The sequence below is a fragment of the Lichenostomus cassidix genome, chromosome 9 (assembly GCF_008360975.1).
Source record: "Lichenostomus cassidix isolate B80296 chromosome 9, HeHo_3.0, whole genome shotgun sequence".
Lineage (NCBI taxonomy): Eukaryota > Metazoa > Chordata > Aves > Passeriformes > Meliphagidae > Lichenostomus > Lichenostomus cassidix.
In genome coordinates this window covers 12668269-12812447 of record NC_139490.1, presented here as the reverse complement: position 1 = coordinate 12812447, position 144179 = coordinate 12668269, and the positions used below count along the sequence as shown (strand labels likewise).

At 39.1% G+C, this 144179-nt stretch overlaps 2 long non-coding RNA genes across 5 annotated transcripts in view; both read left to right on the top strand.

Moving 5' to 3' along the window:
- LOC146433306 (uncharacterized) overlaps positions 1–27289 on the top strand; it is a 31670-nt gene extending 4381 nt beyond the window's left edge. The window contains exons 2-3 of one of the 2 annotated variants that reach the window (XR_014854047.1): positions 8414–8894; positions 24181–27289. This is a non-coding gene — a long non-coding RNA (uncharacterized LOC146433306). Of the gene's footprint in view, positions 1–8413; positions 8895–9104; positions 10847–24180 lie in introns of those variants that run through there. The other variant, XR_014854048.1, reaches the window with a different exon arrangement.
- A 27180-nt stretch (positions 27290–54469) lies between these two features.
- Positions 54470–113631, top strand: LOC146433305 (uncharacterized). Of its 3 annotated transcripts, none has more exons than XR_014854043.1 (6): positions 54470–54621; positions 55419–55544; positions 80626–80725; positions 93156–93406; positions 106312–106704; positions 113460–113631. It is a non-coding gene; the product is annotated as an uncharacterized LOC146433305 (long non-coding RNA). The 3 variants fall into 3 exon arrangements; XR_014854045.1 differs by lacking the exons at positions 54470–54621; positions 55419–55544 and adding exons at positions 79621–79699; positions 79800–79916; XR_014854044.1 differs by lacking the exons at positions 54470–54621; positions 55419–55544 and adding an exon at positions 79582–79916.
- The last annotated feature ends 30548 nt before the right edge of the window (positions 113632–144179 follow it).

Sequence of the window (144179 nt, the reverse complement as noted above, 5' to 3'; positions counted from 1 at the left end):
AATGCTTGCAAGAAGTGAGTATTTTATTATTTTGACAACTTTTTCCAGCTGATAATATCCATGAGCATTTCAATATGTTTCACTTCACCTGTTGAAAATGGGGAGAGATCTGGGGCATAAGGAAGGAAGAAGCAATTTACTACTAAATCTGGTCATTCCTCCTTAATAATGATGTACAAAGGACTGGAATTTTTGACAAAGTATAACTGGAGAAAAGACATGTTTTCACCAGATGCATTGAACATAAACCAAGGTATTGTTGAGATATTAGTGAAGAGATAATTTGGGATACCAAGTGTGTATTTAAGGTGCTTGCTTTTTGTTTGGGGATTTTTTTTTCTCCCTGAGAGGAGAATAAAATCTCTTTAAGGCCATCTAAGTATTTTTAAAAGGATTTCAGAGTATTAAGACTGTATTTGAATTATCAAGTTCATACTGCCTCAGGCGTAAATGTTATACAAGGTAGGTGGTGAGGCAGGAATCTATAGGAATATAATGTTTTCTCTTCACATTTTGATTAAACTATGGAAGAAAACATTTTTGTTAGGGAACTGTTTTAATTTTTTTGAAAAGTACAAAAGCATTTTTTTTGCATTGTGTTGGAGCTCTCACTGAAATTGATTTTATTGGCTACTCAGTACTCTAAAAATCAAAGCACTTTATTCTGATCTCTCGTAATCTCACTTCTAGAAATGGAACAGAGAAATTACTAGAGCTCTACATTTAAAATAAAACATCAACAGATAAAGTGCATGAATAATTGTGAATGTGGAGAAAAGGGAATGAAGCTGAAGAAAGTGAATATTTTATAACATATTGAAAGCCTGCAACTCATGCATGCTGCATAACAGTGTATTTAGTTATGTTTCTGTACTGACTGGCACCACAGACCAAAGTGTTTATATATTTGGCTGCCTTTAGAAAGCGTTTGAGGCATTAGGTTTTAACCTTATCACAGTTATTTTAATGATGATGTTTTTATGTTTAATTTAACTGTAAATCATGTTAGTGGAGTTTTGACTGCTATGTCAGAGAGCTTAAAAACTGAGCTCAAGCTATTTCAAAAGCTAAGAATTTGTCTAGCCTGTGATGTTTAGTCAATATGATCCACTCAAGTGTGGAGCTGTCAGAAAGGACACCAGCGAATGGTGCTTAATCTGCTCAGTTTTGAAGGGAAGTTGGACTCTGAGTATGAAGTAAAATTTTTGATCTATCTCAGTTACTGTTGAATAGCCAATTTATGGATTTGTTAAAGGCATTAAGAGAGTCACAATGACCTACTAAACACTGTGTTGTGCCATAGTACATTTTCTAGTCAGATATCCACTGGGTGCTTACTTTTGCTGTATGGGAAATGATTGTTTCAGTTTAGTTTAGTCACTCTGGTGTCTCATACAGTGCTGGGTAAATACTTCAAAAACCACATTGGCAAATGTTGGTTCAGATGAATCCTGCACACTCATGTCAGCAATCATGAGGCTTTGTGTTTGCTTTCTTTTCCACAGGCATTCACACATTCAGTTCCTGTGTAGCCCAAGAAATATAAATTCAGAATGACTCTGTAGTGTTTGCTGGAGCATTCTTGTAGATCCAAAGTCACCCTCTGCCTTCCTGTCTCTGCTGATGTGCTCTTGATCATGTGTAAAAATCACCTCCCTTTCTGACTCTCCATATAATTTAAAAATAAAAATCTACCTGGGGAAGCCTGAAGAGTTTATGGTCAAGGCAATGACCAGACTGAGGCGAACCCCTGGCAATGTTGTTTTCTATCAGCATTTTCTCACCATGCAAATTACACACTTTCAACAGGCAGATTTTTTTATTTTTATTTTTTGCTTCGTAGATCATGAGTATGCAAGTCTGTGCACCAGGCTATGAAATAAGATCATGTGTAGGACATTGGTGCCATTGCTTTTGCAGGAAATGCCTATTTAGATGATTGTTTGTGAATGTGTTTTATGTTGAAAAGGTTCAGATTTAAATCAGTTTCCCTGATATGCTATTTCATACAATGTTCCAGAAGAAACGGAAGCTAAACCATCTATCTTAGGGGAAAACAAGAAAAAGATGTTCCCTATCTTTTTGTAACAATTGTCTGAGAAATCCTGCATTTAAGAAAAAATGAGTCAAGAAATTTAATGAGCCTAGGTTTGGGTTTTTTGCTTGGTTGGTTGGTTGGTTCCTACCCACCCCAACCTGCTCTGAACCTTTTGAAAACAGCCAGCTCTGAACTCCAAGCTATGGGACAGCAAAACTTCACACAGCAGATTCAAATGATGCTTCCATCAAATCTTAGTGCTTGCTGAAAATTTGGTCTGGAAAATATTTCTTCTGAATTTCAGCAAACAGTATTTTCACCAGTGAAATCCATCTGTTCACAGAGCCTACATGGACATCTACCTACAGCAAACCTTCTGCAAAGGTTTGTTAACCATCCAACCCACTAACCCTTGTTAATAACCCTTGTTAGTTATACCTGGGTAGATTCAATGGTGGTGGACTGTGGATAAACACAGAGTCTGAAAAATTCTTGCTTCTATCACACTTTGACATAAAAGGGTTTTTGCCTGAAAGTATTGGGAATTAGACTCAATGAAATATTTGTTTTCACTTTGGTTCATGAACACAATTGTAGGATTTTAAAATGAAACTTGAAACTGCTGGAAGTCATCCTCTTTCCTGGCTCTGTAACATTCTTTAGTTTTCATTCCTAAAAGTTACCTGACATTTTCTAGGGAAAAATTACAGATGATCTTAATCTCCAGGCATGTTTTTTTTCCAGGGAGAAACCAGTAGAACATTTACAGTAATGAACATATTTTCTATCTTCTCATTTTGTTAATGATATCTCTTTGAAGGCTGTGCAGTAATTACTGCCCACAGAGGTACGTACTCTGAAATAAATTAATGACCAATGACCAATAATGATTAGAGATGTAATCATCCATTGTGGAATATAGGCTAAAATAGATACTAGGAACATGTTTTATTTCTAAAACATTTCTTCAACAGACTGATACAGTAATAAGCAAAAAGCTAATCCTACACAAGCTATGTATTTTTGGTGAAACCTACTTTAGAGATATGAGTTTATTGTTAAATATTCTTATTTGACAGATGAATTTTCAAACCAGAATTAGAGCTTAAATTTAATTTCATATGAATTTGAAAATCTCAACCCCTAACTTCTTTTTCAGCAATTTCACTTTTTAAAAAATACTGCAGATAAAAATATCTCCTGCCTGTGCCTGTTCAATTTTGAACTGATATTTGCAAACAGAATGAAGAGGTTTAGAGGTGGGGAGTCTCCAATAGACTAATATGCTCTTACCATTCAAAAAAAAGCATAAAACATGCACCCAATAAAAAAAATAATAAAGCAAGATCTTGCCTTTTGTTTAAGGCAGGAATTTATTTTTAAAATGGAGTTAAAAAAAATTCAGCGCTAATTCTTTAAAACCTACACTGATCAAGAGCATGGTTCTTTTTCAAACAGTGTAGTTTAGAAGTCTTGTTGAAATTCAATAATTTGGTTGTTCACCAGTAGGAAATAGATATGTTAAACATCTTATATATTTGACCCTTTGGCCTTACAAAGCACATTTTCACTTTAACAAAACTTAATATGCTCAGGGTGGTTTGGATTAACATCTGTACTGTCCTTACCTGTCTTGAGGCATCTTGGGTTAAGGAAATACAGCTTTAAAAAATAAGCTCACCTGGAGGAGTTCTGTGCTTTGCACCATACAGCAATAGGCAGTATAAGAGTAGCCCTTTTCTTAAATCTTCAGTATTCTTATCTGTGAATGCATGAATTTTGGAGCTATGTGTGAAAGAAGAGATGAATATCCATTGAATTTTGACCTGAGACCTTTATGTTCTTAAATTTACTCAAATTGATGGATTTAGCTGTGTTTGAGCACTAGTTAAGACACACTATCTCACAGTGGGTTAGATTCTGATTTTTTCTTTCAAAGTTAATGCCAGCATAAATAGAAAACATGCACTGCAAGTGAACAATATGGGAGAGGAGGACTCTATAAAATCCAAATGTGCCTATAAGCAGCCACAAGTCCATTATCTGAAGTGGTTATGTCATCTTACACCAGCAGAAAACTCAGCCCCTCTACGTTTGATTCCTAAATCTCACCTTACATCAGATGTTCAAAGGTTCAGATGAATAAGATATGTGTCTATATAGTGTGTTTTGAATTAAAAGCTAGAGAGAAGCATGTCTCTCCATTTCTGGATGACAGTCTTGGAAAATGTGTTTCAACTGGCAGCTGCCCTCTTCCTATTTGTCTCCACCCTCACCTAGAAACCAGCATCCAGCAATGTCAGAGCTGATACACTCCACAAAACCAGTAACCTCTCTGTGCTGCCTCTTCCCTGGTTTGCTCTGGGTGCTGAGAGGAGGCTTTCAAAGGGCAGCATGTACAGTGCACAAATATTTCTTGAGGGTATGGGAGGTTGTTCTCTCGTTTGAAGGAAACCAAGACTTCCAACTGATTTTAATTTTATTTTTAATGTTCATGGGAACCAGTCTTACATGCCTGACTGAATTCAGAGTTTGGATTTTTGGCAGGTTTTTATTTGAGCCCAGCTTGGCTGTTTTTCAAAATGTCCAGATTGCTCACATTAAATCTGAATAAGCACTACCCACTAGTTTAATCAGAGTCATCTGGTATACCTCTAATTAGTGTTAGTTAAAGTTGAAATTTTTAATAACACAAAATGCTGCATTTTTTGGGACGTATTTTGTAAACTCCTGATTGTGAAAATTGTAGGAGAGAAAATATATTTTGCAATATTGTTCAAATGTTGGAATACATGAATTATGATGACAATAACAAAATGGTAACAAAATAAGGCTAAGTTCCTGAAAAATGCCATCTTTATCCATTTAGGCATGCATACCCATATACAGTATTTTTGATACAAATGCATTTATGAACTTTAGTTGTTGTTCCTGCTAATCTAATAATTGACTGTAACCGTACATTGTGCACAAATCAGTAAAACATGAACACATCTGGGAGTATTTTAGCAATTAAATAAGCATGTGACATTGTGGGTTTAGATGTAAATTGTTTCCTGGTCTTAACCCATTGCAATAAATGATATGTAAACAAAGTGTTATAAAAGTATCTTTCTGTTTGAATTCAATCTATGTTTTGCCTGAGTCAGGAACAGACCATTAGTGTGTTACTGCAGGTTGTCAAAAATGAAGCTTGAAAATTATTATACTTGTGCAGTTATTGGCTCCAAAGGATCAAGACCCCCCACAAATCTAATTTTTTTGTATTATGATCTATAATTCTGTGGTGCTTGTTTAGCCTGAATTCTTCCCTGAATTCTGGCCTTTGAAGATGTTTTAACTTTTATTATGTTGAGACATAGACTAATTAAAACAGCAAGCCCTGCAGTTTGATTGTTTTATTAACGTGTTCCCCAAATTAGGAATGCTAGATTTGACTTTGATTTTTCAGGTGTCACTTCTAAATCCTAGAGAACTGGTGAACCAAACTATTTTATTTTGTAGATGAGCTATTGTTTCTGCATTTGTAATGTAACAATGGTGCAGAAAGCATCTGTGTACTCAGGTTTGTTTTACTTCAGATGTCCTTGTTTCTCAATCATGTTTCAATTGATACATTGGACATAGAAATATAATTTTTTTTGGACACATTTCAGCTTCACTGTTCGAGGATTCAATGGATTGTGATTACAGAGTTGTTTGTTTTTTTTTTTTTTTTCCAAGGGCATCTGTTCTTAGCCACAGCTGAGGATGGGGCCCACTGAGCTGACTGGAAGGATCCACCTAGAATTTGTTGAATTAAGTCCTTGCACCTGGATATAATTGTCATGCTGCTGTGCTGGGGTTTTCTTAAGCTACTGGTAAAACAAATTAGCTCAATTTAAACTGGCATCCAGTAGGGAAGCAACAACTCACCTCATATAATGTTTTTCAAATAATTATTTTTCTATTGCCAGTTTTGCTTCATGAATATTTTCCTAAAGGCAGGATGAATTGTTAGATATTTTTTAAAAAAGAGTTAAACATGAGAAGCAAAAAAAAATTCTATTCTGTGTATCTGCTGAGTTACAACTAGTATTAGAGTGCTATGTGATAATTGATTTTGTGTGACTTTCTCTTAGATATATATACATATATATACTTGTATTAAAAGGAAGGGAACTGCAGATAAAACAGATTTAAAAATGCAGTATCACAGCAACACCTTTACCCTTCCAAAACCCAAAAGCAGTCTCTGCACACACATGTCATGTGCTTTCTGCCAGATTTAGCTCTGTAATGGTATAACCACTTCTACATTTGGGAAAGATTCATGCAAGTTTGTGTTTTTGTTGAACAGTAGACAAAGGCAGTCGTTTATGTCTAACATGGGAATTTGTATAAATACCATGGGATCTCATTTCCTTATGTATTTTAGAGCTGTTTGAACTTGGCAACAAAATTCACAAGCTTCCTGGAAGGTCCACAAAGATTCCTCGCCTCAGTTGGACTTGCAGTGGCAGGACTTTGTCTGAATTCCTGGAATGAGTGCATCTGTGTTAGCTTCAGCTTTTCATAATATTCCCCAAATGTGGACTCTGGGGGAAAACAATGAAAAATCACCTCTGCTGCTGAACATTTCAGGATGACTTCTGAAATGGAAGAAATAGTGTTTTTTACTGGTGCTCTAAATATTGCTGTTATTTTATTAGTAGGTGACATACTAATTTGGGGAAGAGAGGGGTATGCTCACTAAGCATGGAGGGTAATTTTGGATGTGCCTCTAGAATAACCCCAGTTTCAGATGTGACCTGGGCATATCACTGTGCATAACAACTTAAATTGCTAAGATGCTGCTCAGTTGGCTGAAAAATAACATTCATTGACTGGAGCTACTTCTTCTGTTTCATATTTTAAAGGAAACTTAAGCATATAAAGGGAATCTTGGTCATCCTCTTAGATATGGTGGCAGAACTATAAATGTACATAGTATTATACACCATCCTCTAAGCTAGACTCTCTTTTAATATTGGGTAGACTCAAATGCACCAGGAATGTGAATGAGGAAAGCAGTGCCTTTCTAAAGGATGGCAAAATGTCCAGAGATCAAAAGTTAAATGTAGAAGCTGCTGCCAGTCCTTCAGCTGTGCAGTGAATTTCAAATTTTGGAGAGTGTATGTGTACAGTGGCAGGGGAAAGCAGGGACATTGCTGTAGCTCTTAAGAGCAGTTTAACTCATGCAGCATCAGCTTGAGGTGATCTGAGTGTGTCACCAGTTCTGTTCCCTGGAGAGCTGCTGTGTGGACCTGAGGCCGCTGGGGAATGATAAATGCAGACTGTCCTGCATGAAGGCAACTTTCAAACAGCAGCTGATTCCTAACTCAGGACAGTTTAAAGGTGTAGTGCAGTTGATTGTTTTCAAATTTCCTCTTTTATAAAAAAAACAAAATTGTTTTTTAACTGCTGGGTCCAGTTGCTTACAGTGTAGCCTGTTTTGTCCAGTCCAGCAGTGTAACAGGCACTCTTCCATGGCATGGATTTGCCATTGGTGCCCCAGCTGAAGGCCCTGCACAGACCTGGGATGCAGAAAATTCACAGGGCAGAAGGGGCAAGCACATAAAATAACATTATTACCCCTCCTCTGTGGAAGAGGAGGTCATGGGAGAGAGTTACCATACCCTAACTCATTGTACTGCTGCACACCCAGAGCAAAGGTTTTCTTCCAACTGAGATAGCCCAGAACCAATGCATACGAGTGGGCAAGGAAGTTGCTTTCATATAATATTCCTTTTTATAAATTCATTTTTCATGAGCTTCAGGGGAAAGAAAAATCCTCCAGTCCTCCCTCAGAGAAGAGAGTGTAACAGCTGTGGCTGGTGTAAAGGTTTCCTTGACTCCTTTCTTTGCTCCCTCTCCTGTCCTGGCTTCCAGGGAGGAGAAAGTAGGAAAAAAAACAGTAGCAAACTGAGTTTAGTACTTTTTTTTCCTTATGTGATGATAATCCTAGGACTACACTTAGGGAGAAACTTCCAGTCGGAAATTAAGCTAAACTGAAAAGCATAACAAAACCCAAATGATCTAGACTGCAAGAATTCCTCCAGTGTTTTATTCTTTAATGCTTTTTAATAGAGACAATACCAAACCCTTTTTGTTACAGCATGGATTTTTGTTCAGTAAACTCCATGTCACATCTTCTAATTTAATTATTGAACTCACAATGTGGATAAACGTACAGACATGGCTAATAGCATTCTCTTATAATTTCATTACAGAGTAATAGACATGTGGTTTTTTAAAACTGATTTTTTCTTCTTCTGTTACAGAATGTTTGTAATATAAATGAATTCTCATATCCTGCCTTTTCTTTCTCTTTACTCTCTTTTAATTTCTTTTTAGATTTGATTCATAGAAAAATGCAAGTGATGGGTACTACTGATTTGGGTCATTTGCATGCAGCTCAAAAGAAAAAGGTGATTTTTTTTTTTTTAATTGCCTGTCAAGTAAGTGGGAGAGGTGCAGGAAAAAGTGGATTTACACATAAAGCAGAAAACTTCAGGTGAAAGAACAGACCTATTTTATCATCGTAGAAAGAATCCATCTTCAATAATTAACAGTCAGACTATCCCCACACTGTTTCCTCATGACATCTGAGAACTGCTGCACTTCTTGAACCAATAGCTGCTATACAGCAACCAGCATCAATCCTGAATGAAAAAATTGTCCCAACTGCTGGTGAATGGCACTCAGTGGGTTTCCCATTGAACTACGCTGCGAAACAATGATGCACATTGGTAAATCACCGTGTGTGCCTTTCAGTTCTTATGCATATCCCATACTGGACAGCTTCCATTCACTCTGGCACCCACTGCAAACAAATGTAAGTATGCATCAGAGATGAAAGTGAAAATGCATATGTTAAATCCCAAATGGAAGCAGAAGAGTGTAATATATACATAGTTGCTTAGCAACAAACATGTTTTGGCCACAGGAATGGTGACATCAGTCAGAGGAGCGAGAGGGAAGCTGCTCTGCCCTCCTTGTCTCTCTCCCTAGAAGCTTCAGAAAGGTCTTTTCTTATTTCTTTCAGCGCAGAAGAGCGAGGGCTATTGTGGACATTTGTTTATGCTATTAATGCCCCAGCCTGCAGGACAATCGGACGTGGAGCCGAGCAATCTGTTTTCCCTCTGGATGTCTGCTGCAATGGCGCAGGCCTTCCCGTGCAGGCAGGTGCTTCCATCCTCCCTGCACGGCTCCTGCAGGGCCCCTCTTGGCTGAAACACTCCAAGAGGAGAAATGAAATCTGGAAATACACACTGCTGAAAACAGAAAACATTTTTGGCATCACTCACTCTGATTTTGACCCTATTATGTCCTTCATGCTCCTATCATGGTTCTCTATTGTGACCCTTTCAAGCTCCTAGAAGCTTTTATTCTACTGGCATTTTGCTTTCATAGGGCCCTGAGTTTTTTTAGGAAAACAAGAAATGTTTTTTTCAGTAAAACACACATTGTCTGAGGCTAGTAGACAGGTATTTATTAATTCCTCTCATTTCAGATGGTTTGAATATCTCTGGTCTCTTTCCCCCTTCCTGCACTGTCCTGCCCTCTGTGGTGGGAGGCAGAGGAGGGAGCTGGTGAGTTCTGACTCCAGGACTCCCTGGTTTCATTTCCCCTGTGTGCAAGTGGCTCCTACAGGAACAAGTGTAGCTCACTGTGCTCCACTGTGCTCACTGTGCTTTCAGCAGCCTGGGTGCTCCCCTGGCCCACAGCACCTTGCATGTACAGAGAAATTGCATATTAGGGCTCCAATCCATCTGCCACTTTGGATTGCTGCAGACACAGCCCTGCATACATTGTTATTGAGTGTTTCCTTTTAATTTAAAGTAATTAATATGTTTGTTGGATCCCCAGTGGGGGGAAAGAACATTTCAAGCATGCATTTCTCTTTGCAAAGAAGGCTTCCTTGACCATGTGAGAGATGTGTAAAAATGCAAGATATATTGAAGAACTCAAGTGAAATTAAAATAATAGATGAAAGCAGGGTTATAGGACCATTACGGTAAAACAATTTATTTCCATTCATGGAGCTTCTCTGTAGATAGTTTTATTCACTCTCATTTTGGGTGAATTCACAGAGCCCCCTTTTCACACACTAGCACATAACAAACATATTCTGACAAGGAATAACCGGTAATATACCACTTACTAACAGATCAGTTTTGGGAAAAAAAGTGTGTAATTCTGAAAATATAGCAGAACTTGGGGCAAGGTGTGGTGGTGTCTATGACCAGAAAGGTAAATCAGGTCATTGTGGCAGGGTGGATCAAAACAGAAGGGAAAGACAAAAAACTGGAAAACAGGAAGAAGTGTGTCTTTGATTCTGAAGAGCTAGAATCTTTTCTTGAAATGCCAGGAAAAAGCACCAGCAAGTATACAAGTGATGTCCTCAGCAAACAGCTGAGGAGAATTCTTGTCTTCATTTTCTATCTGTGACTTTAAGCAATTTTTCTTTCAGCCTCAACAGCAGTCCTGAGTGATCCTACAGCAATTAAACTAACATATGGATCAGGAGTTCATGGCTGGCTCCTCATAGCTGAAACTGGGAACTCATATCTGAATTTTCTGAAGTTGGCAGCTTGAGCAATGAACTAAAATTGGTTGCCTGAAGTCCCCCCCAGTAAATTCTCCTACCATGCTACTGCGCTTTTCCCCCGTATGTAAAGTCTTCTTTTTTAATTTGTGAAATGAATGACTATATAGCTGAAAGATAATTAAACTAGCAACCAAAATAGATGTTTTAGAGGCCTGTTAGATTGCTGGTATTTTAAATGTGAATAATAAAAATTTTTAATGGTAATTGCTGTCATTGAGTAACACAAGATTTTACAATTCACATTAATTACTGAACTCTAATTTATTTCCCAATGTATACATTTTAGTTTCGATCTCTGTGATTCTACTCTTTAAACACAGGCTCAATTGGTTGTCAAGAGTTGGCTTTCTGAGAAGTTTAAATTATAATTTTCTTAACAGAATTATTTTCTTATAATTAACCACATAGATGAGCAGGCAGTTTCCTTTTAAAAATGATATGCCTCCTTGTTAAGCAAAGATTATGACTCTATTCATGCTTTCAGTAGTTGTGTTGTGAAGCTCTAATCAAGTGGCTGTAAAAATATATTGAATGTTATTAACAAGTTCACATCCCTAAGAGTAAAGTTTGAGTTTGAAGATTAATGAGAGAAAAGCTGGAATAGAACCATGCAAGTTCTGAGTGTGAGTTTTCTGTCCCTCCATCTTTCAGAAGGTGACATCTCTGCCCCACCTCATTGCATTTGTCTTCATGTCTGCAATACACTCTGTAGATCTGTACTTTCATGCCACTTGGAGTCACAGGGATATTCTCAGCAGCTGTACTAGTCTAGTAACATGATCAGGGAACTTGGCTTTAGGTAAGACTTCTGAGACTGTTTCACTATGCACACAGGCCTCATCAAGAATTATTAATGTCTTATAGGAAAATTTATGAATATCTCAAACCCAGTTTAACCTCTCCCTCTCTTGATAACTTGTCGCTGTTGAGCAGCTAGCAGAGTAAAGAACTCAGTTCTCAGTGGCAAGAAGGAAAGACCTTTATTGTTTTGATTTCATCATATATATGGAGTTTTCAAAGGTCACCCAGATTGGTCAGTCAGAAACCTCTCCCTAGGCCTGACTGGCCAGGCCTGCACCGTCCAGATCTTGGGACACTGTTTTTAATAACATCCAAACTTTATCTTTATTTATTTTTGGGGTGTGTGATAACTCTTGATAAACTCATAAAAAAAGCTAAGGAAACATAGTTTTGATGAAGCCTTCCAAAAGGTGGGCATTTTCCCAGCTGGAAAAATATATTTGGAGATCAGTTATCAATGAGACACTGTTCAAACAGAAATCTGCACCAAGCAGGAACCTGTGCTGTGGTCTGGTCTCACCTATTAGTGTCAGTAGTGTCCTGGGTGCAAGAACCAATTGTACTCATTATAACCACAAAGAATGTGAGCCTGGGAGAGCTCCAGGTATATTGGAGGGTGGAACTGGAAATCAGATTGGAGAAATGATTGAAAAAAGTGTTATTCATACTGAAGAGAAAATAAAAGGTACTTACTGCATACGCAGAGAAAGAGTTGGCTGCATAATGGAGGGTAAAATATTTGATTCTAAAGAAAATAATAGAGAAGTTATGATGGATACTTAATACCTTTAAGTATTCAATGATACAATGTTGTAAAAAAAGAAAAATGTATTACTGAGAATTTGTTTAAATGAATGTTACCTGGAAGACAGGCATGTGTCTTTCTACCTTCCTCAGCATGGCCAAGCTTTGGGCATTACTTTCCAGAAAGGACATGAAGCAAAGGAGAGAATCCTGAGCCAAGTGGTCACAGCCAGGGAAACTGGCAGGATGGGGGCTGTTTACAGTGCACAGAAGGGAGTTCAGCAATCTTCAAATACCTAAAAAGTTGCTGAAGAGAGGAAAGAAATTAGTTAACATTTTTTCTCCTGAATTGGTGAGAAAATATAGACAGATTACTCCAAGAAAAATTTAGCTTAGGAATTATAAAAGTCATAATTAAAGAACAGGTCAGATGGCATTGGGAAAAATGTGTGCATTTCCATTGCTGAAGGACTTTGTAAAGTAGTTAAACAGCTGTCAAAAACAGCATAGGTACAGTTGATTTCTGACCTCTTAAAATCTGTTTCAGCTCTGCTTTCTATTATTTTCTCCAAGTGGATTCTGCCTCTTGGATGTTTGTTGGTAAAGCCAGCAATCAAAATAATAATGTAGGAGCAGAGGCCTGTAAACACAGAGGATCTGCTATGGTTTCCAGTCGTGTCATTCAGCCTCTGGTGGAAACTGCCAAGATATGTGCTTTGGAAGACTCGTAGGGCACATAGCTGCATGTCAGCCTATTTCAATTAGTGTGTTGAAATGGCAGATTACACATCTCTATAAAAATTAAATTGGTCTCATCCCTGAAATTATAAAAAGCCTGAGGATCCAATGGAAGAATGAAATGTCGAGCACCTCGATTGCAGGGGCCACTGCAATGCATTGTAGCACTGTTTCCGTGGCACCCCACTGCCATTGCTTGTCCTCCCTGAATGTCCCCTCTCCCACAGTGTGGGGTCACAGGGACAGGGAAGCACTGATGGAGAGCAGTCCCTAACAGATGGCTTTCTGCTTGGAGAGTGGTAGCTGCTGAGACGTCAGGGAGCCCTGGGAGCCTTAGCTCTGTCGTTTTCTGAAGACAGTCTTGCCCTGTTAAGAGCCTGTATTCAGACTATTTAAATGTGAAGTTGAGATGGATTTTGAGTGTTTAATTGTACAACTGTCCCCTCTGCCATATCGAGCTTGTGGCACACTGTAACAACCCATCACTCTCATCCAGAGCCCCAGCCAGGAGCTCAGGTGAGCTGATGGTTTCCCTCGTGTGCTCAGCCACTTCCCTCTTTTGAGTCTTCTCCTTCCAATCCATCTGTGTCTTATGCCACCAGTCAACACATTTGCCTCCCCCAAGCTCTCAGGGGATCTATCATGAGCTCTGCCTGCGACTGAAAATTTTCTCAGATTTTCTTATTTCTTCATGCCACTTGGAGGGGACTGTCAGTGTCCCTGAAGATGCTGGTCACCACTGTGCCCCCTTCTACCTGTGCAGTAGGTGGGTGGCAGCCCTGGGCAGAGGCAGAGACTCAGCCTTTTGTGGCTCCATTCCCAAGGCAGCCAAGTCTTTCCTGGTGGCTCCTCTGTCCCTGCTGAGGCTGCAGTGGTGGCTGAGTGGGTCATGGACAGGCTCTGAGAGCCACGGAACTCCATACTGCTGTCCAGAGGGAGAATGACCTCTGACAGATCTTCCCACTCTGTGTTGGGTGGTGAGTAATCCTGAGGGGAAAGCAAAGGCGGAGAAAAGATTGGGCAAAGTTCAGGCAACTTCCCTGGGGAGGGAGCTTAGCCTTCCCTGTGTGGATCCATGCTCTGTGCATGAATACAGTGACATTTCTGTCTCTCTAACATCTCCTCCTAAAACTGCTCCAGGATGTCTCGCTTGTCGGATGTGGGTGGATCTGGCATTGCATTTCTTGTGGACCAAGGCACAGAGTTCTTGGGAAATGGTCTCAGGAGCTGTTATTTCCAAAACTCTCATCCTCCAGGGACTGGGGGAAGTGGGGACAGGAAGAATTGTGAGACTAACTATTATAAAAAGAAGAAAAAAAATCCGAAAAAAACTGCTGTCTCTGATGCTGCATGCTTGAGCTCTAAAAGTACTGTCTTCTAGATGTCTCTAAAAGTCAGTGACATCACCATGTCACTGGATTTGTTGGCTCAGCTTTTAATTCTTTTTCTGGTGAGAAATACACTGAAGGGTGGGGGGACAACTCCAACAACTTCACCAGCACTCCTTAAACCTGGCACACCAGTCCACCCCCTGCCTCCACCTGTCCCCTCCCCATCCCTCACAGCTCCAGCACCATCCCAGGGAATGCAAAGTGGTTTTGCACAATGCCAAAGTGACTGCAGTAGATCAGGGAGGGCTTTTCTTTGCTTCTTTTTCACCAGGGGGAAATATTTGGTGTGGGTGCTTCTGAAAGGAAAGGCTTGGAGACCCATCTTCTGGCCTGCAACAAAATAATTTGTTTTTTAAAAATTTCCTGACAAATGAAACTTCTGCATTATTTAAGACAACATCAATGGGCATGAAACAAAATCAATTTTAAATTCAACTGTTTTGAAATGAAAATGTTCTTTTTAGATAAGGCCAGAATAAAATACTTTGAAACTTTTCTGTTCAGTTTGGTTTAGAAAGTGTGGTATAGATGAAATAGACCTATTCCTTGAGGAGTTTTTTATTATGAAAAAGCAACTTTTTCTACCTGAAAAGCACTGCTCCCCTCCTGTTAGAAGCCTAACAGCCTTGGTGGTTTGTGGTGGGAATTTTCTGAGATGCATAAATAACTTGGGTAGTTATGAACACTTTACCCAGAACCAGATTTATCATATTTAATGTCTTAAATATTGGTGGAACAACTCATATTAAATCCTATGTACTATAATTTTTTCCTGATCAATTCCATATTTATAGCATTAATCATTTCTCTGCAGTTAATTAAGAGAATTGATGGCTCTTAGGCTTCCTTAAGCTGATTCTTTAAATAAATATATCAAACAAGACCTCCATTACCCAAATCAGACTCCGTCACAATAGCTGTACAGGGGCCAAAGAGACAGGAGCACAGATCCGGAGAGCATCCACAGGGACTTGACAAACAAAAAAGTGATATTTCAAGCTTACGTCTCAGTGGAATGGGGAAATAATAGCAATATAATCAAGGGAGTGTTTGTGTAGCCCTTATGGTTTAAAAACCTTTTGCCTCAGCCGCTCTAATACTCTGAAACAAGGATGCTGATTATATGACCAATTGTTTGGCATGTGTTCCTAAACTGGTTTATAATTACCAAATTAATCTCTCTGAGGTATTAAAAGCCTATTTGCACAATCTTTGTAAAACTAAAAGGGAAGTGAAGCACTTTACCTGCGTTGATACAGAGCCCCGCAAATAGCAACTATTTGTTTTTGTAGCTGTTGTGGCTCTGGGAACAAGTAAATATAAACAGCAGGAAACACAAATACAGAGGCAGTGCAATTGGAGGCTGTCAGGAAGCAGTATGGTGGCTTCAGGAGCTGAATTCGGCTTGAAATAAGCTTTGTCTCAGTATGCGTAAGAGGCTTTGGCACTGTATCAGACCTCTGGGGAAGCCACTCAGCAGGGTGGGGATTACTATAGTTTGTGCTTCCCAATTCACAGCAAACTTGCTTCTCTGTCATACTCGTGCATTAACTCTCTCTGTCCCACCTCGGCGCTTTTTGTGGGGATTTGTTTGCTTTCTAGCAACCAGGCTGACATCTGCTCGGGAGAGAGGGGAGCAAAGCCCCAGCACACATGAGCGAGCGGCTGCAGAGCACAGCTCCTGGCTGCAGAGCGAGGCAGGCAGCCACAAAGATGGCTAATTTTGCCAGGCTGGATCATTCTCCTCCGCTATGGATGTGCGCTGGTTGCTCTGACAATACCATCTAAAATGCAAATGAATTATGCTGCATCAGAGAGCTGGCAGTGAGTGTGGTGTAGACCTGCTGCTGGCATAAAGTTCCTCCTAATGGGGATTTTTTCCTCCCTCTCTGTGTGAACACATGGACTCCACTCTCTCTTTGGAGGTTTCACAAGGGTTAATTCTCTCTTAGCTGTGGGAATATTTTTCGTTAGGAGCAACTCGATGGTTATTCCTAACACATGACTATCAAAGAGTCAGATTAGCCGAGGGGGAGGGGAAAGACTCCTGAGTTTGCACTTCCTGTCTCTTAATAAAGCTGAGATTCCAGAAGTATTTAATATCATTGTGGTTTACATAGGAAATTGTCTGAACACTCTTAGTAAGTAACTGAATATATGGCTGCTATATTGAATACCATTTGTCCACGGTCGTTTTTCTTTCAGTTATGTTAGATATCTAGAAAATGTTGTAAAGGCAGGATCTTGTTACGGTGCACGGCTAAATGAGGAACTATAAAATACAGTTTTAAAAATTTAAATATCTAAAATGTATTGAGAAATGTGAGGTGCACCAGTACTAAAGAAACAACAGCAATTGTTTTATATGCACTGCTAAGGCAATAAAATGTGGATTCCTTATGTAGGTCCAAATGTAGCAGCTGGATTTGGCTTTATGAACCATGAAAAATAGTTCCCATCTGGAAGTTGATGTTGAATAAAGATGCAACAGTAAGGCTGCATCTTACATGTAACATTTATACGTTTCCAACTCAATACAGCACCAGTATTGGAGAGGAAAGAGTGAGGGAGAGGGAGATGGGAATATACAAATCAGAAGCCTCTGGGCAACATTTTAATGTGTATTCTCTAATTTAGGAGCCTCAGGTTTTGGCTGCTGGGTAGGGATTTTTTGGTTGTTGTTTGTTTGGGGTTTTTTTCAGAATAACTCTACCAATAGTCAGCACTGTACAAGTAAAAAGGCTTCGGAATGTCTTCCACCACATTCACTGCTTCAAAGATCATTGTCTTCATCTCCCTGTCAGATAAGTAAGAAAGTGATAATGTTACTATGCTGTGATATTCATCCCCCCCAAACCTCTCTACAGCCTTCCCATCTATCAAATTGGGATTTAAAAGTGCATTCATGGGATCTGCAAATCAGGAATTCTGTTTCGAAGTGGCTGGCCCCTTGCTCTTTACCTGCACCCTGCCATGAGCAATGTTTGCAACGTGCAAATCCCTCATTTTCATATCCCAAACCCCTAATCATAAGGTGCCCAGGAGATCCTACTTCCTCTCACACAAAAACATAAAGGTTCAGTTTAAAGACCTTTTAAAAAAATGTGGCCTCAGACAAAACTCTTTTAATTCTTAAAAGATTTTGTCAAATTCATGATGCCCCAAAGTTTTTTAAAATTCAAGTTGCATACAAGCATAGTCCATAGTGTAAAACCTTACACTGTAAATTAGGTTGTAAATTCTTATTAATAACATAAGGCAACAAAAAGTCAATAAAGGAATGAAGTTTGAACATTTTATTGGCTCTTTTTTTCTTCCTCGAGCAAGAATTATTTCTAATGTGAGATGAAGTGTTAGGAGATGTGATGATCCCCTTTTTGCCTAGAAGATGTTGTGAGGTTTCTTTAACTGCAAGACTTTCATGGTGGCCCCAGAGCTGCAGTGCATCTGGCTGAAAAGATTTCCTGTATTTTTCTAAAAGGGTGCTGTTATTGTTCCTGCTGCCTTGGTTGTTTCCATGAGCCTTTAAAATGAAACCAGGTCCCACACCAATGTTGCGAGGCAGACATTTTAAATGTTGGGAAAACTTTAAAATCAAAGTTGGATTTTGCAGGTATTCATTGTCATCACACCATGGGAATCTTGAAACACCCTTAATCCACATTTACCATTCATTTGAAATAACAACGCACCCCCAATGCTTGCAAACCCTATTCCTTTAACATAGGAAATAAGAACCACATATGTTTAATATACTGACATGTGCAACACTCACTTGGTACATGTGGCCCACTGATGTGATCATAGGCTTTCCTCAAGTTAGCTCTTCAAATCAGAAAGCAGAGTCACCCTTTCACCTCTTGATATCCTGAGATCCCAACACTGCTCCCTCCTGCTTGTTCCAATGCCCTGCTCAGGGTAGCTCTAGAGCACTGGTATTGGAGAGGAGAGAAAGAGAGGGAGGGGGGTGGATGGGAATATAAAAATGCAAAGCCCCTGAGCAATATTTTTATATGTATCTCTAATTTGGGAGGTTTAGGTTTTGATTGCTTGTTTTAGTTTTGTTTTTGGTTTGTTTGGTTTTTGGTGGTGGTTTTTTTTTTTTAAAAACCTACTACCAACAGTCAACACTGTGCAAGTAAAAGGCCTCTGCATGTCTTCCACTGCAGGCCTTACTCCAAAGCCCCATCATCTTCATCTCCCTGCCACTTAAGTAAGAAATCATGTCACTATTTTGTGATGTTAAACCTCTCAAACATTCCTACAGCATTCCATCCATCCTGTGCTGGACAAGGCTCTGAGGTTTGTGCCAGGAAGGTGTGTGTGGCTGTGCAGGCACACAGGAGGCCACAACCCCTTTGACAGAGATTGTGCCACAGCCTGAATGTCTGCCACAGCCCTTTCTGGGCAAGTTTCTGAAGCTGAACTGAATGTGTTGGACTCTAGCAGTCTATTTTCCATGCAGGGATCTTGGAGTTTCTGGCAGATACTCCTCAGGCAGGAACCCAGACAGCTTGTCTGAGCACAAAGAAAACATTCTCCCTCACTCCTCAAAAAATTAGGAAAAGGCACTGTATTTGCCGCTCCTTGGATAAAAGCATCCCTAATGGTGAGTGTGGCCTGAAAATAGCACGATGGACCTGCTAAAAAGGAGATTCACACTTGTAGGTTTAATATCTCAGCAGCAGCCAAGCCCTGGAGGGGAAGGGACTGTGGGCTATGTCTGCCCCCCAAAGCAGGAATATGAGGGTGGCACTGGGCTGGGCAGGTGGGCAGCAGAGACAAAGGGCAGAGTGAAGGCAGATTTGGGACTGCAGAGTGGGAACAGGAAGGTCAGAGGAGCCACTGAGGTTTGAGGAGTGGGGAGAGACCCTCCACTCATAGCCCAACCAACATCCTCCTTCATGCCCTCTGCTCCATCGTGAGGCTGTCCCAGCTCTGCACTGCAGCCCCTGCATGTGCTCTGTGCACCTTGGGCTGGGAGAATGAGGGTAACCCCACTGTGGGACATTTCTGCTTTGTCTGCCAGTCAGCATGCTGCAAGCCTTCAACCTTCCTTGGCCTAGCAGAAGGAGGAAGAGCACAGGGCTGCATCCACAGGAATGGGATTTTCAGGGTCAAGGATCCAGTTCCTTTCTCCTCTGCCCAAAGCAGAGCAGATAATAACCATTACCTACTTTGTCTATGCCTTGAGCATGCTCTGGATTCAGTATAAAGACCATGAACATTCATTAACTTCCCTGTCCAGCCTCCATGAAAAAAACCCAACACCTGGAGTAAGCCTATAATGTTGGCCATGGCGTACAGAGAGGCGACTACCTCTTTCCACTGTATATTTGCATTTGTTGTTCAAGTTAGTATTGTAATTAAAATGACATTAAAGAAATTAAATACCTAGGCTTACAAGTCCCAGACCTGTTTTTATCCTTAAACTTGCAGGGAAAAAAAAAATATTTTTTTCATGGAGGAGATTTTTATTCCCAGCTGCAGAATCTCCAGTCTTTTCATTGTTTAATTCACGTGCATGCAAATGTAGGGGTTGTGCAAGCCTTGGCAGGGCATGCTCTGGAAGTTGTATCCACTGCTGAACAATTTAAGCAGCTAGGTTCACGGAGTTGGCAATCCCTTCCAAAAGTGCTGAATCTAGGCCAGGATTTAGGGTAGACTTGGTGGTGCTGTTAGAAAGCATAGGTTGTGTGCAGCTAGCCTGGGAGCTGGAGAGCAGAGCTACAGTCCTGCTTCTGTCCAGTGGCTTTAATAAAGAATCCCATTTATATTCATTACCGCAACCAAGTCCTGTCTCTAATCTATCGCAAGGGACACTACAGATATATTATTTCTTTGTAGTCTCAAAATGCTCAGATGGTTTTTAACCTTATTAAATCTAAACCCCTTAAATGTGCTTCTGAAGCAAAAGTTTTAGCAATAAGCCTTCCAAAAAGTGCAAGATTTACAAAGCAGATTTATGGCTGTGTGGTGAGTTAAGTAACGTTTCTCTCAGCGTATCAATTGCCAAAATTAAGGGAAATTCCCTGCTTCAACTGAACAGGGAGCATTAGGAATCTGTATTGTGCTGGTAGATCAGGTTGTTAGTGCTCTAAGAAGCAAGACAACAAAGTGTTAATCTACCTAGAGGATGTTCTGATGGTTTTTGCATTTCAGGAAATAATAAAACTTTATTTAAATTACAGAATGCTTCAAAGTCCTCAGGATTTCCCATTTACTGTATGGGATTAAAATTGGTCATAACCTCCCAGAGTCTCTATCTGTTTTTTAATAGAACCAAGAAAACAATTCTTTTGAAAGGTTAAACCACAATCACATGTACTGTGGCTCCATGCAACTATGGGGTTATTTCTAAGTGTGCAGGTATTATCTTGGTATTTACAAGTGAAGGATCAGCTGGGGTGTTTCCAAGCCACTGTAGTACATGATGCACCATGCATGGTAGTTTACTTCACAAAAAAAAAAAGGTGCACAGGTGCAAAAGTTATAGGTATTGATGAGTCTAAAAGACAGATCCTCCTAGTCAGCTTAGGGGTTTTTTTTTGGTGGTGGTTTTTTTTTTTTTTGGTCAGAAATTATATAAATAATCATTAGCTGAATGAGAAAACTCAGTGTTGCTAAAGTATTATGCTATCAGGTTTGTGCTATATTGTGTAATAACTAAGCAGACTTTTTGGCTACAGAAAGAGGAAATAGTGCATAGACTGGACTTTGATTTCAGCATTTGGTAAACAGTATGATAATGCAGATGTTTGTTCATTTTTCATCTACATTTTGGGGCCACATGTTTTCAGTCAAGTTTTGGAGACTTATTTTCTGAGTTGACTGTATTGTTTAAATTATTATTTTAGATAGAGCCAGCTGGAAACTAAGGAGGAACTGCCTAAGACCACCTCTACACTCACAGTACTTCATTTTACAGTATCAGTAAAAGCAAAATTCTATGAGAGTATAGAACTAGAAGCCAATCAATGGAGGAAGAAAAATGGCCTTAGAAACACCAGTGTCAGCATCTTAGGGACAGCAATTCCTCTTGCTGTATTCTAGGCAAAAAGAGTTCTAGAGTGGAGCCTTCTCCCAGCACCTGGCCTGGGATAGGACATGTATTCTGGCAATTTGGCTAAATATGCAAGCTGCAAAATGAGCAAACCTAGACTGTAAAATCCTGTAGCCAGATGCAACAGGAAAGCCAATTTGTCTGTCTCTAGGCAGAGTGGTACAAAATGTAGTTGAGGGATATATTTTCCCTAGACAGAGAAAACAAAAGGTGGATGCGTCTTTACTCCATCTGCCTGTTTTGGACAATAGTGCTCAAGGTGACTAGGAAACACTTCAAAATAACATACAAGAGTTCCTCTGTGGCTATTTCTGTATGTTTTAAGTGCATGTTCCTAAATGGGTGGTAACTGATTTTATATCATGGAATATGTCCCTTAACAGTGTGATGCTACAGACAACAAGTTGTTGGTCTCATCAGTATCCTCCATACACCAGTCACTGGCAATTTTGGGGAGAAGGGATTTCTATGAGTCACAGTGATTTATAATATGAATCCATTCAAAGTACATTGTTTCTGTAACTTTTATATTAAGTGGAAGTGTGTCAAATGCAGTATGAACTACTGTTCAAATGGATTTATAGTATGCATTTACATAAATGGGAAGTGTTCAAAAGATTAATATATAGAAAATTTGATGTTATATCAATATTTATTTGATAATTTGTTCTTTTACGTATTTTTAAACTACTAGGAGTTAAAATACCCGCTTTTTAAATTGTATTCTGGGCTATAAGCTTTTAACTTGGAAGTAGATCCATCTGGAGTGAAGTCTGTATCACTCGAGAGAGAATCTTGTTCTAAATATGTATTTCCTTCAAAGCAATAGATATCATCCTTGAAGTCTGGTTTGTTGATATCTTCTCAAAGACTTTGAAGAAGGAAGTCTCAGATACATTTGAAACTTGGCACTTGGCAGAAAAAGAATTGTGAAGGCACAAAATATTGTAGTATCAGGTTCTTGGTCTCCTTTCAGGTGATATCTCAAATGCATGAGGGGCAAAGCTGCAGACTCCCATAGTGATTTATCAGTGGAGACCAAGGACATTGATTCACATGTGACTTGCAGAAAATCCATGGGCATATCCAGCTGCCTTCAAGCAGATGTAACCCCAGGGGGGAAAGGCAGGGTGCATGTCTCTACTGGTCATCCCCAGGGACAGCTTAAGGCTGTCCCAACTCCTCTCTGATGGGCTCTGTGCTTCCCAGGAGAAGGCTGGTTGCACCTCAGGCAAGAAACCCCCAAAGGCACAGGCTTGCTGTGGGGATTCCCTGCTGTGGGAGCCCTTCAGACACCAACACCTGTCTTCTTTCCTATATGGAAACTTAGGAAAGGGTTGAAATATATCTGAGGGAATTCTGCCAGATATTCATGTATCTACATTTTCTACTCACTCAAGGGGAGCAGTGGTAAGCAATGTACTAAAAGTCTTCAAATGCTGACAAATACAATTTAGCTTTGAAGGCTGCCAGCAATTCTGTGGTAGTAAATCCCATTTGCAATCAAAGGGTGAGTCATTAGCCTTGACATTTGAGAAATGGAGATTACTATGAATTTATGAAAAAGGTTCCCTAAAATGTTTCCTTAGCAACTGCTGCTGAGGAGCCTGGGGCATCTCATGGGTCCCCAGGCTCAGGAAAGCTGGCAGTGGTGGAGCAGATGGTTTGCTATCCGCTTGCTGTATGCTAAGGGTTCACTATCCCTTTCCACTCAGGTCTTGTCTAAGTGAGGAAAAATGGTGTTTTCATATGTTCAGTTATCTTTACTGAGCTGACAATGCAGCTGAAACTATTGCAATGGGCACAGCTTATTGTCCAACACAGGGGCTGAAACTGTATCCTACACAGGGCTAAGAGCAGCTTGGCCAGTTCCAAACATGACCCCAAGAGAAATGATATGACGATTTGTTACCACCACAACAAGCATAAAATTTTATTTTAAAAGGGTTTTATTAAAAACCAAAAGAATTTAAAAAAGCTATTAGTTTTCCATTTGCCCTCTGTTTCTGGAATGCTCTTAAATCCTCTACTCAGTCTTCTCCTTACAACCATGAGTTTTCCTTCTAGGTCAAGAAGACAGAGTAATGAAGGCCTTCCATCTGTAGGGAAACAACAGAATATTTCTTGACCTGCTGTAAAATCACAGCCATTGATTATATTATGTATTTTATAACCCAGCCTGTTAATTTAATCTCAACACATTTAGTTTGGTTAAGACAGAGAAAAATAGTTTTCTCTTAGCTAAGTAAGACTCTTGGCTGCCTGCCACATCAGCAAAAAAGTTGGGAGATCTCAAGGTGAGCATTTGGGAATGGGGGAGAAGGGAACAAGGGCATGTGGAGAGACCTGGGTGCTCCTTGGAAGGGCAAAGGGGATATTGGCTGGAGGTAGCAGGCGCTGGGGGTTATATAGCAGAGGGAATCTCTTGAGTATACTACAGCAACATCTGTGTTGTGCCTTAGTCAGGTAGGCTATGAAACAGATAAATCCCAAGAGAAGCTGGATGATTGCAAAGCCATGAAGGAATACCCTTATGGCATTTGTACAAACCAGTGCAGAAGATTTCTTCTGGACCTAGGGAACAGGTCTTAGTGAAGAAATGTGCAGCAGCTGACTAGCACATAGTGTATTCTTCCTTTTTTTGTATTAAATTAACTCCTTCATTAAATTAAATTCTAATTTTTTGTTTCTAGTTGTCAGTATTCTATTTGCATGATTTCCTGTGGTGGTAACATCTCATGATTTTAATGTATATGTGATTTTTTTTCTTCAGGGTTTTCCAGATCTAAGTCAGACCAATAAAACACCTAATAGCTTCTAAGGAAAGGATACTACTGCTGGTGTAACGACAACACAAATGTGAGCACAAGTCATATACACAGTCCTCAGCAATTCTACTGCAGAATACTTGCAGGGGAGTGGTTCCACGTCATGACATTCTTTCAAAAATATGAAGAATATTAATTTTTTCCAATGGAAAGAAATCCTTTCTTTTCTCCTCTGTGAAACAAGACACACCCCATATTTCTATTGCTCCTGTGCTGTGTATCTATGGCCTGTCATTCTGCAGACTCTCATGTATTTTACAGAGTCAACATTGCTATTCATCTCATGCAACTGCAGCCAATCTTGGCTGCCAGGTGAAACACGATGTTGAAACAGAGAAGCATCTCAAAGAAATACAAGCTCTCAAACCATGAATGGCTTTGTGGATCAAAAAAGGCATTTTGAATTACACCTGGAAATGAAGTAGAGAGCGGCAAAGTCCCCGGAGCACGGGTGCAAGGATGGAAGGAGGAGCAGTGGCAGGGCTGGCAGTCCCACCCTCGGCTGCTGAGGCTTTTGCAGGTCGGCTCTGAGCACATCGGGTATGATTGGGAGCAGCTGCAAGCTGAGCCCAGTGCAGCGCTCCCAATACATTCCAGATGATGAATATGATGCAGACTTACTGGAAGAAAAATACATTTCTGAAGAGAAAAACAATTACTTCTCAAAGCAAGACAATGAAGCTGAACCGACACTACGTGGGCATAAAATAGAACAGAACTCTTGGGCAATGGCTTTACCTTCTAATAAATCACCCACCTGGAGATCCTTTTGCGGAGGGAGTTTGGATGTATCAGACCCCAAATATTTTCAGAGTTACATAAAGCTGAAAAATTATGCATTAAAACCTAGATTTCTCCCCAAAGGGACAGATACTTTGTTGTGTCATAGCCTCCAATTTTCATGTTAGCAGAAAGGTGCCTTTGCCACTCCAAACAACATGTGGCCTGTCTCACAGAAGTTATGTAAAAAAGGCCTGGAAACACCACTTGATACAGTGAGTTTCACTGGCTGAGTCTTCAGAGGGGACTTGAACGAAATTTGCAAAAACATGTCAAAAGTTAAGTGGTGAAAATCAGCTTAAATGCCTAATTTTAATTTTGTTTGTGCTCTTTGTTGTTTCATTGTGGAGGGAGGGAAGAAGCTGTCTTTTTTCTCCCTGTCCTTTCATTTTGTTTGGGAGAAAATGGATGTTGGTGAAAAGAAGAGAGCTCTGGCAGGGACTGGAAAGAGGTTGTTTATTCTGTTTTGTTTTCTTGAGAAAGGGGCAACTCTTCTAAAACTGGTGATGATCCAGTTAAAGGGGGACTCCGGGTGGGGAAGAGAAAAGAAAACTAATAATCAGCCTCTAAATGACAAGTTTTCTCTTGAACAAAAGAGCAACAGGAGGCAGTGCAGGCAGGGGGTCAGTGCCCAGGGGTAACGTGACCAAAACAATGGCTGGAGAATGTGTGTCGCTTTTGCCACTCCAGAAGCTGCTGCCCAGTGCCTTCACTGATGGACTGCAACTATCAAACCTGATCCAGCGCGGGGCAATGTCTAGTGCCACTTGTGGAGTCCTCCAGAGAGGAGGCAATGGTTGGCTGTGGGTAACACAAGCAAGGATTGAAGAATTGTGAGAGAATCTCCCCAATTCCGAATGACAGGTCTGATTGAGCAGCCCCAGCCAATAAGGCAGAGCCCCTGCCAGCAGCGGGGCTAAAGGTGGGGTTTAAAGTGACTTCAATTAAAGATGGACACTGCTTGACAATGCTTGTGCTTCTCTTGCACTTGCTTAATTGTCTGTGGGGGAAAGCCAGCGGAGCTGGATAAACTGAAGAGAGACGATTTCAAACTATTATGAACGTTCACACAGAAGTTCATTCTGGTTTAGACTAAATTGGTTTTAATTTCAATTCATGTAACTTCTGTGTAGACAAGGCCTATGGCTTGCCATTTTGCAGCAATGGTGAATTTACAGCATATGTGCTCCAAGTGGACTATCATGCCAATTCTCCTGGTATTTGCTCCAAGTCCAGTTCCAGCTGTCGGTGGAGATGGAGAAGTGGAATAGACCACTGACATGGCCTGCCATGTAATGCAGATTGGATCTATTGTCAGTCAGATGGACTGGTGGTGTGGGAGCAGTGTGAAGCCAGTTCTTTCACTACATGGTGTGTAAAGCAATGAGGCAGACAAAAGCTGGATTTAAATTAGGGAATATTTCTGCCAAATTTCGTTCTCTGAAGCAGAAAAATAAAACACTTAATGTGTCTGGCAATGTTTATTCTGTGCACAGTGTTTTAACTGGTCATAAAAGAAAAGCTACATGTGAACATTATCTAGCAACTTCATCATATTCTGAGGAGATGACAGAGTGTGATTCCACCATGGTCTGAAAAAGTATTAGACTGAGAAAGTGGATACATTTTGGCAAGAAAACAAGAAGACAAGAGAAAAATAAAAAAAAAAAGGTTCTTTTCCATTGTAGGAATTACCAGTTATAATCACAGCAAAATCATATCTGCCACAAAGGCTCCATTTTGAAAGTCCTTGGCGCCTTCAGTGTCCTGCTCAATGGCTACAGGCTTCCCACTTTGCCTTCTTGCTGCTTATTCAAAGGAAAGCAAGATCTGAATGGTTGGAAAATGTATGTGCTGCTCATGCAGTAACTGCATGTGCATGAAAATAAAAGAATTCCTTGCCTGTGCACAGTGGGTATCTGTGCTGATAAGGAGGCAGTAACTCTCATTACATACATATTGGCCCTTTGAAGATTTGGCCCTGAATTCTACTGGTGGAATATTTTCCATGACTTTTCCACTGTATCTTCTTAGGTGTTTGTGCTCAAATCATCCATTGCCTTGACAGAAATAGAAGAAAGTGTTAAAAATAATCCAAAGAAATAATATTAGACCATTTTGAATTCCAAATGATTGAAAGAGCAAGTATCAGCTAATGTGAATGAAACCATAGTTGTGTAATCCAAGTAAAAAGAATGTCAAGAATAACAACTTTGTAACTGGATTTGGAAAAATAAACAATTCCTTCCTTTTTTGCATAATAAATATGGTGTGGGTAGCAAAAAATAACATTTTATGAATGCTGTAACATGTTTTTATTTCTACTAGTTCAAAACTGCATTTGCTTCTTGAAATTAAATGGAATCTGATTGAAGTTTGTCCTTTCAGAGCCTTGTCTGGTACAAGGTAATGCATTGGCTACCCTATTGATATTGTAATTTTTCTGTTATACATAGAAATTCTCATATTGCAAGTTGCTGAGGCCCTTGATATTTCATGAATTTGGGATCATTAAGAATGTTTTCCATGTCACAGCTATACTAATTGTGACTGTGTTGATGACATCCACCATTCTACTTAAATTGAAAATTACTGCTTACTAAAGAAGTTGGACCCTGAGCTTAAGTCCTTGGTGACTGATTTGATTAGTCCATTTGAGTGAGAATAGGGCAACACAGGGGCTATGTTAATGGAACTTAAACAATAGGCCATCACTAATCAGAGACCTCAAGGTTGAAGTGAGGTTAATTGTTATGCGGGTGGTATTTGAAAAGAAGTGTTGACTGGTGTAATGCACTATGGGACTGTAGCATTTGAACATGCAGCCCTAAGGCCAGAGGTTTTGTTTAGTTTCCCAATGAAATTTAAAGCTACATTATGTACATCTCTAAACAGCAGCCTATATGCTACTGCCTTTTGATACATCACAAGAGCAACTACTAATTGATAACAGAAATGAGCCCCCAGGCACAAAATTCAGATCCAAATCTGGTACTGGATTTTAATCCCTTTCTAAACTTGGTGAGGTGGGAATTGATTGAGTTTTGATTAAGCCCTTCATGAAATGCACATACAGGATTCAAATGACTGCCCCGCCCCCAAAAGTTTAAAATATTCTAAATTCAGTTTCAGTTTAGTCCTATAGTGCACATTTGGTGGAAACATATGAGCTGACAACTACAATGTTAATGCAAAAACATTTTGGCATAATTGGGAAGAACTGTTATTGATATTGCTGTGCAGACAGGGATTTATATCTCAACATGAGTGGCACGAGTTCTAGTTAGATTTTTGAAGAAATGCAGTTTGTATGAAAATATTGGTATTTCATCCTTCCAGAAACTGTGAACCTGTAGAGACAAAGTCTCAGACTTCGTGAAAATAGCCTTAAAGGGCACAGAGATTCTTAGTGATCCCACTGAAAGGGAGGCTGCAGACTTGGCAGACATTACACGTACTATAGACATTAAATTAGCCTGCAATTCACTGCAATAGAAACAGATCTTGTAAACTGGATTGATACGTGCTTAGGCTCCTTACAACTCCATTTCATGTGGTTCACAGGACTTATTTTTAATTAAATAGAGTTTGGACCTCTGGCTCCAATGGCTCCACTGCACATGTGATGTAAAATTTTCTGTAAGGAATGTGTTAGCTGTGCACTGGAAGCCTGCCTGATGGTGCAGCCCTCCTGGTTGTGACTCAAGTCCCACTTTGGTGCTGGCGTATGGCTTTAGGCTGAGTTTTCTCCAAAGGAGTCTGGTTTGCAACCACAGACTAGTGGATGAAGTTCCTCTGGTGTGAATGCTTTCAAGGAAATGAATGAGATGAGAAAGAAAATTAACCAAACTGGGGCAGGGTGCAGTGAGGGAAGGGAAACTATTCCAAAATAATTTAGAAATAAATACAACTATTGTTTCTTACAAAACATGGAAAATAATGACAAAGACAAGAGGACAAGAGGTGGTATAGGTGGGAAGAACAGGTTTCTTCCTTCTTTTGCTATAAATGAGCCAAACACTTTTTTTTCAGAATGCAATTTTTTTTGAAAACGAATTTTCCATTTCTGTGCATGTAAAGTGGTACAGGAGGAAGGGCAGGGAGAATGTGCCGGCACACATAAACACCTAATATGAGCATGGGAAATGTGAGGACATTTTAACACAATCACATAAGGAATTTACAAGGTCCTAAGTCATGAATAAGTGCCTTATTCACAGGAAGCCAATATTTTGATGTATTCCCATGGCAGAAACAAAATGATGGGCAAGAAATGGACAGACACATAATACACACTCCAGTTGTCCTTTGCAGTCAGTGCCTTTCCCTAAAAAGAATCCTTTCTCTATTTTCATTTCTTCTATCTAAATAATCACTCCTCCCAAGCATACTCAACATTAGCAAAGTCTTTCCAATGTGATCAGAAGAGTTACTGGGTGCTGTAGACAGAGCAGCTGGGGGCCTTACAAAAACCACTGATTCAAAGTATTTTAGCATAGTATCCCACACACCAAATAACTACTTAAATGAAAGTTTAATTGCAGCCCCTAGGGAAGGATGGAGGAAGGGTCAAACTGTTAGACACATGTGCTTTGTTCTTTGTAACAAAAGCCTTTGAGCATAAGTAAATGAACTCTGAAAAATAAAACGAAATTGTGTTTTGATGTTTTGGATATCGACTATATGGGAGGAGAGCACACAAAAGGAAACGAGAAGCAAGTTAAAAAAAAGCAGTTTGTTATCTACTGCACCGTGTCTTTTGCTTTAAAAATCCCAGCAGTGTTCAAACTACCTGCTTATATTGTACTCTGGGCAAATTCAGGGCTCAGGGTTAATCTGGCAGGGATTTGTTTACTTGCTTGTTTATTACTGCTGCTATTGCAGTGCTTAAGAAAAATCATGTGTTTTGAGTAGTGTCTGAAGTGCCACACTCCCACTAGGACAGAATGTGCTCAGAGCTGTACAGATGCAGAAATAGGGTCCTATTCTCAAAGAGCTGAATGTTCACAAAAGGACCCAGCAGCCGACAGGTGGTTGCAGACTGGTTTTCTCAACAAGCATCCAGCCCAGCCAAGCGTGCCCTGCTGAAGATTTGTCCCATTGAAGTCAGATGAGAGTATTTTCAAGTTCAAATGAGCTTGAAAATTGCAAGGGACATTTCTCACTGTGTGGAGGCACTTTTTTTCTGAAAAAAAAAAGAGGGCAGAACTGAGTCCTGTGCCTCCTGAAGACATGAAATCCTTCTTCCCTGCATAAGGCAGGTGGTATGAAGAATGAGGAGGAAATGCATGTGGCAGAACAGGTGGCTTGTTCTCATTGGGATTAAATCTTTCAGGTCCGCCTTTTGCTTTGGAAACTACCCTTGCTTTCCGTTCACATGGCCTCAGGGTGAGTCTGTCTTCCTTTGCTCTGTGGTGCTGGGAATTATAATTCTAAATATCATTAGTGTTCAAGTTTCCTCCACACCTCTTCACTCTGCCCACAAGTCACTGAGCTTACTTGCACAGGGACATTCAGGAGAACTTAGATGGGCTTGGTTATCTGATCAAGTGCCACTAATTGAACAGCTAGGGACATGCCAATTATATCTCTTTGGAATGTATTCTGAATTCCAGTCCCTCTATTTATGCAATTCCACTCCTTTGGCTTTAAAGATGTATACAAACAAGTGTTATCCATGGCAACTGATGGAATAAATAGATTTTCTTTGGAACTTTCTCAACTTTATAACATACAGCAGCCCCAATGCCAGAGCCTGAATTCAGAAAGCTCCCTGTAAATAAGAAATTCTTATGGCTGCCCTCTGTATTGCAAAATTTGGGTTCTAAGTTTGTGTTCCAGCAGTTTTGCCAGCATTCCCCCGGCAATGAGTGAGGTTCAAGCCATCTGCCATTGTTATGCACTGTAGCTGTTCTCCCTACAGCCCTGTCCCTACAGCCTTTAGCCTCACTCAGCTTTCAGATGTGGGGATATCCACCTCTTTCCCAGCAAAGGTTGTTGGAGCTGTCAGTTCACTATCTAGATCCATCTCATTACACTGTGAGCTGCAGCCTCAGCCAGAACTCCCACGGGATTCAGGGGGAGATCTGATAGTGCTGAATAACTTCATGGCTTGGCCCACGTGCTCATGCCGAAAGGGTGACAAGAGAGGCATTACATTTTGCATCCTTACATGAAAGAGGAATGCTAGACTGTATATGAGCCATGCCAAAAGCTGTGGTCCCCTTTCTACCTTATTTTCTTTTTTGAAAAGCTTCAAAATAGAATAATTTAAATGTTACAGAGATCAGAAGTTTAAGGATTTGCTTTAATTTGGGGATAACCAAAACTTTCAGTAGTGTTACATCTTCTAAAAACACAACAGTAACTTAAGTAAGATCCTTCTGATTCACAGCTGAGCTCTCAGTTTCCTCAGCACACCACTCACCAGAGCTTTGATTCACTGTCCAATGTCAGTAAAAGCTTTCAGATGTTTTAACTAACTAAATATAAAAATTATTCTCTCAGATCTGGATACCTTTTTTTTGAGGCTGGTTTTGGCTGAATCATCTTATTTTTATACCACAATCAACACAAGCCCAGTAATGAAATAATTTGTAGCTGCTGACTTGTATTTGTTGTTACTTTCTTCTGTCTCATGTGTCTGTGTTTCCACGCAGTACAAAACCCCTCACACTATACTAAGCAAGCCAAGTTTAAAAATCGTCCAAGCTTTTCAAATCAGCCTTAAAAGACACCATTTCTATCCCCAAATTGCAGTCTGAAAATTAAAAAAAACTTTTCCCTGAGGTGAAGTAAACTCACACTGGACAGCAGACATTGCTAAACATGCCAGTGTGCCTGCTATATGGCCAAAGTGTTTATTCAACAGAAGCTTGGACGACAGCCACCACATCAATGTCACAGCCTCTCAGCACATGCGAAGAAAATACATGTGATACATAGCAAATTAGGTGTCCTGCTCTAGAAGGAGTGGAATGGGATTGATTTGCCACTTTTAGCAATGCTCTTTTACTGTCAGCTTGGCTTTGAGAAAAGCATTAAAGATTCTTGTCACAGATGTTTCTTTCATAAACTGTTGTGGGAGAATGACATTCTGCAAAAATGGTTTACTACTCTGCTTTCTTCTCCTGGGAAAACAAAGTGCGCTAGTCAGCCCAGCCAAATGGGCTCAAGGAACGCTCTTCAGTTATACCACAATAGCATTAAGGATCATGACATTTACAGAGCTGATCTTAGAAGCTCTCTTGGCAAATGTACAGTGTAGAGGTATTTATCCAAAGTGTGTGCCATTGAGGGTTGTTTTTTTTTTTTTGTCTTGCATTAGTTCAGTGGGGTAAAACTGGCCGGTTGGGTGTTCAAAACAGGGAAGATAAAAAGGACTGAGCTTACACACCGTGTATTAAGTGAATGGTTCACACTGCATTTGAGTAATTAATCACCTTTAAACAAAGCAAAAAAAAAAAAAAAAAGAAGAGGGAAGGGAAAAAAGAGGGAAGTCTACTACACTAGTTAACATATGAAGCCTCACTAGAGTTTACTCAAAGTTACTGGATTGTATAAAATATAGCTGTGAGATGAAGTCACTCTTTAGATCACAGAGTAAGTCTTTGACCAAGGAAGCATAATTTTAATTGTTTATACCTAGCTGAGAGAGATGGGAGAAGGGAAAGACAATGAATCTATTATTTTTAGGTCATAAACTTTACTTGAAAACATTTTGAGAATGCAAATTTTCTCACTAAAAGTCAAAAGGTTTTGTATGAGTATTTGCTATGCTGTAAAAAAGAGTTACTATAGCAACAGCAACATCATATAGAATCTATGACTTGTAAAGCACGTTCTGGAGAGAACAAGTTATCCACATGTCACCTTAATTTTCATACCTTATATAAAGTTAAATAAGCAAAAAATCCTATAATGTCCAGCTTTTTCTCCTTTTGCAATGTTTACTTAAAGCAATGTTTTTTCTCTATGCAGGCCTATATTTGCACAATAGTTCAAATTCTAAGATTTTGATGTTTCAAATGCATCCCTTGTTGTTCTCAACACAGCTCTCTGAGTTACTGAACTAATTCCTGCTAGAATAAAACACCACTAGGGGAACATGAAAGAAATTCCAAGTTTGCTGTGATTTTGAGCAGGATAACTGCTTTGCAGAAAGCAGCATCCCTTTGTGTTTGAAGAGGCTCAAATCAAACCTCAACATGTGATCCTGGGCTGCCCAGAGTTGCTGCTGCTGGGGAGGGGCTGTTGCTGGAGTGAGTGTGCAGAGGGAGAGGGAGTAGAACTTTGAGGTTTCTCTCTTTCTCTTTTCCTAGGGCAGTGCTTAAATAACATCATCATTAATGGTGCCAAACTGCATGAGGCTTGACATATAAAGAAATATTTACCAAACTAGGAGTGTTGTTTTGGGCGACAGCAAAACAAGTCTATAGTAGCTGCAGGCCCAGCAGCAAGGTAAATAGGTGGGGTGTTAATTTGGAAGGTATTGTACAGGTTTAGTACAGTGTTGCACAGCTATGTGATAAGTGGATGAGACTTGGTTTTGGCAGTAAGACAGTCTAGCACACATCCATTAAAAAAAAGGGTTAAAAAAAGGGGATTCAAAGTTTTCAGAAGAGAAAAATTATTCAAAATCATTCTTTCTGTGCCCCTCCAGTGGAAATCCCAAAGGGACCTCACTGTACTCCAGCTTCCAGCACTGTACAGGTCTCCATCACCAGCTCTCTCAAAGAGTATCTTTCTTTCTACAAGCTGATGTGATTTGCCTTGTTTTTAAAGGTACTGCCTGGTGTCATAGAAAAAGGACAGTAATAGACAGATTTTATTTAGTTTGAAGCTGTGACCATGTGGTCCTGTCATTATGAACACAGTTATACTGAAAATATATGTTTTAGTTTCTTAGCTGGCTTGATTCCCAGATTGCAATGTGGTAAGACTTTTGATTTGAGATATTAATCAAATGACAAGAATTTCATGCAAGAGTTGCTTCTATAGAGGGCCTGTGTAATCTATATCTTTCTTTTCTACACCATTAATGTATTCAGGGGAGCCACTTTTTTTTCTCCATCTAAATGTCAACAAGTCTGATTAAGTGTAAGCAAGAAATCAGTGTTCCTTCTTCAGTAGTATCTCAGCGCAAAGAGGACTTTCCAGAGGAGACAGCGTCATCACTTTTAGACAGACTCTTCCTCAAAACCCACACTTCTGGAATTCTGTGGAAGCTCAAGACTGACTTTCAGACTGGGGTAAGGAGAATTCCCTGGCTGCAGCCCACAAAACCTAGCCTCGGTGAAAATTCCCCAGCCTGCAAATCAGTGTATGAGCACCCATGAAATAGTCTCAGTGCTCCTGCCACAGCTCCTGGGGAGCGAGAGCAAACAATAGTCCTCATCCTGCCCGTGCCTGTGCTGGGGGAGAGAGAGAAAAGTGAGTGTTCATTCCTCCTGCCACACACACATGAGATAACAGCTGACAGGGTGTGACAAGCTGCAATCACAAGTGCCCCCCAGCACATCGGTCGGGCTCTGGGTGACTTGGCCTGGCAGGAGGGACAGCATGGCTGCACTGGGGTCATGCGTGGCGCTGAGCTTTGCCCATCGCCCGAGCACCAGGCACGGGGCCTTCAGAAAACACTGCCAAGGAAGGGCTGCATAGGTAAAATATCCTACATGTGTTTCTGTGGGGAAAAAAAACAGAGAAAAGGATAAGGCTTGGTTTCTGAGCAGACCTAGCTGGTGACATGAAAGCTGTTGAAGCTGGAATTCTTCATGAACATCAGGGATAACACCAGGCTCCAAACACCAAGCAAACACAATGCTAGTATACTGCTGTTGACAAACCTGGAAGGAACTGGGTCACTATTCAGAAGTCCTTTTTCCTGCCCCAGATTTTGATTTTTGCATATAGTCTTCCCTTATCTGTATAGTGTCATTTCCTCAAAAAAAAAATTGACTGGGGCTGTTTATCTTAAAAAGTGCTTAAAATAATTATGTTAAATTTATGATACAAAGCAAATGCTGCTTGTCTGAAATTCCTTTCCTGGTGCTACTATTTTTTCAGGTAACAAAAAGGGTAGAGAATAGCTATTTGAAGGCTTTTGAATGATATCACCCCTGAAAATAGTGTAGGAGTATCTAAAATAATCTTGGTAATAATATCTGTCTGGTTGATTTTCTTTTATTAGTTTATTCCATATCACCATTTTGTCTTCAGATTTATATTTGGTTAGCACTTAACATAACATATGAGGTTGATAGAAAATTTTGATCCTTCATTTAGAAAAATGGTGTCTATTTTTAAATAAAGTAAAATGAATTCTGCAAAAACACTGAAAATATCCTCAGATGTAGTAAATTTTCTTTAATGAAGTTAATAAACTTGAATTAAAGTCCCAAGTGGCTGTGTAGTTTGTCTACAGTCATCCCTCTTTTTGCCTCTGAATGCTTATTCAGCAGGGATTTTCCAGAAGGTAACATTCAGGAACAAATATTCTTTAGCTGAAGGCCCAAATTCTCATATACTGTCCTGGAGATCATTCCTCATAACAAATTACTCATTATTAGACATTAATTATTTATTAATTTTTTCAAGTTTCCCTCTTCCAGTCTGTCTACACAAACAGCAGAATGTGAATTTAAAAACCCAACAAACCACATGATGAAACAGATACAAATACCCAGCGGTTGAACTTTGAAAGCTCTGCACTTGTTTACAGATTTACCGCTGACTCAGAGAAGAATAGACTGAGGGAAAAATTGCCTGTGCATAAATTTTCCTTCAAAACAGAAAGAATAAGGGATAAACACAGCTGATAAATTGTTCACAACAAATGATGTAAATATACATCTACCTCAACTGTATTATCTTCTTTGTTAATGAAACCAGATTTCAGGGCTTTGTGTCGCTATGTGTGCCTTTTGCTTTCCATGAAGCACTCACTACGTGGCTGTTGAGTCTCATGCTAGCTGGAAAACCAGCATAAACTCATAAATGATAGACATCTATATTGTAATGAAAAGGTCCAACCAATTGATGAGTGGGCATAATGCCATTCAAGCAGATGGGTCTGAACAGCAGCAGCCAAAACATCAAGTAAGTCCATCAAATGGAGATGTTGAGGCTGGGTACATTTCACAGCCAGGAACATTGAATGTTAAGACTGTGTAATTAGCAGAATATGACACTATTAAACCAGCTCTGGGCTGGATTAATTTGGAAAAATCTAATAAATACCTTCCACATTATGGAAGGGAGAGCCTGAAAAGATGCCTGTCTTTACCAGGATATGACAGATGGAAGTCAGGATTTCCAAGCTGGGAGTTTGAGGTTTCCCTTTCAAGCAGATTCATAACACAGTGCTGTATTTAGGTATTTCCAAGGCTATATAAGGGCAAACCCTTGCTTGCCTAAAATGCATGGCATGCTACTGTTATGGAAGAGGCTTCTTCCCACAGGAAGGTCACACCTAACAAGAACAAAGCTCTTCCTCCTGGCTAACATTTGCAGAGTAGCAAAGTGTCTGAACACAGTTTTTAATGATTAAAGGTTAACTTAATATACATCATAATTTAGTCATCCAATAAGAGTGTTAAAACAAGAAAATGTGACTTTAGCTAAATGAATTGTGAAAATTATATCTGATAAACCCTACAGGAATTCAAATTATATTTCAATTCCATAAATTTGCTGCCCCGGAAACTGTGAATTACTCTGCTTTTCTAAAGCAAAACAGATTTTCTATGAGATTAATGGGAAATGTGCATTGTTTATAATATCTCAGATTTCATAAATTAGCGGTGATCATATTCTGGTTTCCTTTTGCATGCTTAGTTTTTTATGCCTCCCAGGGACACAGAGAAAACTACTGCTCAGATACTGGCCAAAATGGCAAAGAGATGCACGGTTACTTTGCAATTGCCACCCTGCTGGGGTTCTTTCTTGGAATGGGAGCTTTGGACTTTGCTCATGGCTTTCCTGGAGAGGCACTGGGAAGAACAATCTCAATGATGCTTCACCCTGCTGGACTGTCCAGCAATGAATCCTAAGGCCTTAATGAGTGAGCTATAGTGAAACCCTATGGAAAAATCACTAGTGGTAAACTGAAGAGTGCTTTTGAGAAGAAATTTAGTGCCCAGAGGGCGTTGGTCAGACTGGAGGGAGCAGAGCCTTGTGTGCAGTTATGGAACCATTGCTGGAATAGCTGTGGTGTGGCAAAAGTTGTGCAGGTGCAGTGATGTGGTGGATGTGTGCAAGATCTCCAGGAGGTGCAGCAGGCCGGGGTTGCCTTGGTGAGGAGCAATGTGTCAGGTGTGTGGACACCCTCTGTGGGATGGGCAACGTGCTGGGTGTGGCTTGGAGGGTCAGGGGGACAAGGGAGGTCAGAGGCAGTGACATCGTGGTGCTAGTGCATTGCAGAGCAGCCAGTCATGGTAAGGGTCTGAAGTGCAGATCAGAATCCAACATTTTCTACTAATCCAGGAGATCAGTGTGGTGGTAGAGCAGAGCTCTGTTTCCCTCTATCACCAGTTCCTGCCAGAACTTGGTCCCCTGGTCAAAGTGTGTAGCCAGACTAATAGATGAGTGTCCAAGAGACTTGTTGCAAGGTCCTTGTTTGGCTGCCCTGAGAAGCTGCTGAAGAGTGAGAAACATGAGCTACAATGAGAACTGAGAAGGTATCACTACTCAAACCAGCAGCAAAAACCAAAACAGCAAAGAACTTTATTCCTCTTTATGTTTTAATGCCTTCCTCCTCCACCCCCAACTTTTATGTATATCCTTAGTCATTTAATAGGCTTATAATGTCACCATGGGAAAGCAAGATGATACAGCCACAGTGCACATTAATAGACCACTAATCACAAAGCAGCAAGAGTTTGGTTGACCTCAGGATATTCCAGCAAATGGTGAATATTTACATTTTTCATTATTTGTATGGCGTTATGTTCACATGTAATTTTCAGAAGCAAAAGCCAAATCCTGGTCTGGCCCTAAAATGACCTGTTGAAAATGAATTAGCAAGGCTGCTCTCAAAGGTGGTTTACAATTTAAGGTGGGATGTGACAAAAACAAACCTAGCACAGCATGGTGCAGTCTTTATGGATGATGGTATGTTAATATTAGTTTTTCTAGAAACTGGAAGCTTGAGAAACCACAGAAAAAAATCTATTTTAAATTTACACTGCATTGTTTAATTTGCACTACATTGTAGGTGGAGCTGGGGTGGTAAGGGTAAACCACTCTTAATTTTTTCATCCACTAAACTAATCTAAAACACCCTGAAAAAAGCATAATATCATTACTGTAACCATATTGAAGGACATTTAACCTTTGGCTTTCTGTTTCACAGTCTACCTTAGGTGTAGTGATATTTTCCTAATATGTTGGTACCCAAATTTATCTTCTTAATAGCTGTAAAGCTTCATCCCATCCATTGTAGATTATGCTAATCATGGGTTTCTTCAAGAAACGTTTCAGCTGAGTTATGTGAAAGAGACAGAATAAGGCAGAAGGCTAATTCAGAGAAATTTAAAGAAAAGGGAAAACTAATAGTAAAAATATAATTTATGTAACATATTCAACATATTTGAAGCAACTTTGGTTTTCGGCAGGGCGATACATGTTTTAAACTAAAATGCTGGTAAAGCCAACTTTTATTTTGAATAATCAAGATGCAAGACTAAACCATACAATTTCTGTCTTCTCAAGACCTGAAACATGGAGTTTGCAAAAGGTGGCCTAAGGTCTTCTCTGCTTTACTGCCACATTTATCTTGAAATCATTAGTGGAGCTTCTACACAGACTGTTTAATACCTGGCTTGTGAAAAGTGGAACTGCTCTTCATTTTTTCATTTAAAAAATACCCAGCTGCAGTATGTGAGCCGTATAGTTTGTTGATCTTTGTGGAGAATTACCTTGCCAGCTACAATCCTGGCACCTGGCTGTATCCCTGGGTTCCATCCCAGGGTCAAAGCCTCTGCTCTGCTCTGCCTTGCTCACCCCTGCCTTTGCCTCCCTAAGGCTCACCTGCCTTGCCCAAACCTACTCTTCAGGACTCAGCTCCTTCCAACGGCACAGTAACATCTCATCAAAGACTATTTTTTGTAAATATTTACCCTCAAGCACACAGAGCTGCTCTGTCACTTCAATCTTCAACACAAAAAGTGCCTGGTTTGTCTTAATGAGCCTATAACAAGCAAGAAGAATTGTATGAGCAGAGAAACTGTTTTCTGTGTCTCTGCCTTATTATTTCATTTGTGCTAAATAAAATGGGGCTAGCAGATGAGTTATTCATACGAAGGTTGGAAGACATATCACTTTTAGTTCCAGAACCCCTGCAGATATTCACGAATTTTACCAAAATATTTTTGTAGATTCCTATTGTTTTTTTACTTAAAAATATGGCAGAACTGAATGAAATGGATAGGTCTCTTTCAAGAATAAAAAAAATTCAATTTCATTGCCCAGCATGTAACATTTTTCTCTGTGTTTCAAATATGCTGTAAAACTAGATCTCCATGTCTTTCTAATAAAGAAACTTAGCACTTTGAAAAATCACAATAAAATATGAGAAGACTCTTGATGATTCAGCTTTCCATAGTTATACTATTATTATATTTTTCTACTTTGTTTGCATTGTTTTGTTTTCAGCAAGTTTTGCTTTAACTGCAGAGAAAATGCAGGCTCTCCAGAATTAACTTGTGCTTTAAATCAAATATGGAATAAAAGCTGCATATACAAGGATGTAGGTATATATGGCTGTTAAGCAGATAAATCCCTTCTGCCTTATGTGGTCCAGAGCTTGAGGCCAGGATGACTTTACATTTCCTGTAAAGGTTATTTAGGCTTACTAACACTTTTATCTGAGATCTGATATATCTCCTAACAGGAAACAGCAACAAGCAGGGAGAAAAACTCCTGAAATTATTGATTTCCTTTGTTGGATACTCCACTGTAGGAACACCCTGATAAGACCTTGTCTATCAGAATCTGCTGAGAATTCACCAGTGATCCATGTTAGGAGTTGCATTTGGACTTTATTCTAGGTCAGCTGGTTGTGGCCTTTCTCTCTAAAGCACAAACTTTGTATAGTACAGTAGTTTGAGGAGTGGGCAAACATGCTGTTCACATCAAGAAGCAGCAGCTGTTAAATTTTAATATACCTGGAATTAGCAATACCTTCAGGTCCATAATCTAGTATCTAGGGAAAATTGAGAGTAATAACGTCTTTTAAAAATGTTAGCATTTTAGAAAGTAAACCCAGTTTCTCTAAAAACGCTATGTTTTTACAACCATACTTAAAATTGTTTTCCTGGATCCATGACCTGTTTTATTTAGCGGGAAACACTTATTATCTGCTGCATTTTGATTTAAAATTTAGTAAGTGACATTAAACAAAAAGCATCTGCCTTCACACTTCTCATGAAGTTTCTTTGAATGTGAACTCGGTGCTTGCAAGGGGTAAAGAGGGCATTCACTGAATTTTTTATGCAAAGCATAAAGACTCACTTCAAAACAGACTTAGTGCTTCCTGAAGCCATGTCCTGTTTAAAAATAAAATAAAGTGCAAAATCTGGTTTGGGTTTGTGCTTTTAAAAGGGGAAGATAAAGCAATTGCCTGGGTGTTGTGGGCCTGTGTTAACTGAGGCTGGGCAACAGTAAATACAAATCCCACTTAATTATCTCTGCAGTGTCCTCTGAGCTAACAAAATATTATCCAGCAAAATGTGGGCAACCTCCAGACCCACTCTGTCCTTGTCTCAGCTGTGGCTGCCAAGGAGAAAGGCAGCTCTTGCCAGCAGTGGTATGAGAGGCCCTTTGGGAAATGATCTGAGACCGCTGAACTTGTTTTCTTTCGGCAGTTCCAACCTGTACAACCATACAAAAACACAGATCCTTAACTCGTCTGGCCTCTCGGTCCAACAGGGATTAAAGCACAAGTAAGATGCTCCATTTCTTGAGGTGAATCTTGTGGTGGATGCTTAGTTAAGAGTTTGTTTTGCCTGAACAGCTGAGGATACTTAGCTGGCTTTCTAGTTATTTTTTTTAGCAGTCTGCCTGAGGGTTTACTGTAGGCTGTGTGTTTTCTTTTTTCTGAGCTTTGGGATACCTGCCCATCCCAGCACTTGATGGTGTGGGTCTCTCCAGCCCTGGATGCCTGAGCTGGCCCTCCTCTGCGAGCTGCCTGCTTGGCTTTGTGCTGCTTTTCATAGGACTGCCTGCGCTTAGGTTGCTCTGACTGACCATCTGCTCCATCTCCCTCCATCAGCAGCTAATTTATTCGAATCTGAGGTAATCCTTGTTTTGCTTGTAGTTTTTCTTCCATTGTTTCCACCTCCTCTCATTCCTGCACTGGTTATTACTCAGCATTGCAGAAGCAGTTGATAAAACTGGAAGATGCTGCTCTTTCAGTGCCCAGTGAGAAGCAGAGGTTGGGTCCCACTGCTTTAAAGAAGAAACGCACAGGATATCGCCTAGATAACATCAGACATTTTCTGCTTCCCCAGCATCTCTGCTTGTTAGGGTGTAGTATCTCCAAAAGGTACAGAGTTTGGATTAGATTCCTATACTAGAAGCTAACACCAATAGGAAAAGGTCAATGGGACAAAAGAATTAAAAAGGAATGAAACTCTGACATGGCATTTTTGTGGGGTTTAAAAATCTACTGGTAGTTTCTAAGATATAATATTCCATGATGCATTTAACTGATTACCCTGCTGGTTTTACAGAGAAAACCACACCACTGTGTAAACCTGGGAAACAATGAACCTCCTCATGATTCAAACCTCCACTTTGAGAAGAAAGGTGATGACTCAGGGTAAATGTCCATATTGTCCTTGACCTGTTCCGGAGAAAATGACAACTCAACAGCCTGAATTTTAAAGTGACTGGATGCCAGTTCTCAAATCTAGGACCAAAGATTTCCAGGATGGCAAAGTGTGCCTTGGAAGGGAGTGACAGTGAGAGACCTGAGGCCCAGATAACCATGTCCCCATGACATTCAGTGCCATGTACCACAGCCGTGGCCTGAGCTATATAGGTCAAACTAAATCACTACAATTCTCCTTTTTGTCTTAGGTTCTGTTAACTTGCTACTTGGAATATGAATCTGTAATTGAAATCAGAGGACATTAAATGTTAGCAGCAGTGAATACAGAGAGGGGCCAGAACTGTGAAATGTTTGTGGGAAAGGAAAAGAAGTACATTTTCCAAATTTTAGTTGAGACGTCTCTATAATGAAGAAATATAATAAATATTTTAATTAATTTACAGATCAATTTCCTTCTCTTCTTGCAATAAATTTCCAACATCTTACAGATACAGAAAACTCATACTGTATATGTGTAAGGATTTTCTCCCTGCATACAGTGCTTTATTTTATTTACCATTGATCAGATGGCTGAGATTACATGAAGCTCCACAATGGTAACATGGAGATATGAATGCTGCGTCCTAGACCTGAAATAGAGTACAATATTTTTCTTGTTCCCTCTTTTCCTGTATTTTTATTTCCCCACAGGAAGTGGTTTCACTTGAAGTAGGTATTTTTTATATGGCCTGATTTGAAAATTTGATGACAGTGGTAAATCAGGAGACAAAAGGGAAGTTTTGAACAAAGGTGCTCAGAATTTTTGTTCATAGTTTGAACTATCCATGCACAGACCTTCCCCTCATTTTAAATCAGATAATATTCTTGTCCTGGGTGCAGTAACCACCACTTCCATTGCACTGCAACACTGTGTAAGGAAGGCTCTGGATATATGTTTATTTCCAGCTCCTAAATGCCATGCAACCTAAAGAAACAACCATGACAAGGAAGTCTTTTTGTGGACAGACAGTGGCCCCAGACTGCAAACAGAGGAAGCTTTTACAGTATACATTTAGTTTTGTGTGTAAACTTTTCAAGACCATTTCAGCCTAATAGTCTGAGCTGCATTACCTCGGAGGGTATTGTCATTAAGACTTAACGCGCTCAGCTAATAAATTACAGTGATGTAGCAGCTTTTATGTCAAAGGATCCTGAAGTGCTTTACAAACTTTACAGTCCATACATGCATGAATCACTTCACCCACTATTGAAGTATGGCCAGGCCAGGGATGAATTGTGGCAGCTGTTTAACAGCACACAGCAGTTCAACACAATGGGTTTAGGAGAGCAAAGACAACATGCTCTCCCAGCGCCAGTCCAAGTAATTCAGAGGGACAGTGGAGAACACCTTGGGAGAAAAAGGGAGGGATTTCTCCCTCGTGGACTAGTGCAAGGCATTGTTACTTGACTTTAGTGTCTAGGGTTGTGTCTCTCATCTTGTACCAAACCTGTTGTGAGAAAGTCCCCCATTCTAGCTAAAAATTCTGTAAACTCACATGTAAGTGTGTAGGGTCTTGAAAGCATCAAGGAAATTTGTGTAGATAGAGTTTTCCTAGCCAGACTGGAGCTAATCAGAATTTAGGGCAGCCTCAGTAAGGAAAATACTGAAAATATGCAGTGTTGGTTTAGGCTGTTTTTGCAACTGGGAAACTGAAGGAAAAGCATCAGTTGCAGTCTGTACATATCTGTACATCTACTTGAACAGAACCCAGATCTTTAAAGAGTTAGATAGGAAATTAATTTAATTCCCACTCCCTTTCTGGTTACCAGCTGTCTTCTAACATAAAGTGATGGTCCCCATAAAGGCCTTCTGAAGAAACAAGCAATTTCCTGAATAAATCAAGTTATCCTTTCCTCCTTCCCTTTTTTCTCCCTTTCAGTGACTGGTATCTTTGGTGACGATCCTGAGCAGTCTTGTTACCAGCTGCTCTAATCTAGGGGGATTTGTAATTTCACCTTGATATTTCTTTCCCCATTGTTTTGCCTAACTGCACAAAACAAAGCCCATGAGTGCTGCATGCAGGGCTCAGAGCAGAGGGAGAATTGCTTGCAGTGACACACATCAAACTAAGGCTGGCTCCTTCCATAGGAATAGATTTATTTTTTCCTTGGAAAAAGTACTGTCAGTTTTTAACTTCTGCAAAAGAGTGTTATTTGAAGAATTTATTGGTTCATTTTCCTTTTTCTATATAGATCCACAGACACCAGAGAAAGCCATTGTGAATGTGTGGGGTGAAAATGGCAGTGACTACTGACTTATCCAGAGTTGTTTGCAATGAGTACTTAAAAGGTTGCTAATTCCTCCTGCTTAACAATGTAATATTTGTATGATTGGAGACCCTAAATGTATAGCATTGTGAATTTCTATCCAACTGCAGAAAAATTGATTAAGAGGCCTCTACCTTCACTCTTTGTGCCTAATTGCAAACCTTCCTCTTTCCCTGTGGAGCTTTCTAGGGGGATTGCTCAGACGAGTGCAGGCTACTCACAACCACAGAGCTCAGACCTTTGCTGAAACAGACCCTGAAACAGACCATTTTAAGCAGGAAGAAAATACTTGAGACAAGGAAGTCCACGGATTTCTTTAAGCTGCGAATAAAGCCCACAAAGAGTTAAAAATAAATAAGCATCATAGAACACTATCATACTTATTCTCTAAAGATTGCCAAAATTAATTCTAAAACAGAATATCTAACCAGGATTTTACATATAAAATACTCTAGGTGTTGAACCTAGTTTTTGTGCATCAGCTCTGTGCTGAATAGAATCTTTTGCTTGTAAATGCACTGAGCCTTAAAAGCAATTTCTGTCACATTGCCCTTCATATTCCTATCTCTTTCATCACCATCCAAAAGGAAACACTTTAACTTCAGGCAATAAGAAGCTTTTAATTCAGATACAAGTTTACATGAGCTATCTTCATTACAGTGTACAATGTAAAAAATGAGAAAATTTTAAATCATATTTAAAAATTTAATTAGATCATTTCTGCTGTTTTGCCTGTTTTAAAATATATAATAAAACTCCAATAAATTATATTCTGGGTCATATCAGCTTCTTCTCAAGAAAATGAAGTTAAATCTTTGTAGTAACCAGCAGCTTAATTTTCATTAGGCTAGCTATTTGATAATTAGTCATGCACCATAAATCAAGTCCCCAAGTCTTCTCCAGGTTTCTTAATTGAAAATTATTGTTTCTTGGCTCTGTGGCTAAATGTGCAGCAAGTCTGAGGAGTGATAGATGCTGAATCTAGCACAAACAGTTTGAAACAGTCAGAACTTGATAGATCATTGCCCTGAAGGGGCTTGTAATGGTGGAGAGACTGTGAATTTCAAAATTAAAGGTTTGTTCTTAAAAATCACAAGTGTAAAAGCTAGCTATAGTTTACCAAATAGCTCCTAACCTTCAGCCACTTTTCCTTTCATTGCTAGCTGATTTCAGTTGCTTTTCTAGTGACAATTGCCATAGGTTTGTGTGGCTATATTTGAAAAGTTAAAATGTTGGCTTGGAAAGATCCAGACCGATATATTTGTGTTCTCTTTTGTTGGTGCTGTTCTTTTCCTGGTAAATCTCATTAACAAATATGGAAGTTGTTTCATTTTTGGCATTTTCAAACACCGAATGAAATGGTGGCAGTCCTCTATGAGAGAACAGATGGGCCTGCTACGCATGCCCCAGGTCATAAAATAATTTCAGATATGATGCAATTGTGGCTACGTAAAATACTTTTGCAAAGTCAGAAATATATTACTTCACTGAAAGAAGGGAACCCTTTGTAATTTTTCTTTTGACAGCCTAGCAGACTTTGCACAGAGCTCAGCTTGTGTTTGCCATTCTGTAGATAAGGAGAGCCACAGGGTTTTCTGCCATTCATGCCTTGCTTCCTCAGGATCCGGCAGGCAGGACCTGATGACGACCACAGCAGGAAACAGTGTGAAATGCTCCATAAATTTAAAAGCAGGAACCAATTGATGTTGAAAAAGAGGGGCCTAAGATTTTAGGCAAAAATTTCCAAACCGCATTGGTAAATTCATGCTGAAAACTGTCTCACACCTTATTTGAGCTGATGAACAAATGCAGACTTGGAGCTCATGAGGGCATTTATTTGTTGTCAGATACCCCAAGACTTGCACTGCAGTTGCTCTACCTCCATAGCCCATGACAAAACAAAGCACCAGGCTGGCTTCACGGGCAGAGGGCACAGCCTAAGCCATGTCTGTCAGTCCTGCTCAGGCTCTTCTCCTGGGACACACGGGGCTGGCAGAATGAGGGGCTGAGATGAGGGGTGCAGATGTTCCCTATGGATGTACTGTACAGGTGCACTGTGGTGCATTACAGATGTATTTCTGCTGTTCTGGATTCATCTCCTTCCAATATCAGCTTTGTACTGCCAGTTCCAGGAATTTGGTGTGTGTGTAATAGCTTTCTGAATGTGCTGCTCACAGCAAAGTCAGGAGTGTAGATGAGTAATTAAACTCCAAGGAGGGAGGGATTTAAAAGGCCACACTGTCAACTGGGAGAGAGTTTATTAAAATATATAATCAAATAATTATTGTATTTGTAGATCATGTTCTTTTTGGGGCCCTGAAATGACTGTGTGTAATCTTATTTTTGTAGAGATTTATTCTTGGAAGGGAAAGTCATTTGCCTAAGGGATATATTGATTTCATTCAGCTGTCACCATCCCTTTGTAAGATGCTACAGACAGAAAAACAAATTCAGGCCAAACTTTGTTTTATTTTTGCATTATACCAAATCTAAATATGGTGCTGCGATTACAAATGAGAATTGTTTTCCCATTGATTGTTCCAGTTTCACACTGGACTACACTGCAGCACCAGCTGGGTGAGGAGCAGCAGAGGATGGGTGACAGCAGAGGACGAGGAGTGAGCAGTGTCTGAGGGCACTTTTGGAGCCTCTCTCCAGGGAGGAACTCCCTGCTGGTGGGCAGCACTGGTGAGAGGCTTCCCACAGCCCTCGAGGGAGGAATGGAGGAGAGCCAAAGGCACGTGGAATGAGCTTTCCATGAGCAGCCCCACACTTGCAGGCAGTGCTGGGATGCAGGGAGCAGGCTGTGCTCTGGGCTGGGCTCTGATACACAGAAACAAGAGCTGCAGCTCCTGACAGCACAGGGATTGTGGGGCTGGAGATTGTGAAGCCAGAAGAGAACATCCAGTGCAACTGCTGTGTAAAACAGGAGCTGGCCTGGGCTAATCAATGAGGGCTGATGTGTCAGGGGTGACAAACAGCCTCCCACCAGCACCCAGATGTGGGTGAGCACTGCAGCCACACGCTCTGGCCTGGCCATGGCTGCTCCTGAATCAGGGCCACTGGTTTGGTGGCTTCCTGCTCACGATCTTGTAGGGCTGGAGGCCCTTTGTGCCCCTCTAGCCTGGCAGGAGCAACTCAATATTTTATCTGAGGGATAGACAGACCAGAATTTGCTCTGTTGACTCCTGGTCTGAGCTGAAAGTGTGAAAATCAGGATTCTGATTCCACTGAGGTTTATGAGAGATTGGCACTGGTTTTACACATAATCATAGGAAGAGTTTGTGTCTGGATTCCCTGTGAAATAAAATCTGGCAAGCTGTTTTTGTCATATTTTGATGGAAAATTGTAGAAATATCAAACTATCAGTTCTCGTTTTTAATTTGCATTTATGGAAACAGTTTTTCTAGCTAGTGTGATTTTCACCTATTAAAACATTAAAATATTAGCATTATCAGTTTTGTCCATATTTTACACTGGTACAAATAGATCCAAATTCAGAGCTGAAATGCCTCCTACTCTCCCTTATTACAAACACAAACACAAATAAAATGAAATGACTGGTGTTTAAGATTAAATTTTAGTTGATTCTCAATTGCTATGAACTTCATCTCTAAGATACTAAAACTTCAGGACTACTAATCATATTTTCTTAAGGCACAAACACACCATGTAATTTTTATTGCAGGGTTTATTGTCAGGATGCAGAGTGTGTATATTCTATTTCACTAACATTTTACAAAACTATATGTAGATTCAAATGAGCTAAAATCTTTTTCTCCCTCATACTTCATCCCACAGTCAGAATCTGAGCTCAAGTACACAAACCAGAAAGGCATGTGACTGAAATGGTAGCTTTACACCATCAAAATGAAAAAGATCATAAAATAAAAATCCTGTAGTTGTTGTTTCTCACAAGATGTGGGCTCATTGTCAATCTGTACATCTAGGTAGAATTAGTGTAATATATATGATGCAACAGCAACTAGTGGATAGATGAATTTGAATGGGGCTGTGTTCTCTGTGTAAGGAAGAGGCAGTGCTTACTCAAATGCTGTTAAAACTCCCTCATTTACAGCTCCTGGAGATGAAACATACAGCAGATTGCCTGTAACCATAGCAATTGGCTCCGACATGAAAGATCTCCAGCATAGAGGTAGTGGTAATGGCAGAAGCAGTGTGGAAGATAAAGGTGCACAGATAGAGACAGTACCAGGTGGAAGTGAACTACAAAATAAGTGAAGATGAGGTGCCCGAGATGGATTTGGGCAGATGTGGGAGTTGGATGGGAAGGTTTGGGCTGGTGAGGTGTTGGGGGAGAGCAGGGACAGCTGAAGAGAAAGCTGAGGTTTTGGCACTAGTCTGGTGTGGAGGACAAAATCAGAATAGGGCTGGCACAGAACATGGGGAGATTCTGCTGCTGGAGGCTGCTGCCTCTCAGGTTCTTGCCTTTCAGGAAGGGTAGGTGGATTTCAGGGATCCCACTCAGCTCATGGAAGGAGTCCACATGAGTTGTTAGCTTGTGATGATGGGTTGTGGTGTGATTCCTGTGCAGCACTCAGAAAGATGCAGATATTCCATATCCCAAAGCAGTGCCAGAGCTGTAGGCCTGCACTTGGGAGATGTGGAAGGAAAATGTCTAGAAAAAAAGCACTGCTAAGAGATGGGGAAGTTCATATTGCCTTGAGTTATGAGCACTGGTATAAATAAAATATCTGAGTTGTTTAATATTTTGCTTGGTCGCCATTTTTTGAACTTTTTGGGGCAAATACATAAAAGTTGTTTCCTCTTATTATTTCTGACAAATTTAAAGGGAATCACTTCTAAGAACAAAGGCCCTTGTACAGTTACCTATAGAATAATGGATGTGAATAATTTTAATATAATAAAAATAATGATGATGATTGAATTGGCCTATGAATTCCAGAGAAAAAGAATCCATTTACAAGAAGCAAACCATATCAATGAACTAAGGACTGCAGGTCAGTGCTCTTTAGCTTCATACATACAATTTACATCTATCCAAAATGAATTTATGGAATCATTACAAAGATTGGAATCAAACCTCTCCCGACCCATTCAGGCTACTGCTTTCATAATTTGTCATAGAGACTTTTTTAAGTTTTTACTGAAAAAAAAAAATCTCAGTAAAAGGTCTTCAGTGTGATCATGGTTTAAATCTATCTGATTAGGGATAACCTCACTTGAGAAACTGAAATTACACTTGAGTAAGAGCACAGAACGCATCAGTGAGAGTCCCTGGTTGCAGGACTGTATTCCAGGACTGAGCTGGCTTCCTGAGGAAGAGGCTCAGCTCCCACACCACAGCCTCTAAATCTACCACATTGTGCAGAGCACCTAACCCCCTTGGTGTACCTCACCTTGCCTTTTCACTGCTTTCTCTTGGCTTCTAAAAGTTTTTTTTGGTCAGCCAGGCACATCTTTACAGAAGGCATAGTAAATAAAAGATTTATACAGCTATGTGTCATCTTTAAATCCACTCAACTCCCCAGGTAAAAAACAGGATCACAGCAGTGAATATTTTCATAGACAAGCAAAGACATTGTACAAGAAAAACCCAAAAAACCAAAAAACCAAAAAAACCAAACCAGATAGAAGAAAGATGTTACAGTTCAACGCCTCCTATCTAGGCTGGAGAAATGAGGCTGAGGCTTGTATACACGTTCCCATTCTGGAATATTTTCTGCCAGTGTTTGGTCCCAAATTAGAGCTGTCGGTGATCAGCTCTAATTCATTGTTTCACTCTTTGATTTTGAAGCAATCAGGAACTTGTGAAACCAGCTGACTTTGCAGGATTTGAAGGCTAAAATCTGATTAAACAAGGTTGCTGGATATTACCCACCATCAAATCACTGGTTCATCTTTTCAGTATATCTTTAGGAATGTGTGATTGCCCTGAGATATCTGCTGAGAGAGAGATTCTTTTATGTGTAAGAATTAGCTGGCACTGTTATTGCTAGTATCTGGCAAAGTTTCACTTTCTGCTATGATTTGTGCTTCTAAATTAAATCTGGTGTGGTGTTAGCAGCTTGGGATAAACACCAGTTATAAGTTCTGATAAAAAACCCCAAACTATAAATCTAAACCTGTCTGGATTACTTCTAAAGATTTATTCCAAAGTTTATCTGCACCGACAGTGTACCTCAGCCCTACACAACACCTTTTTACATCATCACTCTGCAACTCCAGATAGTCTTCAGATGCTTAAATTTTAACATCTGCTAAATAGGGTTAGCATCACTGTCAATTTGGAATGAGCCTTCAGTGACTGGGTCCAAGTCCGCAGTCATCAACTGTCTAATTTGGTAATGGCAACTTCAGCAGAAGCAGAATCAAGATGGATAATTTCTTCCCTATCAAATTTATGTATGTTGTAATGTAATGAAAACATTCCCCAAGGGGATTTCCTTTGCTCTGCATAGCACACAATACTGGTTGAACATTTTTCTTACCCATTTTTGTATCTTATCTACTGATATTGAAGTGTCCTCAAGAACTACCATGGCTTATACAGGTGCAAGGTGCCTTAAAGCTCTTTTACTGCCTTGTAAATATATATTTAATCTTGATTATTGGAAATACTATACCAATCTTCTCCCGTCCATCAGGAACTTTGCCATAAAAATACATTCCGCCTGGAAAACACTATAAGCTAAACTAAAAATTTTCATTTAAATACTGTGAATCCAGACATATCTGAAAGGTATTCCAATTTCTTGAAGGTGTTTAGGAAGTCAGTATTTAGAGATTAGGCATCTGCTGGAAACTGCAGCTCTCTGGCAGAAGACGTAAATTCCAATAGGGAAAAAAGCCCTAAGCTTTCCTGTAAGATGTGGGTTACTTTTAAATCTGTGGGGGCATCAATTTTCCACTCTCAGGTCAAACTGTAGTCAACACTGATGTCAGCCCACGCAAGCACATATCAATAATGACACTGTGGCTCAGCCAGCAGTGCTCTTACCTCTTGGCTAGAAGGTCACAAGTTTAAGTCTCCCACCAGGACTTGGGCTGATTCTTAATGCTGACATGGCAGCGCAGCACCGGGGAGGTGTTGAACTGTTTGAGGTGCTGTCCTTCATGAGATGAGATGTTAATCCAAAATCCCTTTCTCCTGTCCCTGCTGCCTGTCTAGGCAATATCGCCGTGGCACTTTTGTGAAAAGAGGCTGGCTAAGCCTCCTTCCCAGCCAAAACTCGCCGTCACACGCCAGCCTCGGCTGTCCAAGGCAGAGCACAGGCCATTGTGTTGCTGCACCACCATTACTGTATTTAGTTAAGTACAATGGAAACATTGTTAAGCATTTTAGGATACACAGGATATGAAGGGCCTGATGCAAAAGCCAAAATCTAACGCAGTTTTCTAAATTCTATTGTTTATCATGTCTCTGTACACAGGCACACAAACACATTATATGTATATTTAGAAAGTGGGGCTCTGTTAAAAATTACATTCAGCTTGCACCCATTCCATTTATATTATGTTGACCAATTATATTCCTTCCCTCAAACTGATTTTTTACCATTTTGAAATAAGAACTCTGCATTTAATATCGCACATTTTTTATTAAAGAACCATATTGTTTAGCTTGTCATGATATAGAGTTGCTTTTCCATAAGTACATTAAGCATGGGTACTCAGGGGATATTTTCTTCAAAGCAAGTGGAAATTCTGGGAAGAAACGTGTTATAACAACTGTCTATGGTTAAGAATGAGAAATAGTAGAAAGCTTGGATGTTCCCTGAGGAATAGGGTGCTATATGTAGCATTGTGGAAATGTCATCTGAGGATGGTTATGAACTAAAAGACTGCATGCTCCATTTTATTTTATTTAATTTCATTTTATCTTGTTTTACTTTATTTCCCTTGACACATTGGCTAGAACTAGAGTGTTAAGTGTTCATTTTATTTACAGTACAACACTTGATAAATGTATGTGTATGTGACCTAAACCTTAGGATCTACATATAAAGAATTAATATGGAAAAGATTATTAGGTCGCTACAAGTTTGGGAGCATATAATAATAATGTAAGAATTTTCCTCCCCCCTTAAATTAGAAGCTCTATGATCTTCTGAAATTGAAATACCTATTGTAAAAAAAAAGTAAACCAGGGAATAAAACTTCAAAATAATGGAATCTCCCTTTTTTTCCAACCCCCTTTGCATAATATAAAGTCCTTAAACTCTTTCTGCAGCAGTCCTGCTGGCTTTCTGTTGCTTGATATTCTGACCATTTTTGAACCCTTGAACTCTGACAGAGAGGAGGGACTTGGAGAGGTTGTCATCTGATCTATGTAAGACGGCAAAAGGAATAGCTTTCTCTTTAATAGCACTCTTTTCTGCTTAACAGTTGGTGGGAGATTAAAATGATCTAGGTGGATAAGGCAGGTTAAAGGTCAAGGGACACCACAACTCCCCCTCTTCCCCACATGTCAAAATATAGACAGGTCATTAGAAGTTAAAATTTTGTGCCCCCTTCCAAAATATTTAATTTTATATATTATCATTTATATTATTTATGCGCTAATTTTTATTGTAAATTCCAATTCTTGAGGGGGACTGGACCCCTACTAGGCTACTGTCCAGCCTGTATAGTCGTCAGGTGCTGACATTCTGAGTTTCAGCCATATTAATTGCTGGATAAAGGCTATAATCCCCTCTCTTTGAAGCCCAAGACTGATTTTTAGGCAGTACTTCAAAAGCAGCACACAACTGAAGAGGCATATTTCCTACTAGCACTGAATCAACATGATTTACTCTGTTTGCATTCGTCTACATACGCCATGCATATTTGGCTGCACAACAAAAAGGTGTGAGTTGGCTGTAATATAGTCTAAGGAGAGGTTTTTACTCTCCTGAAGTTGATGCATGACCTCATCTGAGACACACCGTTCCAGATCTTTGCTTTAAGCATCATTAGGAAAGTATAAACTCCTATATCATGCTTTTGTTACCAATGAAAAATCTTGCCTTACATTGCTAGTAAATTTTTTCCCCCTGCAACATCATATTAAAACTATAATTTAGAGTGAGGCCGTTTCTTAAGCCGCGAATAAATAAGGACTGTGTTTTGTGAAAGCAAACCTTTTTCGAAACATGGATTTTAATATCTTAAATACTAGAGCTTCTTAATTAAATGAAGCTGTGCTCCAGCAGCAAATATCCATTATTACGAATAAATAAACATACTGTTTAGCTCGTTTTCGGGAAAAGGAAATGGGTGAAGAGGTCTTTGAATGGTAAACAAATTTGTAGCGACTGCAGAGCTCAGGGCTCAGTGTCGGTGTGTTCCTCTGGTGTGGCTGTGCCTCTTTTTGTGGCAGGATGTGCTTGGCTTCTGGCTGGCTGTCCACGGAGCTGCACTATGGGGACTTTCTCATCCAGGATTTGCCAAGTATACTTAGTGTTATGTTTGAGAAAGATTAACAATATTTCAGATCAAAGGAGAATCCTGCTGCACGGTCTTACAAGATTGTCATTCACTTCCATTATGGCTCATTTGCACAAGATTTTCATGTAATATGTGCCATTGTTTTGATGGCAGTGATTTGACATAAAGACAGGGCCAAAATGCATCTCGGAGCCCCACTCTGCCAGGCTGGGGGGTAGCTGGGGCGCAAAGAACTTGCCAATCATAAAATGCAACTTTGTCTCAGTTATATTAAAGCCTTTATCAGGTGGGAAACTTTTGAATGAGCATTGATTCAAGGAGAAAAACTAACAATGGGCATTTTTATTAGAATGTAGGCACTGTTTTACCAGGTAAAATTTTTGTTAATGGGAAATACAAACCTCATGTAAAGAGCAATTTCGGTCAGCCACATATTCTGATGGCTTTTTTGTTTCTTTGAAATATGGAATTTGTTTTAATATGTTTTGCAAAAGTTGGAGAGCCCCATGTCAGGAGCGACACATGAGAAATTTATTTCTCCTAATATTTATTGTTTAACCTAGTAGCTTCATTTTAAAAATCAGGTTTCCTAGATGGATGCTTTGCAGACACTTTAAAATGCAGATGCATTAGACCGTACTGCAAAACAGAAATCAATAAAACTTATTAGAGAAGAAAAGTAAAGTATATCACATAACTTTCTTCAATTCCTTTCTTTCAAGTAATAACTTTTTAGGTAAGGTCAGATTTTATGGGTAAATAAATGTTGAACTTAATAAACTTGCTGGAGCAGTTTTTTTAGTTTGATTTAAAGTCACAACTTGGAACTGGACAAAGCCTGTTGCTTTGGCTTTAATACACCCTGTTGAGCTTGGGTAGCACAGGAAACTCAGTACAGGAGCTGATCTAGGATGTCTGATGCCTGAATCTATAATTCTCACTGAGGTCGAACTTCCAGTGACTTCAGAAAAGGACTGCAGGATGACCATGCTTTCCTATCCAGCTAAACACCTTAGGTACAATTGTTCAAGTTTAAACCAAAATTTCAGCTGTAACTGTAAGTTTCCTAGCTTTCTGTGGGTTTAAATTGTCATTAAGATTTTTACCTATGGGATTTTTTTTCACTCTTTTTTTTAGGCATGGTAGTTCTTTTTCCATCAGTGGGGGATAAGAGAAAATGTGAATGCATGAGAAGATGTAGTACATTGTATAGGGATTTAGAAAACAATTTACTTCAAAGAACTAATGATGTCTTTAAAGCTGGTAGTTATGCGTGGAGGTATAAGGCTAATAAATGCATATGTGAAACTCAAAAGAAAAGTTATTGTGCAGAAGATTATTTCAAGATGTGAATGGTATATTCCTCTCTCTACTGTTTCTTGTGGGTATAATTAGTTAATAATTTGTTATGGGCAAAATACCTGAAATAATTAGTTATGAACTGCAAAAAATATTTTAGAAGGAAAGATGTTGAAGAATGCCACTGAAATGATGTGTTTCAAATTGTTTTCACACTTTGCATTGCAAGTTACACTTAAACACATCTGGTGTGCTTTTAAAATAAAAATAACTGAAATATCCTTATATGAAAATGTGTGATGGAAGGAACCTTGTGGCTGGGTTAATAAAATCTTGGTAAATGGACTGTAAAGTGGAAACAGTGAAAAACATTTCACTTTGGTGACGATAGCTGGCATCTCCCTTCTAGACTGCCACGAAAAGGATTTATTTCAGGAAACTCATCACATACTGTGGAAGGTAGCATCTATATGTCAGCAATTCCACTGACATTTTATGGAAAGCTTAAAAATATAAACATGAAACTGTTGGATCCCTGTTTTTCTCCCTGCTCAGGAAATGCTTGCAGAATACACGAACAACAGCGCCCTCTGCACCTGAAACCCCTCCGGTTATTAAACCCAGACGTTCCTACGTGCTGGAGGAGCCTTTAATTTCAATTACTGCTATTTTCAGCTGCTGGTAGGTATAGCTGGGCAGCGGGGGAGGGGTGAGAATATTCAGCTATATTTTTACGTACTGTGTAACTTTACAATATTACCTGAAAGCTTCAGCACCCTTAGGTACAAAATTTACAGTGATACATAATTTAAAGTTACGTAGAAAAAAAAAACCCCAAGCACAAAATAGCAGCAGAGATGCTGCACTTTTACATTCCCTACAGCATAATTTAGATCCCCAGCACTGCACTTTTGCATTCCCCACAGCATAATTTAGTTCCCCAGTGTGTCATCAACAGTGAAGTACATCACAGGCTGGAATTTTGTTTTAGTACAGGTTGGCTGTATTGTTTTAATAATTTTTGACTCTTCAAATATTAGATACATAATCAGAATTCTCTGTTTCTTGTAGTGCTTAAAGATTTATTCTGGGGAGTTTCTAGAAACCAGTAATAAAGCCAGAGACTGATATGACAGTATTTCAGGATTTGTTAGACATGATGCATTTAAAATTGGAGAACTAGCTATTTTTGCAAGGCTTAAAATAGAATTCTGTAAGGAAATAATTATTATACAAATGTATTAATTTGAAATAAGTATTTTATGTTCCTACAATAATACATGTAAGAAAACGGTCCTGTGTGAAAAGTCCTTGCATAATATTTCTGGATGATCAAAAAGAACAAAAATTAATTTCTTTGTGCTATTTATATAAGCAATTAGTACAGCTGAGATGCTAATTAAGCCCATAATATACTTTGCTTATTTCTATAAAAGGCATTAGATGAGCTGTCCAAAAAACTCACAGCAGAAACATTATATTTCTCTTAAATGAAAGCAGCAGTTTTTAGATAATTTCCACTACAATTGATTTCTTCAAACCAGAAGCAGTAAAATATTAGAGTTATATACATATATTATATATATCCATGAAGTATAGAAATGTAGCAGGATACTTTGAATTTTTTAAAAATAGATTATCTTTTTCCAGTTTTTCACTGGGGATAATTTAATTCTTTGCTATTTCTCATCCCTTCCTTAGTCAATAATTCCTTATCTTTAATATGAAAGTAGCTCCTAATTGCAAGTTTTGTGTCTGAAATCTGAGTTTTAGAAATATTCAGGGTTATTTCTACACAGATTACAGTTTATGGATTTAAAGAAAAAGAAAGAGTGGATTGTGTGGAAACTATTATAAAGGACTCATTTTATAAAATAAAATAGTAAAGTTAACACCAAAGAGTGGTACTTTTTTGCTTTAATAGAATGGAAATCTACAGCATAATATTAATGTGACAAAATATGTTTTTAAAATTTACTCATTTAAGAAAGGCAAACTGTCTCTGTCACAGCAATTAAGAAGTAGAAAAGTAGAAAGTCTAAAATCATATCACTTCTGCGTATGAACCAAATACTTTCCAAGAAAATTCAAAGACATATCTGAATGCTAATGTAAGCTTAGATTATTGATGTGAAAGGGATTTAACAATCAGAAAACAATAGTTCTTTGTTACATTTCTACTTTTAAGCAATTTAAGGTGCTGCTTGGAAAGATACGAAGTCTCACGAAATTTTCAAAGACAAAGCACTAATGGCTCTTAATATCACTGTGTTCATTTTAAGAGCAAATTAAAAGAGTGAAAGAACGGTGCAAATAATTGTTTCATATGTTCTTTGCTTGTGACTGCTGTAATCATCCAGGCTGATTTACAAATGTAGACTTGAAGGTTTCTCAGCTTCCTGCAGTGTAGAAGACTGTTACTTTGGCACTCACACTCATGCCCTTGTAATCACCACTCAAAACTGTGCCCTGGTACTTCCAATTCCCAGTGTCTTGATTGAACACCTCATTCTGTGCTAACAAGGTGTCCAAGGTATTTGAACAGGGGCTGCAGTCAGAAAATTGTTAATGGTTTCACTCATTAAGAGTTGCTGCACTAGTTTTGGTAATTTGGTAACTGTCTAAATTGCAAGTTGATTTTTTTCCTTCATTTTAAATAATGATGCTAAAATTTGAGACCAGGAACACTAACAGCTAAAAAACCCCAGAAGGGCGCTTAAATCACTGTATTTGTATTAAAGCAAAGGGTTTGCATAGCAGAAAAGGTATGATTTTATTTTTGAGGTTATGTTTTAAAATTATGGAGAAATGCATAAACAAGTATTAAATAGAAATCTAAAGATAGAAAATGGATAAAAATGGAATAGTAAAGTGTAGAACAGCCTGAAGATCTTGAAGAAATTATTTAGGAAGCAAAGCTAGCATTAAAATTACAAAGAAAAACGTAAGAAAGAATTTGCCTTGGGCCTGGATGTACATTTTTTTGGTAATTGGGATAAAATTCTTTAAACTAAAAGGATTTATAGCTGCAGGAAACTGTAGTATATGTACCTGAAACAGGCCTTAGGAGTCTTAAATATTTTTTTTCTGTATTACAAGCTAAGCAGAAAGCAAGCCAAGATCAATGGGCCTGATCCTGCCATCCATACTCAAATAAGAATCCTTTTCACTTTTCTGTCTTACCGAGAGCAGCATTTAGAAAGAAACGTATTCTCTGAAAAAAAACAGTAAAGTGTTATTAAAATTCATTAAACGAATGATGTGAAAGAGATTTTTCTACTTGTATCCTCCCTGTCATCTGGGATCAGTAAGTGAGTTACTTTCTTGAAGTAGGAATATTAAATCAGTGAGTAGGTTCTGTTTTCAGACAAAATTTTACACCTGAAGAAAATTTTCCCCATGGAAATTTATTATTTGAAGTGGAAAGAAAGAACTTTTCTGGAAAAAAAAAGTGGAAAATCACAGTTTGCAGGTTTTTATTCACTAAAAGTTTAAGCCACCCCTTAAAACTTGCAATCTACTTCTTTAAAAACGGGATTAAAATTCAGTGAGTCAGCCTCCACTGCATCTTTCGGCCAGGTTTTGTGGTTTTTCAATTACATATATATATATATATCTCTACAAATAATCTCTCTGTGGCTGTGAAAGATGCACACACAAACGAAGGGAAACGAAAGGAAACGTTAACACTGGCCACACAGAAAGCACTGTCAAAAGCACACTATAAACAAACTGAGGAGAGATTTTTTTTCCCTGTTGTTTTTCTTCCATTTATTTTAAATATTCTTTGTAACTTTAGAAAGCAAACTACTTTCTAGCACAAGTGTGGATAATATCTTTGTGGTAGGTGGTTTGAGCTTGTTCTCTACTGAACAAGTATACACTTTAATAAAAATCATACCGGAAAATGTAAAAATAATATTGTAAATATTTTGCCATGTTTGAAATATGATATGATTTGGCCTTCACAGGAATATTCTAACCAGCAGGCAATACTCATCTGATTTTGTTTGAGCAGAATCTCTCAAACAGTTCCTTTAACCACTGCACTTTCATAAAGTTATGCTGCCCACATCATTTGTCTCTCAGCTGGCTGGGATATCTCTCCAAGGTACACAGCTCTTGCTCACGACAGAAAAAAAGATTGCAAGCAAAAGAGCAAAATGAAAGCGATATTTACGATGCTGCTGCTGTTTGCCTAGAAATGCGCTGTGAGCAAACAAGTAAATGTGAGCTGTTGAACAGAACATACTCTTTGAACATTAGAGAACTGCAGCACACCTCTGTGTTTTACTTTCATTCCTATCTTTATTTAGATTCATGCTTTTAAAAACTTTTTGGCATTTCTATTTATTCAATAATGGAAATGATACTGATGTCTGAAAAGCAAAGGGTCTATTAATATATCAATGTATCAGTTTTCTTCTCTGTGCCAGTTTTACTCTTCTCTGATTGCAGTTGCAGAGGGTGTGGATAAATAAATTTTAGCAGAAAATATTTTTTAATTTTGTTGTGTGATTTGTGTATTTCTGAGTTAGACAGTGGAGGTTTTTTCCTTTTAGTAGTTAGATCATTCCTCTGGATCTGATTGTGAAAATAAAATCCTATCTGTACAAATTGAAAACTTTTCTTTTTGAACTGAAAGTTGAATACAGACCATGACTTTTCCATGGAAAAATTACAGAAATAATGGCCCCTGGCTGTGGAGGCTTTTTTTTTTGTTTTTCATGAATCAGGCACAAAGTTATTTAAATGAATTCTGGTCTCATCACTGTAATAGAATATCATTACTGATCTGTAGAAAAAATATTAGAAATCAGCAGTGTGTGGATGCAATAGCAATAGCTGTTTGACCAATTTCCCCAAACAATTTTTTCTTTATTGAAAAGCAAGACTACTGATGACAATACTCACTCATGATGCACATGCTTCATGCATTTCACACATTATCTTTTTATGTTAATTGCATGGATCAAAAGTACTAACTACTCTATTGCTTCATGATCAATAGAGGCTAATTTATTTACTGTCTTTTGAAAGCAATCATTAAATAAAAAATTGGAAGAAGAAACTCTGTTAATATTTCCATGTAATTAAAAACTATATGACAAAATAAAAATTTTACTACCCAAACTTAGTCTGCAGCTATGCACCACCTAAAGTGTTCTGCTCTTCTGCTTGGATCCACTATGTAATTTGTACTCAGGTATGTTTAGATGGACTTTTTTTTGCAAGAAAACAGATTGAATTTCTCTGTGACTGCTGTCTAACAAAATGCAGGGTTTCAGATACCGCAGCTGCAGCAATTTAAGTGCTAATACTTCTTTAAATGTGAATATTTTGTTAATTTTTCCCTTCCCCCTCCCTGACACTGACACCTCTGTACTGACACTTCTGCACTTCACCAGTTCCTGTTTTAAATGTGTGAAATGTCCCTGAAATGAGAACCCTTCCCCTGAGTTTTCTGGATTGGTCCTTTTGCCAAGGGATGAGAAAGCTTGAGGTGGTGTGAACCAGTGGATCCATCCCAGATTTGGCACTCTCTCCAGTGGCCTGTTTCTGCCTGCTAGTTCCTGTGCATGGGCTTCCTATACAGCTTTCCTGCTCCTTGATTAGGTGGGAGACAGACTTTAGTGGTCCCAGGTGTATCCTGCCCTGAGAAAATGCTCTGATCTAAAGTTGGGGCAGAATCTGCGCCTTTAAGACACTCCTGAATGAAAAAGGCTGGTGCCTTACCTTAACAAGGAACACAGCAGCTGAAAGATAGCCAGTGTGCTATCCTAGCACTGCCAACAGACAGGACATTCTTTCTGACAGCCATCAATTCTACAGAAATTTGTCACTAACCGGAGCAGAAAGAGAGCTGAGGTCTTCTTCAGAGGCTCCACTCATCTGCTCATCCTACAGCTCAGCACCGTGCTCCTCCCATCCAGTTCTGCCACCATGAGAGGGCTGAGAAGTGCTGAGTTTCCCAGGCACAGGCACAGGCACAATGAAGGAGCAGAGACAATGGGTGATGATGAGAAAACTTCTTGACACTAAGAGGAAGCACCTTCAAAAGTTCCCTATGCTTTCTCTGCAGCGCAAGATAAAAAGGGCTGAGAACAGTGAGAAGGAGGGTTTCAGTGTGAGGAGGTGGTTCTAATGTGGCTAAGCCAAATCCTTAATAAGGAAGTACAGTAAGCATTTAGGTTCAGCATTATCCTTCCTGATAGCTTCAGCCCTCCCTTTATTCCAATATCAGATTTCTCCGCACTTCCTGTCTTACTTATCACTTTGTTGGTTCATACACAGCACTCAGTATGTGCTTCGTAAAAATGGATCACACAAGATGACGTGGATTTCAATAGGTGCTGTGACTTTTTCAGCTGTTGATTGATTCTTCTTGACTGTGTTTGAAACCTCCATTTTTCAGCTGGAGTTAATGGTGGCAATGGAACTAATTACTAGGAAAATTCTTATATGAGTCAAAATGCTATTCATATCTATCTGTGTTTTCCATGTTGACTGCTTATTTCTGATAGGTTTTATTTCCTCTTCCATTTAATATCAAAGATGTGGGCATGATATTTCAGCACAGGAGAATCTAGTTCATCAAGAGTATCCATAAAAATCTTTGCAGCAATTTGCTGAGTCATGGCAATTCCTTTGATCCATACCACAGTGACTAACAAGTTCAATATAATAAGTAAATAATGGGTTACCCATCCTGGAAAAACACCAGTTGGATAGAGAGGAAACAGCTCAGCACTGTCATGGTCCATTGCTTTTTTTCCCCCAGGTAGTTCTTAAATTACATACATTTTACACAAGCAACGTCTTTTCCAATCCCTGATGAGTCCATCTTCCAACTTAGGACAAAAAGAGCTCTGGATCTTTTTGAAATTTTTGGGGAATCAGGACCAGTTCAGCTTTACTGGCAGGTTTCATTGTCTGTCAGGGGGATGAGTATGACTATAATGGTTTGCTGTCATCAGGGGAAATGAGGTTCTGCATGATGTGGGCAGTGGTGTCATTCATGAGGTTTCTGGAGTGGCCTAAGGAAGTGGCCAAACCCCTGCTCAGATCAGAGGTGCATCATTGTCTTTCTGAAGAATATCTACCAGGCAGACTTAGTGCTAATGTTCTGGAGAGAGGAGGGAGGGGTCAAGGATGTCTTTGGTATTAATGAATGTGTTGACTCAAAATAGAACTTTTAGTGACTTTCTTGGACACTTGTACAAGCACTCTGGTTCCTCAGGTTTTGTCTCTATGTTCTTACCACCACTCTGTCCTGGTTTTAATCAGAATCTGGTTAGGGTTAAAAACATGCCTCACTTTCCTCTGAGGTAGCAAACCAGAGCCTGAATATTAACTTGAGCTTCCTGTTTGCTCTTGGTTTTCCCAAGCTGCACCCAAACAAGACCAGATCAGTGTTTGTACCATGGTGATCCTGCGTGCATGCCATGAGCCTTTGGACTTGTCCCAGCTTGGGATTGGTTCTGGGCAAAGAAGCAGTTGTTTTGCTGCTGTGGGGGAGAAAAGAAGGGTTGTGATGCTGGGGCACACAGTGCCGATGGTGTGGAGAGCCAGCTCTGGGAAGGGGACAGGGTAGTTTCTGCCTCTGTATTCTCAGCTGCCCTCGCTTCAGCAGGTACAAGACGTCCATTCTTTCCCTTACTGCTCTCTGCTTTTGCTCATTGTTCTCCCTTGGATCAAGCCCTGTTTATCTTGCTAAACTGCCTTGAACTGAGCTCCTTATTGAGTGTGGACTAACAATCTTCAGTAACCCTCAAATCTTACTGCTAGGATGGAGTATAATTTGCTTTGAATACTAGTCTGGTTTGCCACTCCACAGGTAGCAGTGGGGTCAAAGAAGTGTGCAGCACTCCCACCTTTTAACTGGCATGAACACAGTTTGTGGGGAAGCAATGCCATGCCTCCAGTGAAGGCTGTGTCTTCATGGTCTGGATGAGTCCTAAGGGCTTGGAGCTCATTCGTGATGCATGGCATGAAAGCTGCAGGGTTGTCTTTAACCAAACGTCAGTGGCGTCTAATGCTGTGTTACAGTGCTCCATGTGTATAGCACAGAGAGCAGAATCACCACTATTTTTACTTTCACAGTTTAAAAAGTCTCAGTGTTTCAATTTTTCCTATTGATACTCTGTGTATATTTTTGTTTACTAAGTTTTACACCATCATTGCTAATTATATCCTGCTTCGCACCACCTTGTACTCTGCTTCTCCTTAATGAATATACCCTTCAAATTCATTCCACTACTTGCTAGTCCATCTTTGGCCAACATGTACCTAAGGTTTTTTAAAAATAAGTTTTCTCACTATTGTGAAATAGAATAGCAGAAGACTTCCATGAAATTATTCCTTTCTATCTGAAACCAGTGACAGAACTCCCAATTGTAGTTAGCTAAGATCTATTGTTGATTCCCTCTTTGGGTAATATAAGTGACATGTTTTTTCATCAGCAGATTCTTTTTTTTCATGGGGATGGTTTTATATGTTATATCTGAATGAATAAAAGGAAGGACAATAAAATTTAGAAAAAGTGTGAAAATGAGGGTACAGAAAATGTTTGAATTTTTCAGTCTTGATAATAAACCTGGAATATATTTATTGATGCATCCCAGATAAGCAATTTCTGTTGTGATGTGTTCTCTCAGAGAACTGTGCTATGGAAAATTGAGAATAATGGGCCGTGTCATGCCTTCAGTCCATGTGCAGAACTCACACTGATGTCAATAGGAGCTGCCTTCACAAACCAAGGCCTATATGTGACCCATAGAGTCACTAGTAGAACTTTCCCATACATAACTACAAAATTAATGGAGCATTGTAATCCATTTTGAGATCTAATGAAATACACGATTTAAATTGCAATTAAACAGAGAGATGTCAATAGGCATTGATGAGTTTCCACATGAAGGCAGCAACATTTCTGATACAAACCTACAGCTTTTGAGGGGTAATGGCTCATGGATTCTGAAAACACATTTACTTGGATTATTGATCAAGCATCTCAGGAGCCTTAAACATGTGAATTATACCTTTAGTTGTAAGACATAATTTGTCTTGAACATCTTAACATCTAAGACTTGATCCATTCTGGAAAGATCACAGAATTCCAGTGATGGAATTCAACATTTCTTAATTGCCCTACATTTAAAAATTGAAAATCATAACATTAAGTTATGCTTTAGTAGCAGGGGGAGGTTGGAAGGTTGTAGAGTTCAGGTGATTCACAAAGGTGTTGTTTAAAGTTCATATACTTGATGGTGTTTCATCTGTCCATGACTTTTTAAATTATTTAATGTGATAAAATATTCTGGGTTTGTGTTTGTGTGAGAAATGTCATGAAATAATTAGGGTGTGTATTTCACAGCACAGAGACCGAGTTTCATTACAACAGTGTTTAAACTCTATAGCAGAACTTTTGAATGCCACAGTAATATTAATCTTCTGGTGCTCTGAAATACATCATTCCCTGCTTCCTACCCTCGTAAAAATATACACAGAGCTGTGGCTTATCTTTGAAATTACCCATTGACATAAAATATGAGAACTATTATTTTCAACTGTTTTTCAAGGAAGTGTTTCTCAGTATGCTTACTAGGCAGAGCAGTTCTGGTCTTCAGGCAGGAGCTCCTGTGATCCTGCCCAGAAACTGACCTCCCTGCTTGCCCTTGCCCCACAGACTGATGCCTTCTCACACCTGGCTGCAGGGAACTGACTTCCTTATTTCTTCAAGTAATAATTCATCTCCTATCTTGCACACTTCTGCAAAATAGTGAGGATGCCATTATCTCCTGTAGTGTAATTATCTCGAATGAGACAAGTCCTGGCCAGAATGCTGGAGACTCAAGGCTTCAGCAAGTCTACAGTTCTGAAGACCTGCAATTTTCCAGTGAAGGAAGATCAGAGTTTGCTGGACTCCAAGTGAACTAAATGAGGAATCCATTCCCCTAAGACTATCTGCAAACTCTGTCAGAACCCAAAATTTCATTTGGTTTTTTAGAAATATTTTGGGTGCAATTATATGGACTAGACATTACATATTTTCCTTTTATAAATAAAGTAGAACATGCTAGAGAGATATGACTAAGAGTTGAATATGAAATACATTTCTTATTATAGAACCACAACCGTTATTCAAAACAAAACCCAAACCAAACACATGTAGAAAAGCCCAAGAGAACTTAATATTAGCAATGTTACAATAGAATTTTTATAGGAATTTTGAGATTGACCAAATAATTTCATACTGGGGATTTTTTGACATGTACTGGTTGTTTATTTTGTCTTGTTTATTTGTTTTTGTTGGTTGGGTTTTTCCAGTAATACTGTGGCTTCTCTAGCAGTTATCTTGTCAGAAAGCTTATCTATGAGAAGGCTGGGCAGCTATTTTGTGATCTACTAACAAAGCAGTAGGTCTCATTTACTCCATGACAACACCTTCATTTAATATCCCATGCTAGCAGGAAGGCGGATACTTTGCAACTGCATCACTCTGGGTTGAAGTTTATCTCTAGACAACATATAAACACTCCCTGGAAACTATTTAAACCAGGAGTACATCTAAAAGTTGTTTTTTCTTATTGTTTCCTGACTTTCTGGACACTAACCAAGACCAGCAAAATCTTAAATCCTACAAATGATTTCAGCCATCTGTAAGTTATAAAAGAACTCTGTTCAACCTCAAATACCTGAGCTGATTTCTGTTCTATTGCAGGTTGCTCCACTGTTGAGCCTGCTTTGGTCTGAAATAGGCTTTGGGTTTTTTTTCTTCTTCCTTTGTCTGCTTTTTCAGCTTACACCTTCTCTATGAGAATGGTATGAGGTGACAAGAAAAGGTCTCTGAGCTCATCATCCTCTACTTCCCCCACACTGCATTTGGAAGGGTAATATATAAAAGTTCACCGACAGAGCCTGGACACTGCTGTCCCAGTAAGGACTGCAGGGAGAAGGGATCAGGAGCTCAGGTTTACTGCTTACATTTTCTTTTTCTAACCCTTTCCCCTTGCCCCCTGAACAGACAGGTGATTTTTCATCTTACCTTTCTCCTCTGATAAAGATGTAGTCATCTGCATAATAGAGCAAAATTTTGATCTAGTAAACTGTGAAGCTCGACTTTGGAAGATCTACTGATTTCTATTAAATAAAGCAACACTTCTTCCTCACCACAATTAGTGGGCTTTTTTTTTTCCATAGTCAAGCTTGCTAAGAACATTTTTAATTAATGTTTTTCTGGATTGAAACTCTCAGTTCTCAGACTCTTCTTCTTTTTACTCCTGTGAACATAGTGCTATACTGTATGTCAATTTGGTCTTGTTTGTGGGTTCATTTTCCCCTCCATTAGAACAGCATTTCTCTCTTTTTTTTTCTTCTTGTGATATTGTTCAAAGGCTTCTTGTGATGCCTTGAAAAAAGTTATTGATTGTTAGATCATTTCTCTCATTCATTCAGATGTTTTCTGGTCCCCAGATGGAAACATCACAGCTGCTGCTCTGGAATTCACTATCGACTTTTGTCTCTGGATTATCAGAGCCCCCAGCAAAAAGGCCTGAATCCAGGCACCCTCTTTCCCTCTGTTGAGACTTAAAGCTGTTATCCTTCCAGCTCAAAAGAAGTCCCAGTGCCTGTATATGGCCAGATTCTGGAGCAGTAAGGTCCTATGATTACTTTCTTTGAGCTATTTTTCTAGTGCTCGTTATTTTTTAGTTTCTGTATAATTTTTCAGCTCTTTAGTAGGAGCACCAGACCTCGGAGATCAGTCTCATTTCCTGCCTCCCTCTGCTGTTGTTATTTCTGTGCTGGTCATTTGTTATATGTTTGAGGGCCAGAATCAGCCTGACAAATTAGTAATTTTCAAATTCAGCCTTTTCTGACCAGCAGCCATCTGCTCAGGCAAAGAAGAAAGTGGGAAGGATTGCCACGTTTTAAATGCTTTTCACCCAATCCCTCAAGGAAAGCCTCTTTTTTAAATTCAAAGAGTTGTTATGATTCAAAGAAAATGCTTATTCTACAGACTGTTTCCTTTCCATTAAAGTTTATTTATACCGCCCTCCTTGTCTGAGGGTATAATTATGAATGATCTAAGCTTGTACTGAAAATCCTAAATTAAAAAATACATCTGTTGCAAGGATTCTCTCACCAGAAACCTTGAAAATGTCATCCTGTCTGTGCATCCATATATCTGTCTGTCTCTCTGTAGGTTTATGGCTATCCTTTATATGTTCCAGAAGTAAGTGGGATTAGATCACTTGCTTCATACTTTAACTGCTGTATACCTTCATGAAAGGAATAAAACTATGTGGAAAACTGAATACATTTTATATTTATTTATAGTCACCTTTCAATCACATTTTCCCGTGTTAACAACTGAGGGGATTAGATTGTATTGTTCTTCTCCTTGATTTAGAAAGACTCATAAGTGTAAGAAAACATTATGTAAATGGAAAAAGTTATGTTTAGAAAGAAAAGAGAACTATAGCATGAATGACATGAACTGCAGCAGCGTTCATCCAAAACAAGGTGTTTTCCTAACAAAGGGCAATCGCTGTAGCCCAACTTTTCGGCATACCTCAGGAAGCATCAGTGAAACACATTTATTTTAATGAAGGCAAATTCTGTCCCAACATTTGCTTTAAATATGAGGACCAAAGAGCATCAGAAAAGGACATTATTTCTTCAATCCTTTGAAGCTGCTGCCTCCTGATATGTAGCTCCAGGGAGGGCAACACCACACAGACAGTGGATTCATAGCAAAATCTCCACTTGGCAGAAGATATCCAGACAGCACTTTTCTCAGTTGGATTTCACCTGACTAATAATCTTATTTTTCATTTTTTAAACATTACAGTGAAATGAGTCCATTAAGATGCCATAATGTTAATTAACATTGTCATAAGTTCTTCTTTCATTTCACTTACATGCATTTTTCAAAGGTACATTGTGGAAATGATTCTTTTACCCTGCCATTTGCCTATATATCATCTCATGCTAGTACTGAAAGGTTAAATGTTATAATTTATGCTAATTTTAATTTTCCCTAGTGCCATAGGCAGTACAAATCAAGCAGCAGCAATTGATTATACATCACTGACAGTATAAAACAGAACAAACATACAGTTCCGTCAATGAAAGGCCTGTGCCAGGTTAGTCATAGGTTGTTATGGCCTCCTGAGAACAGCAGTCAAAGCCAAGCAATAATGATGATATGAATATTTATTTTGTGCATAATTTTGGATCCAAGCCATATTAATAAATAATTTTCCATGGTACTTTTGTGCCTCAGGAAGTGTGATGGAAAGGCTGTTTGCCTCTTGAAGAATTTTGTGCAATAAATATCAGATATATATTTGGGCTTTGGCTTTTCAGAGAAAGGCCTGATGTGGTAAAGGTCAAGCAGAGTTTCACTGAAGCATGTTCCTATACAAGAATATATAGGTTACCATTTCAGGAGAAGGAAGAACCCAAGGTTTGGCTCAGGCCGTCAAAAAGCAGAAACATATCACTAACTTGATATCATCTGGCAGCTAATTTGTTCCCCTGCCACTATCATAAGGAGTATCTTTGGAGCTGAGGAATGATAGTCAGGTGCTCAGACAGAGCTTTTCAAACAGCTAGGATAAGCACTCAAGTTGCTAATTTACTTGGGTCTTAAACCCTTCCTTCCCACACCACAGACAAGGTAACACATCACTCTGGCTTAGACTTCTTCAGAGCACATCTTTGCTGTTACTCTGCTCCTCCAAAACTTGCATTTTCTCCACAAATGCATCTTCACCCTGGATAGCAGGCACTTATTTTCATGGATTAATGGCTCATTCCTTGCTCTGCAACCTACCTTGTAAGATAATGAAATAGAAGAGAGAAATGACATCACAGAATAAGAAGTGTTGGGTAGCAACTGGTACTTCAACATCATGGGACAGAGGCTTAATTCCCATGAAAGACAGGCTGAGATGACTCAAAGCTCTTGGAGACAAAAGAAAATGCCATTTGGAGGAAAACAGAAGTGACCCCTGTGGCTGTTGGCAGTACAGGGAGACACAGTCTGGGCTGGGAAATGTGGTTACGAGTCTCAAGAGCTTTTCTGCTCCTGAACACTCCCCAGCCTGGGTAAAAGCCACTGTGGGCACCTTGTTGGAAAGATATTGATGAGCTGCAGAGAGGGTTGCAGCCTTGCTGGTATGTGCAAGAGGACAGTCAATGCCATGTTGCTTATGGTAGAAGGAAATGGAGCATTGACAATGGGATTAGGGAATTATTGCCTGACTGGAGGCCAAGTGGGTAACCCTATGAGACAAAGACAATTACACACTTACACAGATCACAGAAGATGGGAAGAAGATTCTTGCAACAAGGGAACAACAACTCAAAGGCAAATGCTGCAATAAAACTTTTTCAAAAATACTTGATAAATTTCAATGTACAAATCCTGTTGACTTTTAATTGGAAGTCAGTTTGAGTGGTTTCAGCACTGTAACTACAATAGCCATTCTTGCTGATTTTTATGTGTCCAAAACTTATTCAATGTTTGTGTGACAAAGCTTAAAATAGAAATAGGGATTTAGCTTGTCCACACATCAGCTTTGCATTACAACATAATTTTTGTTAGACACATATTTGTGAACAAAGCCGTTGTACCAAAAGATTAGAATGCTCCTTTTCAAATTCAGTGCTTTAATTTAAAGAAGAGACCATTATTTTTTTGCATGTAGCTATTGCTTCTTGATTTAGAATTAGTGAAACACTGGTTAGTTTAACCCAGATGGTTTCTTCCCCACCCATAAGGATTGGTTAGTTTAGCACAGATGTCTCTTTTTCTTCCATAAGGCATATTAGAAGGAAAACAAAGATTCACATTTAAGCAATAAATAATAACAACTACCCTATTTGCTTAGATATGTCCAAATCCAAAACCACAGCTTAAAGTTACTTTAAAGTGGGGTGGACCACAGCTTACAGTTCTTTCATTTTGCTTTCTTTTCAAAAGATTTGACTTTGTTGACATTTTTTGCACAGTTTCAATTGATCTTTATTGAAAAAGAATAAGGATGGAGCAGACTGACAATTTTATTTGACAGATGATTAATAACTTTGCTTAGATCTGGCCTGAAGTGTAACCACAAAGTGTTTGATAAGGGATGGATAAAATATGGTTTGCAGGCAGTTGAGAGTTTAAGGGACATAAAATGGCTGAATGGCAACCTTAAAAATGCAAGGTAGAGAGCCATGAGGTCATGTTAGCACAGTTCTAATGCCCTTTCATCCTGGGGTTATTCCAGCTTTTCTTCTGATCACTCTTGGCTCATGGTGGAGGAGTCTTCCATGGTACATGTGCAGAAATGTCTGTTTATGGGCAGAGACCTCCCTTTGTGCATAGGAGAGTGGCTCAGCCTCATCTCCCAAAGTCTCCAGGTCAGGCTTGAAGCACCAAGGCTGGGTCTGAGACCAGCACAGAATCTGTGGGGCCTGCTTAGGGCCCTTTGGGCCAGCCTGCTTTCTCTTGCCTTAAGGAACTCTTCTCCCCTTCCCTGCCAAGCACCTCACCAAAATGTTTTCCTTGAAACTCCCCTAATGTTCCAGCTCTTTGCTTTTCTCCAAAACAAGCGTGATCTGGCCCAAAGTAAGCTCAAGTGCAATTGAAAACAAAATTCTTTTATGATAACAATTTTTCTCAGTCTTTTTAGCCCAGTCGAGATTTTGCTGCTGCAGGGAATAGTTGGTTGTAAGGATTTATATAATTTATTTAATTAGTAATTTCTGTAAAAGAAAAATTAATTCTGTTACTTGTGGTGATGTGTCATGCCAGAAATAACATTTTGCATCTATGGCTTAACATAATATGCCATTTTTAAAGGACCTTTTCTTAAAATTTAATTTTAGATTTGGGACTATAGAGCATTTAACTTACCTTCAGGAGGATATTTTGAATAAAAATAGCAAGAAACTGCTTTACTAGAATATCAACCATGCTTGACTGATATTAACCATATGAAAAAATGTACGGGACATATAAAATTCACATAAGAGCTACAGTTAAGCCTACTCATATTTTTCTTTTAAAATAAATGTCCAAACTTTAAAAGTCCGTATGTTATTCTTCTTAAGATCCAAATATATTTTTGGAGACTGAGTTCCTACTGTTTGCAATAATGAACACCTCATAGATGGCAGGGAAAAAAAATCAACTTTCCTTAATGCTACTGTTGGCCAAAGGGAGAGTGAAAAAAGTTTATAACAAGATATCCCCTGTAGCAGAGCTACATTTTTTTACCCCCATCCCTGGATGGAGAATGAAGAGTTTCAGGAAAGCCTGTTCACCTCCACGCCCTGTTTTCTTGCCTTTACCCTGGAGGTTTGCCCCAGAGCAAGCCCCATGGCACCCAGCCTGGTGTTAAGGCTGAGGTAGCTGCTACAAGTATCTGCTTTCTCCCTGAGTGCCAGGGGGCAAGGGCTGACCAGAGTCAATGACAAGGCTCCTTGTGACTTCACTGGATGTTGGGTGCTGCCCAAGCAGTCAGTCCAGGACGTTCTGCCTGCTAGAGGCTGTGCAAACTGGGGACAGAACAGGGAACTGGTTTGACGCTGGTCTGACAGCCTCGCACAGCACAGTACCCTGGCACCCCAGGATATACTCTGCCTTGTTAGCTGTCCTGTATTGTCTTCTGTAAATATAGTGAGTAATGCAAAAAGCATTTACTAATGAGGCTTAAAATTTTCCTTCAAATGATAGTCTTGCATATTTACATGCTTGTGGTTTGCTGCCATTATATGCACCAATTTTTGGCCTATCCCCTTCATTCATGCTCTCTGGGAAACATGCTCCTTTGAGAGAGAGAGCTGCAGATAATTTCGTTCTCCCTGTTTCAGCAGGATGCTTCCCTAGCCGTGTGCCAGTTGTCTCAGGAATGCTGGTTGAACTGGCTGAGCAAACAGAGGGTTTTTTGGAGCTGAGGCCTGCACTGGCCCGTGCCGTGTGTGTGTGTGTGTGTGTGTGAGGGTGGCCATGACGCTTGAAGACAGCCTGGCGCAGGCCACGCTGATGGGCACCATACCCCCCAAAGTCAGAGGTTACATTGCAAGGACCGGCTCTGCTCCTTGGGTTGCCGACCCCTGGTGATAAGAAGTCTGCTTGGAGCAAGGTCACAGCAGCACAAACCACCTGCCCATCAGCCGGTGCCAGGGGCTGGCAGCCAGGTGAGCCTGTGCCAAAAGTGCAGGAGCCAGGAGGGGAGCGGGAAGGGAGAGGCTGCTGCAGCCCTGCCCCTGGCCAGCCTCGGCTGGCAGACATCCTGGGGTGGCAGGATGAGGTCTGCAGAGCTGCCTTTCCCCTTCACTGGACTCCCTGTGCGAGGCTGAGGACACAAGGACTGCAGCTGCCTTCATGGGTGAACTTGCTCTCTCCAGAGGTCTGGCTGCTGCAGCGGGGTATCTAACATGTCATAAGCACAGGCTTAAGTTCTTAAGGATTAAAGCAAAAATTAGATAATCTGATTCTCCAAACAGCAGCAGAGGATGGAGCTAACAGCTGTCTGAAGCTGCTGTGGCATGGCATAGCTGGCTGGGAGGTGCTGAAGGGGGTGTTTTGCAGCATACCAAGAGGTGACCGTCAACAAACCAAAGGGTACCACATCCTCATCCTCCTCAGCATTTTGAGGACCAAGCTGTGACTTAACATAGGAGCTTTTTCCTGCAAAGTTCACAACTGCTGCTTCTCCTTGTTTTGCTTCTGCTTTGTTCTTGGTCCGCAAGAAAGGACAAGGACTTCACACTCTATGACAAATAATACAGATGGAGCGTAAATATTGGACAAACCAGATTTAACTGTAAAAAATGTAGCTAGGGGGTCAAACATTTAGCTTACCTCCATACCTCATTTTTATTGATATATAGTTGCCAAACCTTAATTATTTGAAATTGTAGTGGACATTCAGAATGACACAACCAGGCAAATATCATATAAAGGCAAGTTCCCGATGAAATTGCCAGAGGAGTTGTTCTTCGGAAATCCTAGCTGTAAAATACTGCCTCCCAGTCCATCAGACAACTGCAAGAAGCAAACATGACTTAAATTAAAATTTCCTCAAGGAACTTTTATTTAAGATCTGGAAATCTGTGTATCTGTAAGAAGCTATATGTAAAATGCATTTTACTCTTTGAAGCAGAAGGCATTTAAGGAACTTAATTAATTCTGGTTTTAACATGGATGATGATATCCATCCGTTAGTTTCATGTACTCCAGGTGATGTACTGACTTTATTTAGGAGCCTCTCAGTTTATGTGAGCCAAGACAGTCCTATAGATGTGCTGATATAACTCTGCTGAGATACCACATGCAGACTGCTTTTTTTATGACTTTGAATATTTATTTGAAGTTTTCATTTCAAGAGATTTAGGTGGAGTCATTCTGCCTGATGAATATAGTTGTGGATTTTTTTTCCTGATGTAAAAGGGTTTGCTTCCCCCATCTGGCCATGTATCCATTGTGTCGATTTCTGCAGCTCCGTGGCTCCAAAAAAAGCACATTGAGTCATGTGGTTGAAGTAATCTGACTCCCAGCCATCTATTGACATAGCTTTAGTCACCCAAATACAAACCTACCTCAGACTCTTTCATATTCAGTCCTCCAACCCACATTTTGCTGCCTGTTCTTTCCCAAAGCCATTCTCAGTTTAGACCTGTAATTCTCTTTCCCACATTGTTCCCTCTGGTTCTGCTATCCATAGTCTTTTCCATGACCCCGTGGTTCTCTTGCCTGCCCCATCTGGAAGCATCTCCCACAGCTCCTCGTGAGTCTAGAGAAAGCCATGAGGCACATCTGAGCATCAGTCCTGCCTTCAACACCTTCTTACATTTGTGGCCTCTGTACATAAATAACCTTTAAACAAAGATTTTCAGAAGAACTATAAAAGACTGCAAGAGGAAAGCAACAAAATAAATACATTTAGAGTTAATATCTCCAAGAGAAACATCTGTTTATTCCTTTGAGTAACCAAAAGCAAATACACGTGTTCAGAATATGCTACAGACTAATGCCTACAGCTGACAAAATGAACTTTCTATTCAGTGTCATTAATAATGGATTAAAACAATTTTTTTGGTTGTGTTAATTTAGCACTTTTAGTTTTATTAAATAAGTAATTACACTTTTTATTTTTTTATATTTTTTTAGGTACATATTGTAGCATTTAGACTGCCCATATCTTCAAATTTTAGAAGCTCCAGTAGACAACTATTATCTTGAGGAGACTTTTCTCACAGGGAGTTCACTTGTAGGACTTCACTTAATTGGAGCAGACTTCTAATTAGTAACAAAATTAATATTTAAAAAAGAATCAGAAAAAAATATACACACTGGAGTGTGCAAGAGTATTAAATACAAGAAGCAGAAGACAGCACTGATCAAAACATTGCTGGACTGCCACCCATGTTATGCCAGGTGCTGCAGGCTTGGAAACATGGCCAGGCTGCACCCTGTTCCCCACAGAGGAGAGAAAGTCCTAAACACTACCCTCGTGCTCAGGAGAAGAGAAAATGAAGGGCCAGTAGAGAGCTGCTGGCTCTGCAGTGCAGTGCTGGGTTTGGGTTCCCAGATGAGCCACGGGAGGTGGCTGAAGTCCCCAGGTCCTCACAGAAAGCCTTACACTGCACATGAGCATGAGTCCTTCTCACCTTGCTGGATGTGTATAAGAAACCTGGCCCCAGGGCTCAAACTGAATCAGTGGGGATTGGGAGACTGGGCGACTGTTCAGAATACTTAAAAGAACTATTCTGTTCCTGCAAATCAGCTTTTGCTCCTTGGATTGTGCGTGTGGCCACACATATATGAGCGTCTCACCTAGAAGAGATATGTTTGTGTACTTTGAGACTGTAAGCATCTTTGCACAGTGAAACACTTGTGCTCCTCATATACTCCCCTTCTGTATGCTTCAGGAATTTTTCACTCATCTAGACAGCAATGCAATTTCGAACTTTCCCAGGGTAGCAGTAACCTCCACTCTTCACTTTTAGTACTATGTTCCGTATGTTTCTTGATGATCACACACAAAAAATCATAGAGTATGTGTCAGAGTATACCAGCATGGATTCAGCATCCATCCCCTTCTGCATGGTACCTCTCCTTGGAGGGGGAGATAGGTTCAGTACATTAACCACACAGGGAATGCAAACAGCCATTTAATGCGTGTCACAGAAAAACACAGTGTAGGTGAAATCATCCCACACTTCCAATTATTAAATACAACATGAATGGGAAAGGAACTTCCTCTACAGGTTCAGTTTTCTGAGGAGTGGGTGAAGCTCTAAACACGATCTCCCACATCCACAGGCAATGCTCCAACATGCAGATGAAGTGAGATCTGACATTCCTAATGCAGCAGTTAATGATTTGTTGATTAAATACCACATTAGAATTTATTTATACAATAGAAAACATATTTTACAATTTTTTTCTCAGATTTAAATTTCTAACCTCTCCTTCTGGCAACAAATCTAGTTTATACCCATTGAACTTATCTTTCTGTGATGATACAAATAGAGGCAAGGAATATTGATTTCAGTGGGATGTTGAGATACAGCCATCTGTTTGCTAAGCATGATTACTTTCAGTTAATTTCCAATAAAGCCCAGAAAAGCCACCAAAAATAGTCACTTTTGGATGTGACAGACAGCTTAGACTGGAGACATTTTAAAAAAACAGTTTCAAGTTGTTCTCTGCTTGCTCTCTGAACAGTTGGCCCTGTGACATTTGGCCAACCAAAAAAATGAGCATAATTTTGAATGGCCTCCTTGCACCATCTACAGGATTTGGTAGGACACTTTGGAGGTCATGACTTTAAAAACAGATGTCCTTACCTCAGAAGTAGCGCCAACAGAGGCAGCAAGCAGAGAAGAAAGGTCCCTGTCCTAGTTGGGAAGTTGAGAGCAGCAAAAGGAAATTTGTGTATATGAAACAGTAACAAGTCACAAGAGCCTATCTCCTGTAGTCTGTAGCAAGAGGGATGAATAGGACTCTACTCTGCACCCTGGAAATTGGGGAGGTACTATGGAAAGATGTCAAAGACAGCAGAAATTACTCCTATATACCTTAGAAAATGAACTGCATGGCGGCCAGGCATCTTCTGCAATGTAAATCAATGTGTGTAATCTGGCACCGTGATTTGAAAATAAAAATTTGATCCATCAGAGAGACATTTAAGAAGAAAATCCTTTGCACTTTCATTTTACAAATGCTCTATGTTGCTTTTCATATTTTCAAAAAGTTATTTAAATTTTTTTCCCCCTAGGAAGTGTTGTCAACTTTTATTTTATGTCATTTTCCTACAGTGAGGGAGGTGCATCTTTTCAGTGTATAGCAAAGCAAAACAGCCGATGGAAGATGTTGGGTAATATAAAACTCTACAGCATATGCTGCTTCACCAGGGAAAGGAAGCTTGTCACTCTACTCAATAAAAGACATAGAAATACCATGGGATTTTTCCCCCCTCCAATTGGGCCCCAAATGTTCTCATGCTATACTTGTAATGTGCATTACTAGCTGATTAGAAGTGACATCAATTAGTCACATGTCTGTGTTTCTGATGGAAATAAAAATGAGCTTCTGTACACAAAATCTCAAATTCATCTCTAGATTGCCTAGGGATTTTTCCTTCTGCAATATCAGTTATCGGTTTAATATAATATTGTTGACTTAACAATGATATATTTCAGGCTGAAGGCAGAAATGCATTTTGCATTAATAAATTGTTTTGAGATGGGCTTAAAGAATATTTCATTATATAAGAGAGGCAGCTATAAAACCTATTTGGTGGTCTTTCAATCACTGCTACCTGTGGCCTATTTATGTGGATGGCATTCATCAGTATGGCAGAAAATATTAAACAAGTGCTAGACAGTTATTAGCTCTCCTCAAGCAGAAGTCCTCATATCCTCTATTCATATACCATGGGAAAAATTCACTTGGTATTTTCTTTCTTGCAACTGTTCTGCTGTTCATAATTTGATGGAAAATTGATTAATCACACATTTAACTCAATGCAAGATCTTCTGCACTGTAATAAATTATGGCCATTAATCAATAAGTACAAAGTAATTCCAGGAGTCTGGAGACATGCTGGTTTCTAATAGAAAAACTTGTGCTTAGGCCTTCTTGCCAGTGACCACTTCATCTGAGGTATTTTGCACCTGCCTCAATCCAATTAGATGACATAATTAATGAATCTCGGTGCAGTTGATAATTTGTTATACAAAAGAAAGAATGTTTTGGCACATCTATTAAGTCCTGATGTACAAATCTTTGCAAAGGGGGGAATACTAGGAACCCAAGAGGGGAACCTACAACCTCTGCTACTGCAGAAGAAATGTCTGTTTATTCCAGGGCACTGAGTATGCAAATTTTACTGAACTTTAAATCTGCACGCTTCCTTCTCCTGTGTTTAAAGGGAATCTGTGCAGAAGCTTTCCATGCCATCTTGCTTCTTTCGTGACAAATTAAATGGTATGATTAGAGCAAGCATTCAGGAAGTTTTGTTTCCCAGGCAATCTAATCAATGTGTCCCTGGCTGCGTATCGGTTACAGTTTTACATATCGCAATCCATTTGCACCTGTTATGTACAGCTAACATATAGACACTCAATAGATTTTGGTGAGAGAAAGAGTGTGAAGATAAAAAGAACCAGTCGGCTGCTAATTCTGTCACTAGGAGACGCCATGAGCAGATTTTATTTAGAGACTTTGAAAAACAATTAGCTGAGGATTATAGGACTAAAAGGCCTTTACTTGCTGTACCTGGAAAATACTTTGCCCATTTAATGCCTTCTAAGCTGTCATTGTGCTTGAACTTCAGTCCCAGTGATTAATGAAAAGCTGCAGGGCACAGCTAGAAGCTAAAGTCTCAATTATGGAAAAGCAGTAACTAGTTTAATGTGCTGATGCTTTTATACCTAAACTGACAGCTGTGAAAAATGGCAATATTTCCAATCACGCTTTAATAATTTATCATTAATTTATTGGCATGTCCAACACACTTTAGTCCTACTGTTCTTTTTCTCCTCTTAGGCTCATGGCATTTCAATACGGAAGAGCAAAATCTGTTGCAAATCTCTAAGGACGAACCTCCTTATGGTGCCTGAGTGATTACTGTTTGCAGGCAGTCAGTATTATCAAGTAGTCCAGAGTTTATCGGCACAGATACAGCATGAACATTTTTGTGGGCTATGATATGTGAATGTGTTTCATTAGCTGCTGCTAAATTGCTCGAACTCCATCCACTTCAGTGGAGTTAGAGCAACTGAAGAACATAGATGGCTTTGTGGGACTGGGGGCAGTCAGCCTCACGCAGGCAGTTTTCGTTCGTCAGCCCAGCAAGCTCCCTGGATGGAGAACAGGAGCTGTCTAACTGCTCTAAATCAAAAATTAAATTTGGAAAGTGTCCCTTTTGAAGAGCACAGGCAGAGTCTCACCTGCTATGATATCTGTGGAAACATTATTATGTTTAATACTGAACAATTGAATCAGTGCAGCTAACTCAATTTAAACCAGCTGAAGATCTACAGTCCATTTATTTTTGAAATATTTTGAATTTTTTCTTTGCTGTTTTGGTTCTTCCTGCTTATTCGGTTTCTCCTGACAAGGTGCATGAACAAAGGAAGAGGAACAAAGTCAAATAATAAAACCTTGTTTCAGTACAATTTCCATGTTGAATTTAGTTTGTCATGGTTCATGGCTGTTCCCAGGTCTGCTGTGGACTGGACAAACATTATGAAAATCGACAAATATTAATTTCAGAGTTCATTAGTGTTATTTTTTGACAGCAGAAGTTGATGTTATTTTATTTTTCATCTGAAACTCTTGCAATTTATAAAATCTTAGTCATTCAAGCAGGAGTGCCTCTGAATACTTTCTTTTTTACACAAAACCTCAGTTATATTTATACTTTTGCACACATTTCTCTTTGTGTAATGGCTGACACAGTCCGAGTGAAACTCACTGCAATTTTTTTGGGGGACTCGATGACTCCTGAGCTTTTTTGCAAAGCTCACGTAGCCCTAAATGGTAGCTGAGCTCTGCCTGACAGCCTGGTTGTGCTGATGGTTGTCAGTTCCTGGACTGAGAAGCAGGCTGACCAAACAGTGAGGAAAGTTATTCTGAAATGTTTAATGTAAACTACTACAAAATTTCTATCTGGCTGTCATTCATGAACTGGCTGAATAGGAGAGACATGGCTATGAGAGAATATTAACACCAATTGATGTAATGGTCTAACAAGTATAACATATTATATTGCTGGACTGTTCACAAAAAGCTGCAGTGTGTCCAATTTGAATTGACGTGATGGAAAAGATCTGTCAAGTGGGTTGTTCCATAGATTGAGAATTTGCTGTTTCCTATTAGAAAAAGAAAGAAAGATTTTTTTGCCTTTGTTTGTATTTGCTTTTGGGATTTTTGTTTGACATTTTGATCATTTTGATCATTCTTTTCCATGCAGACGGAGTTTATACTAATTAGTTAACAGTTCAATTATTATCAAAGGGAGTTTTGAATGGAAAGGAACCAAGTTCCCAGCCCTGCTCTAACTACATGTTTGAGCACTGAGTGTAGCACTTCATTAGGAACCCTGGAAATGGGCAAAGAAAAGTGAGTCATTAGTAATACTTATGCATACTACTGTTCCTTAAAGGAATTGAGTACCTCTTTTGGCAATTTCTGCCTGGAAAAGAAGGCTTATTCTAATCCATATTATCTATCATGCTGTAGACCTAATACTGTCTTTTAGCAACATATGAAAGAGTGGAGAAATACAACAAAACACATATAGGCGGCTGGGATGCCAAAGGTATGTCTGGATTTGTGAGGTTCATGTCTGGTTATTGCTGGGTGTAAAGTCAGCCACCAGCAATCCCTCTATTAACACTCTGCTACCCTCTATTTTTCAGCTCCTACTTTGAGGCTTGATTACAGCAATTTGGAGGATGTATGCAAACCAATTCCAGCTACTAATTGAAGGAACTCTACTAATTAGAAAAGGCTATGGAACAAATAACAATTGGCTAGTATGGGGTCTTTTTCTTTACGGAACACCCTTCATAAAGTGACTTATATCTTGAACAAATTTATCATTAGATTCTCTGTATAGGAGACAGACTTTGAAAATCATTATTCATGTTGATATTGTTGTACATCTAAGAATATTTGGTATTTTCTTTAAAGCCCCAACTGCTGAAGCTGCATGATTGTTTAGGAGTCTTAGTTTCTATTAAGAAAAATTGAATTCCAGTGCTTCTTGATTGAGGAGAAGTCTTGAAAGTATGTATCCCAAAGGCCCAACTTGAAAAGGCAAATAAAAAAAGAATACTCTTTTTAAAATTTAAATCTAAAAACCATCTTTCTCAGAAGTCTCAATGTCTATTGGGAATGACAGCAATTTTTGAATTTATATGAATGTATCTGCTGCCATAGATTAGGTTTCTTTTTAGTGTGACCAAATGAAAAGTTTGCATGATCCAGCTCCTATATCTAGTACCTCTACGGCAATTTTTAGTTGAGATATGCTCCCTAAAGATTGGTTTGCCTCTTTGCTGAGGCAACCATTTAAAATGTGGAGAAATCAGTTTTGCAAAGTATTTCTTTAAGTTACCTTGTCAGAAACAGTCAGTGGTTTCTTAAATTGATTTTTAAATAGGGAGATGTGTCATTGGGTAGCCGTTGATTATCTAGTCTTTGGCTGAACATCCCTTCTCTCTTTCTCACACTCTCTGACAGCAAGCTTGGTAGCTGGCTGCTGGAGGACTACATCTCAGGATCCTTTCTTGGGAGATGGGTGGCTGCAATGGAATTTTATCCCATGCTACTTCCAGATGAGGTTGTACCATTTCTGTTAGAACAACCTTCTGTTTGTGCTAACATAGGCAGGTTTACAAGAATGCATGCAGGCATTTTTACAGAAACACATCTAACTTATATATGATATTCCATGCATTTGCATTAGTCTTCAAGTAATAAAATAAAAAAAGCATTAATTTCATGTTTGTCATCTTAAATGCACACTCTTAATAAGCTTAAACCTCTTACACTTATACCTGTGCTTTATCTCTTCACAAGCGCCCTCATGCTTCCTAAAAATAGTTCCTTTCCACTATGAGAGAGTATCTCTTCCTCTGCTGCTGAATTGGATAAGAATATTGTCCATTCTGCAATAGAGGGATTTGTCTCACTTTCCCACTGCCTTAGTGAGATATTTTTAGCAGCTATTAATGTTAGCTTAATCCAAATATTATTTACAGTAGAAGCACCAGATATTTTAGTAATGTCATTAAATACATATAAGTCTAAAAAATGCTGAAAATTCGGTCCTATTGGCACTTTGATAAGGTCAAGTATTATCTATCCAAATTCTGTGGCTCTGGAATTCAGTACCAGATGATGAGTGTCTCAGGTGCAGTGCAGGTATTTAATTGGTGTGATCCTTCACAAAGTAAGTGTGACAAAAATAAGAAAAAATTAACTCACAGTCAAGGCTTCTCAGCACCTTCACTGGCACAGACTGCTTTAGGACCTGCTTTGGCCACAATCTTTGTCCCTCATAGCCAACACTGAATGTTTCTCTGGGCATTGCTGCCTGAGTGCAATATTCCCATGAGGAAGCTTTCATGCTGCTTAAAGTGTTGTCTTAATGGACTTTTTAGATTGCCCTAAGCTATATTATAACATCATGACAAAGTACCAGTTTGTCATTAACTTCTGAGGGTGCCTAAGTACCTTAAAACACAGATAGTACACTCTGTGTCTTGTGCCAAAACCAGCCAGATTTCCTAGCAATCTACTTTCACTGAGGGTCAAAACCTGTCAGACATTTTCTCAGACTTTTACGTCACACTGGGGTTACACAGACACCTGTAGTTGTGCTAGAGGCGGTATATGTATTTTTCATGCTTTGCACTAAAGTAGCAGAGAAAATATAACAGATTGGAATTATTCCAATTGATTTCAACAGGTCAAGCTCAACTGCACTACATGAGATGTGAGAAAGAGATTCAAAAAGTAGAAAACAAAGGACTCTGTGTCACTTTGGAGTGACTAAGGGGTGCTGCAGGTGGGAGCCAGCATGCCGAAAAGCTCTGGGCCGTAAAGCCATGTTACAGTTTAGCCTCGTCACACACAGCTTGGTTTGGAACTTCACTCACAAAGTGGCAAGCCAAAGTACCACTTATAAGGAAAACCAGTTCTTCCATTTTTCTCCAACTGTGTCATTCCTCATTCATTGCACTGTTTGCCCCAGCTCTGTCTCTAGAGCTCAGGTAGAAGCTGGACTTTCCTGACCAGCTACAAAGCAACACCAAAGTTCCTAACTCCTCGCAACTGGAGTTTTCTAACTCCAGGATACATTGGCTGGTTTGGACAGTGTAGGTGAGAATAACGGGACTCTTCTTCTGACTGCCTGTCCTGGACTTCCCAGCTTCTTCTGTGTAGCCCAAGAGCTTGTCCCTCCTGTAGTGATTGCACCACCTGTCCATGGCCTTGGTGTAACCATAACACAACCTTACTGTTCCCAGTGGGGCATGGTGGAGATTGCTTTCTCCTGAGCCCTGCCCCATGTATCTTACACAGGTACTATTTTGTGGTAGGAAGTGAAGGAGCAGCCAATTATTCTTCACCTTTTCTTGCCCCCTTGCCCTTCCCTTAAAAGTGAATCTAGCCTGGAATAGTACACTAAAAGTCACATTTCATAGAACAGTTTTTCAGAGAACCTTTTCTTTTTCTTTGTGCAAGCTGAAGTCATGTTTGGCCATGCTGTGACACTGAAGCCCATTCTGGATGAATAGAAAGGATTGTGTCCCTGGCCCAACTTGGGGTGTTACATGCTGGCTTTACAAGGAAGGGTCCTGCATGGCTTACATTACCGGGAAACATTTACTACGTGATAGAAAAAATAATTCTTTTTTTGTTTTAAAATTAAAAAATGGCATCAAATCTGCAAAGTAAGCCAGGAGGCTCACTGGTAGACCCTGCAGTGGGGGGATGCACTATTAATTGAAATATCAGTGGTAGCAAGTGAGAAATTGTCTTCAATGCAGACTACCTAAATACTCAGAAGACGGGAGATAATGTGTGCTCTGATTGATGTATTGAAGGCACACTTGCAGTACCAGGGTAGTGCAATTGGAAAGTTCAATTTCAGATGTCTAGGGCAGGAGCAGATCTTTTGATAAGCCCTCTTTAGGTGTATAACAACTTGGAAAGTTATCTCCAAGTTTTGATAACCACTTTGCCTTCTGAGACTGCCAATCTATTTCTTAACTGTTCTTTTTAGTGTGAAAAAGTCTCCCATTCCTATTCTCTGCCCTACATACTTGGGTCAGGAAGCGAACATCCTATTTTTACAGCTTTGAAGCAAAATGGATATATAAGCAGCTGATTTCTTCACAGAATCCTTCTCAGACATTCTTTTATTATTTTTTTACAAGAGGAGTCCTCACTATTTCCCCAGTCTTTACCTTAAAAGAAATAGGGCAACACAACCAAGAAGATTCAGAATTTTACCTGCTGAAGGGCACAGTAATAAATGGTATTCAGCCTTGCAAGGACCTGCTAAAGTTATTTAAACAGTGGCCCAATTAGAAAAAATGGTGCTTTAAATTTTTTTTTTTTTTAATACCAGACACCATAATAAAAAGAAAAGTTTTAAAGAAATGTTCTGAATTTTCCACTAACTGAATGCAGCACTTTTTATTTGAAAGCCACGTTTTTGTTTGACAGATGAATAAGGTTTTGTTTGTTTTGAACAGCCTTGCTTCAAGAACTCATGGAAAGCACATTTGAATCTGTCTTATTACAACTTCAGGCTCGGTTTTGACTCAGGAAGAATTGTGGAGAAACAAGATTACATGGACTAACTCTTGTCTGGGGCAAAGACGACTAACTTTAGATGCACATTTTGTTCTTACATGTTCTTATTATCAGGGATTCTGTTTCTTTGGTAAAATGAGTGCCTTTTCATAAATATAAAAACATGATTTCTTACAAGCAAAAATTCTGGGGAAGGAATAGTGAGGAATCATTTTGGGAAGGAAATTAGGGGAGACACTTTAATGTATGCAAACACAACATATGACAGTAGCATTGCATTGCTGTGTAAAACAAGTCATTCAGATTTATATATTGAAGTCTCTGTTAGTAGTTAATCTGCTGCTGGCCACCTGCAGAGGAGGAATGGAAAAGGTTCCTTTTGATCTCTTTTGTGAAATGACCTTCAAGGGTGAAAAAATATAAAAGAAAATAAATGTGAATGAACCTTAAAAGGTTCGGTACAAATATTCTGTCGGGAACTGTTTGGTCCTTTAAAAAGTTGTCCATATAGGATATAAAATGTATGAAAGAGAATAACATCTGTGTTTTAGGTCAAGAAGGCTCATCACCCATTAATGTAACTCAGCTAACTTCTTACAGGTCACTGAGATGTGGTGTTAGTCTGGTGGGTTACTTTGTGAGTGCGCTCTGTCTCAGCTGAGAAGAGCAGCTTTGAATATGGAAATGAAGGAGGGAAGGACAGCAATTTAAACTCTGCTATGAATACATCTCTCCTTGGCAAGTGTTACTGTTCAGCTATGGTGTTTTGCTGACCCCTACGTAGTTTGTGCATCCCTGTGCCTAAACTCCTGGTCTCTGTCTTGTACCTGACTTGGTTTGGATTCAACTTCAATGGCAGGAATACAGCTTTAACCATGATTTACCCATTTCAGTGGAAGGGGCCAAAGCAAAGCTCCTTCAATCTTGTATAAATCAGCAAACACTAAAAATTCTCCAATGCATGGAAATAAAACAGCACTTGCACCTTACAATTATCTTTGCCTGTAAATGAGGCTAAATATCTGAAAATCATGCTCATGACCTCTGAATGGGCAGAGATAATTCTGCCTATTATACCTCTCCACTTTCCTATGATCCTGGATTTCTCAAACTGTCTGTAAAAGCCCAGGTTCTCCTCTGACCCTTGCACATACCCAGACACCAGGAAGACATATGTCTTAACAGATAATGGCTCCATTGTGTGAATACTGTCAGTATCATATCAACGTGACATAAATAAAGCAAATTAGCCGTGTGTTACTTACATCAGAACTGCTTCAGCTCTTTGTGTGCTATGGAAAGGTGCAAGTGAAAGCTCTCTGAAGCAGCATGAGTCTTTTCCTTTTTTTAATAGTGCTTCTGTGAAAACTGCTCCAAGTTTTAGATTTGGTACTAAATCAAGACTATTTTTTCCCCCAAAATAAGAGGAAAAAAACTAAGGTTCATAATTCACCTAAGCACTGGGAAATTGGTACTTTGGCAAAATTTTCCTTAAGGAATGTTATTGCCAGTCTTGACCATACACGTGAAAATGACATATTTTTTGTGCATATCTTGTGTGCTTCTGTCCCTGCTACTACCGTAAAATAGCTTCTTTCATGACTAAAAGATTAGTTAAGAGACCTCTTTGCAAATACCTTTAGTTTTGGAGACTCAGATTCATGAATTCCTTTCTACTGTGTCTTCACAGATTTCAAAAAATAGATCTATTTAGTCTCCTGAAAAGTAAAATTTTAATTGTGACTGTTTTTCTTTTCTAGGCATTTGCAAGGTGGTACAGCCATTGATAAGGGATAATACTTCATTTGTCACTCACGAAGTGACAAAATATATTTTGAGACATGATAGAAAAACTCAAATCAAACTTTTGTTGACCAGATTAATTTCCCAGTTCTAGATACATGACATTGTTTTATTAATATAGAAACATATAAATAATAAGAAGATATCAAATAACTTGTGGAACTAAATATGCATTTGAATTTGTAAATTTCTACTGAAGTGTGGACGTAACAAGCGTTATGAAAAATGTTCATAAGTTTTTTCCAAACTTACACCCCTCTCTTAAAGCGTAATTCATGGAAAAAAGGAATGTGCCCATATCTGGTTGTGTGTAATCAAAAAAGACACATTACTGGAAATTAAATGTAGGCAATATTTTTTTCAGAAAATATCAAATAATGAAGACATGTTCTCTACTTTTCTGCAAACACTTCACTGTTCATTTCTTAAAATTGTGTTAGCTCTCTTCCTGCCCCCCTGTCCTGGGAACATCTTTAAACAATGGTTTTCAACAAGTCACATTTTTTCACTTTTTTAGCTGTAAGGTATCAAATTGCATCAGTCTGATTGCATGTGTGTTTTTCTATAACTAGTCAACACTGAATGCATGAACAAATTACTAGGGGGTGTTTTAAAATCTAAAGAATTGAAATAAAACTTTGCCCTAAAAAATCCTCTAGTAGTGTTCAGTAGACTTATTGTCCTCTAAAACTGTAAATATGCTTCTGTTTTCAGAGCAGCTCTGTTATGATGTAATTCGTGTGAATTTTGCCAGAGGAGAACTTTGAGCAAATATGTTATGGATTAGTCCAGCGACTTTTTCAATATGTAAGATTATCCATGGAAGTGTTTTTGGGAAAGGGCAGGACTTCACAGAGACATTCTTCCCTTCTAAAGTACTAGAGATGTTATATAAACATTACACTGACAAGAGGCTTCATTCTTGCTCTTGTCCTATTATACCCTAAATCTTCAGGCAGCTCTCACTCAAAGCACTGACTTTGGTGGGATGTTGATGTTAATGAATTAAAAGCATATTCGGTGCATATTAAAGCTCTGCATTTCTGTGATTTCTTGACTTCAGATTTACAGGAACAGTGTGACACCATGAAGAAATATAAATCTGGTTAGCCAAAGTATCTATCTTCTCACCCCAGAAATCACAGCAACCAAAATTTGTGTATTTGTGTAAGTCAAACAACAACTGCATCTTCTTCCTAGTAACAGGAGCACAAAACTCCTTTATATCCCTTGGATTTCCACCAGCTTCTCCACAGAACTCAGCAAGGACCTTCATATCTATTTGTAAATGCATGCACTGCTACAGCATCAATACACTTAGAAAAAGAGAGGGTTACAGATTTCTGTCCCACTTTGTTATCACTTACACTGACTCATTAGATAATTCAATGTGCCCTACAACTAATGGGATGGCTCCTTGCTGCAGGAGTGTGCCAAGTGCTCTGAAGGACAACAGGGTTGTCAAGTTCCCAGGTGTTGAGGGGTATTATGAGTAGTGCAGTGGTAATGAAAGAAATGTTTCTCAGTCGTGTCTGAGAGAGTCTCACCTTAGTCACATCTTTTTCCAAGTATAATTGCATATGGTTTAATTTTTAGGTGTCTTTTAATGACTGGAATTATTCCAGTATTAAAAACCTGTGCTTGCAGGTTATCCTACAGTGTCAGATGTGCAGCATAACCCATACTCTACCTAACCCTCTATCTTCAAACAATTCTGATGATATTAAGATGATAATTGAAATGACACCAGTGTCTCAGAAGCCTCTGTTAGAACAGCAAAATAGACTGGATAATGTTAAAAAGAAGAAAAATAAATATGGTTAAACTGACTCTTGCACTTTGCAGCAAAATAGTGTTGAATTTAAATATGATTCTTAAATACTGTATGGATTGACTGCTTCCTCAACAATTGAAAGGCTTCTGACCCCAGGGCTTCCTGAGCTGTAACAAGAGATGGCCACACTTCAAATGATAATAAAAATGCTAACAGTAATCAGGACAATAATAAATTACTGGTACTCGGTGCAGAGATTATTTATTGGAATTTTAAGACGTGTCTTATTTTATAGCTGAGAAAAAGCAAAGGTTAATTTATAGCCCATTTTTATTTTCCCTGTTAAAGCCCATGCCCAACAAATTGAACAACTTCACTGTGGCTCAAGGGAAATTTTGCCACTGCTTTATTGGAAACAGGATTGGTGACCTAGAACCTGTTCCTCTCTGGCATGACTGACTGCATCCATTTGAAATCAGAGGTGTGGATACTGGTGTAAAACTGCAGCAACATCCTGGTGGAACAGGTCTTTAATCTGCCACATCCATGCAAATTGTGCAGACCTCAGAGAACTGAATATTCAGACTTCGTATTTATGCTCAAAGAGGGGAAAACACGCCCATAGTTCATTCGCATAATAAATGTGATAGGAAAATAATCCTGTGGGGACAAACATTGTTTAGTTTGTCATGAGACATATTTGACAGTTACTGCTTTGTCCCTTTTGTGCCATTGCAATGCAGTGGTATGATTGTGCCATAAATCTGAAAGACTGTTTTGCAAAGTTCGTATCTGTGCTTGCTACCTTTAATATTAATAGGAGAATATCTTTAAAGTGAGTAAATTGAGAAAGTGGCTGAAACTATAGTTTATAAAAGAAGATTAGTGGGTTTAATATGCACTGGAGAGTAAAAGAAAAATCTTATTACTGTATGGAGAAATTACCTCATAAAGAAGCTAATACAGCAGGCTAGGGAGTAATTTTTAACAAGGTTTTTATGATGCACAAGTGTAGGCAAGTTAATGAACTTATCTTTCTAGTTATTTTCAGATTGTAACAATGCATTTCTTTTCAGTTCCTGTGCTTTAAAAAGTAAAACACATTTAATCACTTACAATAAAACTAACTCATTAGTTTGATAAATCAAGTAAGATCCTATACTGCTCCTGTTGTGGCAGTGCTGCTAAGAAACTAGATCAGGTGAAAACATTAAGTATAGAACAGAGCAAACGACCAGGTTTATTCATTATTGGAATTAAAAGGTGTCACACTGACAGGGAATGTTCATTTTTGGAAAGACCTGCTCTGGTCTCAGTAGCAGAATTTAGGAAATAAAAACTAAAATAGGGACTCAGGCCAAGATTTTACTTTAACAATTCCACTCTTTGCAAGATAGCCATGTGGTCTTTGACATTCATAAAACAGACATCTGAAGAATGTCACATCCAACAGCAAAGAAACCACAGGGGGGAGTTGGTAAATACAGAATGTCCATCTGTCAGCACCCCAGCATGGCATGCGTAGGTATTGTTTAGGAGGAGCATGTCCACATTTTTCTGCCCAAATGCAAAAGACAGACTGCTGAGTAAAACAGTTCAATCTTTATATTGATTAAAGAGATGTGCTTTCCTACCATACAACAATGTCTGTACTTGAAATTAATTCAGCAGCACTCTGAAGGAAAGACTGAAGATTGTCAGGCACTCACTGCAGGTTTTAATACAGATGTCCCAGAACAGAAATACTGTGGACATACCACAACAATTTGACACTATAACAGGGCATTTCATCGAGAGTTTATCAGAACTTCATCTAGACCACAGTCATGTAAGCCACAGTCTTGCTGACTGTTAGTATTATTCACAGCTTCCTACATGTCATGGGATGGGACAACCTTCCCAGAAGCACACTGAAGGGGAGAGAGGAGTGTGCTGGGAAGACAAGTTACTGCTGATCGACCCATTGACATAAAAGATGGGATGGACAGATTTCTCCTTTGCTGATGAAAATAGTCTCACACACGGATGTGGAAGGACAGTCTGCAAAGAGTGGCAGCAGGAAGATTTCTGCTCTTACAATACTCTGAGTGATAAGCAAGTTGCATAGTGCTCAAGGCATTCAAGTGTCCCCACACCCTTGTTAAAGGTCACAGTCAGCAATCTTTACGGCACTGAAACAATTAATCTAAAAAAGCTTATGGCTGGTGGAAAACTGGAACTGTAATTACCACAGTGTATTCACCTTGGGGTGAAGAAGTGTTAGTTTTCCCAAGTCACATTTTATGGTTTGTACACTGCCGATGAGCCAGTAAATACAGCTAAAATGACTAATTTGCTATCTAGGATTCACTGGCAGGGTTTTTTTTTTGTTTAAAGTAAATAACTGAAATAGTTCTTCTGAGTTTAGGTGCATCTACGTACTGTAACAAGCACAGATCTGAATCTGGCTAGAGATATATAAAGAGGTCAATTCATCCATTGGTCTGTAAAACCTTTAAAGGACCTTTTGAAAGAATGTCTGACAGTTATTTTCCTTCTTCCCTGCTTTATGGTAGACTCTGCATCTCTTTTTTTTGGAGGCTCAGGATAACACAATTTTTACTGAGTTCTCCTTTGAATCATATCTCTGCACAGGTAATTTACACTTTGAGTGAAAAAAGTTCTCTCTTCCTTTACTTTTTCCTCAATAAAATTTTCCATGAGAAAATACTGTGAACTGATAAAATTTGATGTCTAAAAATATTCACAGGATGAGGAATGCTATGTCCGTCTTCCTAATCCCAAGACCTGCATTCCTCTGCCCCTATCCAGCTTTAAACATTTTGAATCTACATATTTAATCTTCAGAGCTGGTGATGGGTGTCTTACATAGATGACCCTGGGCTTAAATTAAAAGTCAGATTGCTCCTGAGTTCTGTCAAATTCAAGGCACCTCAGTCATTATGGTATGGCTCTGGTGTTTGGAGTTGACCTTTCCAGGTGGTTGACACCACAATTGCTGGATGCATCTTAAGTGTAGGCTTATATCAAAACGAGGTGATTCAGACTAATCACCTCTTGAGAAAAAACTTAGAGTAGAATTAAATGGAAATTGAAATAACCAGCTGAAGGACAAGAACAGGAAGAGGATTGTTTTTCTGTTCACTGGGGTTTTGACTGTCACCTGATCATAACAACCTATGTTTCTCTCCCTCTCAGTGATCTTTTGAATTGCTCTTTCAATGAAAACCTTATATGAGGATGAGACCCCACCAGTGCCTTCATCTCTCTGTGATGCGTTTGCACCCTTTATTTTGGCTTGATACAGATTGGCCTTCAAACCAATTTCCGCTGAGTTAAAAAAAGAAATAAATTGAAAGTGATATTTTCCCCCAAATGAAAAAAAAATAAAACCAGACAATGTGGATGCTGCGACTCAGAGGCTGATTAACTAAAAACAGGCTTAGAAATACACAGCCTTGATCTCAACCAGCTCCTGCATGACTCCTTGTTCTTTGGGTTTGTTTTCAGAACTAAAGTATTGTAGAGTCAATTTTCTTGTTTTTCAAGACCAAGTCACCTGTATAGATGCATTACTTATTATATTTACTGTTATATTTATTTAATTTACTATCTATAAATTAAAGTTATTTTTACTGCAAAATAGAGGTATCTGCAGTGAGAAGGTAGCAGATATTGAACATCTGTGATAGGAGAAACACTCTCAGTCAGGTGATGAATGACATGTTTACAAGCAAACAGGGAGATTTTAGCTGTTTTTACACACATGTCATTGGAAACCAATAAAATGACGACGCTGAAGTTGCAGGACAGGAAAAGCATGTGAAGAGAATGGGCCAACTTTTGCTCTCAGCAACCTTATGCAAATATAATTACAGTGCAGACCAAGAAGTTCCTCTTGATTTATGTTCCTCCTTCCTCTTTAAATCAGAACAACTTTTGGGGAAGGTGCAATAATTCTAGGACAGCATTTGGCCAGGAATGAATATTTTGAAAGACAAAAACCTTGCTGTGCCATTTTTCCCCACACTAACTATTAAAGCAGTGTATCCTTCTTTAGACTGTACCAACCAGTTAATCAACACACAACTGTGAGAACACCTTTAACAGCTCAGTACCAAGACCAGCCATCCCTTCCAACAAAGAAAAGCTGCATAAGATCAAGTAAAAATGGTGCTTGAACTATCATAGGAACGTGCTTTTACTTTCAAGTTTAATGCCTTGAACTTGGACAGAAATATTGAAAACCAACTTTTTTTTTTGTTTGTTTAGGTCAATATTTCTCCTCCAGAAAACAGTGGTGCACAAATAACTTCTCAATAAAGTGAACATATCATCCAGATAAACCAGCATAACAGCTTTACCTTGCTGTTTGAACTGGTAGAAAAAGAAAGTTCCATTTGAGAGGTGGGAAAAGCCTCTTCCAGTCATTATTTTGACCTGAACTTCTGGCTGTCCATGTTCAGAAGCAGATATTGGCTTCTCAGGCACAAATTTTCGATTGTCATGGGAAAAATAGCAAACATTTTCCACCAAAGTTTGCTCATGTTCTCAGAAGTGATTACATCTGCTGGGCTTGCCTCATTTTTGCATATGTTTTGCATGAATAGCTGGGCTTCACTGGCTGAAACCTTCTCAGGAAATGAAATTCAAAGAGCTGTGTTAAAAGCTGTCATCAAAAATGTCAGGTCTCAGTTTGCAACAGGGGTGTATTTACTTGCCTGTGCTCCCAGTGCACATGCTGGGGCTGGGGAAGTGGTTTATGCATAAATGGGTGGTAAAAGGGCTTACCTGGCACAAGCAGGGGACAATGCCAGGCAGCTTCACTGACCACTCAGCTCTGAACAGTGCTGTTTAGCCTGCAACACTGATGACTGAGACGTGACAAGGAAAACCATGAAATGCCGTGATTTAATACATTGTGTGCCCCCTCTAAACTTGCAGTCACTCCCACCTCAGTGATCCAAGCTTCCTGGTGTTGGAGGGGGTTGCTAACAAGACTCTTCCGGGGAACAGTTGGGGGCACCACTTGTACTTACCAATTAGCCATCTGTCACTCTGACTGATCACTTTGCAATAATGATATAGTAGTGATCAATTTAGTGATATTTCTGGTAAAGGAACTTGCTTGGGCTTTACCTTATAAGCGAAAGAGAGAACCAGCAGCACATCTTGGGAGAATGCCATGGAAATTGTGTTTAGTATTGCACAATGTCCTGCTGGAGTGCATTGTGTAGCAGGAAGAGCTGAGCTCACAGAGTCAGATGGCAAGCTCTAGATCTAATGTTATCAGGAATATGACTGCCAGAGGAAAGAATTTGTCGTGTCAACACAGTGCCCAGAATAAGGCTGTCAGAAACCAAATGTGGAGCAAGGAAAAGAAAACTTTTAACATTGAATGTTATAAAAGAATGGACATAAGCCAGGGAATAAAAGTATGTACTCAGAAGAGGAGCACTGAGCAAACTTGAACTCAACCATTGTTAAAGCATAAGAGAACCTTCAGTACAGAAGGTTCTAACGTGAGAGTCAGAGAAAGAAAAGTACGAATTGCAGAAAGTCAGAAATGAAATTGTAACAGACAGCTCTGAAATATCACTTCAGGGAAAGCAAAGGGAGACCTGCAAAGGACAGGTGGCCATGAAAAAATAAAACCCTCTCACAGAAATTGTGCATCCATAGTAATGCAACATAAGGCAAGAACCATATTGTTGGGAGCAGGAGTGAGCAGGCACGGCCCAGCACACCCTCTCCCTTGGTGTCTGAAGCCTCCCAGGGTGGTGGTGCTTTCGCCAGCAGGCCCTGACAGATGCTGCGGGGGGATGGGGAGCCGCTTTAGTGAAATCTGATTCTTTATCTTGTTCTCCAGCTTTTCCTGATAAAACCAGTTCGGATGCAAGGGACAGCTGAGTGCTCTTGCCCCTGCCAGTAGGACCATGGCCAGGGCTCATCTCACTGCGGGGCGACCATCTGCTGCCACTTAACAGCACAGGAAACCACCACTGAACAAAAGCATCCACTCGTAGAGCATCCCACCTCCTGCAACAAAATGGAAGGGTAAAGGCAGTGCTACTTTATCACATATAATTTATGGTGAAGAGAGGACAGCAAACATTGCAAGTAAGTCTATCTGGGAGTTTTTTTGCCCTGGGTGCCACTAACAGGTAGAAGGATATTATTATGAGGCTTGATACAGCCCAGGAGGGTGAAGGGGAGCAAACAGCAACCACAGTGGTGGAAGGATGGAGGGAGTGAGCATGGCCTCCCCCATCTGCAGAGAAACCCCTCTGCTGTGATTAGATTTGATGTTGAAAGAGGCTAAGCCTGGTGTAGGAGCAGACAGGGCGATGCCTTTCAACAGCATCACTCCTCAACAGTGCAGAATTTCCTGGTGATCCTCGGCATGCCCTGCATGGTATTTTGGTGTTTCTGTCAGTCCATGTACACGTTCACATGCCATATTGTGTTGCTGCCTGAATAGGGGATCATGAACACATACTGTGAACGTCACTCAACCAGAGATTTGCCTGATTATATACCTACCCACCACATTTGCTTTCTGCAGACTTTTCTCTCTTTTTTTTTTTTACAAGGAAATTTAAAATCTTTCTTTTGCATCAATGCACAGGATTTTTTTCATAGAAGATTTGAAGTGAATAAAAAGGTATGATACTTGTTTATTAAAACCTCCCCACTTTAACATGAGTTTTCTTTTTAAAGCAAATGCTAGGAGTTTTGAATAGGGCAAACCCAATCTAGGGTGTATGCCAGCAAATAAACACATAGATATGAAGTTGCCAACAATACAAAAATATCCATTTCTTGCATTTTGACTTGACAATCAATCAGAGAGAAAAACAAAGGCTTTATTATAGAAAAATATTAGAGCATATAGAAGTTCTAAGGAAGGGTGTAAAAGGATGCAGATGCATATCCTGAATGAAGAGGAACACTCAGTCACTCTTCCTACCTATAGTAATTGTTAACACCATGTTCACCAAGAAAAACAGATCCTTCTCAGAGAACCTGAAGCTTCTGGGAAGCCGACTGCCCTGCCAGGGGTGCAGGCAGTGTCCCTGTGTGGGCCTTTCTAGAAATGAGTTCTTCTGAGTGGCAAAACTTAACCAGATGAACAGGGCGAGGAGAAGCTTTTCAGAAGCATCTTTTGTGTGCTCTGGACTGCCATAGAGCTCAGGTTTGGATTTATGACTTTCTTCTGACACAGTATTCCGTCTGACCTCTAAATGATCCCAAGGCATGATGTGCTCTCACACTGAGGGCACAAACCGCTGGCTGTACAGAACAGGTCTTTTGGACAGGGGCCTGAAATGATGGTGCAGAAGAGAGGACACTTAAAGTGACTGACTTACTTCTGGCTTTCTTGCAGAAAGGGCAAAATAGGAAGCCAAGGTCTTCAATTACCAGGTGTTTATTGTCTGTGAAGCCATTGAGTCAGCTCTGCTTTTTGATTGTGACTTAATTTTATCAAACAGTAAGGGCAGGAGCACCCCATTCAAAAGAAGAAAAAAATGTTCTGGGACAGAAATGCTGACAGCAAAATCCTAGGAGCATAAAAGATCTCAACCTGGAGTTTATATTTAGCTGTTAACGTTATATTTAGCTGTTAGTTTTCAACTGTTGCTGAAGACTCTCCTCCCCACCCCATTCACCCCTTTGGAAAAGGATATGAGTTTGAAGCACATGCTGTGCATTTGCCATTCAGACCAGGGTGGGAACTCCACCTGCTCACAGCCTTGCTCTGTTAAAAGCTACTAATCCTCATAAAACCAACCTTTCTACTTTCCCCCCACCCCCTTCTCTAATTTCCTGCATTCCTCACACTCTATTCTCTCTTTGTGTAGAAACTCATCTTGTTCTCTTTTGAACATACTGATTCATAAACATGTGTTCTAAGTTACCTCTCTTGTCTTTGGTAACGTATTCCACATGTTTACATGCCATTTTATGAAATAGTTTTCTTTAACCTTTTTATTTGCCTCAATTTCCTAATGTTCAAAATATATTCTTTTCTTTCATGTTTTTTCTTCATAAATATATTGTACAGCTAAACAATGATGATTTTAATCAAAACCAAACCCACGGAAGGCCTAATCCTTCTTTGACACATGAGGCTAAATTCTGTCCTTAGTTACGTTTATGCAACACCAAAGTAGAAAAAGCCCTCCATTTTCACAGGATTTTGATGTTGGCAAATCACCTTAATGGCTAAATCTTGGCTTATAAAGTATCCAGGGGAAGCTGAGAGAGATATTAAAAGCAATTTAGAAATTTATTTCTAAAATGACAAATTTAAAAATTATGTCCTGGTATAGTCCAGTGCATATTGTGCTGTGTGTGCAAGCATGCACGTGGATGTGAACGTGAGTTGTTATATCTAAGGATAACAATGCAAGTTCAATATCCCAAACACAAATACCCTGCAGCTGAATTCTTGTCTTTTTTCATTAGTAAGTTATTCAACTTTAATAATAAATGCACTTGGAATTGCAATAGGCAGAAAAATGTACAATATAGAATTTCATAAAAACTTCATTAAAAAATAAATAAAAAGCAGCAGCAAATAACCCAAATAAAATAGATGCAGTTTTAAAAATCTCTGGGCAGATATGCTGCAGAGGGAGGGACATGGAAAAGGAGAACAGAAAAAGGCCATTCCAAATCCCAAGCACTAACAGAAGATGGTAGAGTTCTGTCATTGAAGGTGGCATCTAGCGTTTTTATTTGCTGGTAAAACAGGAGCTAAACTGATCCTGCAAAGAGACACTCCAAGGGCTAAACACCTTTGACTTAGAAGACTCAAGACTACCAGATGATTAAATAAGTTTATTAAGGTTCAGTTAGCCTGTTTTGCTTAACTTTGCTGAGGGTGGTAGTCTAGTCCCTTTATAGCCTACTGCCTGCATACTCCAGTGACAGGGACTCTAATACTCTCAACTGGTCCTGTTGTCAAAAACAACACTCAAGCAGATAAATTTCACAGCAGTAATTGTGTATTAAATGTCAATTGAAGCAACTTACATGAGTTTCTGCTAAGGAACGCATAGGCTGCAACCTTTGCTTCCATTTATCCAAATCCTATGTGAAACTGGTCTGAAATCCAATTAAATGAATATCTGATAAGAGAATGAAGTTATTAGATGCATAAAAATCTGTGAATATACAATGATTGCCTTACCAGTGAAATAAAATGCACTGAAAGGATAAACTTGTGTTAACCCAATTCATGGCATGCACTGAACATGTTGTGGAACCCTCACAAATGAATATGTGACAAAGGAATAAACATGAAAGAAATACACTGATTGTACACTAAGGCTGTGCCTTTCAGAGAGATTCACCGTATTATCTTCCTTATTCATGTGTATAACAGGCTTACTTATGTCTTCAAAAATAATTCTTTCTATCACACTGCAACAATTCTAAGCATAGTGATAAATAGGAAGTATGAAAATGCTAATGTATAAGAGCTAGGGGAATTTTAAAGGATCAGGACTGAGCCAAATTTTTAGATGAGATTTCTTGACATGGAAAAGACTCACTGCAGAAAAAAAATGAACAGACTAATATGTGTATTGCATATTTATAGTTCAATAATTTGACTCTGAGATTTATGAAAATCCATTTCAGGGGTTTTATTCCTGTTGTACAGCTTACATGGTTTTGGCATCTTTTGCAACTCACGAGCAACAATATCTAATAGATGTATATTTTGCAGGTATTTTTTTTACACTTTAATGTAACAAATTTAAAAGTGAAAGCTGAAACTTCAGCTGGAGCAACCTGTGCTTTGTCAGTCAAGTGCAATGTATGAAGAAAATAGTGCTCTAAATTTTTATTTTTAAGAGGGACAAGGTTTTCTTAAAATTAAGATGAAAAGGATCAGCTGATTAATATTCTCAACTTCTGGGTAGCACAAAAGCAGACTATGCAAAAATTGTCTGCAGACATATCTGTATAGCCACTTCCCCCTTCTGGCACCCTCCAGATCATACCTCTAGTGCCTCACTGTTCCATGATGAACATGAAATCTGTGGGACTCCACAAGATATAAGGGCTGGATCTGCTGGACTCCAGCAGGCTACTGATGGGCAAAAGCCTCATTAACACTCTTTCAGCCTTCACTCTTCATGCTTTGGTGTCATCAAATGTCTGAAACACTGAGGCTTGTGGTCAGGTATTTTGAATATAGATTGCAGAAAACCATCTTTCAATATTTGTAGGCTTCCTGCCTCATCCAAAGGATACACTCATTGCTCACATTATGTTCTGGATTTTGTGGCATCCATGAACCAGAAGAAATTGTATCTCATGCTACATTTTTATGGCCCCTATACTGCATTCCAGCTGGAGCTCTGATAGATGCCCTCCTCAACAAACCTTGCAAGAGGAACTGTACTGTAAAAATAGGGAATTCCAGGGGGAGTGCCACGAGATTCTGCTGCAGTTTGGAAATCTCAGAGCAGGGCAATGTTCCTGGAGGCACGAGTAGATCACAGGATGACTATGAGCAACCAATATGACACAGAAAATTGCTTTCTCGTGTGTCAGGAAAGGCATTCCCATAGGAAAGGCAAGCATTGTGCAAAGCACTGGTGAGAACTCACCTATGTACATTTGTCATTCCTCAGGTTTAAGGAAGAGAGGGCAACCACACTTTGAAGACAGATAGCAAGGATGAGCACTAAAGGAGGAAAAGAGCTATTGAAGTGCAAGGAAAAAGATGGCCAAGGACACAAACCAATTCCATGCTTTTTTCCAAGAGGAAGACCTCACCATCAACAGTGTGGTATCAAATATGACTTGGTGCACTGGCAAGAAATGGTGGGGAAATCTCACATGCTCTCTACATCTCTGCAAAGTTCACATAGAGGGAAGCCAACCCTTTCTTGCACCTGTGGCCTCCCCACAACCAAATGAATATCTGGGGTATAAATGACCTTATATGCTCAGTCTGAAGATAGGATAAGTCTACAGGGATGCCCAGCAGCATTCCTGTACTGAGTGTCCCTCCCAGTATGGGAATTAGTAGCAATTAGTACAGCTACAGCATATTATTTCAGGGTGTGCTAATCAGCATGCATTTGTCTTGTGGGGCCGTTTGCAAAGAGGAAAACATGGTCTTAAATTACACTGGCCACCAGTTTGTTTGCAAGCATAGCTCAAAATAAAAGTTTTAGCTTATAAACTCTTTTTGAAATCCTTGCTCCTTAAAATCTTTCCCACTTTAGGGCTGAGCGAATTCTGAAAAATCATCAAAACCTGAAATTATCCTTATTCATATTCTCACTGTGTGCATTTTATAGCCTATTCACATACACATAATAAACAATTTTTATTCTTGCCTGTGTTGCTGAAAAAAAATATGCCCAATAATCTTTGTTTTAGTATTTCTGATTACTCCTTTAAATCACAAAGCCATCATTCAATTCCTTCTGGCTAGCTCTGGCTGCTGAAAAGAGGCACAAAACCAGAGAAAAGCATGGTAACCCAGAGCTGCTCTGTGAAGGATTGGCAAGGCTGTATGGAAAGGCTTGCAAAGCATCTGCTCTCACACTATGCTTGGCTTCAGTTACTATTCCCACTATTAATCCTTTAGTTTCATGAGAATAAAAAATAAATAACACTCTAAATAGAAAACAAACAAACAAATAAGCTGAGGTGCCTGGGTTTCTTCCTCCTGTCTGATCAGATCAGAAAATCTGGCTTGATTTTTTTATTCTAACAGCCTATTCTGCACCCTCTCAGACCTGGTAAATCTGTCGTCAGTAGGCTTAGACAAGAACCTCCATCTCTTCGATGGAAGTGAGAAGCTTTTTAAATGTGAAAGCTGCAGGACCTGCTCCTGAAGAGAGTAGAAATTCTTCATGATGCTGACCAGGAAAAAAGGGAAAGGAAATTATTCAGGCTGGAAGTCAGGAAAATGGTGACTCTTTTGAAGTGACATTGCTTTTAATTTTGAACTTGGTATAGTTACAGAAAGGCAAATCCTGGCTAATGCCAATGCTGTGTGACTGGGATAGCTTTATTACTCGGGCTTGTCACCATATGACTTTGCTCTGGCTGGATGAAATTTGCCCACTTTGGAGCTCACGGCCTGCTAAAGCCACTGCTTCAGTGTGGCTAGCACAGGTTTTTCCCACGAGAATTCTTCTTGTGTTTTATAAATAAAGATAAAGTTTGGATGTTTTGGAACAGTGTCCCAGAACTTGGACAGTGCAGGCCTGGCCAATCAGGCCTGGGGGAAGGCTTCTGACTGACCAATCTGGGTGACTTTTGAGAACTCTATATATGTGATGAAATCAAAACAATAAAGGTCATTCCTTCTTGCCACTGAGAACTGGTGCCTTCATTACTCTGCTAGCTGCTCAACAGCGACACTTCAGTGCAGAGGCAGAGCTGACTCAGGCTGCAACAGTGCTAGACTGAGCTCATCCGAAAAAATGAGGACTTTGAGGGTCCCAAAGGAATCCAGAAGTCACTGCCTAGGCAGAATAATTCAAAGTAAATGGCAGGCCAAAAGGATGGCTATTTTAGCAGAAATCACCAGGTGCTTACATTGCTGTGTATGAACTGAGGCTTCCTAAGCAACAAAATGAGCTACAAGGGTTTATTTTTATTTTTTTTTATATTTGATACTTCAGGAATGGCATCAACTAGTATTTAAATTGGTTTGAATTGTTGCTTGTCCCACAGATTGACATGTCGTCACTCTGATGTTCACCATGACCTGAGTGAAAGATAATACAAAAATTCAGTTTCATGAAGAGGCAGAAATGTTTAGCTTTTAAATCAAGATCCCTCTCTTAACACAGAAAGTGGATGCATTTTGAAAACAAGCATAGCACATCCTGAGAGACTTGGGATTGCTGAGTTATTCTTCCATTTCTCCCATCCTCTTCCATGCTCTGCCATGCTGTGACTCAGCTCCCAGCACTGACTTTCATCTTAGATCTGAAACCTGTGCTGAATTCTACTCAGTCTGGCTGAGCTGTCTGTCAGGCAAGATGAGGGGAACTGCCTCCATATGAGACTGGCATAGAAGTACTTGTGCTCACGACCATTGCTGCCTCTCAGGTCCAGCGACAAACCCCTGGGCTGGTCAAAAGCCACGGCTTTTCCTTGCTGGGGTGGACAGGAGGATGGGCTCCCTCTGCTCAGCTCCGCTTAAATTGTTATGACTGTGGACTGCTGTGTAGCCTGGGGAGACTGTCATTGGTACTGCTAAATCCAGAAAAAGGGAGAGCCTCCTGAAAAACTTGCCTGTTAGCTGTCAGATTTGGCTGGATGCAGACAATGTGATCCTGTGGAGCACCATGGCAGGGTCATCGGGATAAGACCTGTACAGATAGCACAAATTAATGGTGATAGTTGTTTTCTCACTGCTGACCCTGACACATACAAATATTTGGCAACAGCTATGGATTACTTCTCAAAACGGACTAAAGATAAACCTCTACAGGATAAACTGTCCAAAAGTGTTGGAGGTCTTTGATTGAATTCATCAGACATTCATGTGTATCTGCACAAATCAATGGCCGAGGCAGCGAATTTGTCAATCAGGCAAGTGAGGAAATACATTAACAGGTGACAGACAACAATTTGCCAGGACACATAACCCTAGAGCCAGCAAGCTTGTGAAATGGCAGGATTGAACTGTGAAAGACAAATCACTGAAGGTGGAGAGACTGTCTTCATTATGTCTTGCTCTCACCTGCAACTGCAGAACAAAGTCCAGAGAATTTTATTTCTCTCATCCTCTACTGCATTAAAAATGTGAACAACCTGTTAATATACATTACAAATTCTGTTACTGTCTCACTTTAATAGCAAGATAACAATCGGGTGCCATTTACATATTTTGCATTTTATTGCTCTTGCATAATTCATCATAAGTAACATAACATTCTTGTCAGGAGAAGTTCTGCAAAATTTAAGAAAATGGAAGGCAAGCTGTAACACAATCAGAAATAGAAAATAGTATTGATGTGTTTAGGTAAAATAAAAGGAAATTAAGTAAGAAGTAAGAAGCATGAATGGAAGAGAGAAAAAAAGAGCTGATTACAGTGAGGCACAAAATGAAAGTGTGGACTAGAAAGTGACATCCTGCAAAAAAATGGGAATGCTTGGCTCACACATTGTAGGCAAGATGAGTTTAATGATGACTAAAATGGATATACTGCAGAAGAGTAATTGTTATGGAAGAACACATGTTTCAGGGAACAATAGCAGCACTGAATCAGTTAGTAAAGTCTGTAGAAAACTGGAGCTATGACTGAGCAGACTGTAAGTTTTTGAAAGAAATGTAATTTTTGAGAGCTCTAAAATTGTTCATGTCACATTAGTATAGCAGCAAACAATAGTCTGCAGTAGGATAAAAGAGTAGGATTTTATCAAATTTTCTACATTACAATCACCTTCATTTGTCTTGTTAATTTTGGCATGAAAACACTCAGACAATGACATTTAAATGCTCTTCTTTAGATCAAAATTTGATCTCATTTCACATCTGGGCAAACTAAACAAAAAGCACACATACATATAAAATCTTTTATTATCTAGTAACTAGAACTGTTAGACAGGGAACAGCATGTATTTAGCTGGTTTGAATTCCTTTCTGCTTTAAACATGAGCCAGGTTTGAGGAGACTGCAGTCCTGGTGAGGGAATCCTGAATGTCCCATAAGAAAAACACAAGTTTAGACTGGATGTGATCTAACTCTAAAAGTCCAAAGGGGTTTCTGGTGGTACCTGAAACAAGCTAAATCTCAGTAATTTTGGTTCTGGAGAGGATGACATTGATAGGTTTTTCATTCTCTTTGATTTCAATCCTACACAGCTGTAAACATCACACTGAACCATGGCAGGGACCAGGTCATGAGCAAATCACAAACAAACTGTCTGGACTGGCAGAAAATCAAGCACCACACATGTTTCATCACGGGAGGAACTCTTCTCTCCAGGGATTCGTGACTTGTGGGTCACATCTCGTTGCATTTGTGGTCACATATGTCCCCCTGGCAACCTAGTGAATGACATATCATGTAGCAGTATTAAGAAAGGATTGGCTATAGCTTTCTTCTAACGTCATTTAATGGCTAAAGATGAAGAGCTGCATACTGGCACGTATGCATGAATCACAGTCTGGAGGATCTATTTTGATTGGTAGGGGAAAATACAGAGATGTTGGATACTTCTGAATGATGATAACTGATGGCAAATCCGACATCTAAGAGCCGTTCACAATACATTGATACATAACCCCATGTTTAGAGACACCCTTCCTCCCACCCCCACCCCCAAAACAATCTGAATAATGAATCAAATGGTCTCAGGAGTAATTGGATCTTTTTCTGTGTAATTAGCAATTTTTCCCCTTGCATTATAATTTAAAGTACTGTGGTTGAATTGAGCAACTCATGTAATGAGTCATTAGACTGAGGCTTTTAAGAAGTTATTTCTGAAGGTCTGTGGAGGCTAAAATATGTCTAAATTAAAAGAATGACAGGCTGCAATCATGGCTGTAAAATAAAGGTGCTCAGTAAGCAGTCCTATTACAATCAGAAAGAAAAAGAAGCAGATCTCTGTCTTGTGCATGGAAGCAGAGGAAATGATGAATACCTTAGGTAACTCATTCTGTGCAAAATCAATCTTTCACTGTCAATTTTAAATGAACTAATTTGTTCACAAATCTGCTCAGTCAGTTTGGAAGCATACTCAGTTCATCCATATTAGCAAATCCTTTAATCTTGACTAGTCCACTGAGTAAGAAATCTAGAAATGTGTTAATATGACTGGACATATGTAGTAGGATAAGAATTGATTCTTTTAATTAGTGTCTATTCAAGTTATAGTTCCTCCTTTTACTGAACTATTGACCCACTGATATATAAAGAGATTACTGTTATGACTAAAATACCTTCCAAAGTTATATTTAACTCTTTCTTTTTTGGGCAATGTGAGATAGAAAAATAATCTTTGAGTTATCCAAAAATAAACAATGTAATCTAATTTAAGGTTTCTTTCAGACATATTCCCATTAATTCTGGAGATTCAAACTGATATTTGAAATTTAAAAAGCATAAGCCCCACGTTATTGCTAAAGGAATTTTATAATCCTTTCTTCCAATTTAGATAAAACTATAAAATGCTATTTGTAATTCTACTTTGATATCAAGCCAGTCAGAATTTCACCCACCACAATTCAACTACTGAGCTTGGTGGCAAATCCCCCCTGAAATTCATTGACGACAAAAGTATATTCTTGACAAAAAAAGTTAAATAAAAAAGACAGAAAGAGGTGACTCCTGTTCTTCTCATTCTTACTTTGTCCACACAGAATAAATTAAACTTTGGAAAACAGCTGTGTATAAACTCCCTGTACTTTGTAAACAAACAAGATTATGCTTGCTCTTGCTCACCCATGGAGAAGGGACAAACACCAGAAACAATCCCAAATAACTGTACATTGACAATGAGAAACAGCACTGTAATGATCCCAGCATTCTGGAAGACCAAAATGAAATCTGGCATTTACTTGTTGCTCTTCACCTTACATTGTGAAAGAGCCTCAGCAGCAGGGTGGTCCTAGGCAAGGACCTGTATTGGGACATATTTGTCCCAGGGCTGAACATCTACACCCTTCTTGGGGAGCAACTGCATTATTAGCATTAACAATATGGCTGTGAATAACATGTGTTTAGATGATCTCTATTGATCTCATGAATAACTGGAGATACAGCAATTGAAAAATGCCCCAGCACCCTGCCTAGGTTGACAATCACTTTTACAAGCTTTGAGATCCTAGCATATGACCAGACTTTCAAGATTTTCAGTGAGTTATTTAAGTGGAACTTGAATATAGAAGCAAAAGTGATCAGGTTGCTGGCTAAAACATGGAAAAATGTCATTTACTGAAGCCTTCTTACTGCAAACCAGCAAGCCAGATCCCTCTGTTCTTTTCTGAGCCTGGATAATCTTAATCCTGCTACCTTTGTCAGATCCATTTGCCCACTAAGGTATGGTCTTGACCTGAGGTTTTGCATACACCTGTCTCTTGAAACAGCATTTTTTGCTAGCTGTAGTCTTCAATTAAGTGTACGTAACGTAAGTAAACAAAAAGAGAGGAAATTTTCACCTAGGCCTTCTAGTGTTTCTATCTTTCATCAAATTTTCACTTGAAGGGCATTCCCAGGCAGTGCATGACAGGAAGAAGATAGCTGTTGCATTTTGAATTCAGAACGTGTGGAGCTTTCTGAGAGCCCATCTGCTTCATTTGGGGCTGTGTCTCTCACTTTGCAATGTGATGGTTGTTTTGCTCACCTACTTTTTCAGTAGGCTGAGCTGCTGGGGCCTGGCTGGTGGGAACCAGCAGATTGCTGTCACTGAAGGCAGCAAATTAACAGTGGCTTTTCCCAGTCTGCTTTCTTACTGCATTAAGGCTGGCCTTTGCCATCTGAGCTGTTGATGTGTATGAGCTCAGACTTTCTTAACCAGGTCTGTAACCAGTCTGAGAGGGATTAGGACAACACAACACCATAACCAGCCATCTCACGTGCTCTTGTTCTCCCATGTTAGTGTAACAGTGGGTGTTATGGTCTCCCCAGTTATTGTTTAAAGTTTTGGCCAAAAGTGTCTGTATAAACACTCAGCATTCATTTATGTCTTTATGGTTTGACATTTTTCCTCTTAATTTGCCTCAGCAGCACCCATTTTCTAGACTTTGGCTCACTAATTTGTATCTAACAGTTACCCTTGCAGTGCTCCCCAGTGTCCACCCACTTCCTAATCTAAAGGTCTTTGAAAAAAAGGATTAGAAAAACATACACATCAACAGACGACCCTTGATCTAGACTACCACAAACACATTAAGGGTGAAAATGTTTTCTTTGCCCGGTGTTCCTTACTCAGCAATCCAGTTTCAGTTATGTTCATAATGGGAGTCTGTGATGGGTCCACAGCAGAGCAAGAACTGGGCAGGCTGTGCCCAACACCCTGTACTTCCTCCTGAGAGTCCTACAGCTTTGAATAAGAGCTGCTGTTGAGTACTGGATTTTTGTTCCCTGATGAAAGAGCAGTGGAAAATTCTTCATTTACTTTAATGATTATTGCGACTTCACAGAGAAGTAGCTGATTCTGCAAATAGTTCTATGAAATGATTAGCCTTTGCAAATGCCAGGATACTTAAAGATAACTATGTTGATGTAATGTATCTCTATCTCCCTATATGTAATTCTCTGTATATGTTTATGTGTGTGCTATTTTTGCATGATCTTGGGAGGAGGACAGGTCAGGGACTTGGTTTGGCTCATTTAAAATACTAATGATGATGGCCTTAGACATGACAATAAAAATAAAAATAATACTAATGAGATTTTTAATGTCTAAATTAGTGCAGAACCTGAAAACATTTTTCCTGCTTCCAATACACATGTAGGATTGAACAGAAGATGAATGGCACATCTCTATCAGCCAGTGCATTTTGATAATTGATCAAATTTCCATATTCCTTAGAAAACATGCACCCAAAGTGGGAGGGATCACATGATTCTATCAGCTCAGTTTTTCTTAATCCTCTTGGGTGAATGAAAAAATGAAGTGCCTGGCCTTTTGCTCACTCTGAATTCAAGAGATTGCCTTGACCACTGCTTGCTTCAATTTACCTGCAAATGTCTTTTGTGCTGCATGCTCTCTGATTGTCTGAAAATGCCTTTTAATTTCCTGAGTACATATATGTATACAATGAATATTAATCAAGAGCTGATTAGTATCTCTTCTGCCATCACACAAAAATATTTTATCAGAGACAGACTGTATCTGCAATTGCATATTTAAAGTCTACACTTGAACGGTTCATGAGTTTGACTGAGAATGGACAGAAGTTCTCCACTAATATTTCAGATTTTCTCATCTTTAAGTAAATTTTGCTAATGAGGAAAATGGAATTAAAAAAACCTCGAAACACTCATGTATTTTTCCTCAGTAAAACTCTTTTTTTTTTACTTTTAGATATTCTAGCCAGCAGAGCCATGGGTGCTGCTGGTGTTATATTTGGCTAAAATCTTACCACCAATCTCAGCTTCTGGCATGGAAGGAAAGAACTCCTTTCCCAAGGGGCACAGAAAGGATACAGAGCTACAAACCTGAAGGCAAGACCTGACCCTTGCAACATTTGTGTGAGGTGAAGAGAATGAAGGAAGTGAATAGACTGCCCACCTGCTAAAATTGATGCTGCAAACTGCCCCCAGGAGAACTGCCAAGGAATCCAGCCTCTTACTGCCCGGGGAAGGAAAAACCTCCACTGTGGGTCTTCAAACTCTGCTCTCATCCTTGCTCTTCTGCCCAGGAAATGCCATTTGCTGCACATGCCCAGTTACTGTGACAGCTTTGAAGAGAGGGAGAGTAAGGTTTGTGTTTTAGTTTCTTCATAATAAACTCAAACTTTTAGTCTGCTTACCTCAAAATACTTTCTGTTTTGTATCCTCTGGTGGCTGTGGCTCTGCCTTGCATGCAGGATGACAGATTGAGTGCTAATTCTACCACCTGTAGACCTTGTTTATTTCAAAATGTCACTTGTTTTTTATATCTGAAGTGCCAAGAGAGATGCTCTCCCAGGACACCAAAAATCAGTCACTATTATAACACAGATATTAAGCCACCCATGTCTCAAACACATCAGTCAAAGACGTCTGTCCTGCAACAGTACAGCAGAAAGGGCAGCATGTTATTAGAGAGAAAGAGAGAGAGAGATACCAGGGGAGCCAAAATCATTATCTGAATATATAACTGACGCCGTCTGAACGCTGTAGGACCCATGGCAGAGCCCACATATTGTAAAGGAAACCGCAGTCCTCTGTGATCGTGTAATTGCTCCACAGTAATTCCTTCTAGCAACTTCTAGGGCTCTGAATCTGGGCTCTGAAACCTCCCACATATGGGTTTGAGTCATTGCAAAAATTCTGTTTTTCCAGAAGGCTGAGGAAGAAAAAGCTCTTCCATATACCAAATCCCTCCAGGCTTTTTGCAAGTTCTAGAAAATGCACCTAGCCCCCATTAGCACATCCTAACATTTACTTCAGAGTCCAACAGTGAACAGCATAGGAGCAAGAAAGGCAAGAAGAGAAAACTTTCAGAGGGCATCTGCTAGGCCCACGTTGGCTGTCTTGGCAAGACATGTCAGGACGCATTGGTAGTGCGCAGTGAGGCTGAAGATTCCCTACTGGCTGGAACCGAGTCATTTGCCAGGCTTTCCTTGTCAGGGAGAGTTAAACCAGTCACTGATCCTAATTCTAACACTGTTGTTGCAGCATTCCAATTTTTAATCGCTACATGACTTGTCAGGTTGAATATGAGCCGCAAGAATAAAATTTAAAAACCTTCTAATAAAATAATGAGGGTGTCAAAGATTACTAGCACTTGGTGTTTCTTCCATTACCTTTCCGTTTCTTAAAAGTAGAACTAAGGTGTAAATGCCCTCATTTCCAAATGCCCTTTATTTTTTCATTTCCTCCAGAACAGATCTTTTCCTGGAGTCCACCAAGTCAGCGTAAGTAGCACATTCCTGCACCCCTTGTACAGTGTGGGGGGAGCTTCCTTCAGGCTTAAGAGCATAATTTCTTAAGGGGTTCCCCTTCTCCCACAGTTGTGGGACTATATGGTGGACAATTAGGTAAAAAAGATAAATGTGCTATATGCCTTCATCCTAGGGTGGCAGCCTCTTTTTCTAGCTGATTTTTTCCCCGAGTTTTGAAATGTAAGAGAAGTAAATTTCCTGCCTTCAATGAGCAAGAATGAGCTGTCTTTGGTATATTACAGTTTTGCATATTGCCACTTTGTCTGTAAATGTTTGAAATTTGAAGTAATTGTAGGCAACTGAGGCAAGCAAAGTGGAAGACACCCAAAAGTGAAGGGCATTTTTTCAGGCTAGCAAACTGACACACACATCCCAGTATTCCTTTCCCCATGACAGAAGATGGCTGGGAGAGATGTGCTTCATGCTGTAAGTTTCTGGATGCTGACAAACAAATCAGCTTCCAGTAGGCTCTGAGTTCTCATCTGCAATTGAACTAATTTACCGTCTTCATCTGCTGTGGGAATGAAATACAATAATTGATTTCAAAAGACACCAGCATGCTAACAAATATGGGCTGCTGAATGCCAGTCTTTTTCAAAAATTAGCTTACCCTTAGCAGTGTTTCAGTTCACTGATTTCTTCTTGTTTGATTATTTTGTTATAGAATGCTTAAATTCACAGTGCTTTCCATGAAAGAAAATCTGCACTATAATCTCTAATCACTGCAAAAAATGCAGGATCATTTGACTTCATCTTGGATTGACATTAGAAGTAAACTTACAGCACACAATAAAGCTACATGCAGGAAGAATTAAATGCAGTTATGACTTTAATACTGATACCAAAAACTGGAACAATTCAATATTTAAAATTTTAATAATATGTGAAAATTAAGTTCAGCATCAGAGCTGAGTAAAGAAAATGGAATCATCCAATTAAAAATTGTTGACATGGTGAATTTGTCAGTGTTTGAGATGCTGTGGTTTATTTAAAAGGCTGTTGTATGCTGCATATTTTGGATTGAGCTCAATGATTGTTGCAAAATGTCATGTTTTCATGCAAAAAAACAGTTTAAACTGGGACTACAAAGGCAAGATGTAGCAGGAGAAACTGTGGTGCCAGAGTGGTGTGTGCCTCACCTCCAGACAAGGCCACTGCTGTGGTAGGGCTGCAAATCCATCAGTGCAACTTCTGCAGCTGACACAGCTTCTGAAATCCATCCCATCTCCTCTGCAGTGAGACAGGAAGAGGGGCTCTAACTTCCAGCTGCATTTTATATTTTGGGAAATATTCATGGACCAATATCCTCTCCAGGACTTTCAGTGTTTTTCCTGGTAGCACACTGCTCCTCCAAAGAGCTCTTCATGGCTCCAAGGAAAAGCTTTGGTGGAAGCTGTCCTTTTATTATTACAACAGAGAATAATAATATTCTGTTATTATTTTACTCAGCTGTTATTAAAATCTCCATTCACTTCAGAAATTAATCAGTGCTCCAAAGTCTCTTCTATCCTTCCTTTTGGGAGCCAAAAGGTACATCATTGAAGAGCTAACACAACGACGTGACTTTACACAAAAGTAAAATGCATAGGCACTTACATGTATTGCTACTTAACTGATGAATTATCTAGTGCAGTGGCTATTGTGCTGTACACCATCCCTGTTGCCACCTCTATTTTCTGTAAATATGAACTGATCTGGCAGAACTAATAAGACTTTTTAAGAGTAAATAAAATCTTTCACCAAGGAGCATTCTTGGGTCCACGTCCCAGTTTCAGAAATACACACAACTGGGATTCAACAAAACTTTCCTAACCACAAAAAGTACCAGGAGAGGGGCAGAAAAGCCACATTTTCTTTTTTAAAACTCAGAGTATGGGTAGTTTGAGTCTTTGTTCGCTTTTATTCTGATCATCAGAGGTCGAGGAAAATCACACTTTTTCCTGAGTTCAGAAAAAGGTTTTATTTTTGTCATTTCTATTATGAGAAAACTGGGATGAATGTGATTTTGAGTTGGACTTGGAAATAGCTCATAAGTTAAGTTTTGGTTTTGCAGAACAAAATCTGATGTTGTCTTGGATAAAACATGCTTCTTATTATCAAAATCATGAACTTGTATAGACCTGTATAAAAATAAGATTTAGCCTTTTTAATCTTTCCTGACAGCCCAGAGTACCAGAACTGTTTGCCTTCTCTCTGAACCACGACTTGGTTGAGATTTTCAAAAGAGGGAAACAGGATTAAATTTGATTAAGGGTTGCAGTGGTTCAATGTAGGGTAAATTATTTTTATCCATCCTGATTTGCCTTTGTATGAGAAACTAAGCTAAGCTTGTATTTTAGCTGCCCATGTTTTACAACAGTGACTCTCTATAGAGAATTTTAACAGATGACATGAAACTCTCCTTTATAAACTATTCAGTAAATTATTATGAAACATTTCAGGTGTTTGACCTGAATGTCTGTTGAGTATATTGGATTAAAATATAAATCAAAATTAACCCTATACTTTTCTGTTATTATACAGCCCAAACTTGCCCAGCAAATGCTCTGTGCATCTCTTAGTTTCCCTCAATTTAGATTGATTATGTCTTTATACTGGGGAGAGGGCCTTCCTGATGAAAGAATGGCTTAATCTTTATTTGCCTAGAGCAGTTAGAAAAATAAGTGAAGCAAGCAGCCTCCTGTGACTGATTTCTGCTCACTTAAGGCAATTCACCCTTGAAACAGAGAATAATTGTTCTCCATCCTTTTCCAGATATTGTCTTCCCTTTCATGTATTATATCCAAATAATCTTTAAGATTTTGGACATTGAAGGAATACAGGGTGAATCAAAACCACGCACCAGGCTAAATTTTGCTTACAGAAGCCTATCCAGAGTTTTCACAAAAGGCAATGGAAGCCATGCACACATCTAGGAGTAAAACTTGGTCCATAGTCTCTCTAAATACAGAATTTAAAAAAAAAAAAAAAAAGAAAGAGAAAGAAAAAAAGAGATAACTTCTCTTTCAAGCAACAAGATGTGTGGGCTTTGATCTAATTACTGGGTGTCAAACACATGATAATATTTAGAATTGTACATTGTATAGGAATTTACTTTGTAGATGGTACTCACCTGGACAAGAAACAAGGGTTTGCCTGTGGAAATTCCCTGCTTGAGGTACCTTTTGCTTCTGTATGTCACTTTTGTGTGGATAAGGTAAAAATTATTTTCCTTCAGGACCTGCAGAGAAGGTGGACCACACCATCTTCTCTTTTATTTAGCCCCATTTCTAAAAACCACATTGTTTTCTTTCCTGCAGCTGGTCAAGTGGTTGGCAATGACCAACAAGTTATATGCCTTATATAAGTTATATTGTCTTATTCAGAAAGAACCAAGGAAACCTTTTTTGTCTAGATTAGGTAGAACCATAATGTTCTTATCTTGTCAGGCTGAATGCCTGGAAACATATTTGGTGGAAATGCATATTTAAAATTAAAAATAACAAACTGTTCAGAAGTATTTGGCTGTGGTTCTTCAAAACTGTAATTATATATCCTGCAACTGACTCTTTTCTGCTGCTTCATCATGCAGCTCATTGCACTTAATCCGAAAATGTAACATTTATGCTTTTCACAGGAAGGGTATTCCAGTGCCTCCACTGGCAGGGAGACCAGGAAGAGATCTACTTTCATAGGTCAAATAGCTGGGGACTAACCCAAAGCTGTAAACTGTAAATACCAAAATGGAGCAAAGAGAAACTGCTACTTTATAAAAACAATGGATGTTTTAATAGGATAAGGATTTCAGTTGTGCTCTTCCCTTATTTCATCATATCCACTGTGTTGGACAAATTTGCGTCAGCTAATGCCATTCTCTGCAGATGATTTGCAATGTGTGTGTTTATAAATTTTCACTGGAAATTCTTGCAGCTGAATGTTGCTTCATCATGCAAGGTTCTTTCAAATGCTCATTCAGAGTGAGTTACGATGGACCAATTCTTCACCAGCTGACCCTGACGAGGGTTTTGTAAGAGAAATTACTGTTTTGTGCCCCTAGTGTATGATATTGAGGAGACACTGAGTTGTTGTATAATAATGAGAGAAAATATGAATCTAAACAGCTATCTCTTCATGAGTCTAGAGCTGTAAAAGAGTGCATTTGTGCATAAAACTCAGAATATTAGAAATGAGTGTCAGTGATGTTAAGTTATAATATAAATCCTATTTGTTTTTTAAGAGTCCTGAATCAACTACTTTTGACTTCTCAGTCTCACTGCAATGAAACCTATGACATTTCTATAAGGAATGGCTGGTTGAGGGCATCACCTGCTAAACTCCAAAGCTGCACCAGTTCTTGCAACTATGCTATTTGTGGTTCTTCCTTTTGCCAGTATTTCCTTGACATAGACTTTTGAAAATACTACATCCTGTTTTAAAAGTAATGATTTAATAAGTAGACATGAGTGGGTATGTAGCTCAAAAATCCAGCTTGCTAGCACTCCATCCTTGCTTAGCCTCTGCAGTTAGAACTGAGATGTAGTTTTACTGTGACACACTGTGAGAATCTGTATCTCATTGTTGCTTAGATCATGGATGGGCAACAATGGCTTTTTTCAAAGTTTCACAGACTAGCAAACTTAAAGTAGCTCCTTTTAATTGAAACCCAGACATACTTTTAGGTAAAAACAAAACTGAGCTGGCTTGAGTTTTTCCCAAGCCAAACAAAAGAGATTGGAACTTTCCATTGTTTTTGTCTGCCAACCATGCATTGTTAAAGGAATCGAAATAAAGAGGGAAAGGGGTCAAGGGTTACAGAGCTCATATTTCCACTCTACATGACCCCATCTCAGCAATAGTGGGACCCTCGTGATCAGTTCCTGTTGGTCTAACGGAACAGCCATTTCTTAAGAAAAGGAATTACTGCGTACAGTACCTTTGTGACTAACAGAAGAATACCCCAGCTCTTCAAAGGTCTTTTCATTACAGCCTCTGAAGAGGACTCTGACATTACTTTCCTGAGATTATAATGAAAACAGCTGTACTTGTACCAATTCCCCTTTTTATTATTTTTTGTAACAAAACAAGATTGATGTTATGCCACTTTCTGTTCTGTCATGAGAATAAGGTATCACAAATGCTAATAACTTCCACAGTAGCAATATGCACTACTTTGATCTTTTCACTATTCTTTAATTTGGGCAGCTGGCTGCTGAATTCCTTCCTAAAAATCTGTGCTGCCTAAAAACAAAGGGAAAAATGGCCAACAAAATCAAATGTGCACATTTAAAGCCATTCATCAGACTAGTACAATTCATAGCCTACATGAGTAATGCAAATACAAACTTTGATTTTGTGATTCTAGGCACTGAAATCTTAATACACATTCTTCTGATGATAGATTGTGGCAGAACAAGAAACATCACTAACAACCAATTCTCATTAAAATCTAAAGTTTGTAATCCCTTCATTCTTATTGGTTGCTTTGCCAAAGACTTCTTAAGAGATTATAAGAGCTTATTAATGAAAATCCAAAAGTAATTTTAAGTGAATTTTTCCCCTTACAAGACAGTAAAATTAAACATGCTGTGGTTGTTATTTTTTCCAGCCTCAAAGGCAATGCAAGAAGGCAGGATCTGGCAACAGCAGCTGTCAAGATTCCAAAACCAAGAAATGCAAACACCTACTGTCCAAGTTATTGTTGCATTGGTAGAAACAGGATAGTAGCCTCCAGTGTTTCTGCTAATAAGCCAGAACAGAACTGTGTATTGCCAGTTGACTCAACTGAACTGTGTATTTCAGTGACTCAACTTTTCACAGCGAATCAGAGGTACCATTTTTCAATTCTCTGCATTTCAGTTCGGTGTCAGCTCTATCTTCATGACAAGCACTTCCAGTCTCTTGTTTACATGAATACCACAATGAAAATGAAAAGCACTCAGTGGTGGTGCTCAGAATTTGCAAGTAAAGCTCTCTACATGAAGATTTTGGATCCTCACTTCCAACCAACAGCAATGATTTAGATACTTAAGATCTTTCCTGGAAGACGTAAGACAATGTTTCCAAAAGATGAAAGAAGCGCCTCATGGAAAATTCAGAATCAGCTGAAGACATAATTTTATTGCATAAATGCTTTTGAAAATATGACTGTTATGTTCATTAGTAAATGAAATGTAATAATTTTAGAAAATTTAAAATTTAGTGAAATTTCTATGAAATAGAGTGTGAGGAAAAATGTTCTACAAATACAGTCCCCGAAGCGAAAGCATCATGAAAGAACATCTACAAGTCCAAGTCAATTCACTGTTTGGAGTGTTTTTATTCTCAGTTTCATTTCAAACAGAAACATTGAGGTGGTAAGCAAGGAAGAAACAGAGAAATCTGAATTGTTATGTTTGTGAGTTTCTGGGAGAAGAGGTGCTGCTTAGAGAAAAAGGAGCCTCCTGAAGTGTTCAAAAAGACAAGAACATTGTATATGCAGCAAAACGAGATTATAAAGCGGAATAAAAGTTTAGGATGCACAAAATGAGAAGCATAAAATGGGGAGATATTTATATATATATCTGATATTTACAGAGAATAAACCAGTCAGGACAGGGGATATATTGCAATACATCACAACTGATTTGATTGCATGTATGCAAATGTCTATGTTTATGTTCAGACAAAACCAAGTGCATCTTGAATGTTTATGAACAGGCTAGGGCAATTTTGTTTGCACTGTGGTAGTAGCAACTGTGGTCATTCAGCTGTGTATTCTGACTGCAGCTTCAGTTTGGAAGAGGAAGGAGGGGGTGCAGCAGGGTGAATGGAGCCTTGCACACACAAGCCACTACAAGAATTGATTTGTGCTGTATTCCAGGGCTATTCAGTACTCCTTTGCAATTTTTGCACACATGATGTAGTTTTTGTCTACTAATATAGCTTTGAGTATGCATAGTTACTTTTGTCTGAGCACTATTTTGTGCTGTAGGCCTGGTTTTGCTGCATAAACAATTCCTGACAGTGGTTTGGTCATGCAGCAGAGTAGCTGCTTGGCTAGGTATGTTTGACATACAGAGCAGATGGTTGCAATTGTGAAAGCCTTCCAGAGGCCACACACCACTGGGCATCTATACTGAATGGTGCAGCTGTTTTCCAGGGCTTGTAGGGCAAGAAAACCAGAAAAATGAGGAGGGAACATGATTGTACAGACTGGAAATGGCCACAGCCATTCTACCAATTCAACTTAATGAATTGGGTGCAGTGCTCCTTGTCATTCCAGTATCAGTAAATTCAATTCAGTGTCAGTAAATTCAAATCTCACTTACAAATTTATTGAAATTGTCATCTGGAGACCTCCACCTTCACATTTTGTATCAGTGATTTAAGCTCAGAAACTTGTCCATGAACTTCAGAGATTAGTATATCAGTATAGATTTAGTACAGCTAATTCTTTGGAGTCAGGAACCTCCTTTTAAGCAGCAGAGAATATAAATGTATGATGTATGTCCCACAATAAGCTCTTAAATCTGCAAAAGGCTATTCATTATACTCTGTAGATATGTCTATATCAATATAGGCACTGGAGCAATGGCAGCTGGCAGAAACTAGGTGTAGGAATAGACGAAACAAGGGCTGCAGTAGAAGCAAAGAAACATGTTGCATGACTAAGGAATACTGCACAGAGCAGGATAGATGTGGGGCAATAATTCCAAAGTTAAATAGGATAACAGAGATCCACACAGTACACAGTAATATTTGCATAGTGTGCCCAAGAGCAGAAGAAGCCAGCCGGGGAAGAGAGCTTCAAATCTGAACTCAGAGGATGTTATAGGATAGTAGCCAGTAGGGAAAAGGATGCAATATAGAAAAAGGGCGTTAGTGGAACCACTCTTAAAGCCAATGATTGACTGAAAGGGATGAATATAATGACAGCAGAGCATTAAAGACAAGAATGGTAGAGTATCAGAAAATTTTTTGTTACCTTAGATTGTAAAATAAAAAGACATATGCAGGACCTGCCTGATCATTCCAGCATTTGAGAACATGTTTCATACTAACCCTTTTTTTTTCTTTTTTTCCCCTCCATACTAATGGCTTTTTCTTACAACAGTTTGTTTGTTCCTGCTGAGATATGTACACATGCATGTGTACACACTGCCTCACACTCCTCTACAGCTGAGCATGACCCAGAGTACAATATAATCTTCTGCATTTGTTCAGATTCTTGGAAAAATGCTCAAGGGAGGCAGCACAGAGCTGATATATAGATGCCAATTTGTCCCTCTGTCTTAACAACACAGCCAAGGTCTGACCTTCCCCAGCTTCCATGGGTTTCTGAGTAGAGGAAGGAAAAAAAAATCACCAGACTATTACAGATGAAAAGAGCTCTGAAAATGGAAAAATGTTAATTAATATGTCATATATCTGTAACCCATTTGGATTTTTACTTACCTTTGTCAGCTTAAGATATTTGGATGAGGCACTGGGACTACATATGCTTTAAAGAAAGGTGTATACATGGATGTAAAGGAAGGTGCAGTATCTTTTTCCTAATAAGAGATTTAAATGATTTTTTAATATCTTTTGTGAATCACTACTAAAGAAAGTGGCAACTTCTCAAGCTTTTGGAAAAAAAGAGGAAACAAAAGAAAAGCCTTTAGATGCCCACAGTAGGTGGCATCAGCTACTGACCTACCTACTAATAAGGCAAATGAAAGGAAAACAGCCTGAGAGGAACTAAATAGCAGAGAGCCAAAGTCTTGAGGGGAGAACAGGCAAAAGAAGCATACAGTGCTTAATTCACCCTGACTAAAAAGCTCTGTCAAACCACAAGTTGAAGATGCTACGATTACAACAGGAAAAAATAGTTAATTGCATTGTATGCCTTTGACTGGAATACTGCTGCTACTGAATTTCTGAACAGGGCTGAAAACAGAAAGTCTAACAAGAGTCTTTAGGAAAATAACATATAGCCTGGGAGCAAGCACCAGGGCTAGTCAGCCTCTGCTTGCTGTTACAGGAGCTCAATCCTAGAGGATGATCTATGGGAAATAGCTCTGAAATCAAATTAAGTGAGCTGCTCTGGCTTCAAAACCAGCACCTTGTGCAGTAAATAGAAACATGGGACAGAATAAATTAAACAGAAAAGTCAGAATCATAAATGCTTTCCTTGGCTGCTTTGGAAATGTGCAATGCTTGTTAGAGTTTCTAAACCTGTTTCTGTCCCTTAAAGCCTTCCTAGAATATTTAGAAAAGAGATCTCCTTAGAACCCAAGTACTTTTCCTGCACTTCTGAGCAAATAGATGCTTTTAACTTGTCTTTAAAAATCATAATCTTTGTTCTTAAGCAGTTAATTGTTCCCTTTTTTACATTTACCATAACATCAACATTAAAGGTTTGGTTAATTAATTTATTTATACATTTAATACTTAGCTTGATGTATTTTTTATAATTCTATATTATTAAATTTATATACACATATTTAATATATAGATAATATCTGGTGAAAACAGTGTCCTGAAAAGCTTTTTTAGGTTTTCTTAGACATGGGATAGTTCTGATACTACTGGTATAACCCCATACTGGTTTTGGTTATTCATTTTTCACTGTTACTTTGGCATTTGACTAATTTTACATTTACAATATGCATCATTAGGTTTGCTGCTTAACTCTGAAATAATATCGACAACACAGTGAATATATTTTTTGAAATGTGTGTATTTTTGTGGGGTTTATTGGCTTAGGGGACAAGAGGATTGAAGCATCAATGTTTTCTTGCAAGTTTCTCAGTAAAAACAAAAAAAAATAAAAAGCAAAGAAACATCTATATAGAATTCTTGCCTTTTTGTTTGGACAGATTCTTGCAATCTCTTCCCATGGCTTTAGTGACTTGTGGAAATTTCTCATATATTCCATACCATCAGCAGGATTCTTTCCCAGATTTCTCACCCTTTTTAATTTGTATCCCCTAGTTACCTGCTCTATCCTTTCCTTCCCCCTCCCTTCTCCAACACTAATAGGCCTGCTGGAATCCACCTTCTAAATGAAATCAGTCAAGTCACCTCAGCTTTGATTGCCCTATTCCCATGCTGTAGAATGAAAGCACTTTGTTGAATCAAAAATGTTCTACATTCAATTGTCATAAATAACAATGCACAGCAAAGAACTTAAGCTATCAACATAAACAATACAATATGAAAGTGTGCTTCAAACCAGATGCTTCTTTATTTCTGCCCAAACAGTTTGAAGAGCCTGTTAAAATGCTTCAAGTTGCTGTTTACAAAGGGTCAAACGAACATTTTTCAATGAAATGTGTCCCTTCTGGTTCCTTAATGATTAAACACAGTGGAACAATAGCCATTTAAAATAGCAAAAGAATATCTGATGATTTTTTGTTGTTAGGATTGGTAAAATAGGAGGAGTTGAAAAGCTTTGTGTGAGGTGAGAGAAAAATGCTCTGACAGCCTCAGAGCCACCTCAAAGATTTTGACAATTTGTCAAAAATCTCTGTATTTTTCAAGTAGCCTTTTGTAGGACGCTCTGGAAAGTAAACAACATATTTCCTTTGCTCACACTGGTGAACCCTTTTTCCCACAATACCCCCAAAATGTTGTGTCGTGTGTGCTCCGCCCCCCTTCACTCCCCCCAAATGAGCAATCTCAAACACAGATCTTCCTTCTTGGAGGAAACAAGAAATCCAATTAAAATCTGTGCACTTGTGCTTTTGAAAAAGGGTTTTCTGTAACCCCCACGACTCCAGATTTGCCCCTTGGATCTTGCTCCTGCCATCCTGCTCAGCTGTCAGGATTCAGCCTCGTGCAGGTGCTTCATTTGGCTTCATATCATCAAAACTGCTGTTCTTCTGAGTTTTGTTGGTAGAACTTCAACCTTTAGAATCCAATTTCATCTTTTAAATAGGGCTCAGCTTTACTGAAAAATAGTCTCTATTTATGCAAAGACACCATGTCAAATGGTGACCTAAGCTAAACAAGATTGAAGATGGTCTTGTTTGATAAGAAACCTATCATTAAAAAAATAGGGGAAAAATAAAACAATGCCTTGGTTCTAAATAGTCTGGAATAAAATTGTATTTCTTTTCACACTTTATCAAAGCCTTTTCAGGATCTAGCAAAACAGAGCTATAAGGCCACTGTACTTCTGTGGCAACTCCATAGAGTATTGGTATTTGTGACTTCATTCTATCCAACTACCCATACTGAAACCTCACAGAGCAGTATTTTGCTGTACAATAAAAATGAAGCCAACTACATTTCTGTTAAATCCACATTATCATGTTAGAGTGTCTGACTTTTTGTGTAAACATACACAGCATGCAAACATCAAAATAGTCAAGAAATTGCAATAACAGGTAATAAGTTTTTGTTATGTGAACTTCCTTACTTAGTTACTCAACTTCCTCATGAGCCAGGAGCTTTATAAGGCATATAAATAATAAATGAGATTCTTATTAAACTGGATCAATTTAGATCAGGTAAATAATTGTTTTCCTAAAGAAATTGCAGGTTTATTATGATTTATAGATAGGTTTCACTGTACTTTCTAAGTTGAATGCTTTTTCCGGAGATAAATTCTTAAAACTCCTTGCCTCCACAGAGGTAAGTTTTGTATATGGGGCAAGAAAATACAGGGAACCTTCTTCCCTACTTTAAAGCCTTCTCAAACAGGACAGAGGCCTGGGAGTCTCTAATTCTGGTGAGAACAAGGTCTTTCCTATGCTTGGTGTGCTGAAAGGGCCATGAAGTTTCTGGGGGATATCATCTATAAATCAGTCTGCAAAACTGGCAGGATATAAAGTGCTTGGTGGTGCACTGGTGGGGCTATTCTCATTTGGATTTGGCTGCAGGAGCTTTGCAGTACCTGTGGGACTGCTGTGGTTCAGGTAGAGTGGGAAAGGGTTTTCAGTCTGTGGGGTGTAAGGCAGCATGCAAAGGTCTCTGCTAGCCTCTTAGAAGATTTACAGCAGTTTCTGATTATTAGGGAGAGAAATAACAAAAGTGTAGAAAGTTCTCTATGTACATATGCATCCATAGAAGTATAAAATCTATATAAAAATATTATAAGAATGTGGGCGCTGCTCAGGTCTTCCAGCAGCTCCCCTCAGTCCCCAGCCCCAGATTTATTTTGCAGACTGCCCCTCTTCTCCCTCCTGCTCCTCACTAAACCCTCACCAATGGGCTCAGACTGCAAAACTCGGGGCTGGGAGCTCCAGTCAGATGATGGCTTTTATTGGATGAAAATGAAGCAAAATGAGTAAGAAAATGTCACGTGCATGTTGAAAATCCCACTAGCCATCACAGACAGGTACAGTAGGCAGGCTGCCTCTCACAGACTCCATTTCCACAGATAACAACTGCTGCCCATTAGGCCCAGCTCAGCTGCAGGCATTAAGCTCTTTGCACTGCATGAACCCATGCTAAGTGAAGTGCATCACTGTAACTGACTTTCTACATCTCTACCTTAGCTTCCCCCAAGAACTATGGGAAAAATAATGGTATTTGTTCGTTATTGTTCCTGCTTTAGCTCTCTTTAATTACATTTTTGTCCATCCCTGCCTTTCTGCCTTCAAGGGCAAATTCTGACAGTATACAGGAGAGAAAAATCTGTAGGTTTTGCATCACAGCAAAAGAGTTTTTTTGTCCTTAGGTACTGTATTCCAGCTTTGGTGGAAATGTGGAGTAAAATATGGGCCTTCCAAGGGTTTAGTCCAAGTTTACAGTGTAAAAGAGAACAGAAATTTTGTCTGGGATCCTTTGATATGTAGGGTACAAGCCATTTAAGTTTAGTTAGGCTTCTTTCCAAACTCCAGGAAGGATCTTGTGAAAGAATGAAGCATATTAAGACTGGTAGACCCCTACTGTTTAGCTTATATTAATTCTAATATGATGATGTCATTCAGGTTGCAGAAATAGTAGCTAAGCACCAAATGGTTTGCTTAGTAACAGATATTACTAATATTAAAAACTTAAATAATATTAAAAATAATTTTATAATTAAACAATAGAACAACAGGAGACTATCGAAATTTAGTTGAAATCAGTTCTGCCTTCAGGCAAAGTGATGGGCTAGATGATTCCCCTTTCTGACCATTATATTATGATTAATTCCATGATTTTCTGATCTACTCTCCTGAATTTCTTTTGAGAAATCATGTATCTATATGTGAATATGTACAGGGCACTAAAGGAGTTTTCTCACAGCTTTCTGAACGTTCCAGGAAGAGGATAGAAGTTTTGGACCATCTCCTCCTTGCACGGAGGATGTACAGGAAGAGAACAGACAAAATACAGTGTTAGTTTCTTTTATCAATCCTCCTTTTGACCCTTTGCCACCCTATGCAGACCTGCCAGCCAGCACTAGCTCAAGGGGGAGACTTGGTGCAAGAGAAGGGCATGCTTTGCTTCCTTTTAGGGAGGTTATAGTACAGTCCTTGCATGAACACTTACCTTTCTCCACTTAGGCTGAAAGTCAGTCCTTTGAGTTCACATCCAGGAACATTTCATAAGATCATTTTTCTCCTTGATGTTATGTGGGCTTATGGACACTTTTTTAAGTTATCTTTAGTAGAGAGCCGGTAATTACCTCTCCCTAGGTAGCTTTCCAGAGGGTTTTTACTTTTCTGCACTGTGTATATCTCTGTAAATGACTTTATTTTTTCCCTTTGTTTCATAGAACAGTTAGTAAGATCATAAGTGGTGGCTATTTGCCTCAGACGTTTGAAAACACTGTCATCAGTTGAGTTTTGGACTGCATTAGCTTAGTTTTAGAGTCATGAGTTTCTGCTGCCAGCAGACAGTTATTGTCTTCAGGATGTTCACTTAAGAACATCCTAAAGATAGATGAGAATTCAACCTCCCAAACTGCCAATATTAAGTAATAATTTCATAGCTGACCTTTTGAGATATTTGTGTAAGAATGGTTGGCCCAGACCACACACTGTACAGAAAAACTGCACCCATCACTCGCTCTGCCTGAATTGTCACAGCTTTTGAATGAGCTACAGAGATGTGTCCTCAGAGCATCTTCTGGACATGCAATCTCTACTGGTGTCTTTGGCAGCTCCAGCAAAGCCTGGAATATAGGCCTGATTGAAAACCATGCATATACAAGGGGAAATCCAGCTCTGCTTTTGCTAACACAGATGTAAATCAGGAATATACCTTTGACAGCCAGTGGTGCACGGGCAGGGAATCGGGGCCAGAACAGAGATCTGGAATACTGCCAAGCTGAAGCAATATTAGGTTGATACCTGTCCTGAAATCCTATAGAAACCCTCATCTCCAAGTTTATCAAACCACAACTACAGATGCTTAAATAAAAATGAATAAACCCCTGTGTGTTTGTGAAATCTGGCCTTTATTTTATATCCCTCTCATGACAAAAAGTGTTAGAAAAATGTCTTAAACCACTACTTGGGGATTTCCTCCAAGCACTATGCCAGCTGCTCTCAGCCTCCATTGTGAAATGATGGGCTGCTGGCATAGCCAAAGTACTTTACACTCCAGCAACCACTGGATGCATAGCAGCCCTTTGGGAGTCATTACCAACTGGTGTAATTTAGGGCAGCCCTGAGGCAGCTCTAAGTCACAGTCTCCAGGAACTGGAGGCTATAAAGGTGGCATAACACCTCTCCTCTAGGTCTATAATCTGCAATAACATTTACAATACAGACTGCATCATATTATTTCCATGCTTAATTAGAGTACAGAATATCAAACATTTTGCTTTAACACTACCCCGTGTGCTGTTACTGGCTCTGTATGTGATTTAATGGGTGATCAATCATTCACATATCAGTGGTGATGTAAACCTGATGTTCATTTGCTCTTTTTCACTTCATGCATGGATCTCATGTAACAAGAAAAGAAATATCTATGAGGAATGTGGTAGTTCTGCATTGCTGTTAAATCTCAGCAAGCCCTCCTAGAATTCAAGAAATAAGGTAGCATCAGTTTACAGACCAGCTTTTCAGTGGCATCATTCCAAAGTCTGTGCTATTGGCCAGCATGGCTTATGCTTTGCTTTCATAGCCAAATATGTGATGCTTGACATGTCAAGTCAGCTGCTGGGGTTTTTTTTTTGAGAGAGTGGATATTGTTGATACAGCTGTGAAAGAGTCCTTTCTCCTTTCCAAAGAATTATCACTAAATTGTATTAACTGAAGAGACCCTCTTCACTGGATCAGAACTTAACAAAAAGTGCCCTGTCATCATTTTCCTTTCAGTCTCTTCTCACTCCTTGATCTGATGCTGCTGTCCACTTATATTTCAAATGGGTATTATCCTGTCATTCATCTTCAGATATCAACAGGAAAATCACCTTCATGCAATCTGCAGTGTTAGACCTCGGAAAGGAAAAATTGTGAGATTTATTCCACTGGTTTAGGCCAGTGAACAGAGTCCAGCTGAGCTCAGGAATTGATAGGGCCAAGAGCAGCCAGGGTTGGTGGTGTCCCCTGCCAGGGGAAGGAGAGACACAGGAGGTTGGTGCCTTGCAGGGTGGTGCTGGGGGAGCAGAGCTGCAGGAGCTGGCAGAGTTTGAGTGGCTGTGTGCCCAGGGGATGGGGAAGAGGCTGGGATGGCCCAGCTGTGCCAGGCACAGAGGACATTGGATGCCATTCCTCTGTGCTGCTCTGCAAGTGCATCCGTGTGGCTCTAAAGGACATTAGAGCTCCTCTCCAGGAGCAAAAGCAGGAAAGCAACCTGAAGCCTGCCAGGGAAAAGGGAGTAACTATTTTGCCAAGGGATAGCAACACAACTCTGTTGTAATCATAGTAATAAAACAGAGCTGACAAAGTGATGACTTCTCTGAGGTGCTGTTAACCTTAATAAGAGCTCCATTAATTTTTCATATTATTGATAAAGCAAATTAATACACATCTCCAAACAAGCAAAACATAAAAAGGCATCAAAACCAAACTGAAATAATTGAATATTATTTGTAGAGAATGCCATTAAAATAATGTAAATCTTCTTTTGTAAATTAACTTCATGCATAACTAGAAATGATTTGCATGCATATATACCAACCTCTGTGTTTGTAATTTTGACACACATCCTAATAGACTTGGGGTGCTTTATTTGCTTACACTCTGCAAGTATTACTTTGTGTGAATGCACAGTAACTCTGAGAGAGAACTAGTGGCAAGACACAAAGCTGGTGGGTGTGCTGTTATTGAGCCTCCCAGGCCGTAAGGGACAATCTCCCTCCCATGGCAAGGACAAGTGGGAAGACACCAGCCAAATACTAGCTCTTCCACACGGCTGGGAGCATCCAGGCACTCCTGAAATCACTGGCAGTGCATATTTTAGTACAAGCAAAAATAGCACTTTTAGACATCTACATGGGAGTTCATATCCCATGGCAATGGGGAATTTTGCTAAGTTCAGAGAAGGAATAGGGAACCTTTTTAATTAATATTGTTAAATATGTGCAGATGTACAGTCCACTACAAAAATCGTGATCTTCTTTAGCTTCACTTTGCAAGGGACAGTGTGGAGGGATCATTGCAAACAAATATCACTAAATAAACATATATTTTCTTGGGCCAAATTTCAAGCTTGGTCAAGCAGTTTTCTAAAATCTGTGTTTGAATGACTGGTGGGAGGTTGATAAGAAAGTGGTTATAATCTAGTTAAATTTTTCAGAATTTTCCAGTAGATTTTCAAGGAAATGAAATAAAAATATACCCAGTTTGTTTAACAGCTCTTACCTGAATCCACAAATATGTGTCTTCTGCTTCCTGGAAAAAAGACAATTTGTTTCTGTCTGCCCCAACAGCCCCCAAAAGAATTAAACTTTAACAAAATATTTGATATTAATTATTTAATTTAAATAATTTATTTGGTGTTTTATAGTTAGAACCTTAGAAGTTCATAGATGCATATTTGAATGATGAGTGGCTAGGGAACACCTGAAAAAGGTCCCAGGAGAAACCAAGATCCTTTTCACCAATATCTTCTACTGCTGTGCAGATTTCAGGTAGTCAGAGCAGATGTGAGCCCAGCCTGAGCACAGGCCTGCCATGTGCTGTGGAACTCAGAAAGCTCTCTGTATGAATTTGTTTCAAAACTGGGACTAAAGAGCATTGCTGAAAACCTTTGCTAAACCCGTGGTGTCTTCAAAGCCTGAAAGAATTAAATCCTCCCTCATGTGTTTGTGACAGACTTTGTTTTAGTTCTTATTCTTGTACCCTATGTAAACAATAATGTTTGTGAGCTAGCAATGGGCACTTGGGAATAAAAGGATAAACAAACAGGAATATTAAATACTGTAGTTTTTTAATTTCTGAGATACAAAGGCTTGTTTTAATTAAGCATTTTCTACTTCTGCCTGCATCAGTATTAAAGTTGCAAATTTATCCAAGGCAATTTAGTGCTTGAGCACAGAGATAATAGTCCACATTTAGCAAAATTAGCCAAGAGGGTAGACTCCTGCCTAGAATTATTTACATTCTTTGACCCTTTAGGCTCAACTCTTTATCCAATCAAATTTATCTAGCAGAACTGGTAGCCTGACTTGTTTGTGTCATACACATTTGGCATTAAGGCTGCAGCAGAATTTTGCAAGTATCTGGCATATTCTTGATAGCACATCTGGTGAGTATGGACACTGTTCATTAGAATAGCTTTGCAAACTGATAACACGCCAAAGCTTTGACAAAAGTACTTATGGTAGATGTCAATCATCTTTCTTTGCCAGTTTGAACATGCACCCTTCTGGGAATAATTTTTATCTATTCTGACACATAAAACATAATGAACAATATCTTCAGGCTTTGCAAATGAATGCAGGTCCCCATATTATGTATACTGCTTGTGGATCACCAAACAAATGCAACAGAAGGAAGGAGAGTGTTTATATATGGTATCAGGAAAAATATGTGAGAAACACCAGGCAGAATAAGTAAATCTCTGGCAAATAGGGACTGTTGAAGGATAAGGGGACTGTGGATTTACAGTACAGCTTCAGCAGTCACTAGCATTGACCATGCCTGGTGATGCCATTGCACAGGTGGTGTGGGTTGACCAGGCACCCCTAAAGCAACTCACTCACTGCCCTCTGCAGACTAAGCAGAGAGAAAATTTAACAAAGGGTTCATGGGTTGAGATAAGGACCAGGAGAGATTGCTCACCAAATACCATCATGGGCAAAATGGTCTCAGCTTAGAATATGAACTGAATTTATTAGTACCAGAACCAGAGCAGGATAATAAGTAAAATAAGCCCTTAAAAATACCTCTCCCCATCCCTCCCTCCTTCCCAGCTCTACCTCCCACCCCAGCGGAGCAAGGAGAAAGGGAATGGAGCTCAGGGAGAGGAGCTGTTCCCTTGCTACACTGTGAAGTCTCTCCCACAGGAGAAAGTTCTCCACGAACTTCTCCAACATGAGTCCATCTCACAGCCATCAGGCATTGGCTCTGCTGGACGTGGTTGAAACTTCTAGGAGCTTCTCACCTGCTACCAAAAACCAGGCCATGCAAACCCAATACATTAGGTTTCCTTTGCCCCTCCAAAGCTTCTCCCTGCACTTTTCTTCTGTTACAGAAAGATTACAAACACCATAGATGAAAAAGGACTGCACAAAAAAAAAGAAAACAAAAGTTAAAGGGACCAAATTTGTGCAACAAAGAGATATAGCAATGAAATAATCATAACCCAGGTTCTGATACTCATAGTCTTGCATTATTCCTCAGTGGGTTCTTGTCTTTTCCATGGAAAAGGCCTCCTAGTGTGACTGACAGAGCCTGAAATGGCCCTCCAAGAAGGATGAGACACCTTTCTGCTCTGAGCTTCTGTCACACTGGGAGATTACACATGGCATGCACTTAGTATTGACTCTCCCGCCCTCATTTGTATTACTTGCATATAGATTTTAATTTGTCAGCTTCCTAAACTACATTTCAATAGTGAATCCATGTTAATAATGAAGTGGGAAAAACCCAAAAATTCAAAAAGAGCTATACATTTTCAGGAAGTTGCACAAAAAAAATACAGACCCTTGTCTTTTTACATGAACATTTTGGGTTTATTTTAAATATGTACTGGTAGAATATTTCAGATCTGCTGAATACAGTAGATATTTATGCTTTTATTTTAAATGGGGATTACAAATTATTCGCCTTTTGTCATGCACAATATGCATATTATGGTGTGGATATTGTGTTACCAATTCACTGTAACAAAGTACTTTAGCACTTTAAAAAAAAGCCATTTTTGACCCAAAAGACCATAATGGAGTCTTTCAAACTTGTTTAAGGCAGCTGCCATGAACTGAAAAGGTCATACAAAACAAGCTGTATGTAGAGCAATTTAATATGTAGAAACGTGCATTTTCAGTAAGATACGATGGCTGGCTCAGACTACTTTAAATTTAAAAAAATACTGGACCTCATTATCTTATGGTGGTGAGGAAGCCTTCAGATTAGTCCTGCCAATAGTTACTAACTAGCAGGTGAATTTACCAAATTACTTTGCCTCCTTACTGATGAGGGTGGTACCATATATGCCCAATGTGGGCTTTTTTGGGTGTGTGAAAGCAGCCCTTTAGCACTGAGAAACACTAAAAGAACCAGACAATTCAACCAAAAATGTATTTTAAAGTATATTTAGTGGTTTAAATAGAAACACATTCTTGGTTTTTTAATGTGGTTTTCAGTATGTTCCATCTTTTTAAATTTAGCCTATTGCGTCAACGTTTTGTATGTCATCATGAATGCTGTCCTCTTGTTAATGAAATAATGATTCAAGCCACAAAATGAAAACCAGTTGGTTTGTCAGATTCTGAACTTAAAAACAATTTTGTGAGATGATTATGGAGGAAATACACAGAACCTTGATGATCCATTATTGGTAATTAACTTCTGAGGGTAAGGTTTGCCTTCCGTAGCCTCAGCCCAGGACCCTGATGCCATCTGGCAAAGCCTGGGGATGCCACCAGCCTCCTGCCACCAATTCAGAAGAAAATAGGACTCTAGAAACTCGCTGATGTATTTTCCAGTGGGTATTGCTGATACCCTGGATATCACTGGACACCCCTGTGTATCAATACCTAGAGGTTTAAATCTTGGATTTTTAGTAAGATTTGTATGAATATGAAGGGGGTGTGTGCGTGTTTTTGTGTACTAAGGAAGCACTTATGATTCACCATAAATGTTCATAAATGTGTGTGGATGATTATGTGTTAAATAGCTAACTTATAATTGCTATGCAAATTATAATTTTTCTCCTCAAAGATTCTTTCCTTAAAATATTATTTTTAGCAAGGGTACTGCAGCACCCAAAGCTCACAGTATTGCCTCTTCCTCTAAGTAATCATTAGAAGTTCTAAACAAAGAATCAAGTGATGGAGCCAAAGCACACTGAAGTCAATAAGAGTCTTTTCATTGACTTCAATGAGCTTTGAATCAGCATCCAAATCCTAACTGTTGCTGAACATATTTACAACCACAACATTTTGTGTGGCACTCTTTGTGGGCACAATGGTGCAATTTACTTGGGAAAACAAATGGAAACATATTCTTAGATGGTGTGACCAGTACTACTCCTTTCTCAAAAACTAAGTCTGGTGAATCTCAGTTATATCACTAAAAAAAAAATAATTGATTCAGCTGTGCATATGAGGATAGCTAGACAGTGTCTGTCCAGGCCAGAAAACAATTCATGCTGATGCTTCTGAAACCAGCGCCAAAGACGAGGAGGTGCTGTTAGTGTCAGTGTATTCACATATCAAAATTAGAATCAGTATTATTTTAAGAATGTTCTCATAAATCATAGCTGCTGCAAAATTTCTAAACAGTGAATTGGTGTCTGTTGTTTCCAGCACTAATTAATCAGTGGTAGTCACATTGGACTTACACAGAGCATGTTGTATCAGTATGTCTGATTTCAATTTTAGAAACTACAATGAACTAATTAAGTAATTTGCCATTTCATAATACAGCATGTCTAAGTAATATACAGAATTTCCAGCTAAGAGCTGTCTGATGCCTGCTGTAGGTAAGATGGGGAAGTGTTTCCTCATTCCCTACCTCAGATATTTAATACAGTCACAGACATTGCACATTACAATGACATTCCATTGTGTTGCACAGCATCATATATTCTTAGCTCCCGAGGGAAAAAATGACCAGTGCAAATTGAAGCTAGCCAATGGACTTAGCGAATAATTCACTGGATCTCACGCAGATATATTCATACATACATAAACCTACATAATCATGGGTTTAAGTAATTTTTAGCAGATTAACATCCAATTAAAAATTTGTTTTGATCCTGTTGCAATAGTGTAACAAAAATATTGATGTAGCACACATTGCAAAAGAGACTAATTTCAATGTAACCCTTGGAAACCTTTGAAGACATTAGCAGCTCTCCAAGCATGTTGACTATCTGGACAATGAATTATTATATCCTTGTCAAATTTTAAATATCCTGCTGTTAAAAATATTAGTCACAGGAACTGCCTGACAACAGTGTCGCAGTAAATTTTTAAGTCTGTATGAACATGGAGAACCTGATACATAAAATCCTGCCTCGCTGTCTGGCATTCAGTGGTAAAAGCTGAGCACTGAAAGTTTCCTTGGAGCATTGGCAATACCCTGCCAATAGATATACTGTACGTGCCATTTAAACCAGCTGAGTACTGCTTTTCCTCTCCCTCCCTCCAGTTTTTCCATTCCCCAAGGGGCAATCCTTTGGCGAGCAACCCATTTAAGTCAAACAGCTATCATGTAAAAGTGAAGATGAGCAACAAAGCACATCCAAGGGAAGCAAGTTAAGATCTAGGCCCTGAGGTTCGAAGGGGGGGCTAAAGAAACCGAGCCAAAGAAATTCTAAAAAGGCACTTTTTTAGCTTAAAAAAATAAGATTAGAAACTGGCTTGTATGAGCCCAACTGTGATTAAAAAAATAAACCTTTTATAGTTAAGACAGAATTTTTTTTCTTTTTGTTCTTTGACTTTTCCTTGCAGAGAAAGAGGCTATCTTCACTTAATCAGAGCAAAGAAAGAGTGGCTGAGGCAGAAGCAGCATCATGTGGGTGAAGGTCAGGCCAATTTTCACCCATGTGATGCTGCTTTATCACTCATGGAACAAAGATTAAGGCCTTTCTTTTCTTTATCCTTTTGTGCTTTCCCCCATTACTTTAACAGATCTGAACAAATCCCAGGCAGTTCATCCAAAAGTTCCTTTTAGCTACATTTAGTTCAGATCCTCTAAATTCCACATAAGACTTCATGCTATACCAACATGAAGAGGATATAAAACCCACATGTGTAGGGGGAAAAATGTTATAGAAAAACACAGAAATCATTGCAGAATATGATGACAGCAAAAGGCTTTTCAGTTGCAAGAAACTAGGCACATTCAGGAATCAGATTTATCACTATTTTTATTCCCTTATTTTTAAAGAAATATGTTTTACTGCTGCACCAAAAGGCTGCATAAATATTGATGTTTGTTGAAGATGAATTTAATATCATAAACATGTAGTTGAGCTCTGAGGTTCTGAAAAAACCCCACACTAGAAAAGCCAGTTCATTGTTGCCTGTAACTGTAAAAATGTTATATCACAAAAAAATTAGCTTACATTGCATGTGTTTACACATCTTGTCAGTAGCCAGCTTAATCAAACATATTATCCCAGAATTGCATCAACTGCAGAAATAGGTCAGGATGTAATTTCTACACAAAGTACCAGGGGACTGATTGAAAGGGCAGTTGTTGGATTTGACTGTGCTTTTCAGCCCTTTGGTTTTATCCAGGTGGGGGAAGCAGCCCTGCCTGGCTTGCTCTTTATCTCTGTTTCAAAAAGCTTCAGGAATGCCTGTTGCATTTATTTCATTTATCAATCTCTTGATATCTTAAAACAATCAGTACAGTGCACTGAGTCAAATACCAGCAATCAGTAATGAAATCATAATGACCTGCTGCAAATTTATGGCTCAGCTACCCATAATATTTACAGTTTTACATACACTGTCTCCACAACATTTAACAGATTTAAAGGTATGGCAGATAAAACAGTTAAGCATTTAATAAGTGAGACAGGTATCTTGATGTGATTCTTAGCATTATGCCAGTGGTGCTTGTACCCCTGCACTGATCAGAGTGTGTTTCCAGATTTCAGATTCCCTGTTTCCATGCAATCAGGGTAAATTCTGCTCTTCCCCTAGTGTGGCTTCAGGGGAGTGAGGAGAGCCCTGCACAAAGCATCAGTTGAAGCATGGAACCACTGCAGATTTTCATATGAGGCACTACAAAAATTGGTTTATCCTCCTGTACCATATGTTATCATGTGCTAGAGTGTCTCCCAAATTTTATATAGCTTTATAGTCTCCATGTCTACAGGACTAAAATCTTGGCCTCATACTGGAGTCAACAGAAATGTTATCTTTGACTCCAATGAGTCCTGGTTTCATCCAGTAAGTCCAAGAGAAATATTTCACAGGTGGGTCCCTTTGAGTAATTTAGAGACATGTAAACCACTAATGTAGGTGTGAGAAGTCAGTATGTGAAAACTGCTTGGATAGGATAATATATGAATGTGGGGTTACTGAGGCTGATAGGAGGCTAAAAAATGTTGTTATCCATACATTTCTGAAGAGCATTGTATTCATATTGCTTATACCTGAAAATATCTTCCTATACATGGTCAAGATTTCAGATGCAATTCAAAGCATTCTCATTGTTTTATCAAAACAGAAGATAACAGCAGGTTTTTGGCCTCTTTTAAACAGAAATGTCAGGAAGTATCTGTCATGAATACTTGTTGATAAACAATTTGGTTTAAAAAAAGCTTCAAGAACCCCTTCGGTACCAATCTAAATCCCACCTCCTTTCTTCAGAAAAGAGCTTTGAAATGTGTTTCCTCTGGCTGTTTTGGTAGGCTTTCATCAGGTGAAAATTTAACACTCTTGCTGAGATTCTTTGGCTGGATACTTGTAACAAACTTTAAATATCTTTCAAAGAAGTTAAATCTAGATGAGAAGTACTAGATATTTCTTAATCTCTACAAACTCAGATTTTCAAGCAATGTATTTTGTCTCATTGCAGGTGAGGGGCTGAGAGCAGTGGCCACAACCAGAAAGACATGACAAGCTCTGGAACTAAGGCTCTGCTGCACTGAAGATGTTCCTGCACTCAATCCGCCCTGTGGGTTGTACTGTGTGCTTTTCTTCCTCTATTGGAGGAATATGAATTTGAGTAAATGCCATGTGACAGTGCGGCTGCTGTGGAATTTATTCATTTTTCTTGAGTAGGAGATCAATTAGTAATTACTTAAGGGCAGTCCTTATAGGCCATCTACATTGGCCCTTAATTAAGCAACAAGACATGACAGGCAATGTATTTCTGGGCAATTTAGCACATCTCTTAGGGAGTTTTTAAGGCATGAGGCCGAAGGTCAAGTGACTTTAACCACCTGAGAAGTGCAGAAATCCCTTAGAAATACACTGTCTAGAGTGACTTATTGCTGTTATTAAATGGAATTTGTGAATAAAAATAAGAAAGACTGTCAGCCCCAGGCATGAATAGGGCATTATTAACATGGATATGACATTGTTGACAGCTAATCTAAAGCTCCATTTGTGTCCTGAGCTCTAGACCTATTTCTTTATACTGTGTATTAATACAAGGAAGATATGTTACATTCTTCATACACTTTTACCATAGCTGTCCAATAAGACTAAGAGACATTTTTTGTTTGTTTGTTCATTTGTTTTTTAGATTTGCTTTGTACTTTTTTTTTTGTTTTTTTGGGGTTTTATTCTGAGGGCTGAAATATGTCAATTAAACCTTGTATGCCGAACATCCCATTTTTGGACTATATAATAGAAGTCTCCTGAAACAACAAAATATCCTTCCTAGGATGTAAAATTGCTATTCCTGACATAGTCTGCCCTGCCATCCTGAGATCTGCCCTGAATTTGTCTCCTCCCTGGCTCAGCTGCTTCCCCTGTCCCCTGCTGCTGGGCTCAATGTGCCTGATTGTCTGTACATGTCAGTGCGCTCAGATTGAAGAAGTGCACCAGCAACATTCACATGTAGAGATGAATAAACAGAGTCAATTCCAGCACCTTCATCTTACCTATGTTTTTCTCTTTCTTTCTTTTTTTCTTTTTCTTTTTTAATTTTTTTCTCCCACAACACGAATGTAAACTTTTTAAGGTGCATCCATGCTTTCTTAACACCTTGAATTAAACATGTACGGTAACATTGCCAAAGCAGATCTTTTCTCCTGAAATCTGGAATTGCAGAAAATGGACAAGAAACTGAACATCTGTTGTAAATATTATCTTTCGCCAGACCGATTGTGTGTAGATGTAGACATTTTGGCTTTGCTTTTTTCCATTGGCTTAAATTGTTCTTGGGTTTCTTGATGTGCCTGTTGTTATCCTCACGCTAATAAATGTTCTGCCCTTTGTCGGCTCCGTTTGTTGATCTACAGCAGCAGCCTATTACAAAGACCAACTTTTTCTCTTGAGAGAAAAAGTGTCAGAGTCACATCCTAACCTCACCCTGACTAGCAGAGCTCCATCATTTCCATGGGAATTGCTGGAAGGCTGCCCACTCGTGATCCTGCACAGACAGGGGGCTCCAGCTGTCCTGCACTGCAGGGCGTGGTGGCACAGGGGACATTCTCTTTCCTAGGGGTGTGGCAGCCTGTGTAAGAGTGCTGGGAAGAGCAGCTTCTCTCACCTCTGTGACAATGGCTCTGTCCTAAGTCTGATGACTCCAGAAAGTGCTGGGTTGTGCTGCCAGAAGGTTCTGACATGCACAGTGTATCTCTATTTTCCAGGAAGCATAACAGCTACTTAGCATGTGGTGTCCAGTTCTTCTGCACATTCACAAGTATGTCTGACATGTTATGAAAGTAATGGATTTATTGTGCATACCTCAAATATTTTAAGGGTATGTGAACACATATTTTTGTCTGGGAAATCCTGGGCAGAAATATGGAAGTACTGATGTGCATTCTTTGTTTAGGCTGACAGGAACTAAAGTAGAGCTCTCCATGCACATAGATAATTTGGGGGAATTGTTTTAGGATTACAATGAAGAAATATTGTGTGTGTTCCCTGAATCAATTCTAACTACAGGGGAATATATCAGTTTGTCTTGGCATTCTTAGTGCAAGGAAAGGGAAAACAGGTTTAAGAAATAAGAGGGCTTTAAAGACATACTTTGAAAATCATTGTTTTTAACAGCAGTGATCCATAAAGCTGGATTAAATCAGTGTTTTTAGTAGGCTGAGTGCACTGTAGTTTGTGAAAAGTTCCACGTACTGCAGTTTGAACCAAGTAACCTGAAATCTAAAAGTAGTCTGTACTAGCCTAGTAGCACTGCACTAACAGAAAATTTCTTATAATTGCTAATAGCACAAAAAGCTGATATCATCTAGGCACAAGGCTACCCTATTAAGTTTGAGCTGAAAAATCCTTTTTTTAAAGCAACTTTGAAAAAAAATTTTCCTGAAATTCTGACTGTCCTGAAACTGGTGATTTACTGTAAAACAGCAAGAGACATCACGGCCTCAGAAAACAGGTAATTCTGTGTTATAGACAAACTAAAATAGCAACAAAAAATAAAAATGGGCATCATGTTGTAGGATCAATGAAAAGGAAATTTTGCTTTTTGTGCATTTGATAAAACAAGTAATAAAACAGTTTAAAAATAAGATAAAAATGGTTGATTCTAGAGAAAAAAGGAAAGACAATTAATGACTCACATTTGCTGTTTGGATCATGCTGAAGGTGATATTGAACCACAAGGAATGACTAATGAATTGTGGTCCACAATCCAAGATGTCCTTAAAAAAAAAAAGTCAAAAATTAGCCCTTATGGCAGCAAAACGACCTCCTCAAAGGTCTGTACCTAGAGTAATCCTTATAATCCCACATGTTCCAAGACATGTAGGAACTGCTGTCATTTATCTGGATTCAGCATTAACTGGCAGTTCTCAACTATTTTAAAAATGATCAAAGCATGCAAAAAAAAAAAAAAAAAAAAAAAGAGGGGTGAAGAGAAGAACACACTTCAGAGCTCCTCACATTTTACTGTGCATTGCCTCCCTGCTGTGTGATTTCTCTGTTTTAGCTTCAGTACTGCTGTGGCTGCTCTCTGTCTTAATGTAGAGGTTTGTAGGTTTGACTGATCCTGGATCCAAACTTGCTTCTGCCCATATTTGATCAACCATGCCTGAGACTGAGATTTATAGGAGCCCTTGGCAGGCATAATGGCTGCTTAATCAAGCAGATGTATCCAAATAATTTTTATATCCAAATGGTTCCTAAATGTTTGCTTTAGTGGGGCTCACAGGTTTTACTGAGCTCTTGCCCTGCAATCTCAGCTGCTGGCTCCTCCTCTTGTGTCTTTTGGCTCTGTGTGCAATCAGCGCCCAAGCTCAGGTCTGGCAGCTTGGGGAATGCCAACATGGGCAAGCCAGATGACTTCCTGCTATCTTTCACAGCAAAAAGGAGTGTGAACATAATACAGATGTTCTCATTACAGGGCATTGCTCATAGGTACTTACTTAAAATAAGCATTAGTGTGTGCTTGAAGGATTTTAGATCATGGCACTTGTAGTTAAGCTGAGTTGTTGTTTTTCAGAAAGGAAAGGAAAAAAACTGGGGAAACCCATTGCAGTGAGGAAAGACGTGGTCATGGGTTGAAAGAGATAAACGAATTAAGAAATGCTATGGAAAACAAAATCAAGAAAAATATAACAGAAAAACAGTGAGAGGAGGGGAATTATAGAGCAGTGAAAAGCACATTAAAAAGATCATAATTCTGATATATTTGAAGAAATGAAAACATGGTGATTATTTTTACTGCATGATAAAAGGAAGCTTTCTTTCAATTTGGTCTTGCAAAATTAGACTATCAGTGAAGATATTCAGCATGAATTATCTGCTATGCGTTTGAGTATTGACACATCTTCTACATCTTATTTGAAAGACATCCAGTCTAGAATTCAAATAATAAAAGAGGCTTAGCACACTTTTATAATCCTGGTTTATGAAAATCTTATTCTTGTCCTTTTCTGAGAACAAAACCAGACCTACTCACAATCTTAGAGGCAAGACCAGGTACAACGTGTGCTAAACACCATCACCCTATGGAATAAAGGGCACAAACTCTTGTTGGCAGCTTAGTGCAAAGGCTTCATAAAGCACACACACACACATATACTCCTTTTATAGAGTTTATATATATTCCCCAAGGCAGTATTGGTGTATCTAGCATAGCATAGCAATTTTTCTGTGAAAACAATTCCATTTAAGTAACATTGTGTGTGCTGGTGACTGTAGGAGTTGCTTCAATACTTTCATTATGTGCCACCGCCAGTTCATTGATACTGGATATCCTTGCAGGAATGCAGATCTGTGTGACAGGAGTATACATGTGAGTACTGTCATGAAGGTTAGGGTGGTTGTATAACTGAAATTAAAGGCCACTTATTATATTAGTTTCCTTATCCATTGCTTACTTGAATCAATGTTATGCCATATGGCTAGGTTTGTTTTCTTGCACTGGATTAAGGTGTTAGAGAAAAATCTGTTCGTTACTGTGAGAAGAAAGAAAAAACCAACCCAGCAATCAAAGACTGCTGTTGCAATGATTTTTTGCTAAATGATGTGAAAGACATAACTCTTTGAACTTGTATTTAGCTACAGAGGGTTTACACAGCTTTTAAAGACTTTTTAAAAAATAAAACAACTCATGCTTCCCCTACTTCAACACACACCAATTATTTGTACTAACTCTATTTCTCCTTTAAACACGAGCTGTGCTCAGAAAAGATTTCCTGTGTCTAAAAATGACTTGTTAAAAAACAATAGAAATTCAATGTAATTAATTATTTGACACTTCTTTTCCTGATATCTTGCAGAGTATAATATCCATATGTGCTCTAAACACATTTCTGAAACAATTTTTCATGAAATGATGTAGTGTTGTATGTTAAAAACTATGTATTTTAAGGAAACAATTGTTATCACTGAAGGGTGTACATTTTTCAGGGAGCATTTGGGTATTTTGGCCTTTATTTCATTTTGAATTTCCAAAGACTTTCCATTGAAGTAACATTTACTTTTGAGGTGTGTAATTGGGACTCAGCATGCTCCGTGCTGTACTCTTTGATGTTCACCAGTGCTGTTAAAGAAATGAGTTAGAACTGGGAGTCTGGTATCTGCTAGGGCAATTCTTAAACCCACAGGATGACTGCCTATTCATTCCTTCTCTTTCTGTATGTATTTATAGCCCTTTTCTTTAGGCTTCTTGATACAAGAAGAGTCCCAATTAGCCAGATAAGCAAGTCAGGTTTTTTCATGGGATTAAAAAAACATAATAAAGACAGGCAACTAGGTGGTTAAATTTGTACTCCAAGTAACTGTGGTGTTTTTGGTTTGGGGGTTTTGGGTTGTTTTTTTGGCTTCTACCCCTACTCCTTTTTGTCTTTTTGCTTCACTCAAAAAAATGTGTCTGATGAGATATCAATACCTCGGGGAATAATACCACATTATTTTTTCTGCCTCTGGTATAATCATTTGTCTCTTTAAATTGACATCAGCTGAGGCCACTAAGACCCTCACACCAAAAAACACTTGTGACCCCCTGCACTGCCTTCAAAGGTTATTTTATACTTCTTGGTCTGCTTGTTTTTGATCTGAGGCACAGTACATATTTTGGGGGCAATTTCACATATTATAGCAAACTAGTCATCTCTGTCTTTTCTACTGGCCTCATTTAAGGTGCTAGAACAAGCTCTTTTTGGACAATAAATTTTACTCAGACTAAGACTTTCTTTAGCATGGGAGAATAAAGTGATGCAGTCCAGAAGCAGTAGTTGACAATGGTTTTCAGTTAGGCTTCTTAGCTGCTGTTTGCACTTTGGGAGGGGTTTCTTAGGTTGTTTTTCTGTATTGAGTTCTTCTGTTTTATCTCATCCCAAGATTTTCTGCCATATAGCTTGAACAATTCTTCTCCAAGGGAGTCATCTGGTTTTGTCTCACTTAGCTTCTACTCAGAACTACTGTGCATCATAAGTTATCCCACAAGATCTTACTCTGCAAAACATGTGCTTTTGCTCCTGCATCAAAATCACAGATCTGAGGCCCCTGAGAGGTTGGTCTTTTCAGAATACTCAGAAAAAAATTGGGGGAAACTACAGACAAAGATCACCTTATCCATCTGTTTCACACAGATGTTCTCACAAGGGATGGAGGCCCAATACAACAGGAACACAGCAGTGGACTTGGCAAGAAATGTCCATAGGAGATTCTTCAGGAAGCAACTTATCTAGAAAATGCTGTTTCCCAGAGTAGAGTTGCAGTCACACATTAAATGGGAGGTGGCCATCATTGAGGTGGGGCTGTCATGTCTAAGTGAGCAGAAAAAGAAAACACAACTCATTTAATCTTCTTTTCCATGATAACTCAACTAGTCTAATTAAGATAGTCTCTCCATCACCATAAACTGTTATTTCAATTCTAGGAGCAAAGATCCTTTATACCCTTACCCTTTGAAATGATGAGACACTTAAACACTGGCTCACGTGAGTCTTATCAGTTAAATATGGCAGTTGTTGTGTTTATGAAACAGGATAAGAATTTTGGCATTCAGCAAAGGGACAGAAAGCCCCCCAGGTAATATTCACAGCCCACTGGTCAGTGACGCTCCCATGCAGAACTTTTTGGGAGGCCTGCTTGCACAAGGGAATAGATTCAAGTTGGTGTACTCTGCTTGGCCTTTTCTGCACATCAGCATGGTGTCTCTGAACATGTCTTTGCAGCCTTGTTCTTTCCAAGCAGGGAACACACACTCACCACTCTCACAGACTTCCGTAAAGGGGGAGTACCTACTCTTCTCTTGGTTATCACAAGGATTGCTTTCTGTGGACAAAATTATCCAAGAATCTCCCCATCGCTTTCAGGGAATGGTTAGACAGAAATGGCACCTGACAGGTAGATCTACTCTCCCTGCTATAATATACCTTATAATTTATTTTGATTGTTGGAAACATTTGCAAATCAATTTGTATAGTATTTAGCACAATGTTCTGTATAACAGTGTTGTAACAGTTCTGTTACACAGGTTATAACATTTGGCATGGTGCCATACATTTTAGACGAAATAACCTACTGGAGTGTACTGGCTGCAGTGTGTAGGGACAATCCTTTAGCATAAAATCTGCAAGGAGTTTCCATTTTAAAAAGGATGGTTTTAAATGACCATAACTTTCTAAAATGTTCTGCATTTTTGGTTTTAGGTCTGGCCTGCCCAGCTGGGGATATTTTTGAAAGTTTGAACAGAAACAGCTTAGATGAGAGTAGATGAAATATAAGTAAAAACATACTTCCTGCTTCTTTAAAAAATGAAGTTTTAGTAAAAATAGAAATTCAGCTGATGCGACTTGGGTACGAAAGCTGTGTTTGGAAAGGAAATAGTCTTCACCAAGGGGTGTGAACAGTCTCATTCCAAAGGAAATGGTTTTGATTTGTCTGAGGTTTTTAAAAAATTGCTCAGGACCTGATCTGAAGCCCATTGACGTCAAAGGAAAGATTCACAGTGCCTTCAATGGGCTTAGGATCAAGTGTGAACTGAGCATGGGCAGCTGTTCGAGGTCTTTACATCACCACCATCAATTTAGCATCTGATCCTAGAATGTATTTTGACTTGGCCTCTGGCTTTGGGATAGTGGATATAATTGCATCTCCAGAAGTAACTGCAGGTATAAATCAGTGATGAATTCTTTTTGTACCTAGATCGAAAGTTTGATCTCAAAATGAAGCCTTGGTGACGAATTCTGTTATGCAGACAGCGGAGAATGGGACTTAGGGGTTGTTCCAGGCTCTTACAGGTACCCTGGGTATTTCCATATTATTAATTTTCATAGCAACTGCTGGTCCATGAGCCACCTCAGATCTCATTTGGGCAAAAGCTTTGATAAAACAAGGGATGCTGAACTGGACTTTAAGTTGCTGCATTCTGTAACTGTAGAGTTTGTTTAGATGAGCTAAAAAGAAAACATTCTTACAGGATGAGTGAAGGATGTTGCACTTCAGATAACTATTTGTGGATGTTTGACATAGTAGCTGGGACAAATAAAGATGCTTTCTACTGATAAAATAAAGACAGAGAGATATAAACACATACTTTTACTGCCTATTAATGAGTACTTAATTCCCAGTCTAAAGCCATGTCAGTGTAAATTAATAAAATTACAGATACACTCTGCTGGCCAAATGTGAGTGGAAGGGACTGCAGAAATATCTGTAAATGTTTTTCAGGTGGAGAGTGCAAAAACACTGGAATCACCACCTGGGATAAAGCTGTGTCTTCAAGTGCAGGAATTTCCAAAGAAAAGAGACTGCGTTAACTGGCTGGGAGAGGACAGACAGATGGGGAAGAGACTGTTGACTGAAATCCAGGATGAATTTTTCCACCCTATAATGTGGTCTGGGGGTGAAAGCCAGCTGTCCTAACTTTGATCAGCCAGTTAGCTGCTCTACTTGACTTGTGAGGCTGGCTGCTGGAATAAGAGTGAGGCAAGTCAAGAAACCAAGATTTTCTCCACAACAGAAAAATGCATAACATAAGAAAGACATAGAAAAAAAACCCAATCTTCCCAACATCCCATTGTGATTACTACTTATTTTTCAATTGACTGTCTAAGCTATTTAGCTTCCTTTAAAATCTCTACAGTGCATTGGCACCAACAATGACCACACTTAACTGGCTGCTGGAAAAAAAGTTTTAAATTTCTCTTAAACAAAAGAAATATTATCTAACTGACCAGAAAGACAAATAGAAAATTTTCACTTATTTCCAATCAAGCCTTGATGCATTAAGAAAGCAGTTAAAATTCTGAACAAATTGCTGGTGATGTTGAAGCATAAAATTTATATAATTAAATAGTACCTCATTCCGAGACTACTAATGATTTAAGTTATTTGGATTTCTAGGAATGAAATATGAGACTGAACTTAGGATAAAAAATGTATCTGCTGAGTATTACTGATATAAGCTATGAAAAGTTTCTAAGCATATATTTCTTACATTGTTAGACTTGCCAATCTCATTGATAAAATAAATACTTCTTGCAAAGCTTACTGTTATAACATTTTCTTAATCCTGCCTGCTTATTTTGTTATACTTTATACAAATGTAAAATCTCTACAAAGGACCCTGGTTCTGCACTTTTTCCAGATCAAATATACATAACTAAATGTTGTTTCTTTTATAGTAACAGTGAACAGCTTATGAAACAAGCACCTGCTGGTTAGAAAGGAACCCTTAAAAACTGAATTTTAAAGAAAAAAAATTATATTCTTTATTTTCATAATCTCTTGACAATTGACCTTCTTTCTCTTGGGACCAGTGATGACAATGACTTACCAAAAATTTTCTGTATGATTAGAAAAAAAAAATTTTAGGCATTCTTTGGTAACAGTTTGCTCTAAGTGGACACAATCTACTGATCTGTGTTGAATTGTGGACTGAGAGTGAGACTGCTTTCATGTTGCATGTGAGGATAGTCTAAAGCACTATGTGTACTCACATTTTGCTGTACAGCTATGCAGATTTAGGTCACCAGTCCTACTTAAACTACATCATATAATGTACAGTTGTTCCAGATCCAAAAACCAATTTAAAATTGAAAGTTAATACGTTACAGTAGTAATATCATACTGCCTATGGGATCACTTGTCAGTGTTACCATAAAAGACTGATGATTTGATAACTGAAGAGTATTTACTATAGGGGCAATTTGTACTATTATACTATAAATAAGAATGTCTTGGCATTTCTATAATAAATCCTATTTTCAGTGGTCTATTACTTGGTTATAAAGAAAAATCACCCTGGGCTGAATTAGATCTATTGGATGTACAATAGCAATAATATATTACCAAAATGCACATTTAATCCAGTGAGTAATACAGCCTTGAAAAACGCTTAAGTGTGTATTAAATTGATCACAGATATTATTTACATAGAGATTGGAATTAATCTTTTGGATACCGTCAATATTTTAAACCAAAGGTCTATGGGTATGATGCTGATCTTATTTGCACAGGAGTATATCGTATCTAAAACTACACTGGTGTCAAGAGAGCTGCCCCAGGGAAAAATGATCACTGATGAAAAATATGAAGGAGAACAAAATCAGACACTGGATATAGAATTATTCAAAATTAGCTGTATAGGATGGGCTAAGAAGCTGTCAAACACCATGCATGCTGTCAGACTTTTAAAAGACCTGACTCTGAGTAAAAAGAGAAACTATATCTAGGGAATGACACTTGGCAATTTCTGTTTGTCCTTGGCCAGGCTGTATCCAGCCTGAATAGTTACCAGCAACGCAAGGGATGTCAGCACCACCTTTCCCTTGGCATGCAGGGATTGCACACAAGTGCCAGGAGTGTCTCCTGCCAGTGTCCCCTGGGTGTGAGCCCCAGCAAAGTGGCTGAGGGGGTGTGGGAAGGCGATGGGACCGCAGAGGTGCTGAGCAACATCTGCACGGGTGGTGCACAGCATGTGCATTTTCCTCCCATGCTGTGCTGCACTGGAGGCATTGTGCCTCTCCAAGGTATAATCCCTTCCAGAGTTCTCCTCAGAGTGGTACGAATCCACATCACCCTTTAATTAACACTGTGCCTAGGAGGCACAACTGAGCCTTTAGTATAGCCACAGGCTTTACATACACCTTAACTTGCAAATTGCAGATAAAAGTAGTTAATTTCAGTATAAACTGCCTCTATTTTTTCTTTAAGAAAGACCGTGATTTACACATGGAAGAGAAAGTAATTACATTTAACAGATGTCACAGCTCTTAAAGAATATTCAATAATAATTAATCACTAAGAAAAAAAAAAGAAAAAGAAAATTCAGTTCATTTCAGAGATGCAGTCAAAACCCCAACCTCTGAAAGGAAATTTTCTGTTCTGTTCCACTCAATTATATCCTATTCTATTCTTTCCTGGATTTTACACTACATATATTATTTTAACGTTGAAGCATCTTTCCAGAATACTACATTCAAAAATATGATTGCATTCCATCATCTGTTCCATCAACTATATTCCATGAATTCAGAGTTGTGACATCTCAGTATCATGCAGGACTGCCAGGCATCTTTCACAATTCTCTAGCCACTGGATTTATTTTTTGACATGGACTTTATCAGAGTTTATTCTCATTATAGTGCTGAGAAAGTGAATGCTGAGTGAATCGAATCCTGATGTGCTTCTACCTCTCCCTCCACCATCAGCATGGCAGAGCACTGGGCTTCTGTGTTTATAAATGGCATTTACCCTCCTATCTATCCATTTTTCTTAACTACTCTCTCAGCAGAGTGCAGAGAAACAAAGTCAGGATGCTCACAAGGTCTTTGCTTGAATATCCAGCTCATGATCATAGATACCAGGGCATAAATGACATTTTTATGTTATGTCAGTACATATCACGTGTGCCTACACCAAACAGTATGGTATTTCCATGAGTTTGAAGAGATTTGCCCAGAATTTTTATTTTCTGTGTTTTCTTTTTTAACTAACAGCTATTAGCAACTGCTGGTTTAAATGGGATTGGGCCTGATGTTTTACTCTGCTATTCGATGTTTTGCATCTTTTTAAACCCATATATCCAAAGAAGAGAATGCTTTGTTTTGGAGTCCACATCAAAAGAATGTTAGAAGTCATCAAAGAAATTTTGCTGTTCTAAGGATGTTTTCAGTCCTCTAAGAATTAGCGTCTAGATTCTGCTGCCACTGGTGTCAGTGGGAGCATATCCACTGACTCCAGAATATGAACAATCAGATCCTGTAATATTAAAAAACAGACAGATACTGCTAAGGGGAAGTGTACAGGATATTTTTACTTGACATTAAAATTCATACAGATGCTCAAGTTACCTGGAATTTCCTAACTCCATTCATTTATGGAGTTTTGCTAGGTGCTAGCTGGTTTTGCTGCTGATTATAGCTTGTTTATTATAAACTACTGTATAATAGAAGAGGTGCTTTGGTCAAAGATATTGGATAGGTGTGGGGTTGGGATCTTTCTCATCAAAGTTTTCTTGTTCAAATCATGACATCAGCAAAGCAAGTGAGCAGCTATTTTTCTCCCTCAGTAGGAACAGGCAATGAGCCTTGTCTCTGTCTCTGAAGTTAACACAAGTTCACTGTCACTCTTCAGTGTGCAAGAAATCTGTCACTCTTCAGTGTGTAAGCACAGCCTGGGTCACTTCAGACATCCCAAGCTGGGACAGACATGGCAGTGATGCAGTCAGGCTGTTGACCTGTTTTTCTGTACCACACACAG